This window comes from Chiloscyllium plagiosum, unplaced genomic scaffold (assembly GCF_037043375.1).
Source record: "Chiloscyllium plagiosum isolate Xiang-an unplaced genomic scaffold, Cpla_swu_hap1 HiC_scaffold_22, whole genome shotgun sequence".
NCBI lineage: Eukaryota > Metazoa > Chordata > Chondrichthyes > Orectolobiformes > Hemiscylliidae > Chiloscyllium > Chiloscyllium plagiosum.
The window spans coordinates 49,285,399-49,429,577 of NW_028270160.1; the positions used below are offsets into that span (position 1 = coordinate 49,285,399).

The 144,179-nt window shown below is 43.4% G+C and overlaps 1 protein-coding gene across 1 annotated transcript; it reads right to left on the reverse strand.

Annotated features, from left to right (window-relative positions):
* Positions 1 to 37,876: 37,876 nt before the first annotated feature.
* Positions 37,877 to 95,843, reverse strand: LOC122561061 (tumor necrosis factor receptor superfamily member 6-like). Its single transcript, XM_087999272.1, has 12 exons — positions 95,644 to 95,843; positions 88,185 to 88,356; positions 79,825 to 79,941; positions 67,591 to 67,696; positions 64,355 to 64,425; positions 59,075 to 59,182; positions 54,359 to 54,381; positions 52,564 to 52,582; positions 50,135 to 50,160; positions 49,065 to 49,198; positions 47,219 to 47,340; positions 37,877 to 40,220 (listed from the first exon to the last, which is right to left on the reverse strand). Exons 1-12 carry the CDS (start codon positions 95,683 to 95,685, stop codon positions 39,871 to 39,873), a joined length of 1,290 nt encoding a protein of 429 aa, XP_087855398.1. The 5' UTR covers positions 95,686 to 95,843; the 3' UTR covers positions 37,877 to 39,870.
* Positions 95,844 to 144,179: the final 48,336 nt, after the last annotated feature.

Consider the following 144,179-nt stretch of genomic DNA (forward strand, 5'->3'; position numbering starts at 1 on the left):
GTCCCGACCTGGGTGCGACACACACCAGCGACTGACCGCCCTCCTCAATAGGGAGACTCAAAACCTGCGCAGCGACCCAGTGCATCTTTTTGTCCCAGAAGAAGTCGACCAACGTTCTCTGGATGTCAGCGACAAAGCCAGGAGGAGGGACCAAAGTGACCAGCCGGTACCACAGCATGGCGGCCACCAGCTGGTTTATGACCAGCACTCGACTTCTGTAAGATAGCACTCGGAGCAGTCCTGTCCAGCGGCCTAGGCAAGCAGAGACTTTGGCCTCCAGCTCCTGCCAGTTGGCCGGCCAGGATTCCTCAGCCGGGCTGAGGTAGACCCCCAGGTAGAGGAGATGGGTGGTACTCCAGCTGAACCCCCGTAACTCCTCCGGCAGAGAGTCCACCCGCCACGGGCCGACCAGTAGTTCGGAACATTTGGCCCAGTTGATCCTGGCGGAAGACGCCGCCGAGTACACGGCCTGGCACTTGTACTTCCTCCCCAGGTCAGTCGGGTCGGTGAAAGTGAGGAGCATGTCATCGGCGTAGGCCGAGAGGACCACCCCTGTGCTCGCACCGTGCAGAACCAGCCCCGACAACCTCCTCCGCAAGAGGCGCAGGAAGGCACACTCTCAGTTGACAATGTGGGGCAATTATTGTTTATTAAATACCTCATTAATGTTCCAATGCACCTTGCTAATACTCAGCCCCTTATCTTACCAGACTTTCCCAATTTTGTCTTATGTGTGAAGCCAATGTCAATCACCATGCAGAGCAGCTCTGGCCTGCCAGTGCTTGTGCAAGAGGGTGCCAGGCCCCCAGGATGCCAGTCATGTACAGGATATCCCAAAATAATGTATTACCACAAGAACAGCATGTGGTAAAATGGGGACAGATTTGATCGAGAGGGGTGTCATTGGGGAGGTGTGGGTAATTAATGAGCTGAATTTGATCAGATAAAGTGAAAAACCCACTCAACCTCACGGTGAAAAACCTTCCAAAAAATGTCAGCTAGCACTCAGCCAGAAAAGATTGATTCGGCGTTCACTACAGATAACCTCCTCAGGTAAACCATTGTTTGATGCAGCTCAGGAGAACAAGATTATCCTGATTAGCCATGGTAAATCTTTCTTTATTTCAAAAATATACTTTATTCATAAAATACTTTGATGATCTGTACCATTGGACATGCCATACATATGTAAACATTCCATTTCTTTGCGTACCTAAACAGAGTAATCATTCATACTTACAGGTCTGTACGATAACATATTTATCTGAGGCGTCAGCAGAGCCCAAATGATTGCGTGGGCCCCCTGTTCATCTTAGGCAGGCAGATGTTACACGGTGGTCTTTCCCCACCAGGCCTTGGCGGCAGCTGCCCCAAGCTTCAGCGCGTCCCTCAACACATAGTCCTGGACCTTGGAATGTGCCAGTCTGCAACAGTCAGTCGGGGTCAACTCCTTCAGCTGGAAGATCAGCAGGTTTCGGACCGCCCAGAGAGCGTCCTTCACCGAGTTGATGATCCTCCAGGCACAGTCGATGTTTGTCTCAGTGTGCGTCCCGGGGAACAGGCCGTAGAGCACGGAGTCCCGCGTCACGGCGCTGCTCGGGACGAACCTTGACAAACACCACTGCATTCCTCTCCAGACTTCCTCTGCGTAGGCACATTCCAGAAGGAGGTGTGTGACAGTCCCATCCCCCCCGCAGCCGCTTTGAGGGCAGCGTGGGGTGCGGCTGAGAGTCCGGGCATGCATAAAGGATCTCACAGGCAGAGCCCTTCTCACCACCAGCCAAGCCTTGTCTTGGTGCTTGTTGGAAAGTTCTGGCGATGAGGCATTCTGCCAAATAGCTTTGACAGTCTGCTCAGGGAACCGCTCGATAGGATCTGCCCTCTCCTTTTCCCGAAGGGTCTCAAGGACACTATGTGCTGACCACTTCCTGATGGACTTGTGGTCAAAGGTGTTTTTCTTCATAAATTTCTCCACGAAGGACAGGTGATACGGAACGGTCCAACTACTCGGAGCGTTCCGCGGCAGCGAGGCCAGGCCGATCCTTCGCAACACCGGGGACAGATAGAACCTCAGTACGTAGTGACACTTGGTGTTTGCGTACCTGGGATCCACGCACAGCTTGATGCAGCCACACACAGGTGTCCATCAGGGTGAGGGTGGCATTGGGCGTGTTTCTTCCCCCATTGCACAGGTCTTTGTACATTGTGTCTCTTCGGACCCGGTCCATCTTTGATCTCCACATGAAGTGGAAGATGGCTTGGGTGACTGCGGCGGCACAGGTTCTGGGGATAGGCCAGACCTGTGCCACATATAACAATACTGAGAGTACCTCACACCTGATGACCAGGCTTTTCCCAGCGATGGAGAGCGACCGTAGCTTCCATCTTCCCAGTTTCTGCCTCACTTTGCTGATACGCTCCTCCCAAGACTTGGCGCACGCCCCAGCCCCTCCGAACCAAATACCCAGCACCTTCAGGTGGTCGGTCCTGACGGTGAAGGGGATGAAGGATTGGTCGGCCCAGTTCCCGAAGAGCATGGCCTCGCTCTTGCTTCGGTTTACCTTGGCCCCCGAGACCCACTCGAACTGGTCACAGATGCACATGAGTCTGTGCACGGACAGCGGATCCGAGCAGAAAACGGCGATGTCATCCATGTACAGGGAGGCCTTAACCTGCAGGCCCCCATTGCCAGGAATAGTCACCCCTCTCAGGCTCGCATCCTTCCTGATGGACATGGCAAATGGCTCTATGCAACACACAAACAAGGCAGGAGAGAGAGGGCAGCCCTGCCTGACTCCAGATCTGACTGGGAAGCTATCTGATTTCCACCCATTGATTGAGACTGCACTAACAATGTTGGTGTAGAGCAGTCTGATCCAATTACCGACTCCCTCCCCAAAGCCCATTTTGGAGAGGACATCCCTCATATATGTATGCGATATCCTGTTCAAAGGCTTTCTCCTGGTCCAGGCTGATGAGGCAGGTGTCCACCCCCCTGTCCTGCACGTAGACGATCGTATCTCAGCGATCTTCCTGCCCGTTACAGCACAGGTTTGGTCAGGGTGGATCACCGATCCCAGAGCAGACCTGACCCAGTTGGCGATGACCTTTGACAAGATTTTGTAGTCTGTGTTTAACAGTGAGATTGGTCTCCAACTTCTAATTTCCTCCGTCTCCCCCTTCTGCTTGTACATGAAGGTGATAATGCCTTTCCTCATGGATTCACTCATGGTACCTGCCCGAAGCATACTGACATACACCTCCAGCAGGTCCTGGCCAATCAAGTCCCAAAGAGCAGAATAGATCTCAACCGGTAAGCCGTCACTTCCGGGAGTTTTATTCTTTTCGAAGGACTCGAGGGCCTTGGTCAGCTCGTCCACAGATAGCGGCTGGTCCAGCCTCTCGCGTGTTCTGTTGTCTATGACCTCCGTGATAGAGGACAGGAATGACTGGGAAGACGCGCTCTCAGTTGGCTTTGAGTCATACAGACTGGCATAGAAGGATTTGCTGATCCTCATGATGTCAGCCTGAGATGACATACCGAGCCATCATCTTCCTTCAGGCTGCTGAGCACAGAGCTCTCTTTGTGCACCTTCTGGAAGAAGAAACGTGAGCATGTCTCGTCCTGCTCCACCGAGCGGACCCTGGACCGGAAGATTATCTTGGAGGCCTCCGAGGCAAAGAGCGAGGCTTGCTGGCACTTCACCTCCTTGAGGTCCTCCATGACATCCACCCCCATCGTCTGCAGCAGGAGCAGGTTCTGCATACTTTCCTGGAGCTGGGACAGTTTTCCCCGCCTCTCTCTCGCCTCCTGAACACCTTTGAGGATGAAGAACCTCTTGATGTTCCCTTTTACTGTTTCCCACCAGTCCGCTGGGGACTCAAAGAGGGGCTTCATGGTTCTCAAACCTGCGTAGTCCCTCTTGAGCTCCTCAATGTTTCCCGGGATCAACAGCTTGGTGTTCAGTTTCCACGTTCCCTTACTAGCCCGCTGCTCGTCCTGTAGGTGACAGTCGGCCAGCAGGAGGTGTGGTCAGAGAAGAACACTGGCTTGACGTCGATGGTTCTGACCGAGAGCGTTCGGGACACAAACAGATCATCTATCCTTGAGCAGATAGACCCGTCTGCCCGTGACCATGTATATCTACGCTGCGCTCCGTCTGCAGGGGTGCTGAAGACGTCGTGCAGCTTGGCATCTTTGACCGTTTCCATCAGGGCTCTGGACCTGGCGTCCAGTTTACTGCCCCCCCCGCCGGATCGTCCATCTGCATCAATGAAGTCTCCAGCCAGAATGACCGGCCTCATCGTAGCCAGCAACAGTGGAAGCTGTTGCAGGACGGCCAACCATTCACTCTTACCCGCTGGGGCGTACACGTTGATTAGTCTCACAGGAGTGTTTCCGTATGTAACATCAGCAACGAAGAGGCGCCCGGCCACCACCTCCTTAACCTTGGAGATGGTGAAGTTGCCTCCTCGCAACAGGATACCCAGGCCGGAGGAGCGGTTATCGTTACCCCCCGACCACACTGACGGCCCATGGGCCTACAAGCTCGACCATCTCCTGTAACTGCTGAGGTGCGATATCTCACACTCCTGCAGAAACAGGACATCGGCTTTGACATTGGCCAGAAAGGCCAGCATTGAAATACATCGCGCAGTAGATTTTATGCTGCGCACATTAATACTTGCAATTCTTATCCTCATTTTTAACAAGTTGTGAGGTTACCCGTGTCCATTTGCCGCTGGTCCTGATTAGCCATGGTTAATTAGCAGCTACAAGCAGAATAACTGATGCAGTGTCAGAATTGTCATTGAATCAGAGAGATCTACACCTCAGAGAAAGGCCCTTTGGCCCATGGTGTCCACGCCAGTCAAATGAAAACAATCACCTAACTATTCTAATCTGAACATGTCTGAACATGCCCCTCTTCACCGTCCATCACCATAACTGAACCAGGTGTTAGTTTTTTCTAGATCATCAATTATGCATAATGTGTGTGCAGAAAGACTGAAGCCAATTGAAGGTGGGACTGCCAAGGGCTATAGAACATTGCAATTTCTGGCAATAACTGTTTGATATGGAGTGGGAGGCAGAGGGACAGAAATATGTTTTGTGCATTAGTGCAGAATGGGGCAGGGTTACATACTGCTGTTGCAAAAATTATTTTTTCAACATTGTTTATGTCATTAATTATTGTTACAGTGAGGATATCAGAAAGGGCCTGATTGAAAGCCTGTGGCTATTAGCAAGATACGACTTGACACTTAAGCGTACATAGATTAGTTGCTGTTAAAGTTCTGAATGACAATATAATCTCTGTAATCCTCTTGAAAAGGACATATCATCAGGCATCCTGGCATGTGCCTAAAAACCTGTGAAGGCATGCTCACTCTTGACACTAGGCCGCCTAAGTCATGTATAAAACCATGCGCTCCAAGCAAAATCCAAACTTCGTAAACTACAACAACAACAGCTAAACTGCAAGATGGGCTCGGAATCCAAATTGCAGAGTAATTTTGCAGAACACTTCACTTACCAAGTGGTTGAAGCTTTCCAGAGTGTTTACTGCAGACATGTTGCAGTGAGTTCCTAGACTTAACAGGAAACAAAGTTGCATTCTTCCAGCGCGGCAGAGGATTAAGTGTACTATCCACCCAAAGCCTGTAAAGTATTCAGGGACAGGGAAGGGCTGTGCCTCTAGATCTATACATGAAAGGGAATGGAGTAGAGAGAAAAACCCAGTTAAAAAAAGAACATTGAGATTTGGAAATGAATCCAAATTGTACTGGTCCTACATAATGAATCAGACCAATCTGTCTCATTTTACTGGATATTCCTTCTGTGGCAGAGACAGCAAGCTCAGCATGATGCTTCCTGACAACTTGAAGTGAACTTCATCTCTGCTCAAACATGATATCATGCCAACCATCAAAACTGGTACCTCACAAGAATGCCCCTTGTACTCATCTATATCCTACCCAATTGAATTTCTCCATCTAAGCCTTCTGCAGCAGTATTTATCTCTTCCTTGTCATCTTATAAGCTAGCTCATAGAGGTATTAAACGAATATAAGGAACCTAAATCTATTATTGATATCCGTGGAGAGAAAACAATGACAAAAAAACAGGTAGGTTTGCCCAGAGACATGAAAGGGAAATCATAGGCATGTCAGTGAAGCAGTAGATTAACAAGTTCACATATCAGCTAGATATAGGTAGGATATTGGTTAAATAGCATTACATGAAGAAACATTAATTAAAACTGTTAAAGCTATGACATGAAGGAGCCCCACAAGAACTTTAACCTGACTTGCTTAGGCTAGAAGGAGTTATCAAACTAACTGAAGAAATCAATGTTTAACTGCAACAAGATCTGGACAACATTCAGGCTTGAGCTGCCAAATGGTTATGAAATTTGTACCTCACAAATGTCAGGCAATGACCATCTCCAGTAAGAGACAATCTAACCACTGGCCCATGACATTCAATCTCCCACTATCAACATCCTGGGAGTTACCACTAATCAGAAACTCAATTAGACTCACCACATAAACACAGTGGCTACAAGACCAGGTCAGAGGCTAGGAGTACTGCAGTGAGTAACACATGCCATCCGTCACTCCCCAAAGCTTGCCCACCATCTAGAATTCAGGGGTGTGCTGGAATGCTCCCCATTTGCCTGGATGGGTGCAGTCCAACAACTCTAAAGAAGCTTGACTCCAAAAGAATCTCGCCAGATTGGCACCACATCCACAAGTATCCACTCCCTCCACCACCATTGTTCGGGAGCAGCAATCTGTATGATCTACAAGATGGGCTGCAGAAATTCTCCAAAGATCTTTAGACAGCACCTTCCAAACCCACAACCACATCCATCTAGAAGGACAAGGATAGCAGATAGATGGGAACACCACCTTCAAGCCACCTTCAAGCAAGTTCCCCTTCAAGCCACTCACAATCCTGACTTCAAAATATATCTCTGTTTCTTCACTGTCACTGCATCAAAATCCTGGAATTCCCTCCCTAAAAGCACAATGGATCTATCTACAATAGAAAGATTGCAGCAAGAAGTCAGCTCTCCACCCCTTTCTCAAGGGTAATTAGGGATGTGCTCTAAATGCTGGCCCAGCTTGCAGTGTCATATCCCACGAGTGAATAAAAAGCAACTGCTTATGAAATCCCTGAAGGTTCAATTTGAACTGTACAAGTCAGTGAGTTGTTGAATGAGTTAAAGTTAGGCCATGTGACGTAATTTCAGGGAACTATATATCATGTGTTGTGTTACTAATTTGATAAATAAAGAATATTAATATGTTATCTCAGTATTCCCTGGTACTCAAACTTGTATTCAAGGTAAGGAAAAATACCTTACCAATGCAATAATTGTTATTTGAGATGAATCCTCACAACAGCACATCGGGTAGATTTGCTGCCACCAACCTCTTACCCAGTAGGAATCTACAAGTCCTGTTTGATCTAATGGAGTAAAAAAAACCATTTGGCAGATTAACAAGAAGAGGCCTCCTTATTGTTAAATAAGATTTAAGGGTGGCTTGGTGGCTCAGTGGTTAGCACTGCTGCCTCACAGCACCAGGGACCAGGGTTTAATTCCTGCCTCAGGCAACTGTCTGTGCAGAGTTTGCACATGCTCCCTGTGTCTGTGTGGGTTTCCTCCCACAATCCAAAGATGTGCAGGTCAGGTGAAATGGCCATGCTAAATTGTTCATAGTGTTAGATGCATTAGTTGGGGAATGGGTCTGGGTGGGTTACTCTTTGGAGGGTTGGTGTGGACTTGTTGGGTGGTAGGGCCTGTTTCCTTACGATGGGAATCTATTCTAATTTAGTCTTAATTTATTGTATAGTGGCAACTAAGTTAAATTGGCATTGTGACAAGACTTTGAGGTGGATAGACTTCAATGTTAAGTCTTTAAAAAGGAGATCCTCAAGAGTAGTAATATCTGGATTACACCTGATGCTACGAGCCAGTGAGGGCAGGAATAGGAGGATAGAGCAGATTAATATATGGCTGAGGAGCTGGTGTATGAGAGAAGGATTCACATTTTTGGGTCATTGGAATCTCTTTTGGGGTAGAAGTGACCTGTACACGAAGGACAGATTGCACCTAAATTTGAAGGGGACTAACATACTGGCAGGGAGATTTGCTAGAGCTGCTTGGGAGGAATTAAACTAGCAAGGTGTGTGTGTGTGGGGGGGGGCATTGTATAGAGCCTAGATCATGCTGTCTTGAAATGTGGTGGAAGCAGGTAAAACTAAGGCATTCAAGAGGGCATTGAATGATTATTAAAATAGACAAAAACATATTTAGGGTCTCACTTAGAAAACAGGGGTAAACACAATGGGCCAAATAGCCATCTTCTGTACCATAACAAATTGTGATTCTGGGGTAGTTGATGCTCCATTAAGTAAACACCAATATTTCTATCCACTGATGCAAATAAAGTGCAATATTGAGCAGGTTGTAAACCCAATATTCCACCTATGGTCTTCCCACCCAGTGAATTTGGTTAAAATTATTCCCGGTGCTTCTTTGCTCTGATTCTGGCTGAACATGAATTGATTGTGAACCCTTTTCCCTTTAGGAAGACCATGAGGTTAGGACAAAAAGTCCATGAGACAAAGAGGCCAGGAAATAAACAAGATCTAAAATAAAGGAATCCTTGTGATGAAACACTGTGCCTTGTAACACTCAAGTGTTAGTCATTCTCAGCTGTTAGAAGGAGGTTCATGCTAGAAATGTGCAGGGAAACCATTAGAGTCAGCTGACGGACAGCAGCAATGTAAATCAGCAGGACCATCAGCAATACATCTCTCTACACAATACAACCACAACATCCAAGGATTCGGTTACTGAAATGCTTTCTTGTGTCAGCTTGCCTGCGGAAGACACATGACTAGATAGCTAAGTGTGAATATGAGAGGAATCTTTAACATAACCCTCCAACCCTTTCATATTGTAATATGTTCTTTGGGGAATGAAGGACAATCTTTTTTCTCCCATTCTCCCACTGTAAGAATCGCTATATTGGATTAATTTCTGAGATACAGTGTTTTTGATTTGTCATTTACATTTCTATGGTTTGCTGCACTTTTTAAAGTACAGTGTCGAAATGTCTTAAAATGAGCAAGAACACATTATCAAATCCCCTGCTGATATGATAGGTTGTAACAGCTCCCATCTCCCAGTTGGCTGGCAGGAGGTGGATTGTAGAACTTGTTTATACACAGTGCTGTACCTGACCACAAAATATCCCCAAAATGTTTTACAGCCAATTAACGACTTTTGAAGTGCAGTCACTGTTGTCATGTGGGAAATACAGCACAAGTTGCATACTGTAAGATCCCTCAAATAACAAAGAAAACTATGGTTAGCTTTTTAAAATCTTTGTCAGATGGGTGAATGCTGGCCGGGAAAATAATGCTCTGAATTATTAACGTCTGTTAACAGTGTGGATTGGCCTTGGGTTCATCTAAATATCTGTACCTCTGATAATGCAATACTCATTCAGTACTACAGTGGAAAGTTAGCTGGGCATGACGTGCTCAGATCTCCGAAATGAAGCTTGAACCCACAAAATCCTTTGGTTGTGGAGTGTGCCTCACTTACTGGCTGCAGAACCACTGCACGGTCTGATCAGAAGGCTCTCTAGCCCTTCTTCCAGTCAGGCAGTACCAAGGCCATCTTTCTGGCCTTCAACTACAATCAGGTCTCTGTGGACAGAGGATCCACCCGACTAGAGCCACCGGCCCATCAGAGATAGGTGGCTCTGGCACTATGCAGAAAGATGTGGCTGCCGAGAGATGTGGTGTTTTCAGGGTGGAGGAATCATGGGCTTAGCAGGAAGATGAGGTTTGGAAGTAAGAGAAGGAGTGTCTCTCAGCAGTGGTTCCCCACTCTACCCCAACCCTAAGCCCTTACTTGGGTCAGAGGTCCACCCTCAGCCTGAAGCATAAAGCAGTCCATTCTGTTTTTGCCTCCGGGACTGGCACTTATCAACAGTCCCACTTACAGCTGGGTCAATCCCAGTAGCAATGGGCTTTAACTGGTGTCAAACTGCCCACTTAAGGCCAATTAATAGGGTGACAAGGAGGTCAAACATCACTTTCCCTCCCAACATGTAATCCCAGTGGAGGCAAGCAGAGATCCAGGATCAGGAACACCTCTATGCTGCCGCATTAAATGCCTTTCCCTCCTCCCACCTCATCTTGTCCAGGACCTGCTGGGGACTCAGAGGCAACAATACTATCACTGATCCACAGTTGACATTCATTTAGGAAGCTTTTAGCCACATCCCTAAAGGCTGCTAATTCCTATTGCCTAACAGTAAGAAACCATCCAAGTTAGATGTTCCTGGAGTCTTAGTGATGCATTTGGATCATTATTGGCTATTCCATTCAATAAGAATATACGAATCCACTGCAACAATCAAAGCAAGGAATACATACTTCTGCTGGTGGGATCCTTGATCATTCAGGGATTTTGTAGCAGAGCATGGACAGGGATTGAACCCCCATTGGTTGGTATTATTCTGAATCACAGGTTAGCCATTTGTGCAACAGAGATAAACAGCTTCTCCCTTAGGCTTAAGTCAGATCAAATGTACTTACTGATTGTCCAGACAAAGTGTAATTCCGTGAATGAGATACAGTCAAATTGTACACATGGTCATTTATAACATGCTATACAGACCTCAGTAAATATATCTCTAAAACAAAATAATTATTATTGTTGCTTTAATGCAATTGACAGATTGTTGGTTTTAATTTATCTAGGTAGAAATGTTCATGAAGTTGGAACAAGCCAGGGACCAATAGACCAGTGAGCTTGACGTCGGCGGTGGGTGAATTGTTCGAGGGAGCCTTGGTGAATTTCTGCAGTGCACCTTGTAGATAGTACAACTGCTCAGTGGGGAGAGTGGATGTTTGTGGATATGGTGCCAATATGCAGGGTGCTTTATCCTGGATCGTGTCAAGGTTCTTGAGTGTTGTAGCTGCACACAATTGGGCTAGTGGGGAATATTCCACCACACCTCTGTCTTGTGTCTTGCAGATAGTGGGGAATATTCCACCACACCTCTGTCTTGTGTCTTGCAGATAATGGGAAATCAGGGCGTGAGTTACTCGGTGCAGAATTCCTAACCTTTAACCTTTCCCATGGCCATATTATTTATATGGATAGTTCAGTTCAGTTTCTTGTCAATGGTATATTGATAGTTGATGGTGGCCATGTTGGCAGACTGTTTCTTCAAGTGAAATGCTGTTCAACAAATTTTCCCTTTTCCTTCCAACACCATTCTGAGCTGTTGGACTACCAAGACCCCTCCTTCTCCATTATCAGGCACAGTCATATTCTTTTATGAACTCTACCCAAATCCTGAGCCGCATGTAAGGGTAATGGCTGGTAGATATAGGGAATGTTGGATGTCCAAGAAATTAAGGGTTTGGTTAAGAAAAAGAAGGAAGTATATGTCAGGTATAGACAGGATAGATCGAGTGAATCCTTAGAGGAGTATAAAGGACGTAGGAGTATACTTAAGAGGGAAATCAGGAAGGCAAAAAGGATTCGCAGTAGGGTTAAAATCAACGAGATAAATCCTCTTGCAAGAATGCCTGCCTTGAAGAAGTTTTCCTCCTCTCTCTACAAGAATCTGAGGGAGTCCCTCTCCCACTGCAACTCCCAGGTCATTTCACCCATTGTACTCTATGCTACTGTCTCCCCACCCCCACCCTCCTCTAGCTTATCTCTCCAAGCTTCAGGCTCTCTGCCTTTATTCCTGATGAAGGGCTTTTGCCCGAAACGTCGGTTTCGCTACTCCTTGGATGCTGCCTGAACTGCTGTGCTCTTCCAGCACCACTAATCCAGAATCTGGTTTCCAGCATCTGCAGTCATTGTTTTTACAAGGATATTGCCGAAAATGTGTTGCTGGAAAAGCGCAGCAGGTCAGGCAGCATCCAAGGAGCAGAAGAATTGACGTTTCGGGCATGCCGAAACATTGATTCTCCATTCCTGAAGAAGGGCTCATGCCCGAAACATCGATTCTCCTGCTCCTTGGATGCTGCCTGACCTGCTGCGCTTTTCCAGCAACACATTTTCGGCTCTGATCTCCAGCATCTGCAGTCCTCACTTTCTTCTTTACAAGGATATTACCAGGGTTGGAGGATCTGAGCTACAGGGAGAGGCTGAACAGGCTGGGGCTGTTTTCCCTGGAGCGTCGAAGGCTGAGGGGTGACCTTATAGAGGTTTACAAAATTACGCGGGGCATGGATAGGATAAATAGACAAAGTCTTTTCCCTGGGGTGTGTGTGTCCATAACTAGAGGGCATAGGTTTAGGGTGAGAGGGGAAAGATATAAACGAGACCTAAGGGGCAACTTTTTCATGCAGAGGGTGGTACGTGTATGGCATGAGCTGCCAGAGGACGTGTTGAAGTCTGGAACAATTGCAACATTTAAAAGGCATTTGGATGGGTATATGAATAGGAAGGATTTGGAGGGATATGGGCCGGATGATGGCAGGTGGGAATAGATTGGGTTGGGATATCTGGTCGGCATGGACAGGTTGGACACAAGGGTCTTGTTCCATTCTGTACATCTCTATGACTCTATGACTCTATGACTCTATCTAGGGAGGTGATTGCTGGGCCCCTTGCTGAGATATTTGCAACATTAATAGTCACATGTGAGGTGCTGAAAGACTGGAGGTTGGCTAACGTGGTGCGACTATTTAAGAAATGTGGTTAGGAAAAGCCAGAGAACTATAGGCTGGTGAGCCTGACATCGGTGGTGGGAAAGGTGTTGGAGGGAAGCCTGAGGGACAATTGATCCTCCTCAAAACCTCTGTAACTATGTCTGTCATATCAATGTAACCTGTAACTGGTTACTAACATGCAATCATGCAACAAACTACTTCAAGAGTTTGTTTTATTTCAACCAATAAGTGTTTTGCTCGACCATTACATCAAAAAAACCCCGTTGATCCCATAGTGAGAGATGGTGGGAGCAGGTCCACCACATGAAAAGGTACAAACCTAGTTCAGCTTCTCGTATAATCCAGTCCTGGTCTTGAGATATGCCAGAAAGATTCCTGGAATTTGGCACGAGTAGGGAAGAGAGGTTTTAGCGTCAAGGATAGTTTTGTGAGTCTGGAGTTGATGTTTTTGGAGTAAAGATGGTTGAATGGCGATTTGATCAAGGCTAACTGGAGTACAACAGATTTATAGATGGAAATGTGTTGCTGGAAAAGCGCAGCAGGTCAGGCAGCATCTAGGAGAATCGACGTTTCGGGCATTAGCCCTTCTTCAGGAATGAGGAAAGTTGGTCCAGCAGGCTAAGATAAAAGATAGGGAGGAGGGACTTGGGGGAGGGGCGTCGGAAATGTGATAGGTGGAAAGAGGTCAAGGTGAGGGTGATAGGTCAGACTGGGGTGGGGGCGGAGAGGTCGGGAAGAAGATTGCAGGTTAGGAAGGCGGTGCTGAATTTGATGGATTTGACTGAGACAGGCTGGGGGGAGGGGAAATGAGGAAACTGGTGAAATCCGAGTTCATCCCTTGTGGTTGGAGGGTTCCTAGCTGGAAGATGAGGCGTTCTTCCTCTAACCGTCGTTTCGATGTGGTCTGACGATGGAGGAGTCCAAAGACCTGCATATCCTTGGTGGAGTGGGAGGGGGAATTGAAATGTTGAGCTACAGGGTGGTTGGGTTGGTTGGTCCGGGTGTCCCAGAGGTGTTCTCTGAAATGCTCCGCAAGTAGGCGGCCTGTCTCCCCAATATAGAGGAGGCCACATCGGGTGCAAAGGATGCAATAGATGATGTGTGTGGAGGTACAGGTGAATCTGTGGCGGATATGGAAGTTTCCTTTGGAGGGAGGTGAGGGGGGAGGTGTGGGCGCAAGTCTTGCACCTCCTGCGGTTGCAGGGGAAGGTGCCGGGAGTGGAGGTTGGGTTGGTGGGGGGTGTGGATCTGACGAGGGAGTCACGGAGGGAGTGGTCTTTACGGAATGCTGATAGGGGAGGGGAGGGAAATATATCCTTGGTGGTGGGGTCCGTTTGGAGGTGGCGGAAATGACGGCGGATGATGCGCTGTACATGGAGGTTAGTGGGGTGGTAGGTGAGGACCAGTGGGGTTCTGTCCTGGTGGCGGTTGGAGGGGCGGGGTTCAAGGGCGGAGGATTGGGAAGTGGAAGAGATGCGGTGGAGGGCATCGTCGACCACGTCGGGGGGGAAATTGCGGTCCTTGAAGAAGGAGGCCATCTGGGATGTGCGTTTTTGGAACTGGTCCTCCTGGGAGCAGATGCGGCAGAGTCGAAGGAATTGGGAGAATGGGATGGCGTTTTTACAGGGGGCAGGATGGGAGGAGGTTTAGTCCAGGTAGCTGTGGGAGTCGGTCGGTTTGTAGTAGATGTCCGTGTTGATTCGGTCGCCTGAGATAGAAATAGAAAGGTCGAGGAAGGGGAGGGAGGAATCTGAGACTGTCCAGGTGAATTTGAGGTCGGGGTGGAAGGTGTTTGTGAAGTGGATGAACTGTTCAACCTCCTCGTGGGAGCACGAGGCGGCGCCGATACAGTCATCAATGTAGCGGAGGAAAAGATGGGGTGTGGTGCCAGTGTAGTTGCGGAAGATGGATTGTTCCACATATCCTACGAAGAGGCAGGCATAGCTGGGGCCCATGCGGTTGCCCATGGCTACTCCTTTCGTTTGGAGGAAGTGGGAGGATTGGAAAGAGAAGTTGTTCAGAGTGAGGATCAGTTCAGTCAGTCGAAGGAGGGTGTCAGTGGAAGGGTACTGGTCGGTACAGCGGGAAAGAAAGAAGCGGAGGGCTTCTTTCTATCAGCATTCCGTAAAGACCACTTCCTCCGTGACTCCCTCGTCAGATCCACACCCCCCACCAACCCAACCTCCACTCCCGGCACCTTCCCCTGCAACCGCAGGAGGTGCAAGACTTGCGCCCACACCTCCCCCCTCACCTCCCTCCAAGGCCCCAAAGGAAACTTCCATATCCGCCACAGATTCACATGTACCTCCACACATATCATCTATTGCATCCTTTGCACCCGATGTGGCCTCCTCTATATTGGGGAGACAGGCCGCCTACTTGCGGAGCGTTTCAGAGAACACCTCTGGGACACCCGGACCAACCAACCCAACCACCCTGTAGCTCAACATTTCAATTCCCCCTCCCACTCCACCAAGGATATGCAGGTCTTTGGACTCCTCCATCGTCAGACCACAGCGAAACGACGGTTGGAGGAAGAACGCCTCATCTTCCGGCTAGGAACCCTCCAACCACAAGGGATGAACTCGGATTTCACCAGTTTCCTCATTTCCCCTCCCCCCACCCTGTCTCAGTCAAATCCATCAAATTCAGCACCGCCTTCCTAACCTGCAATCTTCTTCCCGACCTCTCCGCCCCCACCCCAGTCTGACCTATCACCCTCACCTTGACCTCTTTCCACCTATCACATTTCCAACGCCTCTCCCCCAAGTCCCTCCTCCCTATCTTTTATCTTAGCCTGCTGGACCAACTTTCCTCATTCCTGAAGAAGGGCTAATGCCCGAAACGTCGATTCTCCTGTTCCCTGGATGCTGCCTGACCTGCTGTGCTGTTCCAGCAACACATTTCCATCTCTGATCTCCAGCATCTGCAGACCTCACTTTCTCCTACAACAGATTTATAAACTTGACAAAGCCAAAACTCAATTAGTTGGTTGGGGGTTAGCAGGGAGATGGATTTAAGATTTGAGGCACAAGAAGCAGCGAGTTGTGATGACTTGGAACTTGTCACCCAAAGAGCAGTTAGTGCTGAGTCAATCAATAATTTCAAAAGGAGATTGCATGGGCATTTAAAGGAATAACATTGCCTGCATGCTACCCTCCAATCCACGCACCACCTTAACCTAAATTATATCACCCGCAAGTTCACTATCAATGGATATATATCCTGGAACCTCCTGCCTAGCAGCACCCTGGGTGTTACTAACACCAGCTGAACTGTAGCAATTAAAGAAGGAAACTCATCACCACCTTCCAAATGGTAATAATGGATGGGCATTAAATGTTAGTTTTGCTAATGATACCCATATCCCATGAATCAATTGCTACAAAGGATGGCCTGCAGTACTTCTGGGCAACAGTTACATGTTATAGAGTCATACAGATGTACAGCATGGAAACAGGCCATTCGGTCCAATTCAGCCATGCTGACCAGATATCCTGAACTAATCTAGTACCCACTTACCAGCACCCATATCCCTCTAAACCTTTCTTAATCAGTTCCCCAGCCTTTTAAATGTTGTAATTGTACTAGTCTCTACTACTTCCTCTGGCAGCTCATTCCATATATGCACTACCCTCTGCATGAGAACATTTCCCCTTTGGTCTCTTTTAATACTTTCCTCTCTCACCTTAAACCTATCCCTTCCAGTTTTGGGCTCTCCTATCCAGGGAAAAAGACCTTGGCTATTCACTCCATCCATGATCCTCATGACCTCTATAAGGTCACTTCCTCAGCTTCCGATGCTCCAGGGAAAACATTCTCAACCCTTTCGGCCTCACCCCATAGCTCAAACCCTCCAACCCTGGCAACATCCTCATCAATCTTTTTGGTACCTTTCCAAGTTTAAGAACATCCTTCCTATAGCAGGGAGACCAGAATTCAATATAGTATTCCAAAAGTGGCCTAATCAATGTCCTGTACAGCAGCAACATGATCTCCCAACTCCCATGCTCAATGCACTGACCAGGAGAGGCAAGCGTGATAAAACGCCTTCTTCATTACCCTGTCTGCATGATTCTACTTTCAAGAAACTATGAACCTGCACTCCTGAATGTCTTTGTTCAGTAACAAAGTCATCAGCCTTTGACAATAGCTTTATTTATCTCTGTCTCAACAATTAGTACAAGGAAGTGCTGAGTATTTTCAACAATTTTCATTTGTCTTTCAGATTTCAGTATTTTGTCTCCGTCATAATTTTGCAATGAATGACTCTGTCGGACAGTAACATTATCCTGCCGGATGTTGGGACCCAGCCTGTCTAATCTAGTGCTTAGGTTGAGTTCATTCATTGAAAATGTCCGATTTTCAAAAAACAGCATTACCATGATGATACCCCGGAATAATTCGACTGGTTCTGCATCATGAACAGATACAAAGGAGCTATTTGTTCGGTGTTAAAGTTTAACTCAGCTGCTGGATTCCTACTTTGGACTTAACTTAAGGTAAAGTTTAATTAGAACAAGGACAGTAACTGACATTAAAGTTGCTTCTTCAAATTGCATTTGTGTGCAGTCCACATTTCCCTTTATGTGCTGGGTCTAAGAAGATCCCAACAGAGACGATAATCAAGCAAAGGAATGTGAAAGACAACACCTCCTGCACCATTCACAAGACATTTTTATTTTCTAATTAACCTGTTCAGAAACCTCATTAACATATACCTGTATCTGAAGCAAGTTTGACTTGAACCCATAAAGGCTGCCTCAGAGGTAGGGACACTACCACTGTGTTATGAAAACCCCCATTCCCATGGCTTAGGGACATTATGACAAAACCTGGAAACAGGATAGTAAAACTAATCAAATCAAAGCAAGATATAGCCGATGCTGGCAAAAGATAGAAACCAAGTGCAAAGGTAGGCCATTTGGCCCCTCAATCTCACTCTGCCATTCCATATGATTAAAGTAACTGCACAGAGGGTGGTATCAAGTTACCAAGTCACCCTGTATTTACTTGTGGATAGGGTGAATGTGGGTACTGCAGGTGCTGAAGATTAGAGTCAAGATTAGAGTGGTGCTGGAAAAGCACAGCAGGTCATACAGCATCCGAAAAGCTGGAAAATCGACGAATGAGATTCCTGATGAAGGGCTTTTGCCCGAAATATCGATTTTCCTGCTTCTCAGATGCTGCCTGACCTGCTGTGCTTTTCTAGCACCAGTCTAATTTTGACATTTACTCATGGACAGTACACTGGCTGTGACCAGCCAGATCAGAGTCAGTTTCCTGAACTGAAGAGATTCTAAATCTTCTGGTTATATTTTCTTTTGAAATTGTAATCCCGTGGTTATATTTCTTTTTCCACTCCCACCCCACCACCCCCATCCTACTGCCACACAGCAGTAGTGCTAATATTCCTCACTATCCCCTCTTTATCCCCTCTTTATAAAAAGATTTTTCTTTAGTTCCCTGAACTGAGGAGATTCTAATCTCCTGGTTACTTATTTTTATTAATCCCCTACACTATTACCAAACAGCAGTAGTCCTTATTTCTCCTCGTGTAGGTGTAGGACACAGTGAAGAAATATCGAGTACAGAAAACTTTATTTATATTCCACCACCCGCAAGAAAGAAACACCCGAGTGGTCAGTGACAAGCAGTGTCCTTCACCTCAAAGGATAATGCCTAAGTGATCAAAAAGGTAATGGGGAGAACAGGGATTAAATTAAAATAGAATCAAAGGGGGAAATAAAACACTCCACTCCCCGCGGTGCAATCCCCTGTTGTTTTCTTTGCTTTCTTTTTTTTTCTTTCTCTTCTATGTTCTTTTTAAAATTATTTTTCTCCCCAAACCAACGCCTCACAGTGTTAGTGCTTATTTTTCCCCAACACCCATGTCTTGCCGGTGCAGGTGTAGGACACAGTTAAGAACAAACAAGTGCATAAATCTTTATTTATATTCCACCACCAGGAAGAAAAGAAACACCCGAGTGGCCAGTGACAAGCACTGCCCTTCACTTCAAAGGGCAATGCTGTGTGATCAAACAGTGAAGGGGAGGGCAGGGATTAAACCAAAATAGAGTTGGAGGGGGAGATAATGCACTCCACTCCCTGCGGTACCCAGATCCCCAGTTTATATTTTTTTTTAGGAAAACACCCAGGTGGCCAGTGACAAGCACTGCCCTTCACATCAGAGGGCAGTGACACTTCCCTTCTTTTAAAATTTTTTTTCTTTATTTTTTTTCTTTTTCTTTTTTCCCCAGCACCCATGGTGTGTGTGTGCAGGTGTGAGATACAGTGGAAGACACAAAGTGCACAAATCTTTATTCAAATTCCACCACCAGGAAGATAGGAAAACACCCGGGTGGCCAGTGACAAACACTGCCCTTCACATCAAAGGGCAGTGCTGTGTGATCAAAACAGTGAAGGGGAGGGTAGGGATTAAACCAAAATAGAGTTGGAGGGGGAGATAATGCACTCCACTCCCTGCGGTACCCAGATCCCCAGTTTTTTTTTGTACAGTGAAAGACACAAAGTGCACCAATCTTTATTCAATTTCCACCACCAGGAAGATAGGAAAACACCCGGGTGGCCAGTGACAAACACTGCCCTTCACATCAAAGGGCAGTGCTGTGTGATCAAAACAGTGAAGGGGAGGGTAGGGATTAAACCAAAATAGAGTTGGAGGGGGAGATAATGCACTCCACTCCCTGCGGTACCCAGATCCCCAGTTTATATTAATCATTCAGGACTTCCTGATTGGTCCAGGTTAACAATTCCATTCAAAGAGGCATTATGAGGAAGAGATGCATTGGATTCAAAGTATTCACTCTGTTTCACTATCTGCAAATCATGCCAGACCTGCTGAGTTTCTCGTGCTTTTTTTGCACTAAACCTAATCATTCGGGCCATGAGACAATGGCTGGCACGACTTTAAGACATACGCCAATCAAACTTCCTCTTGATGTAAGTGAATAACAACCTTATTTGCATTCACCCCAACCCACTTTACAAAACACCCAAAACTGAAGTCAAGTAACTAGTTAGTGTGTTTTCCAAGCATGTGTTTTGAGAAGAGGAGGATCAGGACAGAATGGTGGCTCAGTGGTTAGCACTGCTGCCTCACAGTGCCAGGGACCCCAGTTCAATTCCAGCCTTGGGTGACAGTATAGGGTGTTTGCATATTCTTCTAGAGTGTGAGTGGTTTTCCTCCTGCAGTCCAAAAATATGTGGATAGTCACGTTAACTGCAGGGTGTTATGGACTAAGCCAGACCACTCAAAAAATTCTTAAGCAGGCAGCTCAGACCATGATTTTGTAATTTGTTTCAGTAAATGTATAGTGAAAATCACCCGAAATAAGTTAGCAAGGTTGACTACTAGATACTAAAACACACAAAAACTTGTTCACAAAATTACACAATGAAACACAAAGAACAGAATAAAGAACCTCTACAGAACTCAACCTATCCAACTAAACCTAATTATGCTGTTCTAAATATACACAACAGTCCTAATAAGTAAGCTCCCTTTAAAAAAACAGTATAAATGGAACACAGGCTTACAGGTTGAAGTTGAAGGGCAGAAAGAGAGAGAGTTTCCACACTGCTCCCTGTTGAGCTTCCAACCAGAGCTGAAAATGTGTTGCTGGAAAAGCGCAGCAGGTCAGGCAGCATCCAGGGAACAGGAGAATCGACGTTTCGGGCATAAGCCCTTCTTCAGGAATCCTGAAGAAGGGCTTATGCCCGAAACGTCGATTCTCCTGTTCCCTGGATGCTGCCTGACCTGCTGCACTTTTCCAGCAACACATTTTCAGCTCTGATCTCCAGCATCTGCAGTCCTCACTTTCTCCTCAGAGCTTCCAACCAGTTCAAGCCTGAACTAAAACTGCTCAGCTCAGCTAGAGAGCTGACCACTCCCCTTTCATTATACAGGTCACTTCTAAAACATGACCATTTTGGCCTGAAGTCTCATCTGTTTACATATAAACAAAAGGCCTCTCAAAATCCTTTTCATCTCTGTACCAAATCAGACTGATTGGAGCCCCGCCCGGTTTATTACCCCTCTGAAAAAATCAAGGAGTCTCCTTGAGCCAAGGAACGGGTTTTAGAGAAAAAAAGGGACTAGCTTTGTGACAAGGGTTACAGAGGACAATACTGAGGTTGAGTTGGATACTCTTTGGAGGGTTGGTGTAAACTTGATGGGCTGCCTGGCCTCTTCCTGCATTGTAGGGATTCTAATTTCAAGTAGCGGTGGGCAGCCATCAGTCTAGTGTGTGATTGCTCGAATGTTAATCCAGGTACTTTAGACCTGGGTTCAAATCCTGGCATGGCAGCTGGTGGAATTTAAATTTAATAACAATCTGGAATTAGGAATCTAAAGATGATCATGAATCCATTGTTGATTGTTGGGAAAAACTCATCCGGTTCACTCGCGTTCTTTAGGGAAGAAAACTGCCATCCTCACCTGGTGAGGCACACATGTGACTTGAAACCCACAGACATGTGGTTATCTATCAACTGCTCTTTGGGCAATAAATGATGTCCTAGCCAGCAATGCCAGTGGGAAAGGTCAGTTACTGTATGCTCTCTCTTTCTCCATTTAAGAACACGTGTTGCCTGCTAAATTTCACCATGTCACAGCTGGCAGAAAATTTGAAAGAAAGATTTCAATTTCACGCAACATTTGCAAAGAGCTAGGACTTTAAACTGCCTTTGGATCACTACAGCTGGACAAGACAGCAAATTACAAACCACAAACTGCTTTTCGTATCCTTGACATTGGACCAATATTTAGCAAAATATATCTTCAGTGATTCTGTAATTTATGTTTTCGTGTGCTTCGAGTGTCTATCTGCATGGTTGTGGGTGTGTTTGTGTACACACTTTGGACAGACAAGTACATTCTTGCATTATTAAATGAGAAGTAGAGAAAAGAAAACAGGAACAAAAGAGTGAATTCCAGAAATGAGGCAGAAATCATCAAGGCAACATTTGTCCAAGTGTGGCAAAACTGGAGTGTGGGAATCGGGAAAACCTTTCAACTGATTGGCGTCATATCGGGAAAATAGTTGTGGTTGTTGGAGGTTCCTCATCTTGGCTCCAGGACATTACTGTAGGAGTTCCTCAGGGGAATGTCCTAGACGCAAACATTTTCAGCTGCTTCATTGACGACCTTCACGCCATCATCAGGTCAGAAGTGAGGATGTTCGCCAATGATTGTGCAATGTTCAGCACCATTCGTGATCCCTCAGGTACTGAATCAGTTTGTGTCCATATACAGGGAGATCTGCACAATTAGCGGCAAGGAACATTCAATCACACAACTGTCAGTCAATGACCATCTCCACAAAGATAATTGATACATCAATCCTTGTTATTCAATTGCATTTCCATCTTGAATGTCCCTGTTTCTGCAGCCTGGAGATTACCATTGACAGAAACAGAACTGGACCAACCATATAAATATTGTAGCAACAGAAGTAGCACAAACACTGGACGTTCTACATTAACTCACTTCCTGTCTTTCCAAAGTCTGCCCCACAATTCTTCACCTACCCTGATGAACGTAGCTTCCAACAACGCTGAAGAAACTTGACACCAGCCAGAACAAAGCAACCTACTCGATTGGCATCCTATCATTACATTAAAGATTCACTCTGTCCACTGACACTCAGCGCAGTAAATACTTTCTACAAGATGTACTAAAATAATTTATCTAGGCTTTTGAGAAAGCACCTTCTAAACTGTGACCACTACCATCTAGTGGGACAAGGGCAGCAGATACATGGAACACCATGGCAAATTCCCCTCCAAACCACACACCATCCTGACTTGGAAATATATTATCTTTTCTTCATTGTCAGTGGATCAAAATCCAGGAACTCCCTCTCTAAAGACATGTGGATGTCCACGTGGGCTACAGCAATTCAGAAGGCAGCCCAGTACTATCTTCTTCATGGCAACTAGAAATGGGCAATAAATGCTGACCCAGCTCACCAATTCCACATTCCGTGATTGAATTAAAAAGGAAAGGAAGGGACGTCCATCCAAACCCTCTTCACCATCTCTGACCATTCTGTTATTCATGGATCAGAATGGGATGGTTAGGGGCCTGCATCTTAAATAGCTCAAAAAGCTGTCTTAACAAAAGTCATCTAATAATACTCAACTTCTTTTCTTTCCTACCGTCTTATCTTAAACTATCATCCCCTTTCCTCTCCATCCTCACTTCTGACAATAGTTATAATGATACTATGTAACTTTCCTGTCTCAAATATGTTTCATTCAGCTGCCCATACTTGTTCACTCCCTTCCTAAACCTTTGAAACAGACGTCCCCAAGTATTCCCCACTGCTTTGTTTCTGTATACATTTCGACTCTAATCAAGCTCTCCTAATGGTCTCTCCAACCTCATCTTATATGAAGGCTACCACCACCACCACCCCCACCCCCGCTCCCTCAATCTCACTCCATCCAAACTGTTAACAACAGTTCAATCAATCCCTCCGTCATCCTGTCTTCCTCTGCACTTCAAAGCTGCTGTCACCACCCCTTCTGCAAAAAGAAATCTACTCTTCATCCCTCCCAATGTGCAAACTACTACTCCATTTGCAACCTTCCTCTGCTTTCCAAAGATCTTAAACACATTACCCTTTCCCAATTCTGTGCTCATTTTCCCACAATCCCATGTTGCAACTGTTCCCAATCGAGTTGTTGCCATGGGCATTGTTTCAACCATTGTTAACATCACATTCTTTGTGACTGTGACTATAATGAACTATCCTTCTCCATCTATCTACAGCCTTTTACACCAGTGACCCACACCTTCCCCCTCCTTTCCTCTCTTCAACACTCCAATTAGTTGCAACAACCTTAATTTTGTTCAACTCTCGGCTCATTCAATCATAGCAAGAGAATCTCCTGCAATGGCTTTTATTCCCACTCTCTCACTGTTACCTCTGGAGTTCCCTAAGGATCTATTTTACCTCCTCCTAGTTCCAATCTGCTCATTATCCCTCAGAGATGTGATCAGATTCCATGTGTGTCCAATGTGTGTGAATAAACAGACATCTTCTCCAGCTAAGCAAGCAGAGATTGAAACCATTGTGTTTATTCCCCATCATAAACTCTGTTCCCCACAACCAAATTTTATAGCAGTGGTAATAGCTTTACACTGAGCAGGCCACCTACCCCTGCCTCAGCTGCTGCACATCTCATCTGCCTTGTCACATTAAAACTTCACTATGTTCAAATGCTCTCCCAGCCAACATCAAATTTCCACTTGACACAAACTCGTCCCTGCGCAGACTGCTGCTGCATGTACGGTCTACCTCATTAATTTGTCATCTCCACGTCGACTGATTCTTACTGTGCAGCAATGAAGTCCAGCTCCTGGTTTTCAAATCTGTCCATGGCCTCACCCCAATCCTTGACTTTTTAACCAACTTCAAGTTCTTGGCAGTTTTCCACATCCCTGATTTCGCTTATCCCAACATTGACAATCCTGCTTTTGGTTGTCTGTGTTTTACTTATGGAATTCCCTTCCTAAGCTCCTTTGCTTCATTGCCTTTCTCTCTTCATGTGAGGTGCTCTTTAAAACTGACCTCTTTGATCAAGTTTTTAGCTCATATCACCTTCACTGATTGTATTAACATGTCCTTATTTAAGAAAAGGTTTCATTTCATTGGAGGCAGTTCAAAGAAGATTTGCTAGGATGATTCCCCAGTACAGAGGGATTGTCTTATGAGCAAAAGTTGAACGGGATGGAACTCTAATCCTTGGAATTTAGAAGAATGAGGGGAGATCCAATTGGAACATAGACAATTCTTTAGGGGCTCGACTGGGTAAAAGCAGAAATTTCCTGGGAGATCCTAGGACCAGAGGGCACAGTCTCAGAATAAAGGGACACCAATTTAATACTGAGGTGAAGAAGAATTTCCTCTCTGAGAGGTTTGAAACTCCTTGCCTCTGGGAACCATAGGGGCAGAATCCTTGTGTATATTTAAGGCTGAGATAGGTAGATATTTGCTCAGTAGGGGAATCAAGCACTGTGGGAAAATTTCAGGAAAGTGGACATGAGGAATGTCAGCTCAGCCATGAACATATTGAATGGCAGAGCAAGCTCGAAAGGCCAAAAAGGCCTATTTCTTATGGTCTGATGTCAAGAACATCACTACGTGCTGCCACATTGAATGCTCTATCTCAATGTAAGGTGTTTCTTTTGTTGTTGCACATTGCCAGTTTTCCACTGTGGTGGAGCTCCGAAAATAACTTGAAAATCAGGAACAAACTTCATCTGCACTGATGCCAGGGGTGGAGAGGCCTCCTGACTGGGCAAATAAAAGACAGACAAGCATATTAATAGAACTGGGAAGAAGGGAAGAGTAGAAAAAATAAAATGAGTGGAAGGTTTTGGTGAAATAATTGTCAATAACCAATAAGTTTGCAAGAGACAGACAAAAGTAAAAGAAATTGAAGTAACAGTAAATTGGTTTAGAGAGAAAGAGAGAGAGAGAGAGCTGGAGAAAAGACCTCAATATGGCCCAAAATGAAACATTTCTAAAGCTTTATTTTTGGTGAACAGGAAATGTATGATACAGCAATCTTCCAGACACAACAAGGCAAGATTATTAGTAAGCCAGAGGTTGTGAGTTTAAACCCCAGTTTTTGCAGACTGACAATTTGAACTTATTTTAATGAAGAAAAAATTCTGAGAATAAAAGACTGGTTTTCAATCAGTGAAAATGAGCTGCTGGACTGTCAGTAAAAAACCCAACACACTCACTGATGCAGTTTAAATGAGGGCATGCCCTGGTCTGATTGATATGTGACTCCTGTCCCCCATCAATATGATTGATTTTTATTTACCCCTCAAAGATATGTGGCCAATCAACTATTCCAACAGTCACTGCAGTAAAACAACAAAATAACCTAGGCAGCAATAAGTCAGGAAGTGGAAACACAGGACCTTCCCATGAATTACTGAGAGAAGCCAATAATGCTGATCTTATCAACAATTACTACATGGTATTATTCATGTCTTTAAACAGAAATTGTTGGCAATGCTGTTGTGAAGTTCAGTAAGCAGGTCATGTATGTTGAGGGAAAATTAATTTTGTAGTGCTTATGGTGTTGCAGTCATCAGTCTATGTGGATCGACGTGTTGGAAAACCCAGCAGTGGATCCATCCCATCCTGAAAACCACTACCTTTAGTGAAGCACTTTCCTGTAAACTGCAGCTTAAGGATTGTAAAGATACCTTTGGTCTGCAAGGCCAGTGCAATTGGAGTGGAAACAATGGTGAGGGAACAATTTATCTCCAATCCAAAGAATGTTGTCTAATGTTGACCAGATACATCAAGCGAACAAGAACCAAGATTGGTGGTATAATGGACAGTGAAGAAGGTTAACTAGATTACAAAGAGATCTTGATCAATTGGGTCAATGTCTGAAGAGTGTCAAATGGAGTTGAATTTGGATAAATGCGAGGCATTGCATTTTGGTAAAACAAACAAACACAAGACTCACACAATTAAAAGTAGGGCCTTGTGCAGTGTTGTAGAGCAGAGAGACCTAAGGGACTCAGGTAGATAATCCTTTGAATTTTGCATCATAGGGTGGCTCAGGAGCATTTAGCACACTTGCCTTCATTGCTCAGATCTTTGAGTATAGAAGATGGGACGTTATGTCCTGGAGTACTGTTCTGGTACTGTTCCAGTTCTGGTCTCCCTGCTACAGGAAGGATATTATTAATCTGGAGAAGGTTCAGAAGAGATTTACCAGGAGGTTGCCAGGAATGGAGGGTTTGAGCTTTAAGGAGGGGCTGGATAGGCTTGGACTTTATTCACTAGATCACAGGAGGTTGAGAGATGACCTTATAGAGGTTTATAAATAATGAGGGATATAGATAAGGTGAATGACAGGTGTCTTTTCCTAAGGCTGGGGGATTTCAAGATGAGGCACCATATTTTTTAAAGTGGGAGGAGAAAGACTTACAAAAGAGATGAGGGGCAATTCTTTTGCACAGAGAGTGGCTTGTGTGTGGAATGAGCCTCCAGAGCAGGTACTGTTACAATGTTTAAAAGACATTGAGATAAGTACATGGATAGGTAAAAGTTGGGGGGATACAGATCAAAAACAGGCAGGTGGGACTTGTTTAGTTTGGGATTATGGTTGGCATGGCCTTCTTGCACCAAAGGGTCTGTTTCCATGCTGTATGATTCCACGACAGGATTATGTGGGCCAATTCCTGATGAAGGGCTTTTGCCCGAAACATCGACTCTCCTGCTCCTCGGATGCTGCCTGACCGGCTGTGCTTTTCCAGCACCACACTCTCAACTCTAATCTCCAACATCTGCAGTCCTCACTTTCGCCCAATTCCTTTAATCGTCTATTCCATAAGGGATGCAGTATGCTTTTAGCACCAGTTACTGTTCCTGTTTTACCTTGTTTTCTTTCCTCTCACTGCTCTAAGGTCATAGACAGATAGCTGCCCCCACTGGACACTGAAGGAAGTGCACCCTGGGGAGCAGAATGACAATGGGTCAGAAGGAGATGAGGGAGTATCTGGCTGTGCCTCTGGCCTCCTTGCTTCAGATGGAATAACTCTGCATTAGCAGGAGCAATTCCCACGAGGTGGGTGAGTGAATTGGTAAGAGAGTACAAGGTGGTCACAGTCAGTTCACTACCTTCTTTTGTTTTTGTCGACATCCAAGAAAAATGTAAGGACAAAGCTTCCATCAGGAAACCCATTATTCAGAAATATACCAGTATGACTGTTGGTGACAGAACAGGAAATCACCCTTCTTGATCAAATCCATCTCAGTAATATTCTTGGACCCTCCAATCCTCTGAGATATACCCTCATCCAAATCTGGCCTCTTGGAGATTCCTGTTTCTTCTCATTTTATCTCAGGGGCCATCTTTTCATCCATTAATTCCTTCCTTAAACCTAAAGCTCTCACCATCTCTCTCTCCCTTACAACATACCTCCTTGGTTAGGATTTAGCCTCATTTCTCTTCATGTGGCTCTGTGTCAAACTTACCTTCATAACACCCCAATGAAGGAGCTTAGGATCTTCTACATTAATTCCACTGCATAAGTAATTGGTGTTGTTAAATGCAAAGACACATGTGTTGGAAATACAGTAGCTTTGAAAGGCTGCTACAATTCTCATGATCATGCTCTTTAATCTCCATTCCAGAAATTGTTTACATTCAGATGTTCTACAATCGAACAACAACTGCATTTTGTACAGAAAAGGGTTTTGAAACTGTACGATAAGCAACTCCCTAACTTCACTTGAAACAATTGGTCATTGACCAAATTGCAGGAGGATGCTGAGAGCCTGCCAAAGGTGGTTGTGCAAAATGGTAGCAAACAACATGTAGGTGCCAACAAATGACATTCTGTCTTCTTTACTGAGACACTACCAGATAGACAGCACATGCCAGTCAGGACTTTGCAAATGGGGAGGGAGACTGGGGTGGGCAAACAAAAATACAATATTTACAGCAAATATAAATGATAGAACAGTCAGAACAGATAGTCAACAGTGCATAAGAGCTACAGTCCATGTATGAGATGGCCTGTGGATTTGGTTTTTTATTGTTATTCATTCAGGGGATGCAAGCTTCGCTGGCTGGATCAGCACTTATTGACTGTGCCTAATTCTCCTCAGAAGGTGCTGGTGAGCTTGGCCATCCAGGACACATTTCCCAGCAGGGGGCAGCAGTCAGAGACCATACAGTCTGTGCTACCCATGAGTAGGATTGGGTTAGCAGATGCAAAATGAAGTCAACAGGAAGCTGACGGAGGGAGGGTAGCCCAGCAATCCCAGACGTGCATGGCACCATAATGGGCTCTGCCTTTTTATTCTGCTTGCGTCTAACCCCGTTCTCATGTAACTTTACTTGTCTCCTGCTGTTGACCATGAGTGAACTCGAACAATATTTAGCTAAGTATCAATACAATGCAGTCTCTCACCATGAGGCCTAATGAATCTATTAGTGCTGTATGGTTTCAGACATATACCCCAGTCACATGTCTAGGCAATGGTCTAGCAGTGCTATCACTAGACTGCTAATCCAGGGACCCAGGTAACGTTCTGGGCACCTGAGTTCAAATCCTGTGATGGTGAAATTTGAATTTTTTTAAAAATCTGGAATTAAGAGTCTAAAGATGACCATGAACCCATTGCTGATTGTTGGAAAACCCCATCTGGTTCACTAATGTCTTTTAGGGAAGAAAACTCCCATCCTTACCCGGACTGGCCTACATGTGACTCCACATCCACAGTACCCTATCGCATTTCCAACGCCCCTCCCCCAAGTCCCTCCTCCCCACCTTTTATCTTAGCCTGCCGGACACACTTTCCTCATTCCTGAAGAAGGGCTCATGCCCGAAACATCAAATTAGACATTCCTGTCAATTCCCTTCAATCCTCAGAATGATTTCTTTTTGTGTGTGTCTCTTAATCTTCCACAGTTTGGTCAAAACCTCAAAGGCCATCTTGTGGTTTTGAGATTGCAAACAATGAGCAGGAAATTTCATGGAAGAAATGCTCAAAGTGTAGGTTTCAAACATGGGAGAAGAGCGCCACACCCTGTCAGCAGCGAGCATTTTCAATTTGAATTACCAACAACAACCTGCATTTATGTAGTGCCTCAAACAGAGGACACTGCTCCACGCAGTTTTCACAAGGACCACATTCTCTAAGTATGGCACCAAGCCCCATATAAAAGAGGACCAGTTTAGTCAAGGAGGTAAGTTTCACAGGAAGAAATGGTGATATTTAGGAAGAATATTGTAGAGGTTAAGATCTCCGGATCTGAAGTCAAAGCTCCAACTGGGGATGCTCAAAAGCCAGGAAGCATGAGTGATTAGATTAGATTCCCTACAGTGCAGAAACAGGCCCTTCAGCCCAACAAGTCCACACCAACCCTCCGAAGAGTAACTCACCCAGATTAATTTCCCTGCAATTCCACCTGACTAATGCACCTAACACTTTCAATTTAGCATGACCAATTCACCTGACCTGCACATCTTTTGGAATGTGAACTGTTAGTTAACCTGGTTAAACTGAGTTGGAATTAAGGTGATCTGGTGACAACTTGGATCATGCTAAAAGGACAGCACCATTGGTGCCCCAAAAGACAAAGTGCAATAGACCAATGAGAAGGTTGCACTATCATACAATGACAGCTCTCACACATCAGTCACCGGGACTCTACTGCTGAGTGATCCAGTCTGCAGAAAAGTCAACTACCTAGTCCCCCTCTTGCCAATTGATTTGATAGCCTGGCAGTGTTAAATTCTGCAGAAAAAGTCATTCCTGCTTAAATTTTCACTTATTTCTTTCAAATATAATCCCTCTGACTATCCTCCAAAATCTGTATTTTTATAGACCTACCTTAATGAAAATGAACTACCTCTATCCAGCCATGCAACATTATCATAACCTTCTGCAGAAAATGCACTAATTGTACAATGAGACAATCTTCCAAGCAACATACCATTGATACAGATAAAGAAACATAATAGACTGTACAGTGAACTAGATTTTATATTGTCAACAAAAAATTGTGGATTTATAAAGCAGCCTTGTTTTCCCTTTACCCAATGGGGCAGTATGATGACTAGTATTGCTGCCTCACAGTGCCCAGGTTCGATTCCATCTTCAGGCAACTATCTGTGTCGTGTTTGCATATTCTCCCCGAGTGTGCATGAGTTTCCTCCCAACAATCCAAGGATGTGTAGGCTAGGTGGATTGGCCAGGGGAAATGCAGAGTTACAGAAATGGGGTGTCAGTGTGGACTTTGATGGGTCAAATGGCCTGCTTCCACACTGTAGGAATTCAGTGATTTGCATAGCTGTCTTGTGGATAATTCTAGGTAAGCATTGTGCCAGCACAAATTGTCCGTTGCTTTTCCTCAAGGTTTTTGAGTAGCTAGTGGCAAATATTCTATCTCACTCAGGAGGAGGTCATGATTGATTGAGTTTTTGAGGAGGCGGGCTGGTGCGTACACACACAGTAATGGACACAGACACACCCACTCTCTCACACACAGAGGAATTATTTCATTCAAGATTCTTTTCAGTCAAAAAACAAATGGACTCAGCTTAAAACACAGACAAATTCGGAAAAGGGGCTTCACACCTTAAGTGTATTGTCTAACCTAAGATGTCACCACTTGCACATTGATAAAACCTTTAATTATCTAGTGACAAAGACTTAAAAGGCATTTGGATTTTGCATTTTAATCAGCAGTCTACCTCCTAATTGGTTAAAAGATTCAACAAGGGCAACTAGTTTAAACGTTGCTACCTTTTCACTTGCAAATACTGTGTCTTATGCCTTCCTTTCATACCACGCCTGATGAAGGAGCAGTGCTCCGAAAGCTTGCAATTTCAAATAAAGTTGTTGGATTATAATCTGGTGTTGTTTTATTTTTGACCTTGTCCACCACAGTCCAACTCTAGTATTTCCACATCATAGTATCTGGAAGTGATCAGATGGACAGAGCGATGGCAATTGGAATTTAATGCTGAAAAATGAGTGATGAGGTGGGAACTATCACAACATTTAGGAAGTATTTCAATGATCACCTGAAATACCATAGTAATAAGGCTATGAGCCAAACGCAGAATAGAATTACAGCAGATACAACAGGGTTAGGGTTAGTGTTAAGTTTAGGTTCAGTGTTAAGTTTGAGGTTAGGATTTGTTTTGGAGTTAGGGTTTGGTTTAGGATTAGAATTAGGGTTAAGGTTAGTGTTTGTGTTAGGTTTAGGGTTAAGGTTCCGGTTAAGGTTAAGGTTAGGGTTGTGGTTAGTGTTAGGGTTAGGACCAGTGTAGACACAATGGGTTGAAGGACCACTTGCCATGCTGCACAATTCTATGAGTCTACATCATGGTCACTAGTATTCCGATATCTTAGCCCGCATGCCATCCAAACAAATACAGGCTACTGTTGGGTTTTCAGGAATGGAATTATCAAACCTTTCACGTGATCTTATCAAGAGTTTGTCCTTTGACGTAACGGAGACCTTGGCTTATCGTGGTGCCTATGTCTGTCAGGAAAAAGCTCGAAAAATTACTGTTTTTACCTCTGCCTTTTGCTAAAATTCATCAAAGGGCACATTGGCTAAAGTTTACTGCTGTGGTAATTTAGCAGATGGGAGAGTGTTTGCTGGGGCCCCTGCGACTCATTAAATCCAAAGCAAGAAGGCTCATCGACTATCTTTTCACCCCAATGCCAATTAAAATCCTTAAGTGGGCTGTTAATGCCCATTTAAAATCCCTACCTGCCATCAGTAGTGGGCAAGGGAACTCATGGGTGTGGGGTTGCATGTAACTCCTGGTGAAGTGATGGCCACTGCCATTGCTATCCCCTCAGAGGCCCAAGATCCAGCTTCTAGGGTAATGATGGTGGGAGGGAATCACTGGGTGGGGCTTAAAGTGGAGGGGCTGGCAGTAAGGCCACTCCCCAGCAATGTGAGCTGATGGTGTCTGATTGGCCAGGAGAGATCATCCAGTGGGTTTTGCCGCCTGGGGTCTTGGATACCAGGAATAGCTTCTTGTTGGCCTGTTGGGTGCCAAATTAGCACGTGATCAATTGACTCAGTTGACTGGACAGCCAGAGTGGATCGGATTGGTGCCAGTAGCACAAGAATTCCATGTTCCTGATGAGCTGGGCGTAGTGTCACAATGACAGAAAGTGAGGATTGCAGATGCTGAGGAGCCAGAGTCGAAAAGTATGGCACTGGAAAAGCACAGCTGGTGAGGCAGTATCTGAGGAGCAGGAGAGTCACCGTTTCAGGCATAACTCCTCCATCAGGAATGACGAAGAAACATCGACTCTCCTGCTCTCGGATCTGCTTGACCTGCTGTGCTTTTCCAGCGCCACACTTTTCGACCACAGTGTCACAATGAGTCAGACGTACCTTTGGGCAGAGTATTAAAGGAACAATGGAAGTGTGAATCTCTCCCTGCTCAAACACTCTGCAGGGAAACTTTACAGGGAAGGAAGGGGCTTCCCTGCATCTATGGAGTTAAATGCCCCAAAAAGCGGTGCTGGTGGGAGTTGCAGACCATCCACCTCAGGGCAGCTTTCTCATCAAACAGGGAATCTCCCATCCAGCTATAGGGAAACTAACTGTAATATTAGATGACCCAATGTGTTTAACATTACATTCCACTTTAATAGCCAAAGCACATGTTCACTGTATCTTGCCAGGGTGCTCAGAGCTGCTTACTGAAATTGACATGCAGTAAAGACAACTCAATAAACTTGTGGTTAACCAATGTGAAAGGCATGTGCTCCTGGGATATTTCCGTCAGCGCTAAACCACCTATTTCAGAGACAGTTGCAACTTTTTGAAGTAATCTTTCAGTGCCTTGATGCACCTCAACTTGCCCAATGTCAGCCTGCACCGCAGCACGGGGGAACCTTCCTGCAGCAGAAGCCTAGATCTCTGACAAGAAGCTCGCGAGATCAGTCTCCATCTCTGCCTCAGCAAAAATGGCCAATGACTGAAGTGGCAACCTGCTGCCCTTTGGGATGGTCAGAGAACCCCAGCTCAAAGGAGGTGATAATCCCAGCACAGGGTATACATAGCTTCCCAAACATGGGAGTGCAGTATGGGCCTCAAGCTGGTCAGGCTTTCACATCAGATCATTGCAGACTTCTGCAGCTCCTTGCAACCAGGCCTCACCAGGTAACCACATCACCAGGGCCCAACAAGGGATAATAGACCCGGATTTCTCTGCCTCCGGTTCCTTCCAGAGATCTCTCGGTGCCATCTGCAGGTTCATTTTCACCTGAATGCCATCATGGATCGCCAATGCTCTGTTTGCCAAGGCCCCCTTTGCCAGGAAAGAGACGACATGAACCCACAGGGCTGTGGGTTTTGCAGAGTAGACTTCATTGGCACAGGTTGAAGATGTGATCGACTGGACCCACAAGGCAATGAGGATCCCTCAGATCAGCCAAGTCTCCCCATGGATCAAAATATCCGAATGATCAATGACTCTATAAGCAGTGGAAAGATGTGTTGTCTCCTTTATTCTTTGCCGCTTATATCTGCCTTCCACAAGCTCTCACTGGTTATCTCTAGGGAGACAAGGGTGACCCATTTTGGCTGCTGACTCCCATGAGGAGCTCTACCCCTGAGGCAGAGGAGAGCTGAAACAGCAGTCCTATCAGCACCAGGGCAGGAGTAAAACCGGGTTAAAGTAACATTAGGCTTCTCAAGATGTAGCTCATGTGTTTGAACAAATCTGGTTCCTTTCGTGTGTGTCACGGTGCTGCAGAGATGAATTGAGAAAGCAACTAGAAGATGGAGAACAGCCAGTAATCTCTGAGGAAGGAGGGCAGGAAGAGGGGACCTGATACACCTACAGTTACTATAGCTGCACCCTAACTGCTAGAAAACCCCACTTATGTGGTGACTGAGTTAAACCTTGTTGTTAAAAATTACCGAATTAAACAGCACAGGTCGCTTCATAACCTCTTTATTGTTTCATAAGAAGGCAGAGCAAAATATTGTGAGTTGCGTGCAGTGCGTCACTTTAAAAAGATTTGAGCAAAAGCTTCCTCAGTTGAAAATATCCAAAAGTTCCATTTTACAGCCTTTTTAAAAAATCCTATCATACTAACATCGAAACAAATAGGATTCACATTGATGTGCAGTGCAGCAGTCACAACTGTCTCCTGTGTCCTGGAGAGCAGTTGAGTCTGTGAATCTAAATGGATCATTGTTAGTGTTCACTTATCCATTCATTGTTCAGGGAGCTTATAGTCTAAACCATGGTTTTGAATAATGTTTCTGTCTCCCACCTGCTGATGTAAAATACAATATGACACAGTGAAGAGTTTCTGTAAAATAAGGAACAACCCTGATCCTCTTGGGGCTACTCTAGATATTGTTGAAACTTTATTGCTGGAACAGCACAGCAGGTCAGGCAGCATCCAGGGAACAGGAGATTCGACGTTTCGGGCACAGGCCCTTCTTCAGGAACGTCCTTTATTCTTTGCCGCTTATATGTGCCCGAAACGTCGAATCTCCTGTTCCCTGGATGCTGCCTGACCTGCTGTGCTGTTCCAGCAATAAAGTTTCAACTTTGATCTCCAGCATCTGCAGACCTCACTTTCTACTCTAGATATTGGACAGGTGTAGATAGCTCGAAGGAATTAGGACTATTATCCTGGGGGAAGAGAAAGCCTTGAGGAGATTTGATAGAAGCATTCAAAATTACAAGGGGTCTGGATAGGGAGAAACTGTCCCGACAGGCAGATGGATCAAAAATGAGACAGCTCAGATTTAAAGTCGTTTGCAAAAGCAGCAATATGAAGAGAAAATTCTCATTCAGTGAGTGCTTAAGGTCTGGAAATATATTACTTACAGTCATGTGGTGGAGACATGTTGAATTGAAGCATTTGATAGGGAATTACTTTTCTCTTTGAAAAGGAAAATATCTGTTGGTCTGCAGGCTGAGAGAATAGCACTCAATAAAATGCTGATTTGGAGAATGGTGCAGCCACGATGGGTTGAATGGTCTCCTTCTGCACTTAGATAGCTGAGAAATCGCAAATGGGGCTGAACATCGTGCAGTCATCAGAAGAAAATCCCCACTTCTGACCTTTTGAAGGAGGGTACATCAATGATGAAGGAACTGAAGATGGTTGGGCCAAGGACATTCATTCACCTTTTGGAACTTAAGACCTCTATGGTATAGTGGTAGTGTCCCTCATGCCCACTGGTTCAGATCTCACTTGCTCCAGAGTTGTGTCACAATACACTTAGATATATCGATTAAAATATGTCTAGCGTCACGGTGGCTCAGTGGTTAGCGCTGCAGCCTCACAGCACCAGGGACCCAGGTTTGATTCCAGCTTCGGGTGACTGTCTGTGTGGAGTTTGCACATTCTCTCCGTGTCTGCGTGGGTTTCCTCGGGGTGCTCCGGTTTCCTCCCACAATGCAGGTTAAGTGAATTGGCCATGCTGAATTGCCCACAGTGCGAGGTGCATCAGTCAGATGGAAATGGGTCTGGGTGGGTTACTCTTCAGAGGGTCAGTGTGGACTTGTTGGGCCGAAAGCCCTGTTTCTACACTGTAGGGAATCTAATCTACCTTGAGGAACTGCCACAGTCACGATCTGTGCCTGAGATGATTGGACTCCACCAACCTCTGTCACCTTCCTTTGTGCTAAGTATGTCTCCAACTAGTGGAGATTATTTCCCGTTAGGCTGGGGCTCCTGGATGTCACATTCAGCTAAATGTTGCCTCAATGTTAAAGGCAGTCACTATCACTTTCCCTTTGTTTTCCAAGAGGCAGCATTGGAGCCAACTGAGCTGAGAGGAATCCATATCAACCAGCCTCAAGCAGGTTGCTACTTAATGCCCTTGCTGGTGATCCTTCTGTCAATTTGCTGATGATGAAAAGTAGACTGATGTGGTAGCAAAGAGTTTGGTTGGATTTGTCTTGCTTTTTTGCAGATAGGACGTAACGGGGTAATTTTACACATTGTTGGGCAGACACAATTACAAGATGGAGTGGGTAGGAGTGTCCAGCCTGGGCATCAGTAGTCTGAATTACAGCTATAAAAGGCAGGTAGGGAGAACTTGTTCCTGTCTGAAAACACATCACGCCATGAACTGTGTATTTAGACATTTAGGATTTGGAGATCTTCAATAGCATGGAGCGGGGAAACTTCAAACTGATAAGACCTTATGAGCATGACACATTGGACGTTGGGGGGAAAAGGGAGACTGGCTGGTCTGTTACAATCCAAACCGGGCCTGACCTTTTGGCAAAAGAGCATGGTTTTCTGTTGGACAGAGCTGCTCCTTAATGTCCTCCAGATCTTCATCACAGGCTGAAAAGGCCAAAGATGATTTGTGGATTGGACGGCACCTACTTTAAACGTATACAAACTAATAAGTTGAAAGATTTATTTGTAATTGGGCTAGATTCACACTTCGAGTTTATTATCTGTTTAAAGTAGAAATCACTTCCCACCAGTACAGGTCAGCACGGTGGCTCAGTGGTTAGCACTACTGCTTCACAGCGCTGGGTACCTGAGTTTGATTCCAGCCTTGCGTAACCATCTATGTGAAGCTTGCACATTCTCCCTGTAGCTGCATGGGTTTCCTCCAGGTGCTGTGATTTCCAAAGATGTGCAGGTTAGGTGGATTGGCCATGGTAAATTGCCCATAGGATCTTGGGCTGTGTAGATTGGGAAATGCAGAGGTGAAGAGGTTTGGTCCTGGGTAGGATTCATTTTGGAGGGTCAATGCAGACTTGATGGGCTGAATGGCCTCTTTCCTCACTGCAGGGCTCTTGTAAATATTAATGTTTTACTGGCATCAATACGAATTAATCACTTAGGTTACACAGGACTTTCTTTTTACTGCAGTTCAGCTTACAGACAGCACATTACCTTCTCTCTGAAAAGCTGAATTTTAATTGTGTGCATATTAGAGCTTGGTGTCAGGAAATACTTCACTACAAACAAAAAAAACACAACAGTAGAAAAATGTCAAGCTCTCCCTCAAAATGCTGTTGAGGCTTGTCGGGGATGAGTAAGAATTAAACCAGCTGTGAACTGAATAAATGGCAGAAAGGGATCCCGGAACTGGATTACCTACCCCAGAGCCTAGTTACGTAATGAGCATTTATAACAGAGTAGCAGAGAAACTGTTGCAAATAAATCTGTTTCCAATCATCCACTTTGTTTCCTTAAGGTTAGCAACATTTAGTGAACACAGTAGTGCAGAAAACGACAACAGTAGAGTGAACCTTTTTAGTTGTTTTAAACTCTTGTTCATGCTGATGCATCTTTAGTAAGCCCCATAGTTTAGAAATCCGGGGAGATCATTTGTGGACCTGCAGGTCTTTAAGAATCACAGCTGGCTATCAAACGATGGGACAATGCTGTGTTGACAGTATTTGTTTTTGATATTTTCTAATCAACTTGTTCAGAGATGTTATATTGCACCTCTGGAAACGGGGATCCTGAACACAGGCCTCCTAACTCAGAGGAAGGGATACAGCCACTGCATCACAAGAGGCCTAGTACTTATTTTGATACTTAATAATCCATTAATACACAGCTCACGCCTCCTTAAAAACAATCGTACAACACCAGGTTATAATCCAACAAGTTTATTTGGCACCATCTCCACATCATTAAAACTTTGAGTGATAAGTTGTAAGGGTTCTGTGCTTTGTTCACTGTCTGTAATCCCTAGATTTGTTCTATATTGCACTCACAGAAATAATCAAGATAAATTCACATTAAACAGGCACTTGCAAGAACAGAGCATTTTCACAATGATGGCACATGGAGCAATGTAACAGATTTTGTTCTGCAGTTAAGTGTGAAACTGCAGCAACTGGCATTGATACTCCACTGGAACTGACAGCCAAGCCTGGAGTTTACAGAATAACTGGAGCACAGTCCCCGACTCTAAACGTCTCCTAAGAAACTATTGAAGCACCCGCAGACTGCAGTCAATGGTGGCTTGCCGCGAGATTTAACTTGCCTTCAGGAAAAGTAAAGTTCTCACCATAGAGATTGCAAGGCCTCCAGGCTAACTTTCTCAAGGTCAGTAGGGAGCGCTGTTGCCTCATAACTCACTCCAAAATAACAACAGCGAATTTAAAGACAGTCACTGCTGAGTAATTGAAGATGCAATAAGTTTTTTTAATATCCCTTTGTTCTACGCTCTATATTGATCAATGCTGGTAGAATTACACTGATCAACTGAGCATTTGCACTTTTCAAAAAAAAAATTGCTGATAAAATTCCATACCAAACTCTAAAATTATTAAGTTTGTAGTAATAAAAACAAGTATTTAAAAATAGGTTTTAATAAAAGGTAGTTAAAAGGACATTAACCCGTCAAATAAATCTAATGTTATGTTTTGGCACAAATGTATCAAAGCTTTACCAGGTTTTGACAAACCCCTTGGTTTTCGACAGAGGTGGTAAATAAATGACAGGCAGTTTTGTGGCAAAGTGGTTTACTCTGAATTCAAATGCTCCATCAGAGTTTGATGGCCTGGTCAATGGTGATGTTGTCAAACAGGTTAATTATCAGCCTGCAAGTCCTTCTGATGTGCCCATGGAAGTCCCCTGCTTCGCCATTCTCGATGACGAGTGATGCTTCTGAGGCTACAGCCCATGCTGACAGATTGGTGACCTATTCTAGGAGAAAATTAAACTTGGAAGAAGATGTGAACACGTGTTTCATCTCCCTGATGTGCCACTTCCTACAGTAAGAAATCAGTTAACAAATATTGGATATACCCGTATTACTTCTGCCCCACGGCACAAGGGCCCACATTCCTCCCACCCTCAATCAACCCAGAGTTAGACCAGCACCACCAACTGTGTGCAATGGGATTTCTTGGTCCAGTTAATAGGAATCTAATAGTTGAGCACAGGGAAGTATTGGGGCACTGCAGCAATGTAAAGCAAACAGTCAAACTGCTACATGTGGCCAGACATGTAATAACCCTGCACTGTGCAGTAAACCAGAATCTGATTTGTTCCACCTCAGCTCACTTTAACATCAGCATAAAAGGTAAAGTTGTCAAATTTGGATTAAAATGCAGACTGATACAGTTTTGTTGGAATAGGCAAGCTACATAAATCAATGGCAGATATGGACTCACAGCTTTGGACATTAATATCCATATGTTACTGTATTAGAAATGGATGTTACTCATTTGTGACTGACCACTTGCATGATAGACTTAGTCTGAAGACTTCTCTTTTGCATTTCACATATAAGTCACTCTTTCTATGTTTTTCCATAAATGGTCAGCAAAGTAAGTAGAAAGAAACTATTTTAAAAACGGTACCAGAGAGAGATTTTCAGTTTGGCAGAAGGTTCATTAAGGGTTCCATGACTAAATGATAAGAGCGGTTAATTTTAGATCCATCACTACAATGTCCCCTTTTTAAGATGTTTGCCAATCTTTGCTGCAATTTCGAAGTCACTTATCGAGTTATGCCTGGGGTGGTTAAATCAGTTGAGCACAGTGCTACTCTAGCCTGAACATGATAACTTGCAACTTGTAACAAACATTGAAATCACTGATGAATACAGGTGACCTGAGGGAACTAATAAAGCATCTAAAACACCATATCTGCCACTCTGTCATTTTCGCTCCCATCCAGTGTGCTGGTGTCAATTGTAACCTCCTGTTTTGGAATAAGTTTTTCCACAATGTTTTCAGCAGTGGTGACATATCCCAATTTCCTGAACGTGTTAATCAATGTAGGAAATGCACCTTTCTTTCCATGAGCCTGGAGCCAGGAATACAGTATATGATAACCCTGTTGCTTTATATTGTCATGGTAATCAGCTCGAATCTGCTGCAGCATAGGTTCAGTTTGCCCTAAGCTTATCCCAAGTTGATGGTATATTTTCGGTTCCACTTCCATCACTATCATTTGCAAATGCTCCTCGGTAAGCACAATGTCTGTTCGAGAAAGAGAAAAGACATCACTTATTCAATACCAAGCTTGAAGAATGGAAGATTGCAATTCAAAGTCCCTGAGGGAGTTCCTCCCTAATATTCACAACAGCAACTATTCTGGTTTAAGCCTGAAACCACTTTTCTTCCCACAGCCGACCTTCATTGTAAAGGTTCACAACATAGCCTAGTAAAAATATTGACAAACTTGAAAGAAAACAAAGAATGAACAGCCTTTTTTTATATATAAGAAAGACTGAGCAGTGACCTGCTCAAAGGTTCACTTAAAAATTATGACTGGGTGTCATAATGATAGCTAGGTGGCACAGTGGTTAGTACTGCTACCTCACAGCACTAGAGACCTGGGTTCAATTCCCGTCTCAGGCAACTGTCTGTGTGGAGTTTGCACATTCTCCCCGTGTCTGCTTGCATTTCCTCCGGGTTCTCCGGTTTCCTCCCACAGTCCAAAAATGTGCAGGTTAGGCGAATTGGCCATGCTAAATTGCCCGTAATGTTTGGTGAAGGGGTAAATGTAGGGGAATGGGTCTGGGTGGGTTGCTCTTCGGAGGGTCGGTGTGGATTTGTTGGGCCGAAGGGCCTGTTTCCATACTGTAAGTAATCTAATAAATGCTGAAATTACGTTTCCACTTGAGGGGGATAGTTATCAAGAAATCCAATCAGAATTCAGAAGGGACCCTTCTAAGTGGGCAGTCAGATGTGGGAATGGTACTCAAAGTGAGATTCCAAAAGGGTAAAGTCATGGAAGGATGTACTGAGCACACAACAGAACCACATGGATACTGGAAATCTGAAATAAATACCATGCTGGAGAAATTCAGCAGGTCAGGCAGCTTGTTGGGAGAGAAACAGAATTTACATTTCTTTCACCAGAACAGAGAATGTTGAAAATGTAATACTTGAGTGATTTATGCATGGGACAAAAAGGAAGATACGGTAGAAGTTGGGTGAGATGGAGTGACAGAAGAGTTAGCTCTATAAGTCCAAAAGGAGTAGCAATAAGGAGGAGACAAACAAAAGTTGGCCCCAGAGAAAATTTGGGTGAAGATTTATAGCTCGGGTGCTCGTTGTTGTGGTTCTGTTCGCCGAGCTGGGAATTTTTGTTGCAAACGTTTCGTCCCCTGTCTAGGTGACATCCTCAGTGCTTGGGAGCCTCCTGTGAAGCGCTTCTGTGGCGTTTCCTCCGGCATTTATAGTGGCCTGTCTCTGCCGTTTCCGGTTGTCAGTTTCAGCTGTCCGCTGTAGTGGCCGGTATATTGGGTCCAGGTCGATGTGTTTGTTGATGGAGTTTGTAGATGAGTGCCATGCTTCTAGGAATTCCCTGGCTGTTCTTTGTTTGGCTTGCCCTATAATGGTAGTGTTGTCCCAGTCGAATTCATGTTGCTTGTCGTCTGCATGTAGTGTACAAAATCCCATGCAAGGACTGCACAAAACACTATATAGGACAAACAGGAAGACAGCTAACGATCCGCATCCATGAACATCAACTAGCCACGAAACGCCACGACCAGCTATCCTTAGTAGTCACACACGCAGACAACAAGTAACATGAATTCGACTGGGACAACACTACCATTATAGGGCAAGCCAAACAAAGAACAGCCAGGGAATTCCTAGAAGCATGGCACTCATCCACAAACTCCATCAACAAACACATTGACCTGGACCCAATATACCGGCCACTACAGCGGACAGCTGAAACTGACAACCGGAAACGGCAGAGACAGGCCACTATAAATGCCGGAGGAAACACCACAGAAGCGCTTCACAGGAGGCTCCCAATCACTGAGGATGTCACCTAGATAGGGGACGAAACGTTTGCAACAAAAATTTCCAGCTCGGCGAACAGAACCACAACCAGAGAAAATGTGTGAAAGTGCGAGTACAAGATACAAAACCAAAATATGAAAAGAAAATGAAACAAAATGATGGGAGGGAGTTTATCATCTGAAGTTATGGAATGCGATGCTGAATACGATGGTGGTAAAGTACCTAATTGAAAGATAAGGTGTTGTTCTAGCGGAAACTTGGGCAACAATGCAGTAAGTCGAGGTCAAAGTCTTCAGCAGGGCCGAGAATTTAAACGACAGGCCACCCAGGCTGACACAGTCAAAGCAGATGTGTTCCACAAGTCAATCGGCCCATCTGCCTCTGGTGTCCCCAGTGGAGAGGAGACCACATTGCATACAGAAAATACAAGATAGTAAACTGAAACAAGTCCATGGAAATCGTTGACTCAGCTGGAAGGAATGTTTGGGCACTTGTTTTAATGAGGGCACAGTAGGAGAAAGGTACGTGTTGGGACTCCTAAAGCATGAAGAGGCCAGGGTGTAGGAGTAGTAGAGGGGTAGACCATGGTGTTGTGGAGGGCTTACTACTTTCAGAGAGTTGAAAAGGGTTGCTTGTGTTTGGTGGGTACCTTATCAACCATAGTTTAATAATAAAAGGGTAGGAGGAGGCTCATACAAACACTAACACGGAGCAGTTGGATTGAAGGACAATCTACCTCCCAAAAAAAAAATCAAAATATCCAGACTAGACAGCATCAACCTTGTGTTGTTCAGCATGCAAATTTAAAAAAACCATTGACAGTAAGAAATTACAGTTCAGAGAATTGGGAGGTGCTACAATGATCTTCTTTCAATATAATGAGGAGATGGGAAAGACAAAAACCTGGAATATTGTGTGCTTGAAGCCTCAGTGGAAACGGAGTAAATGGTCAAAAGAGTAATCGTCACAATCTAGTTTGTAATCGCAGCAGACATTCAGAAAAATCTGCTGAATTATTCATAACGCAACACTCTATGCCCAGAACATACACTCTTAACTTTCAACTTAAAAAGTAGGGTTCCAAACATCTTCACCTCTGCTTGAACCAATCCATCAGCATAGCTTTATACCCTTTAAGGCAACAGTGATCTTCAAAAGGAATCACATTTTAAATTACCAATGGTCAGGGTTAACAGTGAGGATGGGCCTGCTAGTTCTGGCAATCGTCCAGAATGCTAAACACTCCTTTAAAGTTGCTTTGGGATGCCGACTTTATCAATGCTGCATTGAATCCATAGTGATTATACAGAGGTCAGCTAGGTGGACCTCATCGAATTGGAGTTCCCTGATTAGGGCTGGTAATCTGATCCAATCAGGGAGCACTGGCTAACAGATATAAACAGGATTCTAAGGGCAGTGTTTGTCCCCGGCCACCCGGGTAAAAAAAAATAAAAAATAAAAAATAAATAAACAGGATTCTAAGGGCAGTGTTTGTCACTGGCCACTCGGGTGTTTTCCTATCTTCCTGGTGGTGGAATTTGAATAAAGATTCGTACACCTTGTGTCTCACACCTGCACACACACACACACCATGGGTGCTGGGGAAATAAAATAAGCACTACCGCAGTTAGGCGGTAGTGTGGGGAAAAATAAAAAAAAATAAACAGGAGTGTTAGGGGTAAAAAAAAAGAAAGAAGAAAAAAAAATAATAAAAAAAAATAAACAGGATTCTAAGGGCAGTGTTTGTCACCGGCCACCCGGGTAAAAAAAAAGAAAAAAAAAATAAATAAATAAACAGGATTCTAAGGGCAGTGTTTGTCACTGGCCACTCGGGTGTTTTCCTATCTTCCTGGTGGTGGAATTTGAATAAAGATTCGTGCACCTTGTGTCTTTCACTGTGTCTCACACCTGCACACACACACCATGGGTGCTGGGGACAAATAAGCACTACCGCACTTAGGTGATAGTGTGGGGGTTAAAAAGAAGAAAAAAAAAGAAGAAAAAAATTTTAAAAAAAGGAGGAAAAAATAAATAAATAAATAAATAAATAAATAGGGATTCAGGGATGGGGGCTTGCTGGGTCTGTATTGTCTGCACTTTTGTATGTAAAAGAAAAAAAAAGAGAAAAAACAGAAAAAAAAGAAAGAAAAAAAAATAAACAGGATTCTAAGGGCAGTGCTTGTCACTGGCCACCTGGGTGTTTTTCCTATCTTCCTGGTGGTGGAAATTGAATAAAGATTGGTGCACTTTGTGTCTTTCACTGTATCTCCCACCTGCACACACACACCATGGGTGCTGGGGATAAAATAAGCACTACCGCACTTAGGTGGTAGTGTGGGGGTTAAAATAAAAATAGACAAAAAAAAAAGAGAAAAACAAAAAAAAGAAAAGAAAAAGGAAAAAAGAAAAAAAAGAAAAAAAAAAGAAAAAAAAACAGGATTCTAAGGGCAGTGCTTGTCACTGGCCACCCGGGTGTTTTCCTATCTTCCTGGTGGTGGAACTTGAATAAAGATTCGTGCACCTTGTGTCTCTCACTGTGTCTCACACCTGCGCACACACACCATGGGTGCTGGGGATAAAATAAGCACTACCGCACTTAGGTGGTAGTGTGGGGGTTAAATTTAAAAGAAAAAGAAAAAAAGAAAAGGAAAAAAAAGAAAGAAAAAAAAAATAAAAAGGGCAAAAAAAAATAAACAGGATTCTAAGGGCAGTGCTTGTCACTGGCCACCCGGGTGTTTTCCTATCTTCCTGGTGGTGGAAATTGAATAAAGATTGGTGCACTTTGTGTCTTCCACTGTGTCTCCCACCTGCACACACACACCATGGGTGCTGGGGAAAAAATAAGCACTACTGCAGTTAGGCGGTAGCGTGGGGTTAAATTATAGAAAAAATAAAAAATAAAAAAAAATAAAAAAAAAAATAACCAGGACGTTCCAACTCTATTTTGATTTAGTCCCTACCCTCCCGTTCACTGTTTTTGATCACAAAGCACTGTCCTTTGATGAAGAAAGAAGAAAAAAAAATAAAAATAAACAGGATTCTAAGGGCAGTGCTTGTCACTGGCCACCCGGGTGTTTTCCTATCTTCCTGGTGGTGGAATTTGAATAAAGATTCGTGCACTTTGTGTCTTTCACTGTGTCTCACACCTGCACACACACACCATGGGTGCTGGGGATAAAATAAGCACTACCGCACTTAGGTGGTAGTGTGAGGGTTAAATTATAAAAAAAAATTAACAGGAGATTAAATTGAATTCAAAAGGTGAATCTTAGTCTCACCAAGCTTTGGCTTTACAGGGTGCTTTATCGCATTCTATTCCTTAAAAAAAAATAAACAGGAGTACCTCTGGGGTGGAGGGTGCTGCACGCAGCAGTCCCCTGCAACAAAAAAAAATAAACAGGAGTCTGTCCCTACCCTCCCCTTCACTGTTTTTGATCACACAGCACTGCCCTTTGATGTGAAGGGCAGTGTTTGTCACTGGCCACCCGGGTGTTTTCCTTTCTTCCTGGTGGTGGAATTTGAATAAAGATTCATGCAGGAAAAAAAAAATAAAAGGGGTGACATTCCAACTCTATTTTGATTTAGTCCCTGCCCTCCCCTTCACTGTTTTGATCACAGAGCACTGTCCCTTGATGTGAAGGGCAGTGTTTGTTACTGGCCACCCGGGTGTTTTTTTTAATCTTCCTGGTGGTGGAATTTGAATAAAGATTCGTGCACTTTGTGTCTTTCACTGTGTCTCCCACCTGCACACACACACCATGGGTGCTGGGGATAAAATAAGCACTACCGCACTTAGGTGGTAGTGTGGGGGTTAGAATAAAAAAAAAAGTGTTGGCACTGTGGAGTCCGTGGAAAAAAAAATAAAAAAATAAACAGGAGTCTGTCCCTACCCTCCCCTTCACTGTTTTGATCACACAGCACTGCCCTCTGATGTGAAGGGCAGTGTTTGTCACTGGCCACCCGGGTGTTTTCCTATCTTCCTGGTGGTGGAATTTGAATAAAGATTCGTGCACTTTGTGTCTTTCACTGTGTCTCACACCTGCACACACACACCATGGGTGCTGGGGAAAAAAAAAATAAGCACTACCGCACTTAGGTGGTAGTGAGAAAAAGAAAAATAAATAAATAAATAAACAGGAGTCTGTTTTCCTATCTTCCTGGTGGTGGAAATTGAATAAAAATTCGTGCACTTTGTGTCTTTCACTGTGTCTCACACCTGCTGGAGAAAATATAAGCACTACCGCACTTAGGTGGTAGTGTGGGGGTTAATAAAGAAAAAAAAACAACAGGAGTGTCACCTACACACACACACACACACCATGGGTGCTAAAAAAATAAAAAATTAAAAAAAAACAGGAGTCGATACTATGGTGCTGGAAAAGCACAGCAGGTCAGACAGCATCTGAGCAGCAGGAGAATTGACGTTTCGGGCATAAGCCCTTCATGAGGAATTAATCAGGAATTCTCCTGCTCCTCGGATACTGCCTGACCTGCTGTGCTTTTCCAGCACCACATTCTCAACTCTGATCTCCAGCATCTGTAGTCCTCACTTTCTCCTAGCTATAAACAGGACTGTCAGCAGTTCTGTTCAATCTGAGAGCTGGCTCTGAGAGAACTGGATTGGTGTCAAGGACTCTCCATGTGTAAATAAAAGGTGACTTGGTGATGGGATACTGGCCTCTGTGCAGGTATTTCAGAATCCATGTTGCATTAAATCTCACGGCTTGAGAAACATTTCCTCTTATTGAAGAGTCAATGACTAAGGATTAGCTATTCAAAATGATCACATAGAGAAGACCATAAGACATAGGTGCAGTTATTAGGTCATTCACACATCAAGTCTGCTCCACCAATCATGGATGATAGGTTTCTCAACACCCTTCTCCCCATAAACCTTAATCCCCTTGATACTCAAGAACCTATCTATCTCAGTTTTAAAATGACTGAATGACCTGGCCTCAAGCCTTCTGTGGCAATGAATTCCATAGATTCAACACTCTGTGGCTGAAGACATTTCTCCTTATCTCTGTTCCAAAAAGGTCTTCCATTTACTCCAAGGATGTGCTCTTGGGTCCTAGTCTCTCCCAACAATGGAAACACTTTCCCAACATCTACTCTGTCCAGGCCATTCAGTATTCTATACGTTTTAATTAGGACACCCGTCATCCTTCTAAACTCCATCAAGTATAAACCCAGAGTCCTCAAACGTTCCTTACATCTTAGGCTTTTCATGAACCTCCGCTGAACACGCTCCAAGGCCAGTACATCCTTCCTGAGATGAGGCCCAAAACTGCTTGCAATTCTCCAAATATGGTCTGACCAGAGCCTGACAGAGTCTCAGATGTACATTCCTGCTTTTACAGTCAAGTGATTTGAACATGGGAAGCAAACATAATATCTCCAAGCTTATAAATGCCCCAAAGCAAGGTGGGAATGTGTGCTGTGAGAAAGATATAAAGCAACTTCAAGAGGATTTGGTCAGAGGACAAGAACATGGTAAATGGAATATAATGTGGAAAAATGTGAGACTATTCACTTTAGTAGGAGAAATAGATGTAGAGTTATTTCTTAAATAATAAGTGATTATAAAATGTAGATGTACAAAAGAACCTTGGTGATTGTTGTCAATAAGTCACTGAATGATAATGTTATCCTTTATTAGAAGGGGATTTGAATACAGGAGTAGTGCAGTAGTGACGTCTTGTTTCAATCATCTAGGGTCAGACTGCACCTGCAACACTGTTTGCAGTTTTGGTTTTCCTTATCTCAGGAAAGATGTTATTCCCATAATGACAGGCAATGAGGTTCACCAGACTTGTTCCCAGTATAGTAGGACTATCCCATGAAGAGAGATAGTCCAAATTGGGCCTGTGTTAAAAAAGATGTGCGAGGCAAGTTTTTCCACACGAAGGGTAGTGAGTGTCTGGAACACACTGCCAGAGGTAGTGGTGGAAGCAGACACAATAGCAGCACTCAAGAAGCACCTGGATGAATACATAAAATGGAAGGTAATAGAAGGACACAGATCCTGCAAGTGAAGACAGTTTTAGTATGGAAGGGGCAAAATGTATCAGCGCAGGCTGGAGGGCCGAAGGGCCTGTTCCTGTGCTGTATTGTTCTCTGCTTTTTGTATTCTCTAGAGTCTCAAAGGAAGAGAGATGATTTCATCAAAACCTTCAGATGAAGTGTTCGCAATGAAATGGAGAGTACAATTTAAAAATAAAGGAATAGCCACTCAGGGCATGGATGAAGAGAATTTACTTTTCCTAGCAGGTTGTGAATCTTTGGAACTCTGTACCCCCAAGGACTGCAGAAGCTGAGTCACTGAGTATGCTTTGAGATTGACAGATTTCTAAATATCACTGACATAAATGGGTCTGGAGACAGTGTTTGAAGATGGCATGATTGTATTGAATTGCAGAGCAGACTTGAACAGAATAGTTCAATGACCTACCCACACACAAATGTTCTTAAGTTAACTCTGCTTGTCTCTCCACAGATGTTGCCAGACCTGCTGAACTTCCTGTTCTCACTTCAGATTTTCAGCAATCAGGAATATAACCATTTAGAATTTATTTTGAATTGTTCCTGCAGAGGGTTGGAGGAATGAGATTTTAATGTTCTAGACTGGCCACCACTGTTCCATTGGTTTGTGACATCATGGAACACCTTCCAACAATGGCACGAATGGAGCAGCACAGATATAACTGGTTGGAACTTTCAATAGCACCAATTCTGTGTCATTCTTTAGCTCTGCGTAAAACTGAAAGCTACTGATTCAAACCTGTACTGTTGCAGCTGCAGCAGTGTTAGTTGCAATTTTTTTATTAACCTTTTAGCTCTCTGATTAGTTGTTCATTTAGGCACAGATCTTTTCTTTCAAAAGCAACAATTAGCAATGCTAAACCTTCTTTAAATCTTCTCTGGCGCTGTGGAAACTGTTTAGCATCAATGCTGTTTTCTGAGCATAAACTGTGCCAGGAGATAAATGGACCAAGAAAATGAACTAAATGCAGCATTGTAACTACACAATTATGGAAAATAATTCATTTCCATCATAACATGCAATGGCCCCTTACAGACCTAAATATCTCTGTGTGATTATTTAAAATGCTATAAAGGATATCACTGAAGGAGAACCAAATTAGGACAAAAGTTTCTGCACAGATCAGTGGACTGCACACAGTACCTGGTACCTGTAAAAATCAAAAGGAGAACAATCAGACTATGTGTTATCCTGTGAGACAGAACTATAACTGAGAACAAGGCAAAGTGTTGAAACTTTAAATCAAGGTTATGAAGCTATGCAAGCACAACTGAGATTCAAGATATAATTCACCACTCAAACTATCACATTACATTTTGCAGAATAGCATCAAATATCACAAAATGTTACAGTCCACTAATAGGAGTAGGGAGGGAAATTCCAGCACTTCTTGTGGTTACAGAGAGAAAGTACATCCCTTGTACCAGGTCCATTCTGCTGGTGTAGGGGGAAAAAGAATGCAAATTATAGGAAAGCCCCTCACAGCATCCCACAGCCAAAATATAAGTTTATTTTTTGGGGTAGCTTGCATTTTGATGACATTAATATGAATTATAAGCATTGGTCTATCAGACCTGTTTGTGGTAATATTGATCACAAAACATATTTACTGGTTATACACATAAGAGACTATTTTCTAGACTGAGCACTCCCCAGTGGGGTGTGATGCTCAAAAGGGAGCACTGGTTAGGAAATGGTGAGACCAGTGCCTCTGACTGTAACCCATTTGTTTGAGAGGCCTGGACAGAAAGGCCTCAGATCAGTAAACATCCTGATCAGTACTCCCTGTCAACAGCATTCCTCACCAGGAATACTCAATTGTAATAGTGCACATTCTTGGCAAGTGGATTTAACTGGGAAGGTCATATTTATTGCGTATTCCAAGATGCACTGAGAAGGTGGTGCTGGAACACCTGACACTGTTTTACTCTTTCATTTGAAAACTATTGCTTTGATTTGATAACACAATCTCTCCTTGCTCATCCTTGCCATAATGAAAGATGACCGTTGGTCACTATTGGCTTGACTAATTTCTAGGTGTTACTCAATGAGTAGCTTTTGACCATTGTTACAATTTATTCCTTACCTCCAGTTGCTCAGACATTTCTTTACCTGAAACACAAAATAAAACAGGTAAATTTCAAAAATGTTCTTAAAAACACCAAACATACCTTCAGTTACAAAGTAACGCACATTGCTTCCCATTACCTAATGCCTACTACTGCAGAAAAATGCCTCTCCAGAAGTTAATGTCCAATTTCAACCTTAGTAGATGTAACTAATCTCTACAATTTCTATGAATGCCTTTCAGAACCTGTCCAATCTCATCAGACAGATGTATGAGAATAATCACCAAATTAATTCTTTTTGCACTGTCAACTAATTGAGAAAGAAAGGGAATCTTTTTAACCAACCACCCCTGCTGAATGCTGGCAGGAATACATCAGCAACCCCATTTTACTTTACAACAACTTAACTGTGTTACTGCTCACTGGGACATTGTGCTAGCAATTGATTGTTGCCAGAGACATCACAAAAGGTTTACTCAAGTATGCAAAACTCCTCAAACCAACCAACCAACCAACCAACCAGTCTTTAAGACCAGGGATAACAGAAATCAAGAACCAGTTTTCTGTACTTAACTAAACTTCAAATAATTAGACTCTAGCTACAGGTAAACAATTTTGAATCAATAGCATATAACTCTACTAAATTAAAACTTAACCTTGTACACACACTCAAAGAGGCAGACAGGAAAATAAATTAGGACGTTATAAAGAGAAGGAAAAACTAGGAAAGCTGTTTAGTATTTCCTGGCTACAGGACTGTTGACATGGTCTTTATGATTCTTATGCTGATTAAAACATTGCTTCTCAGTCCTCCTTCTCTGAATGTTTCTGCTGGATTGCAAGGGGTACAGAGTGGCCGGTTCATGTATAAAAGGTCTCTGATTTACCAGTTAAAAGTTGCAACATACATTAACTGAAGGGAAGATAAACTGGCTTTCTTCAGATTTAAATTGGGTTTTACTGCAGGAACAGAAAGCTCCTGATCTGGTGGAGATCTGAAGACTTCTCTGTATCTTGTTCACATTTCCAAGCTCTTCAAATTCCTTGAAACCAATCACACAATTGTTGATAAGCCTTTGTCATTGATAACTGGTCAATAGTTTTACAGGCCAATTAGCTACTTATACCAACCAAGCCTCCAACTGTACACAGCCTCTCAACACCAGATCATCTGGAAACTCACTTTAACCACTACTCAAAGAAGCAGCTGTGAAAATGGAGGTTGTGAGTGTTAGATCACTTAGATTCCATATACGTTGGAATCCTCCAACAATCCTTAGTACTTTCCCCATTTCAGTCCACAATTAAAGATGCAGAAAAATTAAATGCCATGGCCGTTACAAATGCTCATTATAAGCCAGTGAATGGAGAGGGCTCATATTCTAAACTGTGATGTGACAGAATATAACAGTACTGACTATCAGGGGCCTGATAATGATTTACTGATTATCAATTTGCAACATACCTTGTTCAATAGAAACCTGATATCTAGCTTCTTTTGGGTGAAACAATACCCCTGCTCTAAGAATAATATCTCCAAAGGCTTGGATCACTATTCCACTTTACACCTTACTACAACTAATCTGACAACTGCAAGTGAGCCAACTTACACTGGCAATTTGGTGCTTAGGTAGAGTGCATTCCAATTTGCATCTTAATTCTGGGCATGAATAAGAGTCAATATCAGCTTCTCATATGGAGGTAAAATCGGTCATAGGGAAAAGTTGCAATTTTGTGGGTGTTAGTAATGGTCAAGTGGACTAAAAATGTACCTACATTTGTGCAGAGAGTTGGATAAGAAGGAAAGATGTGAAATGGATATAGGCATATCAGAGGCTTTGCCTAATGTAATAGGCTACAGGCACAGAATGCAGTTGTACTGGATTAAATATTGACATCTACATTAACTGTAACATTCTTAATTGTGTATTAAAGCAGGGAGGGCAAGACAAAAATCCCTAGGGTGGGAGATTTCAAGATTGAGGGGCATATTTTTAAGGTGAGAGGAGAATTTCCTTTTTAAAAATGAGGGTTTTTTTTTACACTGAGAGTGGTTCACGATTGGAATGAACTTCGAGAGGAACTGATGAATGCAAGTACAGTTACAAAATTTAAAAGACGTTTGGATAAGTTCACGAATGGGAAAGGTTTGGAAGGATATGGGTGAAGCACAGGCAGGTGGGACTAGTTTAGTTTGGGATTATGGTCAGCATGGACTGGTTGGACCAAAAGGGTCTGTTTCCTTGCTCTATGATTCTGTCAACAGGAAGATGATCCTGTGACAGAATGAGCGCCCCAAAGATTAATGTCAACTGCAGGAAAACTTCAGATTTTTAACAAAAAGATCAAGATACATTAACTAAGTTTGCAACCGTGGAAAATGGCTCAGCTGATGACAAATAAGACAAGTGCTCATGTGAGGAAATCTGAGTCGCCAAATAGTTACCATTTTTCACCTCCAGTATCTGTGGAGAAGAAACATAAAGCAATTAGCAAACATGTCAGACTTAGCTGAAGAGAGATCTAGATTTTAACAGAAATGTAAAGGAATCACATGATTTCATGCTTAGGTCTCTGCATGGATCTTGAACCCATAACCATGGACTCAGAGATTAAAGACCCTCCAGCAAATTGATTTAAAACACTTAATGTGTCAGAAACTTCAAAATTTAATTTCAAAACTTTACTGTGTAATGTGGCAAATAGGGTACAGAATCACTCACAGTTCTATGAAAAACCAGCAATTGGATCATACGCTGTGCAAAAGCAATTTAGCACACTGCAAATTCTGGGCTATACAAATAAGTGGTAATATATAGTCGCAAGTAAATTAAGGAAGATCATGGATTGCGATGTGTAGAAATACTGCGAGTTCTGAATTCCCCCATTTTAAAATATGCATGGAAGGCAATATGACAGTTTATGGATGTAAGTTTGCTCACTAAGTTGGAAGATTTGTTTTCAGACGTTTCATCACCGTCCTTGGTAACATCAATGAGCCTCCGGTGAAGTACTAGTGTTATGTCCTGCTTTCTATTTATGTGTTTAGGTTTCCTTGGGTTGGTGATGTCATTTCCGGTTCTTTTTCTCAGATGGTGGTAAATGGGGTTGAATCAATGTGTTTGTTGATAGAGTTCCGGTCAGAATGCCATGCTTCTAGGAATTTGCATGAGTCTCTCTGATTGGCTGGTCCTAGGATGGATGTGCTGTCCCAGTCAAGGTGGTGTCCTTCCTCATCTGTACGTAAGGATGCTAGTGAGAATAAGTCATGTCTTTCGTGGCTAGTTGATGTTCATGTGTCCTGGTGGCTAGTTTTCTGCCTGTTTGTCCAATGTAGTGTTTGTCAGAGTTCTTGCACGGTATTTTGTAAATGACGTTAGTTTTGCTCGTTGTTGGTCTAGGGTCCTTTAAGTTCATTAGCTGCTGTTTTACTGTGTTGGTGGGTTTGTGGGCTGCCATGATGCCAAGGGGTCTGAGTAATCTAGCAATCATGTCTGAGATGTCTTTGATTGAGGGGAGAGTGGCTAGAGTTTCTGGGCATGTTTTGTCTGCTTTTTGGAGTTTGTTACTGAGAAACTGGCGGACTGTGTCATTGGTACACGCTCTTTTTGAATATGCTGTACAGGTGTTTTTTCCTCTGCTCTTTGTAGTTTCTCGGTGTGGTGGTTCATTTGCTTTTGTAGCTCAGTACTTGGTCCACGTGTGTTGTTTTTCTGTAGACGCTGGTTTGATCGAGACAACACATCCATCCTAAGACAGGCCAAACAAAGGCATGCTCGAGAATTCCTAGAAACATGGCATTTCAGCCGGACCTCTATCAACAAACACATTGATTTGGACCCCCACATTGATTTGGACCCCATTTACCACCCCCTGAGAAAAAGAACCAGAAATGACATCACCAACCCAAGGAAACCTAAACATAAATAGAAAGTAGGACATAACACAACTGCTTCACTGGAGGCTCACTAATGATGTTACCCAGCATGGTGATGAAACGTCTGAAAACAAACCTTCCAGCTCAGCGAGCAAACTTACATTCAGAACCTCAATCTGAGCTACAAATCTTCTCAAAACTCTGACAACTTACATCTAGAAATAGCTTTCACCTCATTGAAAAGTTGCATGCACTGAAACAGGATTCCAAAATACAGCATTTATTCAAACATTGCATTACATTTTATACATTGCATAAGTATAAAAATGTCCATATTTACAAAAAAAAAGTAATTAGTCTTTACCTGAGAGCTTGGTGGTTTATTGCCTGAAATAGGAAAATATATCTTTTAGCAATGACAGAGGATTAGACTAGGCACTGATCTGAAACTAGTTTACAAGATTATTGATGGCTAAACGATAACAACATTCAAGTTATTAACATGGTTTAAAAGCAGTTTTCAGAAAATAGCTGGAGACATATTATTTCTAGGGAGTCAGTTAGCGGAGTTGGTTGAATGGCTAGTTTGTGATGCAGACAGATGCTAACAGTGTAGGCTCAATTCTCATACTTATCTGACATTTTAACATGAGGGTCCCACCTTGTCTACCTATGGTAACCACCAGTTGTCTCTGTCCAATGAGAGAGTAACCCATTTGATAACAGTGCCTTTATCTTTACTAAGTTTCTAGTTGCATTTCAGACTTTGATATGTGGTTAAACATTAGAGAACTAACTGTGAATTGAAAAGCAATAACATTACTGCAGTCACTTTTGCTCTGCCCCATAGAGAGAATCAAACTTGTCACTAGAATCTCAGTGATTGCTCACTATTCCAATGGAGGAAGCAAGCTTTTGTCTCACCAAAGGTCCTCCTTGGACAGCACCTTCCAAACACTTTGGACCACTTCCATCTAGATGGATAAGGGCAGCAGATACATGGGAACACCATCATCTGATGGTCACAGAAAGTTCCCCCAATCAGAAATATGATATAGGTAGCTCTCTGATAGCATCATTGTTGCATTCCAACGAAACCTTACTTAATAGAAAATCGCTTAATAGAAATAACCCCATGGGAAAAGTGGATTTCGGGATAGATTAGCAAAAAACATCACTCATGATCACTCAAAAATCACCCAAAAGCCTAACACAAAGTATAGCACAACTTGCATGAAGGTTTAAATCATATTTATTAATGAAACAAAAGTAAATTTAAAGCATTATATTTTTTCAATGTTGTCAATGCAGGGACAGAAGGTCATCATCACCACCACCTTTGGGTACAGTTGTGGTTGCATAAGTGGATGGCTGTGGTTGATTGTCTTCTGAGTGTTTCTTGGGAGTTGGTTTAAAAAAAGAAATCCAGTTCTTGCTGCTTTGCCCAAATTCTTGTGTTGTGAAGAAGTTGTTTATGGAGTGCCAGATGATATCTACTTGAATGAACTGCTACCCTGCTGTGCTCTGCACTGTAAGCGTTGTCCTCTAAGAGTTGCCTTTCAATTTCCCTCAGGATAGAAGACATAAGAAAAGTGGAAAGCTCTCGTGATGCTGCAACCTGAACTTCAGCTTCCACTTCCCCTTCAGCGACAAGCGGTTGTAGATCAGCGGTAGAGAGGTATTCACAGAGGGACTCAAGCAGCTCCTCAACATCCTCACTTTCCACTTCTTCAAACCTAACCTGCTTTGCAAGGGCAACACAATGCTCTTTGAGTTTTGGGAGCTTATCTGATGGTTCACATCCTTTGAAACCTTGAAAAAAAAAAATCCACTGCCAACCTGCTTCCAGGCAGTCCTTACTGACATCACTCCAGGCCTCCACAATAATGTCAATAACATTCTTAACGTTGAAGCTCTTCAAAGAACATGGTCCTTATTATCCCTGTCAGTAGCTGAAATCAGCCTCTTCAACGCACATCTTAAATGATAAGCTTTAAAAGCTGCTATTGCACCTTGGAACATGGGTTGGATAAGAGAGGCTGTGTTCGGAGATAGAAATAGCACTCTGATGTTTTCAGAAAGCTCACCAATGGTAGGAGGATGGCTTGGTGCATTATCCACGATGAAATGCAAACTTTTTTGCCTGCAATACGGTCTAAAAACATCTTCCAAAGCATCAACAATAAGGTCAGAAATAATTTGCCCTGTCATCCAACCTTTTTTGCTTGACCTGAAGTAGACAACAAGAACAGACTTAAGGTAACCCTTCAAGGCTTGCTAATTGGCAGAGTGGTACACCACCACAGGCTTAAGCTTTAAGCCTCCACTGGCACTGGCACCCAACAACACAGACATACGATCCTTTGCCATCTTAAAGTTTGGAAATGTAGGTTCCTACATTCTTAGAAATGTAGATTCCAGTATAAACGTGTCTCATCCAAATTGAAGATTTGACCTAACATATAGCCTTCTTCATCAATTGTTTTCCTGCTATGGGAGGAAATGCCAACGCATACTCCTTGCCTGCGCAGGCAGATTCAGCAATTAACTTTACGTTATGGAATGGACAAGGTTTTCTCCTTTATGGTGAGAAAGGTTGTCCCAGATTGCTTTTTTTTTTGTTTGATCTTCTTTCCAAATGTTTAGATTAGATTACTTACAGTGTGAAAACAGGCCCTTCGGCCCAACAAGTTCACATCGCCCCGCCGAAGTGCAACCCACCCATACATCTACCCCTTACCTAACAATACGGGCAATTTAGCATGGCCAATTCACCTGGCCTGCACATCTTTGGACTGTGGGAGGAAACCGGAGCACCCGGAGGAAACCCACGCAGACACGGGGAGAATGTGCAAACTTTTACTCAAAATATATGGAAAATTCCACAATATTTTTGGCCAAAAATAGGGGGTCCACTTTTACATGAGATCGACTATTACTCGAGTATATATGGTATCTCTCTCAGAAAGCTTGCTGTCTGTACAGTATACCAGTTAATAGGAAAGATGTGGATGCTTTGGAGAGGGTTCAGAGGAGGTCTACCAGGATGCTGCCTGGACTGGAGGGCTTATCTTATGAAGAGAGGTTGACTGAGCTCGGACTTTTCTCATTGGAGAAAAGGAGGAGGAGAGGGGACCTAATTGAGGTATACAAGATAATGAGAGGCATAGATAGAGTCAATAGCCAGAGACTATTTCCCAGGGCAGAAATGGCTAACACGAGGGGTCATAGTTTTAAGCTGGTTGGAGGAAAGTATAGAGGGGATGTCAGAGGCGGGTTCTTTACACAGAGAGTTGTGAGAGTATGGAATGCGTTGCCAGCAGCAGTTGTGGAAGCAAGGTCATTGGGGACTTTTAAGAGACTGCTGGACATGCATATGGTCACAGAAATTTGAGGGTGCATACATGAGGATCAATGGTCGGCACAACATCGTGGGCTGAAGGGCCTGTTCTGTGCTGCACTGTTCTATGTTCTATCTCATAGAAAGCTACTCTGTTGGTGGCTGACATTGGTGCATGTGCAGAATGAAGAACAAAATGATCACCACTGGATACGTGCTATTGGGAACAGAGGTAAGCGTTCTTGAAAATACCGTTCCTTAAATCCTCAGTGGCGCTATAGCCAAATTGCACTGCCGGATCACGCATTATCTCAGAACCATCTGTAATAGCTAGATAAACTTTTTTAATGATGTTGGTGGGGCAATAATGATGGCAAGGCCATTAATATACAATATTATTTGGGGCAAATCAGACAGCAGGTTTTGAAATATGTACACGTACTGTTCATTGTAAATATCCTGAAGCTGCTGGCAGAGATAGCATGCTCCTTCCCAGAGTTTGTTGTAGCAATCTTCACAAACTGGCGTGACTGTGCATCTTGGGGTGGCATGGTAGCTCAAGTGGTTAACACTGCTGCCTCACAGTGCCAGGGACCCAGGTTTGATTCCAGCCGCGGATGACTGTCTGTTTTCACATTCTCCCCATGTCTGTGTGAGTTTCCTCCCACAGTCACAAAGATGTGCAGATTAGGTGGATTGGCCATGAAATTGCCCATATTGCCCAGATATATCCAGGCAAGGTGGATTAGCCATAGGAAATGCATGGTTATGGGGATTACTAGGGCAACAGGATGCACTGATGTGCCAACTGTAAGACAGACAAATGTAAATGATTACGATGGTCTGAGAATGGCAGCCAATCAACACTGCCACTTTGTACCAAGAGGACAAGAGAGAGAAGAATCTGTTTCCCTATAGACAATACATTTTGTAGAGGAGCCACTCTAGTTTGTTGGTCAGCATGGTGGCTCAGTGGTTAGCACTACTGCCTCTTCAGAAGGTCAGTGTGAACTTGATGGGTTGAATTGTCTGCTTCCAGATTTGTAGGGATTGTATGATTCTGAAAGACTGCCAGTGAATCTGAGAGATATTGTACTTACTGAATAACTCAATGTCAAAAATGGGTAAGAAGTTAGGGCTGGTGCTTTTACGTTTTAGTTTGATTTGCCCCCGGAGTGTCTCTACTTTTGTCTCTTTGCCTTAAGCCCTTCTGAACTTGCCAAATCTATTGAGTTTTCTATACATTAAGAATTTATACTTTGGCGTTTTTCCTATTGGTTTGGATTTGGAATGTCTCAATGAGGTTCTTCAATTTGATTGTGTGAAAACCCTGGCTATCTCTATCTGTTGAGGCATGATATAAGCTGTCTGCTCCCATAGAAATATCACCCTGGAATGGACATGAAGCTGGATAATATCTGTGCTGTAGAGTCCACAGGAACTCTGTGGACAGTTCTCCGGATGGTGGAAAGGGAGCATCATTTCTTCAATGCAGACAATAAAATAATTTGTTGAAATTACAGGACAAGAGAAATATTTTAAGAAAAGTCTACTTTTACAATTAGCATTTTGCAATGGGTTATTAATTGCTGACAGACAGTTCAATGCAACAGTTGTTTCCTTACCAGAAGCATCAAAATCATTTTGTTTGAAATCATTATACTGGCCAATATTAAAAATAATAAATTTAAGTTGACATTGCTTAGAAGAGTAAAACAGTCTAAGTTTCTTTTGACTTACGTCGACAGTATTTCTTTTTCATGCACAAATATCCAACAATTCCAGCAATTACTCCAAGTACTAAGAAAATTGGGATCACTATGGCAGCAGGATGCACTGATGTGCCAACTGTAAGACAGACAAATGTAAATGATTATGATGGTCTGAGAATGGCAGCCAATCAACACTGCCACTTTGTACCAAGAGAACAAGAGAGAGAAGAATCTGTTTCCCTATAGACAATACATTTCATAGAGGAGCCACTCTAGTTTGTTGGTCAGCATGGTGGCTCAGTGGTTAGCACTACTGCCTCACAGCGCCAGCAACCAGGTTCGATTTCACCCTCAGGCGACTATCTGTGCAAACTTTGCACATTCTCCCTGTGTCTGCGTGTAGTTCCTGCCGGTGACCCAGTTTCCTCCCACAGTCCAAAGCTGTACAAGTTGGGAGGATTGGCCATGCTAAATTGCCCTTAGTGTCCATGAATGTGCAGGCTAGGTGGGTCAGCCATGTGAGTGCAGGGTTATGGGGGTGAGTCTAGGTGGGATGCTCTTTGCAGGGTTGGTATGGACTTGATGGGCCAAATGGCTTACTTCCACACTGTAGGGATTCTATGATTAGAATACTGCCAGTTAGTAATATGTTAGTACGCATTATAGGACAGTATAAGTTGTTTAACTTTGTCATTATTAGAATGTCATAACACTGCATCAAGGATTCTGGGTAATCCAAGATGAAGGATGGGAAATATTTCTGGCTGTAACAGGCTGCTCCTTTTTGAGATATTTTGGTGTTGGAGGTGATTTCCTCGAATTCCAGGAGCATCAATTACTGTTTTAGTTGCTGTTGCATTGTTTAGGAATTTTGGAGAAAAAAAAAGTCAAAACAACAGCACTTTTAAAAGGGAGAGGGATAGAGCAGGAGAGAGACAGAGAGAGAGAAACCCACACTGCCAACTGACATGGCAGTGAACCTGCGCAGTTACTGCCTTTGCTGTTGAATTTGTTATATCACTGGACACCGGAGTGCTTCTGGGAAAATTAACAAACAGTGAAATTCACAACGGATCATGGAGAAACCTGTTTGGGAGAGGTCACAGCACAGAGACAGATAAGTGAATAGTTTTAAGTGTGGCCTTGGGGCCTTGCTGCAAGTCTGCAGTAGTGAATAGAGTGGGTTCTTTCTTGATTACATGTTTTATTGAGATAGGTCTCTTGATTAAACTTAAAAACATAAACCATAAAAATTAAGTTAGCCTGGAGCAGTCTTTTGTAGAGGAATAAGATAGGGCTATTTTCCAGGTCTGCAAAAATAAAGCAAAAATGGCCTTTAGTAGAGTGATATGCATTTCTTGTCAGATGTGGGATTTTAGGGAAAGTTTACGGGTTACTGAGGATTATATCTGCAATAAATGCCATTGGTTGTGAATCCCATCAGATCGAATGGAACGGCTGGAGTGACAGTTAGAGGCAATGAGGGATTTACAAGAGCAAGGGGATGTGATGGATGCCAGTTATAGGAAGGGGGAAAAGTCGCAGATACAGTCACATAGATGAATTAACTCCAGGAAAGGTAAGAGAGGTAAACAGGTAGTACAGGAAACTTCTGTGGCTATCCCCATTTCAAACAAGTATGCTGTTTTGGAAAATGTAGGGAGAGATAGATTCTCAGGGGAATGTAGCACCATCAAGTTTCTGGTATTCAGACTGGCTCTAATGCAATGAAGAGTACGTCAGGTTCAAAGAGATCGATTGTGTTAGGGGACTCTCTCGTCCAAGGCACAGACAGACATTTCTGTGGCCAGCAGCAAAAAAATCAGAATGGTGTGTTGCCTCCCTGGTGCCAGGATCAAGGATGTCTCAGAGAGGGTGCAGAATGTTCTCACGGAGGGGGAGGGGCCAGCAACGACATAAGAAGGAAAAAGGTTGAGATTCTGAATGGAGGAGATTACAGAGAGTTAGGCAGAAATTTAAAGAGGAGGTCCTCAAGAGTAGTAATATCTGGATTACTACCGATGCTACGAGCTGGTGAGGACAGGAATAGGAGGATAGAGCAGATGAATGCATGGCTGAGGAGCTGGTGTATGGGAGAAAGATTCACATTTTTGGATCACTGGAGTCTCTTCTGGGGTAGAGGTGACCTAAATTGGAAGGGGACTAATATACTGGCAGGGTGATTTGTGCGAGCTGCTTGGGAGGATTAAAACTAGTAAGGTTGGGGGTGGGGGGGGGGGGGGGGGGGGACCCAGGGACATAGTGAGGAAAGAGATCAATCTGAGACTGGTACAGTTGAGGAAAGAAGTGAGCCCAACAGTCAGGGCAGGCAGGGACAAAGTAGAGAACAAGGTAGAACTGATAAATTAAAGTGCATTTATTTCAATGCAAGGGGCCTAACAGGGCAGGCAGATAAACTTAGGGCTAGTTAGGAACATGGGACTGGGATATCATAGCAATTACAGAAACATGGCTCAGGGATGGGCAGGACTGGCAGCTTTATGTTCCAGGATACAAATGCTACAGGAAGGATAGAAAGGGAGGCAAGAGAGGAGAGGGAGCAGGATTTTTGATAAGGGTTAGCGTTACAGGGAGGATATTCCCAGAAGTACATCCAGCGAAGTTATTTGGGTGGAACTGAGAAATAAGAAAGGGATGATCACATTATTGGGATTATATTATAGACCCCCTAATAGTCAGAGGGAAATTGAGAAACAAATTTGTAAGGAGATCTAAGTTATCTGTAAGACTAATAGGGTGGTTATGGTAAGGGATTTTAACTGTCCAAACATAGACTGGGATGTCCATAGTGTTAAGGGTTTAGATGGAGAGGAATTTGTTAAGTGTGTACAAGAAAGTTTTCTGATTCAGTATGTGGATGTACCTACTAAAGAAGGTGCAAAGCTTGACCAACTCTTGGGAAATAAGGCAGGGCAGATGACTGAGGTGTCAGTGGGGGAGCACTTTGGGGCCAGCGACCATAATTTTATTAGTTTTAAAATAGTGATGGAAAAGGATAGACCAGATCGAAAAGTTGAAGTTCTAAATTGGAGAAAGGCCAATTTTGACGGTATTAGGCAAGAACTTTCAAAGGTTGATTGGGGAGAGATCCTTGCAGGTAAAGGGACAGCTGGAAAATGGGAAGCCTTCAGAAATGAGATAACAAGAGTGCAGAGACAGTACATTCCTATTAGGGTGTAGGGAAAGCTGGATGACGAGAGAAATTGAGGCTTTGGTTAAGAAAAATAAGGAAGCATATGTCAGATATAGACAAAGATAGATTGAGTGAATCCTTCGAAGAGTATAAAGGAAGTAGGAGTATACTTAAGAGGGAAATCAGGAGGGCAAAACGGGAACATGAGATAGCTTTGGCAAATAGAGTTAAGGAGAATCCAAAGGGTTTTTACAAATACATTAAGCACAAATGGGTAACTAGGGAGAGAATAGAGAGATCCTCAAAGATCAACAAGGCGGCCTTTGTGTGGAGCCCCAGGAGATGGGGGAGGTACTGAACGAATATTTTGCATCAGTGTTTGTGGAAAAGGATATGGAAGACATAGAATGTAGGGGCATTGATGGTGACATCTTGAAAAAATGTCCATATGACAGAGGAGGAAGTGCTGGATGTCGTGAAACACATTAAAGTGGATAAATCCCCAGGACCTGATCAGGTGTACCCTAGAACTCTGTGGGAAGCTAGGGAAGTGATCACTGGGCCGCTTACTGAGATATTTGTATCATCGAGAGTCACAGGTGAGCTGCTGGAAGACTGGAGGTTGGCTAACCTGGTGCCACTGTTTAAGAAGGATGGTAAGGACAAGCCAAGGAACTATAGACCAGTGAGCCTAACGTTGGTGGTGGGCAAGTTGTTGGAGGGAATCCTGAGGGACAGGATATACATGTATTTGGAAAAGCAAAGACTGATTAGGGATAGTCAACATGGCTTTGTGCGTGGGAAATCATGTCTCACAAATTTGATTGAGTTTGTGAACTAACAAACAGCATTGATGACGGCAGAGTGATAGGCATGACCTACATGGACTTCAGTAAAGGGTTCAACAAAATTCCCCACGGAAGACTGGTTAGCAAGGTTAGACCTCATGGAATACAGGGAGAACTAGCCATTTGGATACAGAAATGGCTCAAAGGTAGAAGACAGAGGGTGGTGGTAGAGGGTTGTTTTTCAGACTGGAGGCCAGTGACCAGTGGTGTGCCATGAGGTTTGGTGCTGGGTCCACTACTTTTCATCATTTACATAAATGATTTGGATGTGTGCATAAGAGGTACAGTTAGTAAGTTTGCAGATGACACCAAATTTGGAAATGTTGTGGATAGCAAAGGAGGTTACTTCAGATTACAACGGGATCTGGCCCAGATGAGCCAATGGGCTGAGGAGTGGCAGATGGAGTTTAATCTAGATACATGTGAGGTGCTGCATTTTGGGAAAGCATATCTTAGCAGGACCTATACACTCAATGGTAAGGTCCTTGGGAGTGGTGCTGAACAAAGAGACCTTGGAGTGCAGGTTCATAACTCCTTGAAAGTAGAGTTGCAGGTGAATAGGATAGTGAAGAAGGCATTTGGTATGCTTTCCTTTATTGGTTAGAGTATTGAGTACAGGAGTTGGGAGGTCATGTTGTGGCTGGACAGGACATTGGTTAAGCCACTGTTGGAATATTGCATGCAATTCTGGTCTCCTTCCTATTGGAAGGATGTTGTGAAACTTGAAAAGGTACAGAAAAGATTTACAAGGATGTTGCCAGGGTTGGAGGATTTGAACTATGGGGGAGGTTGAATAGGCTGGGGCTGTTTTCCCTGGAGCGTTGGAGGCTGAGGGGTTACCTGATAGATGTTTATAAAATCATGAGGGGCATGGATAGGGTAAATAGACAAAGTCTTTTTCCTGGGGTGGGCGAGTCCAGTACCAGAGGGCATAGGTTTAGGGTGAGAGGGAAAAGATATAAAAGAGACCTAAAGGGCAATGTTTTCACACTGAGAGTGGTGCATGTGTGGAATGGGCTGCCAGAAGAAGTGGCAGGGGCTGGCACAATTACAATATTTAAAAGGCATCTGGATGGGTACACGAATAGAAAGAGTTTGGAGGGAAATGGGCCGGGTGCTGGCAGGTGGGACTATATAGGTTGGGATATCTGGTCGGCATAGACGAGTTGGACCGAAGGGTCTGTTTCCGTGCGGTACATCTCCATGACTCTAAGCTGACTGTTTGGTGACTACTACTGCTCCTTTTAGTTTGTTAAGTTACTCCTATACACAACAGAAAGAAGAACAAAGCAAAAAAGAGATGCACCTTTTTTCCTGCAGACTGTGTCCTGTGTTTCTGTACAGGGTTGTTCAACCTCATCAGTTTCTGCGTTGCACCTTAGGTGGGAAATGAAAGACGTAAGGAAACAGCTGATCTGAGAAAACAGGAACACGTACTCATCTGAGAAAACAGGAACACGTACTCATGGAAACAATCAGCTGGTCTGTTCTGAAACTTCAGAAGGTTTCCTTTCGAGATGCTGCCAAAATTGCTAAAGTCAGATCTCCACCGTCATCATTATTTTGCTTCACTGATATGCTTAGATTGGTTAAAGATAACCTTCAGTAACTGGTTAGTTATCAGAACCTGTCATTTCCTAATATGGGCAGCCAGCTGGTGAAGTTATGGGCAGCGTTATGCAGAAGCTTGAACCCGCTGCAGAATACACTGCAATGGTCAAAATCCTTGGATTCCAGGAACCTGAATGAACAACCACAGAGTCTAAAGGTTGGTTAAACACAGTCCAGGCATTTATTTCTCTGTTCAGAGTTTTAGCCCAGCTCAAACATCTGCCCCCCCCCCCACCCCCCCTCCCCATAAACACACCCAACTCTCATGAAATTAGTAAAGTCACCATAGTCTGATAGGACTGAGAGAGACATGACTGGCAGAGAGTTTAATCTGAGACTCTCAGGCGAGAGGGGAGGTTGAGAAGACAGGACCTGCATGGTAACCTCAGCCAGTAGGGAATTGATGCTGTTGGCATCATTCTGCTTTGCAAAGCAACCATCCAGCCAACTGGGCTAACCAACTCCCAATTATCACTGAATGAACATATAACCATTGGCCATTCTCCAGCTGAATTTGGTTTCAGGCATTCCTGCCAGACCCTATTGATAATGGAGCTGAAGCCTCAGGTGATATACACTACTCTCCCCAGCACAAGCTTCCTCATTGGGAAGACAATTTCAGAAGACAATGCTCAACAGCATTGTCACATTCTGGCCAGTGCTATCTGAAAGGTATCCTGAGGAGACAGTGGAATTTCAGTTTGTCACAGTGCCAAAACTTAGAATTGCTTTTTATTTCTTCAAAGTATGCATTTGTTCCTGCCCATGCTCCTAATCTGTTTAAAGCTAAAGATTACAAAATGTAGCTGAGCAATCTAATGGAGACACTGACAGCTTTGAGCATCACTTTAATGAGGTGTTTGAATATGTAGACGAACAGAAAAACTGTGTCCTTCCAGACCCAATAGTAGCACATTCATCTATGTCAGAAAGTGGAGTATTCAATTGACCACTGCAGAGGTTTGACCACAGAATCCAGGTCGATATTCCACCCCACTGCTGAACCAGAGCTGCACCATCTGAACTGTCATCTGTTGAACAAAACCAAGGTCCAACCTATCCACTCAGCTGGATGCAAGAAAGCTTGCTGTACTATTGTGAAGAAGAACAGGGAAGTAATTCCTGTTGGTCTGGCTGACATTTATCCACATTGAACATCACTAAAACAAACTACCTAACCATTATCACATTGCTATTTGTGGGAGCTTGCTGTTCATAGACTGGCTCTCAAATTTAAAACATACAATAGTGATTGTTTACAAATTCATGGTGAAGTACAATGAATGACTTCAAATTGGCTGTGAAGTGCTTTTGAATGTGCTGAGATCAGGAAAAGCATCGGTGAATGTCTATATACAGTGCCCGGAGTTTAACATAGCATGGAGAAAATGAGGACTGCAGATGCTGGAGATCAGAGTCGAAAAGTGTGCTGCTGGAAAAGCACAGCTGGTCAGGCAGCATCCGAGGTGCAGGAGGAATCGACATTTCGGATATAAGCCCTTCATCAGGCATTCCTGACCTGCTGTGCTTTTCCAATGCCGCACTTTTTGACTTTAACACAAGATGGTAATGTCACCAAACTCAGAGGCCCAAGCTATCGCCACGGGACATGGATTCAAATTCCAAAACAGTAGGTAGTGGATATTTAAAAATTTAACAGATCTGCAATGGTGACCATGACAATCATCATTGTTTGTTTTAACAATCCATCTGGCTCACTAATGTCATTTTGGAAAGGAAATCTGCTGTCCTTACAGTCTGGCCTACATGCAATTCCAATTGGTTCTTAACGTTTCTCTGAAGTGGCTAAACCAGCAACTCAGTTCAAGGAACGACCACCAAATACTGACTTTGCCAGGTTCCATGAAAGAATAAAATAAAACTGCAAGTTCTTTCCTTTAACACACACAAGAGTTAGCAAAGTGATTTAATCACAAAACCTGCCTCGATTATGATAAGCATAATCAATATTTTAAGCCTTGCAGTTTACTCAATTGCTCCTATGCTTCTCTACAGATTCATGTATAAAAATATGAGAATGGTGCACCAGGTGAGGCACACAAATCAGCTCACACCTTGGCGTGTGTCATACTATCTACACCTCTTCGATTTGATACAGAATCACACGCTGAAAATCAAATGACCTCTTACAGAGTCATAGTCAGAGATGTACAGCATGGAAACAGACCCTTTCACTGGCAGTTATTCCATGACACTTACACAAAGCAGCTTTTCATGTCCTGAAGATTTCTCACAGAACTTAAGAGCCAACTAACTAATTACTTTTGAAATACAGTCATTAATGTTTAGTGGGCACCCATAACTGTCAACAGCTGTATACCAAGTTAACCAAAACAGCATTAGCAATTGTCCAGCAATAATTGATGATTTAACCTAATCCTGTTGTTAGAATTCAGAGGTAAACTCCCCAGCCCATCTTCACAAAAAGCTACTTGCATCGTTTTACATCCACCATACATCAGACAGCAAGTTGCATTTAACCTAATAAACTGTTCCAAGCACTGTATCAGCAGGCAAGATTTATCATCAAACTAAATAATGAGCTATTTGTACTGGTCAAGAAGGTCAAGTTGTAAGAAGCATCCGAAAAGGGTGAAAGAAAAACTGAAGAGGAGATGTATAGAAAGGGAATTTCAGAAATTACTGCCTGCGCATTGTCACTAGTGGTGGAGCATTTCAGATTGGAGTTGCACAAAAGACCCAAATATTTTGTTACTTAAGATACAGCAATCTTTCACTCGAACAATTGAATACATGCTCAAACTCTGAAACAGGATTCAATACTGCAATCCTCTGAGTCAAGAGGCGAGAGTGCTCTCATTGCAACTAAATGGATTGGCGACAACCTGCCCTGTTGATCCAACACTTGGCATGTAAATAAAATCAAAGTTTGTCATTTTTCTTACTTACTCTGCACACTTGCGGCATTCGTTTCCATTGGTTGTGCTGAAGAAATTTTCCAAACAACTGCATACTGTGTCATGGGTTGTGGTACAGTTGGTTTTCGTTTTCTTACCTGAAGGGAGTGAAATAGTTTACAGACTTCACCCAATCTTACAGCACACAGACTGAGGCCAACAAACGATCAACAAGCTGACCTCGCAGTTCACAAAGACCTAGCCATCTCTGTATTAGGAATTCACATCTTTCTCACTGACTGTTCAAACCAGGCAACGAATCAGGAAAATGAATTGGTTGCACTGCATGAGCACCATTCAAACTGAAGTATTCACACAGCAAGCCAAGGAGCTGAAGGCACTTTAGAGAGTTAAATATAAATAGCACTGTATTAAGATGGAAGCTATCAAATAGACATTTGAAAAGAAGAACAACCTTAATTTTCAGACATATGTGCAATATTTTATCATTATACAAAAAAAAACACAATACAAAATTAATTTTTCAGGGCCAGTGAGGAGGTTTCACAGTGACTGTCAACTTAGCTTGCAGTTATCAACTTAGTTACATCTCATTTAATTGACGCAACTCTTCTAGAGTTTTTACTGCATTAGTGAATGACCTTGTCAATAAGAGAGATATCAGAATTCCTGTCACTGCTTTCAGCCTCAGTGGTAATTGCAACACTGATAGTCCCATCGTTGTTACCACTGCAAACTGCAAGCCAGTACATCCAATTTTCCTCTTGAGCATATGGTGCAAGTATATTGGATGAAATATTGGGAGACTGCCAAAGCATATACTGTTATTAAAGGAAGTAATTGCAATGGTCCACAGTTCAGAAGATCTCTTGCTGGGTCAAAAGTATTTTATTAAAAGCAAAAGGCTTTTGATTTTTGGCACAATTAACTCAAAGACATTCCACAATACGTCACTGTAGGCGTGTGGACAACAGATACCGTTCCAGGAACTGCAAGAGAATTAATTGTGTCTTGAGGTACCCATTGTTCCCTGTGTTCGCTGAGGCCCAGTACCCCTCACGCTGCATATCCAAATGCCTCTCTTTAACAGAATGAAATGCTTACAACCCCATATGGATAATGGACAATTACCCAACTTCACTCAACTTAAGAAGTTTTGAAGGGTCACTGGCCCCGAAACATTAACTCTGGTTTCTTTCCACAGATGCTGCTCAACCTGCTGAGTTTCTACAACAATTTCTGTAATGTAAATACTGGAATGTTGATTTAGTAACTAACATTGGATGTGGAAAGACAGATTAAATAAACTAAACTGTGGTCTCATTTGAGCAATTTAAAGAATATAAGATATGGAATTTGTTTTATTTATTAGTCAATACCTTTGGATATACATTTTAGTTGTATTTTGCAATTACCAGGTCCCTGATTGTGCTATGGAAGGTTGCCACATGAGCGTTTAGTATTCCTTTAATGGAAGTGCTACTTCATTCAGAATACGCACAGTTCACAGACACACAGACAGAGAGGCGTAGAGAGACACACAGAGAGACACACAGAGAGACGCAACATGCAGTAATTTGTTCTGTCACACTAACTGGCACAAGCAAAACTTTGAGTGATAAGAAACAAGAGTCAAAATTATTTTTATTTTTTCAGTGCTTATCTTCAGATTTTCTGGAGGACTACATTTTGATTAAGTGTTCTGTCACCTTTCTAGCCTCTCTCCCCTCTTCCCCAAATTCCCCTCCTGTAGTGTCCTTTAGCACTCCTCACAGTTCTTGCAGCCCCCTTCTCCACAGCAATGGCCAGTTACAACCTCGTTCTCTGTTCCTTACATCAATCTCCTCACCTCCTTCCCCCAACCTCGCTGCTGCCACCTCCTCCCTCCTTCCTCTGGCTGATGCCCCACCAGCTGGAACTCCCAGAGGGAGGGTATGGAGAAGGTGTGGTGTGGTGGGGTAAAGGGGGCAAACAATACAAAGCCCTTTGAAGAATGGAGGACAATGCCAAGAGACAAACTTGAGAATCTGGATCCAACGTTCAATAATCTGTCAAGATCAGTACATTCCACATTAAATTCCTTATTCCACCAACTGTATCACAAGGATTACTTACTGCTCAATGCACAACATTTCAATCACCCATTCACCAATCACCTCTGTCCATCCTCATTTGCCTTACATGCACATCTCAGTTGGCACACACTGGTAGCTATTCAACCATGACAGTGACACTCACTGATACACTTGCATCTCTCCTAGTGGAAGAGAGATACACCAACAAAGCTGGGAGATAGGAACAGCTACATGGCCTTATCCGGTTGTGAGGCTATTTCTCAGGGCTGAATCCGTGGAAGCATACAGAAGGCAATTATTAATCCTCCTCCTCCTCCTCATATCCCATTACTCTAAATCCTTTGTATTTGCAAGCTTCTTCCTTCCCCCTCAGCACACTCCAATCATTGCACTGCCTGCCTTTCAGAAACCCGTTAATTACTACTTGCACAGGCAGCAGTTGAAAAGCAACAATAATGATGATGAAAATAACATTGCCACCGATTTAACAAATGCAGCTATCAGCTCAGACATTGGCACCGTGTGTAATGTAAAGAGTGGCCACAGGGACAGCAGCTCCATTTGGTGAACCAAAGTGATGGGAGATCACATGGAATAGGAGCCTGGAACAATAAGACCATTAGGTCACATGACCTCTCTTACGATCTTCAACATATGTTCTTTTTCAATAAAGTCGGAGTGCTGATTACCCACAAGGCCTCACTACATGCCAACCAGACACAGAACCAGACGTGGGAGGTAAATGCCCTTAGTGATATCCAGTCACAGTCACGATGAACTGGAAAGTCAACCCAATGGTCTAAACCCAGAGGTAGGGAACAAACAAGGTCAGCAGTGGCAGAGGCCAGCCAGCGACAGGTTCTGAGACATATCTAGGCACTGAACTGCAGAACAGGAAATCCCACAATCAAAAAGAGAAAGAGAAAGCCCCAAGGCAGAACATGCAGCAAACAATGGGAAGAATTCACTCAATGACATTAAGGAAAGTATGACAAGAAACAAAAGTACTTACTGACATGGGGAAGAAATGGGAACTCAGAAAATGCACAAGAGGAACTGGGCACATTCAAACCATGAAGGAACACCACCGGTGGGAACCCACCCCAATACCTCATGAGTGTAAACAGAGACCACAGCAAGGTTGCAGTGGCTGCAGGAAAATTACAGACAGATGGCGGCAGTCTGTGGGAGTCTCAGTGATAAGGGGTTAAAGTCTTACTGAGGGATGTGAAAGGCCTGTGACAAGAATTCAACTTCCTGCTGGTACAGACCTGTAAGAAACATTCTGGTGTGCAGAGATGAAAACAAAGTGGCAGAGAAAGCAGTTTAAATTAGTAAACCCTCAACCTGGGAGACTGCTACAAGCTATCACAGAAATAAGGGACATGGAAAAATTTGTCACAATAAGCCACAGTCGGTGTCTCAGTTTTCAGTACAGCACAGAAAATGAAGCAGCGTAAGATCGGAGGTTGGCAGTGTAAGGTCAAAGGGCGACACTGGTAATTCAGACTAGGACCAGCTTGCTCGCATGCAGGCTCGAGCTGTTGTCAGTGTGGCAGCTGATACCAAAAGGACTTCAACATTCCAACAATTTGTACTCTAAATCAATCCGTGGGATTGCCGAGGCTCCGTCTGTCATAGTGGATTGGGAAGTAGTCCATGCTGCACAACTCCTCTGTGCGTACATTCAGAATGGCAGCTTTTGCTCTCCAGCCACAGCAACCCTGCCTCTGCCCTTGACGTTACCCAGTGGTGAGCCCAGGCTGCTGCTGGGCCATGCCAAGGTGGTGCAATCCAAACCTGGGCTAAACAGGGCCAGAGTCGTTCAGGCCAAAGACCAGCTGGAGTCTCTTCCAGTGAAAGACAGCAGCTTTGCTACAGTCAGTCAGTCAGTGAGATAGCATCACATAGGAGTACGAGATCAAAGGCATCTGCAACAATGGCACTAAGTTTCCTGAAGAAAGGCTTATGCCCGAAACGTCGATTCTCCTGTTCCCTGGATGCTGCCTGACCTGCCGCGCTTTTCCAGCAACACATTTTCAGCTCTGATCTCCAGCATCTGCAGTCCTCACTTTCTCCACTAAGCTCATACACATTGGTAATGAGAGTCTCTTTGTGTGGGATGGTTTGATTAATAAATTTAGGTTAGCATGTTTGCATTGTGTTAGCACAATGAGCATTTTGTTTGCATGTCATTCCCCTGTCTCTGCCTCATCACATTGAACATCATTTGAATAGAAGCAATTATCTAATGCCCACTTGAATGCCTTTAACTGAACGTGGCCTCAACTTCATGTCCAAGCAGTAGAATCCAAGCCCAAACCTCTCACTGTCTGAAAAGGTTGCTTCTCTCATTACAATGGGGTTCACACGCTGAATTCCACCCTCGCCCCGATCTCCCTCCCCGCCCCGATTCCCACCCCCACACCTAACCCCGCCCCCACTCCCAGCTCCAGCCCCACACCAGGTCCTAGCTCCCAGCCCTGCCGTATTTTCACCATCCCTCCAGAACTACCCCTCTCTGAGGATGAAAGGTCAGAGGCCTCACCTTCAACCCCCTAAGCTCTCGGATCAACGAGTTCAACACGCGGCGTGATATCGAACAATTCTTCCGCCGCCTTCGCCTCCGTGCCTACTTCTTCAACCAGGATTCTCGCCCACCCTCTGACGACCCCTTCTCCCGCCTCCAACACACCCCATCCACCTGGACACCCCGTGCTGGCCTCTTACCCGCCCTCAATCTCTTCATAGCCAACTGCCGCCGCGACATTAACCGCCTCAACCTGTCTCACCCACTCCAACCTCTCACCCTCGGAACGTGCAGCCCTCCACTCCCTCCAACCTCACTATCAAACCAGCAGACAAGGGAGGCGCGGTAGTAGTTTGGCGCACCGACCTTTACACCGCTGAGGCTAAACGCCAGCTCGCGGACACCTCCTCCTACTGCCCCCTTGACCATGACCCCACCTCCCACCACCAAACCATCATCTCCCAGTCCATCCATAACCTCATCACCTCAGGGGATCTCCCATCCACCACCTCCAACTTCACAGGCCCACAACCCCGCATCGCCCGTTTCTACCTCCTGCCCAAAATCCACAAACCTGACTGCCCCGGCCGACCCATTGTCTCAGCCTGCTCCTGCCCACTGAACTCATCTCTGCATACCTCGACACGGTCCTGTCCCCCTTAGTCCAAGAACTATCCACCGACGTTCGGGACACCACCCACGCCCTCCACCTCCTCCATGATTTTCGCTTCCCTGGACCCCAATGTCTTATCTTCACCATGGACATCCAGTCTCTGTACACCTCCATCCCCCATCACGATGGCCTCAAAGCCCTCCGCTTCTTCCTTTCCTGCCGTACCAACCAGTACCCTTCCACTGACACCCTCCTTCAACTGACTGAACTGGTCCTCACTCTGAACAACTTTTCTTTCCAAACCTCCCACTTCCTCCAAACCAAAGGAGTAGCCATGGGCACCCGCATGGGCCCCAGCTATGCCTGCCTCTTCGTAGGATATGTGGAACAGTCCATCCTCTGCAACTACACTGGCACCACCCCCCAACTTTTCCTCCGCTACATCGATGACTGTATCGGCGCTGCCTCGTGCTCCCACGAGGAGGTTGAACAGTTAATCCACTTTACCGACACCTTCCACCCCGACCTCAAATTTACCTGGACCGTCTCAGACTCCTCCCTCCCCTTCCTAGACCTCTCCATTTCTATCTCGGGCGACCGAATCAACACAGACATTTACTATAAATCGACCGACTCCCACAGCTACCTAGACTACACCTCCTCCCACCCTGCCCCCTGTAAAAACGCCATCCCATATTCCCAATTCCTTCGCCTCCGTCGCATCTGCTCCCAGGAGGACCAGTTCCAATACCGTACAACCCAGATGGCCTCCTTCTTCAAAGACCGCAATTTCCCCCCAGACGTGATCGACGATGCTCTCCACCTCTTCTCCTCCACTTCCCACTCCTCCACCCTTGAGCCCCGTCCCTCCAATCGCCACCAGGACAGAACCCCACTGGTCCTCACCTACCACCCCACCAACCTCCATGGACAACGTATTATCCATCGTCATTTCCGCCACCTCCAAACGGACCCCACCACCAGGGATATATTTCCCTCCCCTCCCCTATCAGCATTCCGAAAAGACCACTCCCTCCGTGACTCCCTCGTCAGGTCCACACCCCCCACCAACCCACTCCCGGCACCTTCCCCTGCAACCGCAAGAAATGCAAAACTTGCGCCCACACCTCCCCCCGTACTTCCCTCCAAGGCCCCAAGGGATACTTCCATATCCACCACAAATTCACCTGCACCTCCACACACACCATTTACTGCATCCGCTGCACCCAATGTGGCCTCCTCTATATTGGGGAGACAGGCCGCCTACTTGCAGAACGTTTCAGAGAACACCTCTGGGACACCCGGACCAACCAACCCAACCACCCCGTGGCTCAAAACTTCAACTCCCCCTCCCACTCCACCAAGGACATGCAGATCCTTGGACTCCTCCATCGCCAGACCATAGCAACACGACGGCTGGAGGAAGAACGCCTCATCTTCCGCCTAGGAACCCTCCAACCACAAGGGATGAACTCAGATTTCTCCAGTTTCCTCATTTCTCCTCCCCCCACCTTGTCTCAGTCCCAACCCTCGAACTCAGTACCACCTTCCTAACCTGCAATCTTCTTCCTGACTCTCCGCCCCCCACCCCCACTCATGCCTATCAGCCTCACCTTAACCTCCTTCCACCTATCGCATTTCCAACGCCCCTCCCCCAAGTCCCTCCTCCCTACCTTTTATCTTAGCCTGCTTGGCACACTTCCCTCATTCCTGAAGAAGGGCTCATGCCCGAAACGTCGATTCTCCTGCTCCTTGGATGCTGCCTGACCTGCTGCGCTTTTCCAGCAACACATTTTCAGATCTGATCTCCAGCATCTGCAGTCCTCACTTCCTCCCATTACAATTGCTTCTTTTGCAAATCACTATAAATCAATACCCTCTCATTTTCAATCCTTTTATGGACAGGAATATTTTCTACTGATCTACATTATTCAGCCCCCTCACAATTTTCAAAACTGCTCTCAGATCTCCTCTTCTGTCCAAGTAGCACAGTCCCAACCCCTTCTAACTATCCTCATACCCTAAAGTTCAGCATTTCTGGAACCATTCTTGTAAATCTCTTCTGCAATCTCTCCAATGTCTTCATATCCTTCCTTTAGTGAGACGCCCAACAAGACCTTTGCTCTTGTACCCCATGCCCTTCATAAAGCTGAGGACACCGTATGCTTTATTAACTACTCTCTCTACCTGTCTTGCAACCACAGTGCACATTTACACCCAGGTCCCTTTGTTCTCTACCCCCTTCAAAATAATACTCCTTACTTTGTTTTGTCTGTCCATATCCGTCCTGCGTCATTTCACATTTCTCTGCAGAGAACCTTATCTGCCACTTATCTATTCACTACAATGTCAACAGTCTTTTGAATTCTGCACCATCCTCCTCAGTTTATGAAGCTTCAAAGTTTTGTATAATCCACAAACTTTGAAACTTTCCCTTCCAAACCTAGATCCATACTTCAGGAAAAAGTAAGGTTCCCAATACCAACTCCTGGGAAATTCCAAATACAAACCTTCCTCCAGCCTGAAAAATATCCATTGACCATTATTCTCTGTTCCCAATTATTCAATCAAATTGCTACTGTCCCTTTTGTTCCACAAGCATAGCACTGTATCTTTTTTTTGGAAAGTCCATGTATACCACAGCAATGGCATGACCTGTCTTGACCGTTTCAGTTACATTTTCAAACAACTGCAGCAAGTTAAACATCAAATCCATGCTAACTCTTCCCAATTGAGCCAACTTTTTCCATGTGACTATTCATTCAAACCCAAAAATGGCTTCCAGAAGCTTCTCCAACACTCATGGATTTGTAATTGCTGGGTTCATTCTTATTTTTGAACAAGGATGTGCTCTTTGCAATTCTGCGGTTGCCTGGCAAGTCCCTTGAGTTGAGGAAGACTGAAAGATTTATGGTCAGTTTCCCATTAAATCCTACTCTCTCTTCCTTCAATATCCTTGAATGCCTTTCATCTGGTCCTAGTCCTTTTAATACCAGTCTCTCCAACATTCCTTCCTTGCCAATTCTGAAGCCATCTTGGAATAGAGATTCCTCCTGTCACTACGGCCCAGATGACATCTACCTCTTTCACAAAAACAGATATAGAATATTCATACCTCAGCCATGCTCCATCTCTAATCAACTGTATTCCTCCTTTTACCACCGTTTGACTACTCAAATCATGATAGAAAATTTGGAGATTCCCTGTTGAGCTGGCTGCAAATGTTCTTTCTGTAATTTCTATTGCTTTTTTAAACAATTTTCCAACCTCCCCTCTGAACCATCTCAACAGGATTTTTGACCTGACACCTGTTAAAAGCACACTTTCTGTTTGTTACCCTAATTTCTATTTCCTTTATCATCCACAGAGTTCTGAATTGTTTGCCTTTCGAGGGAATATACCTAAAACATTTCCATTTTGAAAGTAGACCATTATTTAGCAACCGTTTTTCCCAACAAAGTTCTGCTCCAGTCTCTCAGGTCCAGTTCTATTCTTGTCCACTAAAATCAGCTCTCTCCCAGTTAATTATTCTTACTCAGGAAGCTTACATTCTATTGTCATCCTAAATCTCCCAATAACAATGATTCATATCCCCTAAATGTTCACCCACTGACACTTGAATTGAGGCTATGGTTATTAGTATGGCACTTGAACAGGTTATTCACTGACATGCAGAAAGGGGCTGCTTAAGTTGTATCTATCCTTTCTTCACCTGTACCTCTTCTTGATCTTTAGCTGCATGCCATAAAACTTGTGCAATGGGCTATCCCCTAAATGATGGAGACATTTTTCAGAGAACCGCAGAATTGCAAAGAGCACATCCTTGTTCAAAAATAAGAATGAACCCAACAATTACAAATCAATGAGTGATGGAGAAGTTTCTGGAAGCCATTTTTGGGTTTGAATGAATAGTCACATGGAAAAAGTTGGCTCAATTGGGAAGAGTTAGCATGGATTTCATGTTTAACTTGCTGTAGTTGTTTGAAAATTTAACTGAAAAGGTCAAGCCAAGTCATGCCATTGCTGTGGTATACATGGACTTTCCATAAGTCATGACTCTCCCACCAGGGCATCAGCTCACCATTCTTACTCCAAAGCCCACCCACCAGATCCTGACCACCCTCCTCCTGTCCTTTCAACTAACCATATGTGCACTCCACTAACCCTAACCTTTACTCACTCGAAGGTAGCGGCTCCCAGTGCACCTATTTCTAGCAGTAATGGGGTCTTGTACAAAATGTGAAGGGCCAAGTCTTTCAGCATCGCCTATTCCGTGATCTGGAAACTTTTGCAACATTATAAAACTTTACCAAGCAGATCCCTACGCAACTGTGGCAACGCCCAACTAAATTCAATCAGCAAACCAACTGATTAGTTGGCAATCCATTTAAACAGTGTTGGCGCAGAGCTCCTGCCTGCCATTGAAGCTGTTTTCAATTGTGCATAATTAAAAGAGGATGTTAGCAAAATCACTGAGCTCCAAAATGATAAATGTGACATCAAATCAGCATTACATGCTGGTGGACATCATGAACATTTTAGAGTCAGAGTGATACAGCACAGAAATAGACCTTTCGGTCCAACCAATCCATGCCAACCATAATCCCAAATTAAGCTCGTCCCATTTGCCTGCTCCTGGCCATGTCCTTCCTAAAATCAATCCTATTCATAGACCTATCCAAATGTCTTTTAAACGTTGCAATTGAGCCCGCATCCACCACTTCCTCAGGAAGTTCATTCCACATGCGAACTACCCTCTGCGTAAACAATTTGACCTTCATGTCTTTTTTAAAATCTCTCCGCTCTCTCCTTAAATTGGTGCCCATTAGTCTTGAAATCCTGCACCCTTGGGAAAAGACACCTACCATTGACTCTATGTGTACCCCTGATGATTTTATAAATTTCTTTCATTTTCTCTATGCTTTCAATGCAAGCCTGCTGTGTAAGCACCATTGCCCTCATGAGTAAGTGGTCTGGCATCACTCAGCCAACAGCTAACCAGTATGAACTTCATACCAATTACATTTTCACAATATTGTTTAGAAACTGCTTCCCACCTTCTTCCTTCATGAGTTCCTTATTAATCTGATGTTCACTTCCAGTGGAAGTTACAAGCCTCCAGGGCAGTAAAATTTCAGTGTTGCTCCCACTGTGAGACCTTTTCCTTCATTGAAGACACAGTGGGAAGCAGAGTCTGAGCCCTGCTTCAGAAGTACACCAGTAACTCAATTTCTACCTGCTAGTTAGGTCTTCCACAATGCATTTCATGAAGGAATAGATTGTGGGGAGCAGCAACTCTGCAAAGCTTTCTCAGCCCAGATCTTACAAAAAGGTTCACCACAAATAATACGCTGAGCTGGCTTAGAAACCCTTTGCTTCAAAAGGGTTTCTAAGGGCTGCAGTTGTCAATTGATTGGTTAAAATTTTCAGTAGCAATCATGGTAAGGCTATCACTGTTCACTCTTATAGAAAATTAAGTTGGACAGATTCCAGCAACCTCACATGCACAGTCAAACACAGAAATCAGGAAACTCTTGTCCAAAGTGTCCTGCTACTCTCAAAGCTTTGCTGTAGCAGAGACTCAGAATGTAAATATACAAAAGGGTATAAAGCTGTAAGAACTACTTATTACATGCCCACTAACTTCATCTAAAATATTAAGACTCATTCATCCTAGTGGAATTAAATTTCCTACGCTATAATCGACCAAACAACCTCTCTGCATCTGAAATGTAATTTTTACAAATGTGGAGTCTCATTCTTTCAGGCTTTAATTAAAATAAAAATCTTTTTTTTTTTCACTTTCTCTTTCCATCTCTCTAATCCCTCACGCTCAGTCTTACTATTTATTTATTTGTTTCCCTTTCTATAACTGGTTAGGCATTTTATTAAATAGTCTAACTGCTCCTTCCTGGTTTAGTCTCTGTGCTACACAGGCCACTGCACTCAAAGGCTTCTTTCATCACCAGAGGTTCTAACGCAAGCCTCAACTTAAAGATCTGCGGACATGTTAAGTGTAATGACCAACTGTTGTTGTTTGTTTCTCAGAAACTGCAAAATCCAACCCTATGCCACAATTCCAAAAGCTTGAAGTTTAATAAATTGCCAAATGGCCATAAAACAATCCACTATTCTTTCAATATCAAGAGTATTTGTGGAGATACTACAGAAACCGGGATGAAACTTCTTAGAGCAGAAAGGATTAGGGAGAGATTTAGTCGAGGTGCTCAAAATTATGAAAGTTTTTCTAATACAGTAAGTACAAGAAAATGTTTCCATCAGTAAGAATTTAAATACCTAACAAGTTGGTAAAAGAACCATGAAGGAAGATGAAGACGTTACTGAAATTTGGGTAGCATGGTGGCTCAGTGGTTAGCACTGCTACCTCACAGCGCCAGGGTCCCAGGTTCAATTCCAGCCTTGGGTGACGGTCTGTGTGAAGTTTGCACATTCTCGCTGTGTCTGTGTGGGTTTCCTCCCACAGTCCAAAGATGTGCAGGTCAGGTGAATTGGCCATGCTAAATCGCCCATAGTGTTAGGTGTATTAGTTGGAGGGAAATGGGTCTGGGGTGGGTTACTCTTCGGAGGATCAGTGAGGACTTGTTGGGCCGAAGGGCTTGTTTCTGCACTGTAGGGAATCTAATCCAATGTTCCAAGCTGTTGGGATCTGGAACATTCTACTTGGAAGGGGTGGTGGAGGCAGATTAAAAAAGGATGCCTCAGATGGGAATTTAATTTATATTCCAATAAAACATTGCAGAGTGGAAACCACTTTCTAAGGTGACCAAGTAAGAAACACAATTGAGTTAACTATTGGTCAACTAGAAATGGGCAACAAATGTCAGACTTCACAGCCATCCTGCATCAGAAAAGAGGTTTCTTTTTAATTTGGCCGCACAAGCCAAAAAGGCCAAGTGACCTTTGGTGCTCTATGAATCTGGTTCTATTTAACTGGAATGCTTTCAGTATTTGGTACACATAACTTTAGGCAGTTAGTGAAGCAGATCCAGAAGTGCTTTTTTGGCAAAAAAAAAACCACGTACTTACCATCATGCTCCTGGCATTGCAGACATCGTCTACATTCAGGCAAGTGATTTTCACTATCTGTAAATTCACCCTCTCGACACTCCACACAATTACAAGTGCAATGTAACAGGTAAGTACCTAAGAGCAAACAATGTGAATGTAAGGACTAAAACAAACTGCAGCATATAGCCATATCGGATTTTAAAAACACAGCAGTTCAAAACATTTTAAAGGCATTAAAATACTTAACACTTCAGGAGAATCAAACCAATTATTGGAGGTAGACTTATGTTGCCATTACAAAAGAAGAAATCACCCAACTCTGCGCCTTCCATAGTCTATCATCTCCTGAAATCCTCGTCCACGCATCTATTTTCATCTCCAGCCTGAACTAACCCAAACCGTAAGCTTCACAATAGCAGTTAGAGAGAGCACAGCCGGAGTGAGTCGGTGTTTCTAGGAATGTGGAGCACAGTGGGAGTTCAGTGCAGAAGTGCTTTTTGCATTTTTTTCTGGTTCATAGCTTGCAAGGTCTTTTTACAGAATAAACTGAGGCCCAGGCTTAGAGACAAAACAGAATGAATCACAAGGAAAACTATAAGTTTACTAGTAGTTGGTAATAGCTGCTGATCTGAATGCCTACGATAAATTGTTCTCAGATTTAAAGAAAATAGGAGAAATGTTTCACATATTACAAAAGACTAGTAAGAATTTTTTTTAAATCAAACTAGCAGCTAAGTAAAATAGCAGTGCTGGGCCAAGCAGTGTGTTGCACATGTGTGATTTAGGAGCTGGTGGACACCATTGTGGTCCATAGTGACCACATCTGTACCAAGTGGTTATAAAGGGAACAAGAATGTCCAAACCAGTAATGTCAAACCTGTTAGACAAGCTCAAGAGTTGATGCTCTTTCAGCACTACCTCCTGGATCCCCCTATCTGCCTTGCTCATAGTTGAGGAACCTCTGACAGAGAACTGGTGAGGTGGAGGCTGAACTTCAGACACTGCAACACATCAGGGAGGAGGGAGAGATACCTGGGCACTGTGTTTAAGAAGGCTGTCACTACCTTTAGATGAACTACCTAGAATTTGGTCAGTAGACAGGGACAGACAGTGTGTGACTAGGAGCAAGGCAGATTGGGGGATCCAGGAGGTAGTGTTGAAGGAGCATCAACTCTGGAGCTTGTCTAACAGGTTTGACATTCTTACTCCTTTCATGGATGAGAGTGGATCTGTAGGGAGGATGAGCAAATGGATCATAGCACCATTGTCCAGAGAGCCATTCAAGAATGTGGAGAAAAGAGAAACATGTCAGGGATAGTATAGTGATTCAAACAAACAAGATCAAGAGTCCTGAAGGCTACGTTCCCTGCCTGGTGCCCGGGTTCAGGATATCTCAGCTGGACTGCAGAGGAACTTTAAGTGGGAAGGGAAAGGTCTCAATGATATGGTCCACAAACATAGGAAGAACAAGGAAATAGGTTCTGCTGCAGGAACAGGAGAAGTTAGAGGTTAAATTAAAAAGCAGAACCAAAAAAAGATTACAATCTCCATATTACTACCCAAGCCTCAAGCTAATTGGCACAAAGTCATTAAGATTAAAGAGGTAAACATGTGGCTCAAAGATTGGTGTGGGAGAAACAGGTTCGAATTCATGGGATATTGGCACCAGTATCGGGGAAGAGGACAGCCATTCTGATGGAATGGGCTCCATCTGAATCATACTGAGACCAGAGACCTGATGAACCTGGGTTATTCTTAGAGGTTTAGTGGTGGCTCTGGAATCAGTTGTGTGGAAAATTAGAAAACTGAAGTTAAAGGAGAAGACAAGAATGCAGGCTAGTGATTAAAATGAAGGGGAAGAATGAGGGAATGTCATATCACACCCAGGAATTGTACAAGAGGAGGGAAATTTGATAAGAGGATGCATTTCATAGCTTTGTATATATGAATGGACAAGGAATTTAGAATAAAATTAATGAATTAACAGCACAAGTAGAAACAAATGGTTACAATTTGGTGGCAATTACTGAGATGAGGTTGCAGGGAGACCAGGTTTAGAAAACGAATAATGTTTCGGAAGAATAGAAAGGAAGGAAGGAAGGAAACGGAGCTGCTGTTACTTTGTTTGCAAAGGATAGGATCAGTGCCATAGTGAGAAATTATGTCAGCACTGGGGATCAAGATGTAGAATCAGTCTGGGCAGAAAAAGGAAAGAGCAAAGGAAAGAAGTCCCGAATAGGAGTGATCTTTAGGTTGCCAAACAGTAAATCCACAGTGGGCACAGTTTAAACCAGGAAATACTAGGGGCTTAGAGGAAAGGTATAACAATAATCATGGGTGTTTTTAATATGTATAGAGGCTAAATTAAACAAATTGGCAAGGGTATCTTCAAAGGAAATTTCATTGAGTGTATTAAGGGTTGGTTCTTGGAGTGAAATGGTGTGGAGTCAACCAGAAAGCACACAATTCAGTATTGTGTAACAATGTAGAATTAATTAATAGGCTCATGGTAGAGACTAGGGAAGAGTGATCATAGCATGCTAGAATTTCAACGTCCCACGCTAGCATTCTGGAGTTAAGCAAGTGTAATTGCATAGTTACAAGGACAGATCTGGCCCCCATGCGCTGGGCAGGAAAACTATAAGGCGAGTTGGTTGGTGAGCAGTAATGAATGTTTTAAGAGATATTCAATTTCTTCCAACTAAACTATATTTCAGAAAGGAAGAAAAACAGTAAGAGGGTAAAAACCATCCATGACTAAGCAAGGAAGTTAAAGACAAAAACTACGCTATACCACAATTGCAAAGGTGAGTGACAGGCTGGAGGATTGGGAAATGATCAACAAAGGTTACTGAAAAAGTAATAAAAAGAGCAATGGAAATTATGAAAGAAAACGCACAAACTATTAAAAAAAACATAGTAAAAACTCCTGTAAATATATAAAAGTGAAGAGAGCAATTAAAGTGAATGTTGACCCCTTGGAGCATGAGACTAAGGAGTGGGAAGCCAGCAATGGCAGAGTTACTAAGTCAGTATGTAGCTTCAATATTCCCAGTGGATGACATTAGTACTATCCCAGTAGGAACAGGTAATGCAGAGATTATAAAAAGGGAGAAATTAAGAATAAATCATCATCACCACGAAAAAAAAGTACTGAGCAAACTATTGGAATTGAAGGCAGAAACAGACAGTGGATCCACTGTTATAATATCCCAAATTCCCTGGATGAGAGAAAGGTTCCAGGGGATTGCAAAACGCTGCTATATTCAAAAAGGGAGGGAGAAATGCAAAAAGTAGAAAACTGTAGACCAGTTAGTTTAACATAGGTCATTGAAAAGTTGTTAGAATCCATTATTAAGGAATTAACAAGAGGACAATTGGAAAGTCAAAAACAATCCAACAGAGTCAGTATAGTTTCATGCTGGAGTTCTTTAAAGATATAACAAGCAAGGTGTAGATATAGTATATATAGACTTCCGGGAGGTATTTGATATGGAGCTAAACAAAAGGTTAATATACAAGATGACATGGCATTGGGGTAATACACCAGATTCGATAATGTGGGAAATAAACCGAAAGTACAGTGGAAATCTGAAACAAAAACAGAAATTTCTAGAAAATCTCAGCAGTTCTGGCAGCAGCTGTGGAGAGAAATCAGAGTGAACGTTTCGGGTCCAGTGACCTTCCCTCAGAATAGCACTTTGATAATGGGTTGGCTAACATGGGGAGGTGATGGCTTAGTGGGATTATTGCTCGTTAATCCAGAGGCCCAGGTAATGTTTAGGTGACTTGGGGTTCAAATCTCACCGCGGTAGATGGTGGAATTTGAATTCAATAAAAATCTGGAATTAATCGAAGTTTGTGAACCATTGTTGGAAAAACCCATCAGGTTCACTGATGCCCATTCGGGAAGGAAACTGCCATCCTTACCTGGTCTGGTCTCCAAGTGGCTGCAGAGCCTAAGTAATGTGGTTGACTAAATTGACCCTCCAACAGCTTAAATTAAAATGTTCATCACTGTGTTTAAATTCAACTGCATCAGGCCTTGACTATCCTCCCAACCTCTAACCCCTTCAACACCAAATGTTCCTTCGTTAGATTCTATCAGTTGGTGTGGAGACAGAGCAGAAGAGTCAGACATCGCACAGAGCCATGGTGATAGGGGACTCCATAGTGAGAGGAACTGACCGGGGTTTTTGTGGCAGCAGACGGGACTTAAGGATGGTGTGTTACCTTCCTGGTGCCAGGGTTAAAGACATCACAGACAGAGTTCAGGATATCCTCAAGGACGAAGGTGAAGAGCCAGAGGTGGTGGTACATGTCAGCACAAATGATGTCGGGAAGAAGAGGAGGAACATACTACAGCGGGCCTTTGGAGAACTAGGAAGAAGGCTGAAAAGCAGGACGTCCAGGGCAGTTATCTCCGGTTTGCTTCCAGTTCCTCAGGCTGGTGAGGCCAGAAACAGGGAGATAATGGACTTGAACGTGTGGCTGGGGAACTGGTGCAGGAAGCAAGGATTTAAATCCTTGGATCACTGGGGTATGTTTTGTGGTAAGCATATATTCTACAAGTGAGACGGTTTGCACCTTAATAGGTTAGGGACCAGCATTCTGGCAGGCAGGTTTGCTACTGAACACAGCTACGTTTAAACTAAGTAGCGGGGGGAGGGGGCAAACAGGATGTTTAAAAACGAAATTGAAGGGAAAGTTAGAACAAGGGAAGTCAAGAAAGACAACTGTATCAATGAGGCAGAAAACTCAGAAAGGGATCATGCTGTAAGGTGGAGTGAAACAGGAGTTGATGGGAAGAGTGAGGGTAGTAACAAATTAAAGATACTATATATGAATGCACGAAGCATTAGAAATAAGATGGATGAGCTTGAGGTTCTTTTGGAAATTGGCAGATACAATATTGTGGGGATAACTGAGACGTGGCTTCAAGTGGACAGGGTCTGGGAAATTAATATTCAAGGCTGCACGTACTATCGTAAGGACAGACTGACGGGCAGAGGGGGTGGGGTGGCCATGTTGGTAAGGGATGATATTCAGTCCCTTGCGCGGGGGGACCTAGAATCAGGGGATGTAGAGTCAGTGTGGATAGAGCTGAGAAATACTAAGGGTAAAAAGACCCTCTTGGGAGTTATCCACAGGCCCCCAAACAGTAGTCTGGATGTCGGATGTAAGTTGAATCAGGAGCTGAAATTGGCCTGTTGCAAAGATGTTACTCCAGTTGTTATGGAGGATTTTAACATGCAGGTAGACTGGGAGAATCAGGGTGTCATTGGACCTCAAGAAAGAGACTTTGTGGAGTGCCTCAGAGATGGATTCTTAGAACAGCTGGTGCTGGAGCCAACCAGGGAGAAGGCAATTCTGGATCTGGTATTGTGCAACGAACCAGAATTGGTCAGGGACCTCGAAGTGAAGGAGCCATTGGGAAGTAGTGACCATAATACAATAAGCTTCAATCTGCAATTTGAGAGGGAGAGGGTACAATCGGAAGTGACAATAATTCTGTTGAATAAAAGGGAACTATGGAGCTATGAGGGAGGAGCTGGCCAAAGTTCAATGGTGCAATACCTTAGCAGGGATGACAGTGGAGGAACAATGGCGGATATTTCTGTGTATAATGCAGAAGTTGCAGGGGATCAGTTCATTCCAAAAAGGAAGAAAGATCCTAGGAGGAGGCATGGGTGGCCGTGGCTGATGAGGGAAGTTCAGAAACATATAAAGTTAAAAGAGAAAAAGTATAACATAGCAAAGATAAGTGGGAAAACGGAGGACCGGGAAGCTTTTAAAGAACAACAGAGGATTACTAAGAAGGAAATACGCAGAGAAAAAAATTGAGGTACAAAGGTAAACTGGCCAATAATATAAAGGAGGATAGTAAAAGTTTTTTTAGGTATGTGAAAGGCAAAAAAATAGTTAAGACTAAAATTGGGCCTTTGAAGACAGAAACAGGGGAATGTATTACGGGGAACAAAGAAATGGCAGAAGAATTGAATTGGTACTTCAGATCTGTGTTCACAGGGGAAGACACAAGCAATCTCCCTGAGGTAACAGTGGCTGAAGGACCTGAACTGAAGGGAATTTATATTTGCCAGGAATTGGTGTTGGAGAGACTGTTAGGTCTGAAGGTTGATAAGTCCCCGAGGTCTGATGGTCTACATCCCAGGGTACTGAAGGAGGTGGCTCGGGAAATCATGGATGCGTTGGTGATTATTTTCCAGAGTTCGATAGATTCGGGATCAGTTCCTGCGGATTGGAGGGTGGCTTATGTTGTACCACTTTTTAAGAAAGGTGGGAGAGAGAAAGCAGGAAATTATAGACCAGTTAGTCTGACCTCAGTGGTGGGAAAGATGCTGGAGTCTATTATAAAAGATGAAATTACGACACATCTGGATAGTAGTAACAGGATAGGTCAGAGTCAGCATGGATTTATGAAGGGGAAATCATACTTGACTAATCTTCTGGAATTTTTTGAGGATGTAACTCTGAAGATGGACGAGGGAGATCCAGTAGATGTAGTGTACCTGGACTTTCAGAAAGCTTTCGATAAAGTCCCACATAGGAGGTTAGTGAGCAAAATTAGAGCGCATGGTATTGGGGGCAAAGTACTAACTTGGATTGAAAGTTGGTTGGCTGACAGGAAACAAAGAGTAGTGATAAATGGCTCCATTTCGGAATTGGCAGGCAGTGACCAGTGGGGTACTGCAGGGATCAGTACTGGCACCGCAGCTTTTTACAATATATGTTAATGATATAGAAGATGGTATTCGTAATAACATTAGCAAATTTGCTGATGATACTAAGCTGGGTGGCAGGGTGAAATGTGAGGAGGATGTTAAGAGATTACAGGGTGACCTGGACAGGTTAGGTGAGTGGTCAGATGCAGTTTAATGTGGATAAATGTATGGTTATCCACTTTGGTGGCAAGAACAGGAAGGCAGATTACTACCTAAATGGAATCAATTTAGGTAAAGGGGCAGTACAGAGAGATATGGGTGTTCTTGTACACCAGTCAATGAAGGTAAGCTTGCAGGTACAGCAGGTAGTGAAGAAGGCTAATAGCATGCTGGCCTTCATAACAAGCGGGATTGAGTACAGAAGCAAAGAGGTTCTCTTCTGCAGCTGTACAGAGCCCTGGTGAGACCACATCTGGAGTAGTGTGTGCAGCTCTGGTCTCCAAATTTGAGGAAAGACATTCTGGCTATTGAGGGAGTGCAGCGTAGGTTCACGAGGTCAATTCCTGGAATGGCGGGATTATCTTACACTGAAAGACTGGAGCGACTGGGCTTGTATACCCTTGAGTTTAGAAGACTGAGAGGGGGTATGATTGAGACATAAGATTATTAAAGAATTGGACACTCTGGAGGCAAGAAACATGTTTCCGCTGAAGGGTGAGTGCCGAACCAGAGAACACAGCTTAAAAATACGGGGTAGACCATTTAGGACAGAGATGAGGAGAAACTTCTTCACCCAGAGAGTGGTGGCTGTGTGGAATGCTCTGCCCCAGAGGGCAGTGGAGGCCCAGTCTCTGGATTCATTTAAGAAAGAGTTGGATAGAGCTCTCAAAGATAGTGGAATCAAGGGTTATGGAGATAAGGCAGGAACAGGATACTGATTAAGGATGATCAGCAATGATCATATTGAATGGTGGTGTAGGCTCGAAGGGCAGAATGGCCTACTCCTGCACCTTTTTAAATTAGATTTTTTTAGATTAGATTAGATTAGATTAGATTACATTACATTACAGTGTGGAAACAGGCCCTTCGGCCCAACAAGTCCACACCACGCCGAAGCGCAACCCACCCATACCCCTACATTTACCCCTTACCTAACACTACGGGCAATTTAGCATGGCCAATTCACCTGACCTGCACATCTTTGGACTGTGGGAGGAAACCGGAGCACCCGGAGGAAACCCACGCCGACACGGGGAGAACGTGCAAACTCCACACAGTCAGTCGCCTCTGGCGGGAATTGAACCCGGGTCTCAGGCGCTGCGAGGCAACAAGGCTAACCACTGTGCCACCTGTTGTCTATTGTCTATTGTGCAAACCCCTCTTCCCCCCTTCGCAATTGCTTTGCCCACCTCATTCCCAGCCATGCCACTACTTCATAAATATCTCACATCTCTACCTCTCTCTCCTCCTGAAAGGCCCATCCTAAACCCCACATCTTCTGCCAAGCCTGCGAATCCTTCAGTGTCTTGGTATTACCTTTGTGTGACTGCACTTCAGTGAAGCATTACAGGAATGCAGGTTTTCGTTGTTATTAAAAGGTAGTTCCAAGTTTCCAATATGTGCTGTTTAGAGATATTTTGCAGAGATGGCAATAATCCAATGCTGTGTACTTGTTCAGAGTTAACACTCACTTACCTGCCTTACATTTGCTGCAATTCGATGGTGAACCAGGTGGACAACTATCGCCCCTTCGGAAACGTCGTTTCATGGGCCATCTCTGTACTGAACCTGAAATATTGTCAGTTGATAAACTATTTTGAACAGCATTCCTCTCCTCTTGGGTAGGTTGATGGGCATTTATCCCAATCTGCAAAACATCATTTGATGGAACAGTGATGTCAGATTTCTATAAAGTTGCACCAAGAAAATTGTTTATAAATGGACAAATAAAATGCAAGATTCTAGTTAAATTATGAAGCATAATCACATTCAAGACATTTAAAATAAATGAGCTAACAACTTCAACAATGAAATCTAGCAATGCATAAATCAAACCTTAATAAGCAATCGTTATGATAAGACATGGAGGTGCTGGTGCAGTGTTATAATGGGACTAGTAATCCAGAGACCTAGGTAATGTTCTGAGGACCTGAGTTCAAATCTCACCACAGCAGGCAATGGATTCAATAAAAATCTGGAATTAAAAGTCTAATGATGATAATGAAACCATTGGCATAAAAAATCCCAACTAGTTCATCCAAGTTATCTTTAGGGAAGGAAAAATGTTGTTCTTATCTGGTTTGGCCGACATGTGACAGAGGAACTGCTAGAAAGTCTGAAAAAAGAAACATGAAACCAGATGGACCGAACATCAATGAAGGCATCAGCAAAATCAAGCCTCTAAAGTATCCTTCAGCTGGAGGCCGGTTACAGCTGAAGGCTGGTACCAAAATTGGGACAGTTGCCTCACAAACCAGTCAAGCACCTGATTGACACAATCTCACTTATAGAATGAAACAGTAAACTTAACTCCAATACCTTACGGATAACATCCCAAACACCATCACCTTCATCCCAGGACAAGTTCAATAGGTGTGGAAGAACAGTAGTGCCCAGTCAGGAGGGAACTGTTCTGGGAGTCCTCAACTTGGACTCTGGACCCCATGAAATCTCATGACATCAAACCAAACATGAACAATCCTCCTGATTACAACATATCCATTCCACTTCCCCCGCCCCCCCCCCGATCCCAACTCCCCCGCCACCTCCACAGTACACCATACCTGATTAGTATTAATTCATCATCACTTGAAGACAGCAGTGAGGGTAACAAGGGCACAGAATGTATTCTGGGTGGGAAACCTCAGCAAAAGTACTGCCAATTGAGCTGGTCAGCTCCTAAAGGACACTGCTGCTGGGCTGGATCTGTGGCAGGTGGTAACGGAACCAACAAAAGGGAAAAACACATTTGATCTCATGCTGCAGACGCATCTATGACAGAATTCATAAGGGTGACCACTGCAGAGGCCTTGTGAAGTCCTGCCTTCACAGTGAGAATAACCTTTATCGTATTCTAGAATCCCTACAGTGTGGAAACAGGCCCATTGGCCCAACAAGTCCACACCAACCTTCCAAAGAGTAATCCACCCAGAACCATTCCTCTACCTTATATTTACCCCTGACCAAGGCACCTAACTTCCACATCCCTGAACACACTGGGCAATTTAGCATGGCCAATTCACCTGACCTGCACATCTTTGGACTGTGGGAGGAAACAGGAACACCTGGAGGAAACCCACGCAGACACTGGGAGAATATGAAAACTCCACACAGAATTCATCCAAGGCTGGAATCAAACCCGGGTTCCTGGCGCTGTGAGGCAGCAGTACTAGCTACTGAGCCACTGTGCCACCCCCACTTATTGGGTGCCACTACCACTGTGCTAAATGGGACAGACAAATGAACGGATCTAGCAACTCAAGACTGGACGGACATGAGGTGCTATAGATCATCGGCAATAGTAGAGCTGTGCTCCAAGCATATGCAATGATTTTCAGCCAGAAGGGCTAAGTGGATGATTCATCTCGGCCTCCTCCAGTGGTCCCCAGTATTGCAGATACCAGTTATCAGCCAGTTCAATGTACTCCATATGATATCAGGAAATAGTTGGAGCAGCTGAAAACTGCACAGCCTATGAGCCCTGACAACATGTTAGACATAGTACTGAAGATGTACACTAGACAAGCAGCTTTAGTACACTGTAACAATGTTGGAAATTCATACAATTGTCCAGTACAGAAAAAGCCCTTCAGTCAATTGGGTCTGTACTGCTAAATTTGTCCAGGTAGATGCTTTTCACAAAATGTATGACAAATCCAATTTAGTAATTTTCACCCCATCAATCTTCTCACAATCATCTGTAAAGTGATGGAAAATGTCATCAACAGGGCTATCAAGCAACACGTACTTACAAACATACTTAGCTCACTGAGCCTCACATTGCATTCTGCCAGGGCCACTCAGCTCCTGACTGCATTACAGCCTTGGTTCAAATATGGACAAAGGAGCTGAATTCCAGAGGGGAGGTGAGAGTAACTGCCCTGGACATCAAGACAACATTTTACTGTGTGTAGCCTCAAGGAGACTCAGACAAACCACAGTCATTGGGAATTAGAGGAAATCTGTGCCGGTAGGGGTCCTACTTGGCACACAAGAAGATGGTTGCGTGGTTGTTGGAAGTCAGTCATCTCAGATCCACGACATCTCCGCAGGGGTTCATCTGCTTCACGAATGACTTTCCCTCCAAGAGAAGAGAAAATATTCATTGAAGATTGCACAACTTTCAGGATTCCTCAAATACTGAAGCAGTCTGTGTCCAAGTGAAGCAAGGCTTTGACAGTGTACAGGATTGGGCTGACAACCCAAGTAACATTCATGCTACACAACTGCCATGCAATGGGCCATCTCAGAAACAGGATCCACCCGTCATCCCTTGACACCAAAAGAGGACAAAGCAGCCCACTTGTGGATGTGGAAACAACCACTCCTAACACCACCAGTGCTCAGTAGCAGCAGCATGTACTATCTTCAAGACACACAGCAGAAAACCACCAAATCACCTTCCAAACCCACTGCTTTTTTGACTGTCTGCACATTCTGTTTTGAGTTTTGTTCATGCCCCACTGAGGGGGGGGACATTTCTTTGATGTGGCAGTAGCAGGTCAGAGCATGGCTGATGCCTGCCTTTGATGCTACGTCAGATGCAGAGACTAGTCAGGTGGAAAGTGAGGGTAAGGGGTACCCTGTCTTTACTATGTTTGGAGCGGGAGAGGGGTTGAGAGCAATGGACTAGGGAAGGGAGGTAGTGCAGTCGAGGGGTGTGGGGATGACGGGGCGCGGTGGGGGAGGGGGGGGGGGGGAAGTACTTTGTTCAAAATGGGTGGACATCTGGGATGCTTGGGAGTGGAATGTCTCCTCATCTGAGCAGGTGCGACAGAGACGGAGGAGTTGGGAAAACGATTGGAGTTTTTGCAGGATGAGAGGTAGGAGGAGGTATACTTCAGGTCGTTATGGGAGTCTGTGGGTTTATATTAAATGTCAGTTTGTAAACTGTTGCTGGAGATGGAAATAGAGAGGTCAAGAAAGGGGAGGGTGATGTCCGAGATCTCCTGCAAAAACTCCATCCCTTTTGCCCCAATTCCTCATTTCCATCACATCTGCTCTGACGAGTAGACGGTCAACTCTGGAGCACCCCAGATGTCACCTATTTTGAATAATGTGGCTCTCCCTCCTCTGTCAACCAGATAGCCCTCCACCGTACACTCCACTGCTCTAAACCAAGCATAATAAAGACAGTCCCCCTTATCCTCACTTTCCACCCCATTAGTCTTTGCATCTAATGTATCATCCTCAAACATTTCAACTCCACTAGACCCCACCATCAAGAACATCTTTCCCTCCCCACCCATCTCTGCCTTCCACAAGGACCATTCCCTTCATCACTCCTTGGTTCACAACACCCTCCGCACCGACCACCCCTAACTCCCCCAGGTACCTTCCCCCGCAGTCATGAAAGATGCAAACCTGCCAACACAGCTTACCCCTCACATCCATCCAGGAGCTCAACACAGTCCTTCCAGGTGAGACAGAGATTCACCTGCCTCTCTCCCAACCTATTTTACTGTATCCAATGCTCCCGATGTGGTCATCTCTACACCATGGAGAGCAAACATAAACTGAGGCAATGTTTCACTGAGTATCTCAGCCAGGCCCGCAGGGGCTGATCTGACCTCCCGGTCACTGCTCATTTCAATTCCCTTTCCCACTCCCTTTCTGACATGCCCATCCTCGGCCTCCTCCATTACCACAGTGAATCAGACTGCAGATTGGAGGAACAACACCTCATCTTCCGCCTGGGCAGCCTCCAGCCTGGAGGGCTCAACATAGAGTTCTCCAAATTCAAATAACCTTCCTTCCCATTCCCTGACTCCCTTTCCAGCCCCGCCTCCTCCCTTCCATCTCTCCAACCGACTCTTCCTTCTAGCTACCAATAGGATTTATCCTTCCCATCGACCAACCAAGTCACACCCACAACCCATGTTCACCTATTACTACCTCACCATCCTGTCCCCTCTCCCCATTCAAAACCCTCTCCCCTTTGCTTTATCTGAAGCTCCCCCTACTCCCATTCCTGAAGAAGGGTTATACCCAAAATGTCAACTTCTCCACTGCTTGATGCTGCGTTCTTCCAGGCTGCTGCTGTTTTGGAGGCAATGGGTATCTCGCTCAAGGTCTGCACAAGAAGTATCAATACAGTGGAGAAGCCAGAAATTATCCAGGGTAGGTAATGTATTCAACCTCAATTTGAAATTCCTGCCCCTGCTATTCTCACTTTTACTTACCAAATAAACCATACTGTTCAGTCTAAAAATTCAAGTATGACAGCAGAGCAAAGTTTGTCATTATTCTAATACTCATTACCAAAACCAACCCTCAGACTCAGCACCGTCTTCTTGACCTGCAATCTTCTTCCCGACCTCTCCGCTCCCACCCCCTATCCGGCCTATCACCTTCACCTGGGCGGCACGGTAGCACAGTGGCTAGCACTGCTGCCTCACAGCGCCAGAGACCCGGGTTCAATTCCCGCCTCAGGCGACTCTCTGTGTGGAGTTTGCACGTTCTCCCCGGTTTCCTCCGGGTGCTCTGGTTTCCTCCCACTGTCACAAAGATGTGCAGGTTAGGTGAATTGGCCATGCTAAATTGCCTGTAGTGTTAGGTTAAGGGTAAATGTATGGGTATGGGTGGGTTGCGCTTCGGCGGGTCGGTGTGGACTTGTTGGGCCGAAGGGCCTGTTTCCATACTGTAATCTAATCTTAACCTCCTTCCACCTATCACATTCCCAACGCCCCTCCCCCAAGTCCATCCTCCCTACCTTTCATCTTAGCCTGCATGGCACACCCTCCTCATTCCTGAAGAAGGGCTTATGCCCGAAACGTCGATTCTCCTTCGCCTTGAATGCTGCCTGACCTGCTGCGCTTTTCCAGCAACACATTTTTAAGCTCTGATCCCCAGCATCTGCAGTCCTCACTTTCTCCCAATTATTAACTAGCAAGATAAAGTCTTTGCTTTTGTTTATTATTTAACCTGATATCTGGGTGTGTGTCTATGTGTGTGTATAGTGGATGAGCAGAGGAGTGGGTTTGACTTTTTAACCTATACAGCTTTTAAACCTCACTAAAGTATGCTGTCAGTCTTTCACATAACTGTGGGCCATTAGGGCAACTCCCTTTTGGCTGCTAGTACTTAAGAAACAAATCCAATATGAGTCACTATCTTTAGGGAAATACACTTACAGGAATACGGTATTTAAAAAGACTTTACTTTTCAATTTAATTGAAAAATAATAAACTGATACATTATCAGCATTTATTATTTTTTATAGCTATGCATGTCACTAAAATTTTCCTTATTTTGATCATTTAGAAAAACCTCTTTTGCAAAGCTTCCTCTTAACACTTGGCACAGGAAGCAACAGGCATTCAAAAAAACATGTAAATATAAAAAATTGTTCCAAATTAGGGGACAGTAGCACAGTATTGATATTACTGGGCTAGTAATGCACAGGCCCAATGTAGCACACCGGAAACAAGCAATTAAGTCCCTCCACAAGAGTGGGGGGTGGGGGAAGAGGTGAAATTTTAAATGAATTAATCAGAATGAAATGCAAACCACACTATATAATGATCGTGAATTTATCAGATTGCGTAAATACCCACTGCTATCCTCGAGGGGAGGTAATCTACTCCTTAGACCATCTGCTCTATGCAAGACTCCAAACCACAGCAACATGACTTGTATGTGTCCTCTGAAATAGTGCATGAAGCCACTCAGTCATATCAAAATGCAACAGAGAGAGAAAAAAAATCACCATGGATGTATTTACACCCCAAAGACAGCAATGGTGCAAAAACACAGCTCACCACCTTTTCATGCAATAAATAGTGGCCTTGACAGTGTTGCTCACATCCCAAGAACAAATAAACATTGTGTATAAATTTGATCCCCTATTTGAGGAGGGATTTAGCTTCATTGGACACAGTTCAGACGAGGTTCAGTCGATTGATTCCAGAGATGAAGGGTTTGTCATTTGATGAGAGGTTGAGCAGTTTAGGCCTTCACTCTGTGGCGTTTAGAATAATGTGAGGACATTTAATTGAGATACACAAGACATGAAAGGGAATTGGGTGCAGTGCTTTTGCAGGGGGATTTTTAAAAAGAATGGGAAAAAAAGGAAAAAAAATTAAAGGGAATTGGCAAAGTAGACAGAGCAGATACTTACCTCATGTGGGGCAATTTAGAAGGGGGGGGCATAGTTTTAGTCTAAGAGGTAGCAGAACTCAGACAGGAGGATAAATTATTTCTTACAAAGTGACATGAATCTGTGGGACTCCCTACCCCAGAGTGCGATGGACACTGGGACACCGAGTAACTTAGGCCGATTTTTAATTAATAATGGTTTGAAGGGTTATGGAGCGCGGGCAAGAAACGAGTTGAGGCCCAGATGAAATGAGCCATGATCGTACCGAGTCGGGAAGCAGCCTGGAGGGGCCGAACTGCCTGCTCCTGCCCTTAATTCTTACGTTCTGAACAAAATACAAATACCAAAATGATTTTACTTACAACACTAAAAAGAAACAGTAGGTATCAAAAACACACGGGTTATTTTTTTCCGCTAATGCTGTACTTGTGTGCTCTTTATCAGTATGAGAGTGTTGGAACAAACACCGGGGACAATCCGCATACAAACAATAAATTCTTGATTTCTAACTTGCTACAGAATGGTGTGAACTTCACACAATCAATCAATCAATGACAAATCTTGGGAGGGGGAGGCTGAATTTAAGAAGTGCAGTCAACTTTGATTTCCATTCGTGTCGAGACAACTAACTGATGAAGTTAACATGCCCAGACAGCTCTCCAGCAACTCTCCTCCTGCCCGCGTTATAAGTTATTAATCCACTGAAGGCGCCGGGGAGCTAACAGACAGAGAGTCGGTTAGCAACACAGCTCCCTTGTGTCACCCGACAGCCTGGCCGTATTTTCAAAACCCGCACTTTCTTCCAGCCTCTGACTGTCACGATCCGACTTCACTCACCAGAAAAGACAACACCAGCAACATCGGGCACGTTCGCCTCATTTTTCTTCTCTCTCTCTCTCCCCCTCCCTGAGACAGCTGGCTCCTAGTTGGCTGCTCCCTCAACTGTGAAAGTGAAAGAAACCGGGAAGCGATGCTGCCTCTCTGTCACAGAAGGAGCTCTCGGCTCTGAATCAGCGTTTCCAAACAGGTCTCTTAATTCATGCAGGGCTTTGTATCTCTTTTTTTTAAACAAAATTACATTCGCCAATGCTTTATGACAATTTGTTTAGTAGTGATAAACTTTCTTAAAAATTCTGTCAAAAGGTCAATGTTGACTATAACCGAGTCAAAAGGTTATGAGCAGTTCACGCCCCACACCAGGGACTCTTTGGTTGTAATGATTATCCAGAAGGAACACCCTATCGACATTCACACTGTCAGCGACCGGTAAAGTTCAATGAGTATCATGTTTAATTTTTCCAAACTCTGAAGAATTCAGGCCCACATTCCTCGATGCTTTCTCTGCAGATAATTTCACCATCCCAGGCGATTACACTGGTGAGAATCCATTTTACTCCCTCTCTGTTCAATACATCTCTCCCTCGGAAAAAATATTCAAACTTTTCATTGAGGCAACTTTACTCCTGTTCTCAAACCTGCTTCTGATGAAGCCCAAAATGCTATTCCTGTTTTTCTAATAAATCTGCTCAGAGATGTTATCACATACCTCTGGAACAGGTGGGTCTTGAATCTGGACTAGGTTTAGGTGAAATAACTCCAGAGAGGCTGGTATCCCTCACCGAGTCATCCCTTTATTTACACGTGAATATTCCCTGACCTTGGGACTGCTTCTTCAGAGTCAGTATCTCTGGGACCCCGTTTTTGTTTGCTTTCTTTCTTAAGATGTGACCAGCCAGTTTAATGCCAGTCCCTAAACTGAGGCTAACTTCTGAATCCCCTGTTTATTTATTTTATTCCCCACATCGCCGGTGGCTGTGAGTGTATGTGTAGTGACTCGGTACAAAGACATCATTGTGCGCGAACTTTATTCGATATTTCCCACCAACAGGAAAGCACCCATGTGACCAGTGAACCAATAACAAGCAAGAGGGCAATGCCTGTGTAATGAAAGTGAAGAGGGAGGGCAGGGACTAAATCAGTTTAGAATTGGAGGGGGGAATAAAGCACTCCACTCCCTGTGGTTCCCACCTGTGCCTAAAGGCATCAAGAGCATTGGTGGATACCACATACTCGCTTTCCAGGGACACCCGGCCTAGAACATAACCACGGAAGAGAGGCAGGCAGTCAGCCAAAACAACAACCCCTTCCACGGCCTGCTGCCTGGACCTGTTTATACCCAGCTTGGCGAGGCCCAGGAGCAGACCCACGAGGAGATTCCCTAATCTGCCCACACCCCTCCGCACCAGGTGCCCAGAGATGAAGAGCACAGGGGTTAAGTGCAACTTTAAACAGAATAAAAGATTTTCCAGGTAACCAGAAAGGGACTGCAAATGCCCTCATCCGATATATACATGGTCCATAGACTCCATAGCGCTGCAAAATAAGCAGTTGCATTTGGAGCCTGTGAATCTCAGCAATCTGCGGTTGTGAGGGACTACTGCATGCAACACCCTAACACACCTCCCCCTTTAATCTGTCAGCCAGGGCTCCCTGATTGGAACAGAGTAACAGCCCCAGTCAGGGAACTCATATTCTATGAGGTCCACTTGGCTGACCTTGTTACAATCACTACTGTAGGGACACTACCACTGCACCACAAGAGGTCTCTTCCCCCAATGTATCAATAGCATTCATCATTGTTTGTTGCACCTGCGTGCTAACATTTAGTAACTCATTGATAAGGACACCCAGCTCCCTTTGGACACTGCACTGCGCAACCTCTTCCCATTGAACAAAATATTCTGCCTTTCCCTACAAAAGTGAATAACTTCACATATATTTCATCTGCCGGACTCTAAACCATTCACTTAAACTGTTCAGGTCTCTTGAAACCTCCTCGCAGTTTACATTTCCAAACAGGTTTCTGCAAATTTTGAAATATTTCCATTGGTCTCCATTTTCAGATAGCTTCCTGATTAATGTGCTCAGAGGTGTTATCACACACTGAGATTTAAAGGGTTAATTTGTTCTGCTGACCTGTAAGAAATTGGATGTCCCAGGGGGAGGGTGGTATGTTTCTCCGTCTTGCAGGCAGAATTTAAAAATGTACATAGCCATCTCCTGCAATTCAGAATCAATTTAATTACATTATTTGTGGAAATAATCAAATCACTACATTGTGTCTTGAGTGGCATGTGACTATGGGGGAGTGGCAGGGGGTTGTCTTTTGGGCATTACTGATCGTGATGTACAGTGGAGGACTGTTCCCTTGTTCAGAGAGCTTCACTTGACACGCTTCACAAGCATTGTGTAGAATGTTAAGAGTTCCTTCAAAAGTTTGTACTTAAAAAATTTTGGCTGTTCACAGAAGTTGGCATATTGCAGTTGCATCAAAGTGTGTAAGAATCTCAAGAAAAAGAACCTAACAACACTTCCAGAGGAGATGGGATTTTAACCTGGATCTCCCAGTTCAGAGGTTACCACTGCACCACAAGAGCCCTTGGTCTCCATAGTCAAACATTAGGCCACTTTTGGAATACTGTGTTCAATTCTGGTCACCCTGCTATAGGAGTGATGTGAAACTTGAAAGATTTCATAACAGATTTACAAGAATGTTGTCAGGGTTAGTGGGTTTGAGCTATAGGCAGAGGCTGAATGGGCTGGGGCTATTTTCCATGGAGTGTAGGAGGCTGAGGGGTGACCTTATAGAGGTTTTATGAGGGGCATGGATAGGGTGAAGCCAATACCAGGGTAGGGGAGTCCAAATCTAGAGGGCACAGGTTTAAGGGGAGAAGGAAAGATTTATAAGAAACCTAAGGGGCAACTGTTTTTACACAGAGGGTGGTGCAGGTATGGAATGAGCTGCCAGAGGATGTGGTGGTGAAGGCTGGTACAATTACAACATTTAAGAGGCATCTGGATGGATACATGAACAGGAAGGGTTTTTTAGATTTAGATTAGATTCCCTACAGTGTGGAAACAGACCCTTCGGCCCAACTAGTCCACACCAACCCCCCGAAGAGTATCCCACCCAAACCCATTCCCCCTATTTACCTCGACTAATGCAACTAACTTGATGGGCAATTTAGCATAACCAATCCACCTGATCTGCACATCTTTGGACTATGAGAGGAAACTGGATTACTCAGAGGAAACCCCCCCAGACACAGAGAGAATGTGCAAACTCCACACCGACAGTCGCCCGAGGCTGGAATCGAACCCGGGTCCCTGGCACTGTGAGACAACAGTGCTAACCACTGAGCCACCATGCCGCCCATAATTTGAGGGATATGGGCCAAATGCTGATAAACATGACTAGATTAATTTAGGATATCTGGTTGGTATAGTATAGACCAAGGGTCTATTTTCATGCCATACATCTCTGACTATTTTCTATATCAACTTGTTCAGAGGTGGGGATAGGTGGGACTTGAACGTAGATCTCTTGGCTTAGAAGTAAGGACGCTACCACTACATCACAAGAGTGATTGGTCCCTGTAGTTAAAGTATTTTTGAGAATCATTTACACCCGTGGACCTAGTACTGATCCTTACGCTATCCTACAAATAACAACCTGGTGGGAATAATACATTGGAAATCAAAACTTACTATTCCAAAAGCCATCGCAATGTGAAATCTGACTAATTTAATCTCTAGGATTAAATATCCATTTAAATCCAAACACACATATTCATTTACACTTAAGATGGACAAGTTTGATGGGACAGTTTGTTTAGGAATATCATGGGTGGAAATTATAGGCAAAAATGCACAAAACCTGTGGATCAGAGTCAAGGCCAAAAAGGGTGGATTGAGGTGGTGTTCATGCAGTTTCTCTTGAATTTTCACATTTACACTACATTGTTGTTGACCTCAGCAATCCTCAATTTTGGTAGCTAGACAATTGGGCCTAAATCTTGGTTTCAATAAGCAAATCCTTTTTATTTAGCTCAGTTGGCTGGATGGCTGTTTTGTGATGCTGAGAGACACCAACAACATGAGTTCAATTCCTGTACCAGCTGAGATTAACATGAACCTTGCTCCTTGCCTGAGGTGTGGTGACTCTTAGGTTAAACCACCATATTTGTCCCAGCTAATCCCTTCCTTTTCACACACCGAAAGAAACATTTACAGTCTACATTTATGTTCCTCATTAGTTTGCGTCTATATACTCTTTTTTTATTTTCTTAATTCGTTTGTTTGTTCTCCTTTGCTGGGCTCTAAATTGTTCCCAATCCTCAGGCTTACCACTTTTTTAGGAAGCCATATAAGTCATTTCTTTTTGTCTTTTGCAATAGAGTCATGGAGTTCTACAGCATGGAGACAAGCCCTTTGGTCCAACTTGCCCAGGCATCCCAGTTTTCTCGACTAAACTAGTGCCATTTGCCTGCATTCGGTCCCTGTCCCTCTACACCTATCACATCTATGTACCTGTCTAAATATTTCTTAAATGATGAAATGGTACTCTCTTCCACCACTACTCTGTTCCAGATACTCACCATCCTCTATCTGAAAAAAAACTGCCCTTCTGGACCGTGCGGGCGGCACGGTGGCACAGTGGTTAGCACTGCTGCCTCACAGCACCAGAGACCCGGGTTCAATTCCCGCCTCAGGCGACTGACTGTGTGGAGTTTGCACGTTCTCCCCGTGTCTGCGTGGGTTTCCTCCAGGTGCTCCGGTTTCCCCCCACAGTCCAAAGATGTGCAGGTCAGGTGAATTGGCCATGCTAAATTGCCCGTAGTGTTAGGTAAGGGGTACACGTAGGGGTATGGGTGGGTTGCGCTTCGGCGGGGCGGTGTGGACTTGTTGGGCCGAAGGGCCTGTTTCCACGCTGTAAGTAATCTAATCTAATCAAAGTCTAATCGACCCTTTTATATCTCTCCCATCTAGTTTTATACTCCCCTACCATGGGGAAAAGCTGTTGGCTATCTATCTCACTTATGTCTCTCATGATTTTATAGGCCTCTAAAAGGTCACCTCCTACGCTCCAGGGAAAACATTTCTCAGATTATCCAATGTCTCCTTCTAACTCAAATCCTGCAGTCCAGCTTGCATCCTAGTAAATCTTTTCTGCGCTTTTTCTAGTTTAATAATATCCTTTTCATTTTAGACCAAACAGAATTGCACACAGTACTCCAAATGTGGCCTCACCAACGTCTTGTACAGCTGCAACAAAATCAACAAATGCTTTGGAGATCTGGAGCATAAAGGGAATTAGGAGTTCTGGTTCAGGATTCTCTTCAGGTGAACATGCAGGTTCAGTTGGCAGTTAGGAAGACAAATGCAACGTTAGCATTAAATGCAAGAGGGGAAGCAGTGGTGCAGTGTTAATATCATTGGATCTATTCATCCAGAAACCTGTCAATGTTCTGGGGAACATCAATTCAAATCCTGCCAATCACATGGTGAAATTAAATTTAATAAAATATCTGCAATAGATCAGGAGTCGTATGGTGACTATGACACTTGTTATCAAATTTTGGGGTGGCTCAGTGGCTAGTTCTGCTGCCTCACAGCGTCATGGACCCGGGTTTGATTCCAGCCTCAGGCGACTGTCTGCGTGGGTTTTCTCCAGGTGCTCCAGTTTCTTCCCGCACTCCAAAAATGTGCAGATCAGGTGGATTGGCCATGGCAAACTGCTCGTAGTGTTCAGAGATGTGCAAGCTAGGTGGGTTAGCTGTGGGAAATGAAGGGGTAGGGGACTGGGTCTGGATGGGATGCTGTTCGGAGAATTGGTATGGACCCGGTGGGTTGAATGGCCTGCGTCCACACTGTAGGGATTCTATTTTAAGGGCTAGAATGCAAGAGCAGAGATGTACCACTCAGACAGTATAAAACTCTGGTCAGACATTTTGAATATTGTGAGCAGTTTCTTTAACTTATTTGATAACAATGGTTAATTTCCCTTCTCTTTGGGTGTTTGCGCCTTAGAAGAATAGCTATCTGTTGTAGACCTATAGTTTTCTTTAAATAGTAGCTGCTCTACCATCTACTATTTGTAGTTATTGCAATTTCCCCAAATCCACCACAGCCAACTTGATCATCATGTCGATTTAAGCCCGTAATGTCTGAATTAATGCAAATTCTATCATGTTGTCATTACTTCCCAAAGACAGCTTTGCAACAAGCTTAGTAATTAGTCCTTTGTCATCACACAAGATTAAATCCAAATAACTTGATCCCCCATAGGCTGCTCGACATAATATTCCAGAAATCTATTTCACACACACTCCAGAAAGTTATCTTCCACAGTATTAACACTGATTTGACTAACACAGTCTATGTGTGAATCGATGTAGTCCATTATTCTATATCATCCACATTGCATTACTTTAATTCCTTGATTTATACTGTGCCCAATACTATCCCTAAAGCTTGGTGAACTATAAACAATTTACATCTATGTTTGGAGACTTTTGCTGTTTCTTAGCTCCACACAAACTTATTTTATATAGTGATCTTCAGATCCCTAACTGCACGTCTTACTAAGAGTGTTATTCCACCTACTTCTCCCTTCTCCCTAGCTCTCCTAAAGAACAAATATCCTAAGATACTCAGTTCCTAATCTTGGTCATCCTATTGTCACGACTCCTTAATGGCAATTAAATCATATCTAATTTGTGTGTTTAAATAATCATTTTGTTTTGAAATGCTGTTTGCATTCCGATAGAGTGACTTTAATTCTATTTTTTTAACATTATTCTGACCCACTTTAATTCTAGCGTATGTTTCGTCTTCTATTTTTGCTTTCTAATTTTCTACTTCCTTTATGAGTTTTGCTTCTCTCGAAGTCTCTGTCAGGTTCACAACCCCGACTGATCTGGTTAACCTCTCCGCAGCTGCACCAGAGAATCTACCTTTTAGAATGTCAGACCCAATCCCCCCAAGAAGCAGCCTATCCATCTTGTACAGAAACCAACAGTCCAGCCAACTCACCTAACCAACCCCCTCTCCTGAGATAGTAAAGTAACTGAAGCCATTGTAGTGTCATAGAGTCATACAGCACAGAAGTAGACTCTTCAGTCTAACCAGTCCATGCCGATCATAATCCCAAAATAAACTATTCCCACTTGCCTGTGCTAGGCCTATATCCCTCCAAATCTTAATTACTCATGGGCTTAGTCTTTTATACATTGTAACTGTACCTGCATCCACTACCTCCTCTCACACACACCAACCACTCTCTGTGCCTCTCACATCCTTTTTAAATCTTTCTCCTCTCATCTTAAACATATGCCCTGTAGTCTTGAAATCCTTCACAATATGGAAAAGCCACCTGCCATTCATCTTATCTATAATCCATGATTTTACAAAGATCTGTAAGTGACCTCTATGAGGTCACCCCTCAACCTTCTTTGCCCCGGTGAAAGAAGTCCCGACCTATCCAGCCTCTCCTTGTAACTCAAACCTTTTATTCCCGGCAACGTCCTGGTAAAGTTTTTCTGAACCTTTTCCGGCTTGATAATATCCTTCCTGTAACAGGGTGACCAAAACTGGACTCAGTACTCCAGAAGAGGCCTCAACTCCTCCTACTTCAGATTTGGAGATTTAATGACCTTGAGTTCCCAGGCAGCTCGATAGACCTAACCTGTTTGCTCATGTTCTTTCTATTGATAGAGCTGTAGAGGAGTTGAGGAGAATAGAGGTAGACAGTATCTATCAGTAAATAATTTATGGCAGTGAGATCGGTAGGATAAAGTAGCTCGGAGGGGATGGAGGCACTGTTTATTTGCCATATTTCTCTCTTATCAATAACCTTTATCATTTGGTGATGAGATCAATTTACATGATTGGCTTTCATTGCTGTGCTGGGGTTCGGAATCATTAATGACAGTCTGCCAAATGAAGGATGTGGAATGGAATGTTATTGCAGCATTTCCCCCACCCCAAAAAAATGGTTGATGGGGGGATGGAGCAAATCTTGGGCAATAAATGGTCACATAACACAAATTTAGGCCTTCACAAATTCTCCTTTATGTAAGGGGCTGTTTCAGCAGAAGTGAAAACAGTTGCAAAAACGGGAAAAATGGTTGCAAGAGTGCAGAAATAATAACCAGATATGAATGTAAATAACAACGTAAATCCTTAATTAAATCACTCATTTCAAAACAGAAGAGCAATTATGCAGAACTTCCTTCAATAAACTTCATCCATAAGAGTTGGAGATTACTGAGGAGGTGGAAGGTTGAATAAAACAGTATAAGGAATCGTTCACGCTGTAGTATTAAGGAAAAATGAAGTTTGATTTGGTGTGCTGAAAGTGGGGGTACACTTCAGGCTCAGTTTGTAATTTGTTGAAAAGTACTGCCCTAAGAAACTTAGAAATCTCACACCTTTCCCCCACCAACAAATTACACAGGCATGTCATTAACAAGCACAAAATATGTGAAAACAAGCAACATTAATTTTTTGGGGATGATTTAAGAACGTTCCTTTCACTTTATGAGATGTGGGCATTTCTGGCGAGGCTAGCATTTATTGGCTGGCCCTAATTGGCTGGGAAGTGGGTGGTGAACTGCCTTCTTGAACCACAATGTGGAGGTGCCAGTGATGGACTGTGGTGGACAAAAGCAGAAGTCACGTGACACCAGGTAGTTCAATGAAGGAGCAGCGCTCTGAAACATTGTGATTTCAAATAAACCTGTTGGACTGTAACCCAGTGTGGCGTGTGACTTGTGTTCTTGAGCCAGTGCATTGCTAGAATCACACTACACCACCAAGTTCATCTTCTACCGAGAAAATTGCAACAATCCAGCAGTGGCAGAAGGACAAGTCTCAGTGTGGTTACAGTTCATGAGCTGCATACTGGACCCAGCTTGAAGTAACAGACCACATGCTATACAACTGAATCAGTAAATAATTTCTAAAACCTCTACCCAGACCCAATTCAATGCAGTCATCAGCTTTAAGGAATTGTGCTGCTTTGCATCTTAATGCAACCACATTTATTGATCCTTCAACAAAGTATGGCATCAATATCCAGGGGTAAATTCCAGCAGAACTGAATGGGATGAAGCAAAATGTTATAATGCAGAATATTGACCACCATTCACCAAAGATATCCCTCTTTATCAACATGTTGATACTCTAGACCAAGTAGTTGAAAATATTTTCAAGTTTGATCTTGAGATTCCATTACAGTTTGACCAGAGCCATTGCGAACAGATGTAATTGGCACTAAATTGATGTAGTTTGATGAAATGCATTTGAAAGAATGGCAGCACCATAAGAGTTTGCCTTGATCCAGGGCAACTCAACATTTGTTTAAAAGTTGACCAAACAAAGTATCAATACTGGAAAAATTAAATCCTAAATTTTCCAGAGCAAGCCCTGCTTTCCAAGCCAGATGCAAACCATTGATCTGCTCTGCCCATTTGGTAATAAAATCCCAAGAACTAATGACATTCAAAATGCAATTTGGAAGGTACTCTTCCTGACAGTTACATTTGGGCTATCCGTTAGCTAAAGCTTCTGTCATGCCATCATTAAAGATGTACCTGGCTGTTTTTACATCATGGTCATGGGTCAGATGAAGGTCTACTCATGACCAGAACCTTCACTTCCTGATAACAGAAGTGTGATGGTATAGTTTGGTATTAACAGCCTGAAGTGCCAGACCAGCATCAGACAGATAAATGTTTTCAGATCTATTCACTCCACCATAGAACCAAGCCTAATCCAGGAGGTTCAAGTTTGTTAAACGAATGAGAAATCAGATGTACAATTTTGCTTTCAACTTCCACTTACCATATACTCCCAACTCTGTGAACAATGTATTTCCACTGAGAGATTTGTTTAAGAATGATATCTCTTCTGCATGACAAGATGACTACCATCACGTCTTCAATTAAGGGATGACACAAGCCTTGACGTGATGGTATTGCTAAAACGCTTAGGTACATGTCTTTTGCAAGACGAAACATAATTGTTCAAAAGCCCTGCCATCTGCAGAGCCAATAATTCCATATAGAATGCAAAACAAAAATAAGCACTACTGCGGTATAACTGCAGTATAATATGTGTAAACAGGAGATTTAGAATCTGTTCAGTTCAGGCAGACGGATTCTGAGCTGGCTGGCTACAGCCAGTGTACTGTGCATAAGAAAGGATGACTTGGTGACCGGATACTAGCCTCTGTGCAATTATTTCTGTGGCGATGGGAGAAAACAGTATGTGCCTGAAGAACATTCACTTGCAACAGTCAACTTGGAGTTGGGGTAAGCAGTTCTGGCATCATGCCTTTATTGAGAAGCTTGGCTCATTCGATCCTGCTGTCGAAAACTGACTTAAAAAGAAAACACAAGCCTTTACCTCTGGTCTTTGGTATCATGTAGTTTCACACTTAATTATTTGGCGAGAACTCACTGTGGGAACTGATCATAAATGTAAAAATGATATTGCATAACTGTGTGCACTGTAATATCTGCAGCATCCTTAACTAAGTTGCATACTCAGCTGCCTACTGTACTCCCGTGACTGTGTTGCCAAATTCCATACGTACGCCATCTGCAAGTTCACTGACGACACCACCGTTGTAGGCCAGAAATCAAACAACAATGAGTCAGAATACAGGAAGGAGATAGAATGTGTGGTGTCATGATGCAATGATAAGAACTTCTGTCTCAACGTCAGCAAAACAAAAGAGATGATCCTTGACTTCAGTAAGAAAGGAGAAGGACATGCCCCCATTTACATCAACAGAGCTGATGTGGAGAGAAGTCGAGAGCATCAAGTTCTTAGGAGAGATGATAACTGACAACCTGTTGTGGAACTTCCATGTATGTGCAATGGTCAAGAAGGCACAACAATGCCTCTTCCTCCTCAGAAAGCTTAGGAAGCATGGCATGTCCATTTGGACCCTCATCAACCTTTACAGATGCACTGTCGAAAGTATTCTATCTGGGTGCACAACAGCCTAGTATGGCAACTGCTCTCTCCAGGACTGTAAGAAACTGCAGATTGTTGTGTGCACAGCCCAGATCATCAGAGAAGCTAAACTCCCATCCATGGACTCCATTTACACTTTGTCTATTGTGGAGAGGCTGCCAACATCATCAAAGACTCCTCCCACCCCTCTAACAGTCTCTTCTAACCTCTTCCGTCAGGCAGATGATACAGAAGCTTGTACACATGCACCAACAGGTTCAAGAACAGCTTCTTCCCCGCCGTTATTAGACTGCTGAATGAATCTCTCCAATTTCAAATCTAACGTTTATCTTTGCACCTCCTGTGCAGCTGTGGCCTTGTATGCCTCACTCTGTCTAATCGCCTTATGATCTCTATGTCCTTTTTTGCTATGGTCTGCCTATACTGCTCACAGAACAAAACTTTTAACTGTACAACAATAAATTAAATCAACCACTTGTTAAGTTGCAAGAATGTGAGCTTGAAGTGACGCATAAGACAGGTACCAGGATGATGACAAAAACAGAAATTGCTGGAAAATCTCAGCAGGTCTCACAGCATCCGTGGAGAGAAATCAGAGTTAACGTTTCAGGTCCAGTGACCCTTCTTCAGAACCAAGATTGAGGAGATTATCCTAACCACACAAAGACCAAAGATATTCCTCTTTTAAAAAGGTTTTACCAATATCGTTTACCATGTTGATCCTCTAGACCAAGAAGTTGTAAATATTCTTAAGTTTGATCTTGAGAATTTGTTACATTTTGGCCAGAGCCATTGTGAGCTACTGTAATTGGCAACTGCTGAGAATTAACAAGTAAAAGAGTGGCAAAGAATCATTATACAGGGATGGCCTGACAGTATTAAAGATGGACCGGAAAAGATTCATTCATTGTGACCATACAGAGATAAACGTGGTATATTGCAATAAGTCATTATAAAGGGCAAATAAGTCCTAATACCAAAAGCATTATGACAAAATATCATGTCCTTGATACAACCAGGGACCCGTGGATATTGAACAGATAAGCCAGCTAGCACATGAATCTGAGTACTGAGTAGGTCAGCATATTCAACATATTGTGAAGGTGCCAGACATACCAATTCCAACAATGTGGAGGCAGCTTCCACATCCCCACAATGTTTGATTCAATCCTCAGGTTAAAGTAGCAACCAACTAATTCACAATCCATGGGGAAGATTACATCCTTGTGATAGATTACCGCTGTAAATTTCCCATTGTTCAACAACTTGACTGTCACTGACCCAATGAGTATTCCTTTCAGTTTATTCGGTATCCCAGGTCAGAAAGTGTCTGACCATGGAACCCAATATATTGCTAAACCTTTTCAAGATGTAGACAGCTGGGATAAAGTGAATCCCTAGAGGAATAGAAAGGCAGTAAGAAATACTAAACAGGGAAATCAGGACACAAGATATCTTTGGCAAATACAGTTAGGGAGAATTCAAAGAGATTCTACAAAATACATTAAAGGAAAAAAAATAACTAGGGGAAGAATCAGGAGGATTAGAGGCTGAGGGTGTCCTTCCAGAGATTTATAAAACCATGAGGATCATGGATAGAATGAATAGCCAAGATCTTTGTTCCCAAGGTAGGGGAGCCCAAGACCCAAGGCATAGGTTTAAGGTGAGAGGAGAAAGATTTCAAAGGGACTGAGGGGCAACAATTTCACACAGAGGGTGGTTCTTGTATGGAACGAGCTGCCAGAGGAAGTGGTAGAGGCTGGTACAACTACTACATTTAAAAGGCATAGTACATGAATTGGAAGGGTTTAGAGAGATATGGGCCAAATGATGGCAAATGGGACTAGACCAACTTAGGATATCTGGTCAACATGGATGATTTGGACAAACGATCATGCTATATATCTCTATGACTCTACGCCATGTTTTCTAAGAGGAGAGGGACCGATATCACATTACACTATTACTGGCCTCACTCAATTGGTTTAAGCAGAACTTATGTTACATCAGATCAAATCGAAGCAGTGTCAAGCAACAAGGCAAGACTTTGACATTGTTTCTCGAATGTCCTCTCTACTCTTTCATACTCAGGACATTTTGAAAAAGGAATTAAAATAGATCTACTTTTTGTTTTGAAAAGATCTTGAGATGAAAACAAAATCAGCTGATTATTTTTGAATTGCAGAATTCCTGTTGCATGCATTTGGAGATGAGATGGTTATCTCAAGGCTGAATGCTAACTTTTCTATTTAAGCTCAAGGAAGTTGAACATTTTTGGTTGCTAAGAAACCTGAACGTTCAAAGGTACAGAATAATTACTTGTGGCTGGTTGTACTGGTTTACCTCACAGACTTATTCAGTGAAATGAATCCACTAAATAAAGCACTACCAGCTGGAAGAGACTTTTATGTTTGCCCAGAATGAACAAATTAATGCCTTCAAAATATAAGTGCTAACTAACCTGGCAAGTTTGTGACTTGAAACCATCTGGTGAAGGAGCAGCACTCCGAAAGCTAGAGCTTCCAAATAAACCTGTTGGACCATAACCTGGTGTTGTGTGATTTTTAACTGGAGTAGGAGAAACTGTGAACACATTTGAGCTTCAAAGTATGTGTCTGGCCACTGAAATAAGTCTGCAGAGACCAGTGTCCCATCACCAAGTCACCCTTTATTTACAAGGAGAGTCCTTGACAATGATCTAACTCCCTCAGAGCCAGCTCTCAGAGTGAGCAGAACCTCCAACACTCCTCTATATATCTGTCAGCCAGGGCTCCCTGATTGAACCAGGTTAACAATTCCAATCAGGAAACTCATATTCTACAAGTGGTCATTCGGTCCATCAAGTCCACACCAATCCGCGAAAGAACATCCCACCCAGACTCACCCTATCCTCATAACCCTGCATTTCCAATGGCTAATCCACCTAGCCTGCACATTCCTGAACACTCTGGGCAATGTAGCATGGCCAATCTACCTGACCTGCACATCTTTGGACTGTGGGAGGAAACCAAAGCATCTAGAGATAGCCCATGCAGACACGGGGAGAATGACCAAACTCCACACAATCACCAGAGGGTGGAATTGAACCCAGGTCCTTGGCGCTGTGAGGCCATAGTGCTAACCACGGAGCCATCATGTTGCCGACCTCATTACAATCACAACAATCACATTGTTGTGGAACTATCCAAGTAGTTGGACTGTGCCATACCATCTTCCCTCCTGGAGAATTTCATGCAGAGAAACACCTTTGACAATAAGACTATCAGTGGTTGGTAGGTAGAGTCCTCAGGGCCTGTGGATAAAGATGGTGGAAAATCAAATGGTTTCCTGAGCAGATCCCAAAGAACATCTCATCATTAGAACTTACAAACAAGCACCTAGATGTAGCTTGGCTAGTGGAGAGAAAAGTCCTTCCCTATATGCCTGATTTCTCACTCCCTCTGCCTTTTACCCTCAAGGTGATTGTGGTGGGAAAGAGATTGTTGTCCACATCCTTCAAGAATGTGCCTTTGCAAAAAAGGTCTGGAGAGGAACGCAGTGGCTTGTGTTGAGGTTTATCATGAGTAACTCGATGATGAAAGATTGTGTGATCTTAGGACTGTCCCTGAGAACACACACCAAAACAACCATGAACTGCACCTGGAGGACCTTCAACTCAGTGAAAGACTCACTCTGGTCTGCCTGACTCATCCTCCAGTGCAAAGAGCTGTGCTCAACTCAACATTGCAGACTGGCATATTCCAATTTCCAGGAATATGCTCTGAGAGATGCAATAAAGCTGGGAACAGCCACCAGAAGCACAATGAGGTAAGATTGCTTTTTTAGCCGTAACACAAGGGGTTGAAAACTGTAGAACACATCAGGGTCTGTACATCTAACAAAGAATGTATGTTTTGAAAATTAAGGGGATTGAAAATGCAGTGAGGTATAGAGAAAGGTTCAGTTGTATTATACATTCTGTAATTTCCAATTTGAAATGTTTTCTCCTTGGGCTGTATACCTGATATGGAATATATATTGTAAATGTTAAGACTAATGCAATCGTATAGATTAGAACAAGCTGTATGAGGGGGGCAAGTTGACTTTTATTAAAAATTGTTTAACATTTGAGTAGAGAGGCTTTTGAATGTACCTTCAAGAGTCATTGATTTTGACCTAATCAAATGACAGCTGGGAGCATATCTTTCTTATCTAGATAATAAACTCAATACTCATTTGCTAGAACTCAGAACAGAGCAATGAATCTGAGCAACAAATTCTTTCAGCTCATCTTAGCTCTGAAGAAGGGCGGCTGGACTTGAAAAAGTCAAGTCCACTTTCTTTCCACAGATGCTGTCTGACCTGCTGAGTTTCCCCAGCAATTTCAGTTTTTGTTTCAAATGTTTCTGATGGATCCTTTATTCCCATTGGAATTATTCGGAAAGCTGATCAACATTTCATCAAACAGATCAGTCAGAACCAAGTTTTGTGAGGCAGGAGACATTTAAGTGTGACTGCTCTTGCAACACTGCTCCTTCCATAGTACCAAAAGTGTTGGTCTCATTTGGTTCAACATATTCAGATGAAACCTCTTCATTTGTAATCGCATCAACGAAGACTACTACCGAGCCAGGATGAACACTAGCTATGGCATGCACATCTGATTGTCAAAGATACCTTGACACATTAACATTTGCAACATGTTTCACATTCAGTAAAACAAAAACAGTTCTATGTATTTATGCTTAAGTGTGCAACTCCTTTTAAAGGATTACATTGGATACCCCACAGTGTGGAAACAGGCCCTTCGGCCCAAACAGTCCATGCCAACCCTCCGAAGAGTAACCCATCCAGACTCATTTCCCTCTCACTAATGCACCCAACGCTATGGGCAATTCACCTGACCTGCACATCTTTGGGACTGTGGGAGGAAACCCACACAGACACAGGAAGAATATGCAAACTCCACATAGACAGTCACCTGAGATTAGAATTGAACCTGGGACCCTCGTGCTGTGAAGCAGCAGTGCTAACCACTGAGCCACTGTGCTGCCCAGTACTTGTATCCCTCAGCATCCCTGGAATGGGAGCATGCTAATTCCTTGACATGGGGGGGGGAGCCTGGTAAACATATTGAGGACCCCTGATATACTCACCAGTATAGACAGACAATGCCTCTGTTAAATCTCTGATCTGAATGAAAACACCTCTGACTGTGTAACACAAGCACAAGAGTCAATCTCAATTTTGTGCTCAGATTCTGATATCGGATTTCTTGATAGAATGGGTTGATTTTTTATGTCTTCCAGGAGTTGGGAGTGGAGGTTGGAAATTATCAGAAGTTAATTTTCATTTCCGAAAATTGGAATTGCCCTGGACAAATGAGCTCCCCCAATTTTCCCTGAAGTGGAACCTCCTCCCTCTCCATCCCTACACACAAACCCCTACACAGACAGACACACACACACACGCATGACCATTATAGGATCCTGGTAAATCCTCTTTGACTTACTGATTCAGCTGGGAGCAGTCATCCCCTTGAGTGAGTTCTGAACACTTTGGCCAGGTCAGTAACAGTTTGGGGCAGGCTAGCAACTCATTAGATTAGATTAGATTAGATTACTTACAGTGTGGAAACAGGTCCTTCGGCCCAACAAGTCCACACCGACCCGCCGAAGCGCAATCCACCCATACCCCTACATTTACCCCTTACCTAACACTACGGGCAATTTAGCATGGCCAATTCACCTGACCTGCACATCTTTTGGACTGTGGGAGGAAACCGGAGCACCCGGAGGAAACCCACGCAGACACAAAGAGAATGTGCAAACTCCACACAGTCAGTCGCCTGAGGTGGGAATTGAACCCAGGTCTCTGGCGCTGTGAGGCAGCAGTGCTAACCACTGTGCCACCGTGCCGCCCACAAATTAGAAATTAATATTTGCCAACAAGAGCTCTAATAATGTTTTGATGAGGACACGGGAAGAGTAAGAGAATGAGTCAACTTGGGCCTCGTATCTAAGCAAAGGTGTGCTGGCCATGGAGCGGTCCAGAAGAGGTTTACAAGAATGATCCTGGGGATAAAGGACTTGTCATATGTGACGCAGTTGAAGGCTGTGAGTCTGTATTCGATGGTGTTAGAATGATGAGGATGAACCACGTTTAAATTGACATAATACTGAGGGGCCTTGACAGAATGGATATGGAGGAAGATATTTCCGCCAATAGGAGAGACGAGGACCTGAGGGATGACCGTCTGGAACTGATGAGGAGAACTTTCTTCAGTCAACGGAAAGTTAATCTGTGGAACTCATTGCCAGAGTCATGAAGCATATTTAAGACAGAGTTAGATGGGTTTCTTGATTGATAAAGGGATCAAGGGCAGGAGAATGGGGTTGAGAAACATATCAGCCATGATTGAGTGGCACAGCAGACTCAATGGTCTAATTTGACCCCTATAATCTAATGAACTTATGGTCATATGGAGATAACAACCAACCTAGTCACATCCCTTCAAGCAATTACTGCCTGAAGGTATGCAACATGGCACAGTCATGAGGTGATGTGATGCAGAGCATCGTTCGTCCAAAGCTGTCCTGTACTCAGTTACTACATTCACTGCCTCCTTGGTGAAAAGCTTCTATTATCATTAACAGCTGAGCTGCCATTTCCAAACCGCAGACCATCACTGACCCCATCAGCATACAGCCATCTGCATCTGGAAAGGATCTAACCCCATTTTTCTGGAGCTCTTAGGAATTGGTCACCATCACCTGCAAGAATAAGGGAAGGATGCTGTGGTAGCACATTCTGATACCTCCAAGAATTTTTCAGTTACTTCTCCTCATTGCCTGCCTGTATCATTGACAATGCTGCACCTTTCCCATGGACACATGTTCCTGCAGTGCTGCTGAGTATCACATTACTGTTTGTCCATCCAAGACCTGGCATTTTGCAGCCAGTGATGCCAGGCTGAACTCATAAGCATCTCATTTGCCTTGCCAGAGTGCATTGTGTCCAGGTCTTCAGATAGTCACTAGCAGAGACAAAAACCTCCAACGCCTTTACTCAACCTCCTTTTCTGGTGGCAGTAGTGACTTAGGTCCTTCAGTGAGCAGGATGTTCCTAGACATGGTAACTTCTGTCCACATAGTGCTCTGTAAAGCAGTGATGTGCCCCAGGACTCTTCAGTCTGTCATCCTGAGATAAGGGGATATTGGGTGGGGTGGGGGGGGAGGTGGTTGTTGGCGTGGGAAAAGAAGTCAAAATGTATGGTACTATGGTGTGTCCCATCTTTAGCTGCATGGAGTGTAATGCTAATGAAAGAGTGACACTGTTCTCTGTGTGCCACATAAGGAAAGGATTTGCACAACATGGGTTTAATGACCTCAACATTCTAAGACAAGGGATAGCTATCAGGATTACTTAGCAACTGTTGCTCAATTGCAGAGCCATATCTAATGTTGGACACTGTGTTCAGAGATTTTGCAAGTATAGCCTGGTTGGGTACAGTGACTAACAGACATGCTGTGTAATGCTATTCTCCAGTCTTTGGAACATATGACTTACATAGAGTCATAGAGATGTACAGCGTGGAAACAGACCCTTTGGTCGAACTCGTCCATGACAACCAGATATCTCAACCCAATCTAGAGCCACCTGCCAGCACCCAGTCCATTTCTCTCCAAACCCTTCCTATTCATATATCCATCCAGATTAAACGTTGCCTTTTAAATGTTGCAATTGTACCAGCCTCCACCACTTCCTTTGGCAGCTCATTCCATACACATACCACCCTCTGCATGAAAACCTTGCCCCTTAACTCTCTTTTATATCTTTCCACTCTCACCCTCAACCTATGCCCTCTAGTTCTGGACTCCCCCACCTCAGGGAAAAAGCTTTGTCTGTTTATCCTATCCATGCCCCTCATGATTTTATAAACCTCTATAAGGTCACTCCTCAGCCTCCGACCCTCCAGGGAAAACAGTCCTAGTCTATTCAACCTCTCCCTCTAGCTCAGATCCTCCAACCTGGCAACATCCTTGTAAATCTTTTCTGAACCTTTTCAAGTTTCACAACATCCTTCTGATATTGCATGCAATATTCCAACAGTGGTCTAATCAATGTCCTGTATAGCTTTAACATGACCTTCCAACTCCTGTACTCAATACTCTGACCAATAAAGGAAAGCATACCAAATGCCTTCTTCATTATCCTATCTACCTGCAACTCTACTTTCAAGGAACTATGAACTTGCTCTTTGTTCAGCAACACTCCCTCGGACATTACCATTAAGTGTATAAGTCCTGCTAAGATTTGCTTTCCCAAAATGCAGCACCTCGCATTTATCTAAATTAAACTCCCATCTGCCACACCTCAGCCCATTGGCCCATCTGATCAAGATCCTGTTGTAATCTGAGGTAACCTTCTTCGCTGTCCACTACACCTCCAATTTCAGTGAAATTATAAATCACATTGTTCATTTGTGTGATAAACAGAATGTCTTTCTGGCTTAATGGCAGCTTCTGAATGCCGGTCATGTTGCACAGTTGCAATGTGAAACAGTGAACTTCACTTGTTGCTCAAATGTTGGCCAAGTTTTTGCCCAGTCTACCTCAGATTACTCTGGAAGGCTTAGGAATCTCAAGATTGAAGCTGTGGGATGGGACAGTTGAGATGCTGTGGCAGAAATTGAAGGAGATGTGTCACACTGTTCTGAAACAATACATGCCAGTGAGAGAAAAAAATACTTCAAGGGAAAGATGTACATCCATGGTTTACGAAAAAAGTTAAATAGAATCAAATTAAAACAAAAAATGAATAATACTGCAAACAGTCACAGACTCATAGAGATGTACAGCATGGAAATATACCCTTCAGTCCAACTTGTCCATGCCGACCAGATATCCCAACCTAATCTAGTCCCATTTGCCAGCACTGGGCCATATCCCTCTAAACCCTCCCTAAGTGACAAGTTAAAAGATTGGACAGAATATAAAAAACAGCAAAGAATAATTGAAGGATAAATAAAGGAGGAGAAATTGAAGTACAGGTGAAAGCTCATTAGAAATATAAAAACAGATGGTTAAAGTTTCTATAGGTATTTAAAAGGAAAATACTGAGTTTTGGTTCTCTAGAGAGCGAGTTTTGTGAATAAATGATTCAAAATGAAGAAATGGTAGATTAATTGAGCAGATATTAGTTATCATAGAATCCCTGCAGTGCGGAAACAGGCCCTTTGGCCCAACAAGTCCACACCGACCCTCTGAAGAGTAACTCATCCAGATCCATTCCAATTATCCTACATTTACCCTTGATTAATGCATCTAACCTTTACATCCCTGAACACTATGGGCAATTTAGCATGGCCAATTCACCTAACTTATACATCTTTGGATTATGGGAGGAAACCGGAGCACCCAGAGGAAACCCACACAGAGACAGGGACAATGTGCAAACTCCACACAGACAGTCACCCCGAGGCTGGAATTGAACCTGGGTCCCAGGCACTGTGAGGCAGCAGTGCTAACCACTTAGCCACCATGCCGCCCCCAAAATGAAAATGTCAGGCGTGAGATTGAACAGAGGAAATAAATAACATCTCAGGAAAAAAAATGTATATCAGAAGTGAAAGGAAAGGAAGAACTTAAAAAAATTACATTCAACAGGGGAAGGGCATTTGTAAGGTTATCAGAACTAAAAGCTGATAAATGCCATATCTTGATAGATTTTTTCCTAAGGTCTTAAAAGAATGTCTCAGTGATCATTCCCCAGTGACATTCTTCTGAGTATGAGTAAGAATTAAACAAATTATTTGTTTTCTAAATGATTAGTTATTTTCTAAATTTGGATTTCCACCCACTCTATCATCACAGCTGCATTGAGATGGGACAGTAATGTTCTAACCTACATCTTGTTGTATCTTGAAAATGTAGGATTTTCTGAAATAACATCTTGAGTGTAAAGTGATCAATGCTAGCATAGAAAATTCTCAGTTTTTCTACTATGTTCATTATAATGTTTTCAGCATATGTTCTTGGGATGTACTTGCTATTTTCCATCCTTAGTTATCCTCAAGAATGTGATAGTGAGCTTCCTTCTGATTATAGCGAAAAGCTTCAAGGAATCAAATGACCTACTCCTGCTCCTAATTCATACATTTGCATGTGGAAATGTTGCCAGTAATCTGCTCTCCCTGGTGTAAGAGGTGATTGAGCAGTTTGCCCTATCCAAACCTTTCCAATATTTCCTAAATTTCTCCCATTTATATCAGCTAAGAAATCCCTGATTAGTACATTCGTCCAGATGAAGGAATTCATGGAATTGATCGTGTATAATAGCAATCCAAGCATAATAATCTTTAAACAGATTGAGGGCTCTGAATGAGACCTAAGTTAAGGACTTCATGTTTGTTTTAATCAATGGGTTTGGAAGGAGAACATCTAGTCTTCATTTGACAGATTGAGTGAACCAAACATAATCTCCAAATGTGGGCCCAGTCTCCTTCCATGGGAAGGGAAGCAATTTTTTAAAGATGGCAAGAGATTCATCCATCAAGCAAGAGGACCTTGGTAAAGTGTTCAGTGGGTATTTTGCATCTGTCTTTACCCAAAAGAAAGAGGACGCAAGTACTAGATTAGACCATAAGACCATAAGACCATAAGACATAGGAGTGGAAGTAAGGCCATTCGGCCCATCGAGTCCACTCCGCCATTCAATCATGGCTGATGCGCATTTCAGATTAACTTGAGAAGTTGAACTGTGAAGTCTTTGAGCAGATTGATATAAGATGAAAGGAGATATTGGAGATTTTGGGAGGTTTAAAAGTTTTCAAATGCCCAGGACTGGGTGAATTGTGTCCCAGATTACTGTGGGAGATGAGGGAGGAAATCACCAGGCCGTCAACCCAAATTTTTAAATTGTCTCTTACCTCAGAGGTGGTGCCACAGGACTGGAGGAGAGCTAATCTTATTCCACTCCTCAAGAGGTAGAACAGGGAAGTATAGAGCTATGATCCTCACATCAGTGGTAGGGAAACTGTTGGAGAACTAGTGGAGGTTAAAATTAATCTCCATTTAGAGAGGCAAGGTTTGATCTGGGATAGTCAGATTAGGCTTTGTCAGGGGGAGGTCATGCCTATTGAATTTGACTGAATCTTTCGAGGAGGTGACCATGTGTGTAGATGAGGTTAGGGCAGTTGATCTAGTTTTTATGGATTTCAGCAAGGCCTTTGTTAAAACCCCATATGGGAAACTGACAAAGAAAGTAAAAGCTCATGGGGTTCAGAGTAACTTGGCAAGATGGATTCAAAATTGGTTTAGCAGCAGCAGACATACGCTGGAGGTAGAAGGCTGTTTGTATGACTGGAAGCTGCTGTCCAATTGTGTTCTCAGGGATCAGTGCTGGATCCCTTATTGTTTTTGATATTCATAAATTATGTGAATGAGAATGTGGCGGGGGGGTAGGTATGATAAGTAAGTTTGCAGATGACACAAAGATTGGTTGGATGATTGACAGTGGGAAGGAAAATCTTAGTTTATAGGAAGATATAAATAGGATTGTGAGTTGGGAGATCCGTCACAGCTGGAATTTAATCCTGGTAAATGTGAGGTCCTGCACCTTGGAAGAAGTAACAAGACAAGGGAGCACTCAATGAACAGCAGGATACTAGGAAACACAGGAAGAGAGGAATCTCGGGATTATTGGCCACAGATCCCTGAAGGTGGCAAGACAGGTCAATAGTTGAAAAATGTGGTGCTGGAGAAACACAGCAGGCCAGGCAGCATCCGAGGAGCAGGAGAATCGATGTTTCAGGCACAAGCCCTTCTTCAGGAATGACAGGTCAATAGGGTAGTTAACAAGGTGTACAGAATGCTTGCCTTCATCGGTCAAGGCAAAGGCTATAAGATCAGAGTGGTTATGCTGGAGTTAGGCCATTGGTTAGGCCATAGCTGGAGTACTGTGTGCAGTTCTGGTCACCGCACTGTAGGAAGGATGTGACTATATTGGAGGGAATGCAGAGGAGATTCACAGGATGTTGCCTGGGGTGAAGCATGTCGGCTCTGAAGAAAGATTAGATTAGATTAGATTACTTACAGTGTGGAAACAGGCCCTTCGGCCCAACAAGTCCACATCAATAATCTCAGGTTGTTTCCTTGGGAGGAGAGAAGGTGTGTGGGGTCCTGATAGAAGTGGATAAGGTTATGAGGGGCTTGGACAGGGTGAATAGAAAGCAGTTGTCTCTTTAGTTGAAGGGTCAAGAGCATTTTTAAAGTGAAAGGCAGGAAGTTCAGGGAGGATTTGAGGAAAGTTATTTTTCACCCAGGGGATGGTGGGGATCTGGAATGCAGTGTGTGGAAGGCAGTTTAGGTGAGTAACCTCACAACCTTGCAAAATTACTTAGATATGCACTTGAAGTGTCATAACATTTAAGGCACTGGGCCCAGTGTGAGATGTTGGTGTGAGTGTATTTTGTGAGGTACAGACTTGATTGCTTGAACAGCCTCTTCCGTACTATATGATTTTATGATTCTATGTAAGTTTAGCAAGAAACCTTTCTCTTACGGTGTTGAGTCCAAAGTCATTTTGGAACGATTCTACAAGCAAGGGACTTAGCCATAGAGTCATACAGCACAGAAACAGACCCTTCGGTCCAACTCGTCCACACCTACCCCCCAATCAGACATAGTTCCATTTGCCAGCATCAACTGATCTTCGAAAGGGACGTGTGAATTGTTATCATTAGGCCATTACATTGAGTGCTTTCAATAATGAAGAGGAGGTCTTGTTGGGTAGCTTAAAATCCTATAATAGTTTTGTGGAGCTGGTAGTTCTGGGAAGCATGGTGCCACCCTCAATTGGATGATAGCTTCTTCATTGGCTGTGGTTGGTATGATGTTTCACAGGGACCTGCTGCCTGCTGGCACAGGATCAGTTCCCCACAGCAGAACTCCCTGTGGTGTGGAAAAGCCCCAGTGGAAGTGTTTCAAAGTTCAAGACTTGAAAGGTCCCACTCTCATTTTTAGACTGTGTCTCTGAGCCCTGGATTCACCCAACCAGCAAAAGAAAATTCCTTCTATTTATGCTACCTTAATTTGTATATTGAAAATATTTGGTTAAATCAAATCTTAACAGTCTACATTCCAGGGAATACAGCACTAACTTGTGATGTTTTGCCTCATAGTTTAACTCTTGGAGTCCAGGTATCGTGTTGTTAAATCAGAATTTGACAGAATTAAATATTGCTAATTTAAATTTAAGTACTGTTAAATACTCCAACACTAGCTATTAAGAGCGTAGAGCAAAGGTATATGGAATTATGTCTGGGTAATCCAAGATGGAGGATGGGAAAAAATTGTGGTTTTAAGAGCTGCTCCTTTTTTTAAGAGGTATTTTAGGTGTTGGAGGTGATTTCCTCAAATTCCAGGAGCAGCAATTACTGTTTTATATGCGGTTGCATTGTTTTAGAACTTTGCGGGGAAAAAGATCAAAACAATAGTACTCTAAAAGAGATAAAGACAGTCAAAGGCAGTGACCATATGGTCAGAGAAAGAAACCTATACTACTAAGTGACACAGAAGTGAATCTGCACAGTTACTGCCTTTGCTGTTTGAGTTCAAGTATCTCTGGACATTGGAAAAATTAACAAATGGTGAAATTCACAGCTGACCTTTGAGGAACCTGTGTGGGAGAGCTCACAGCACAGGAACAGATAAGTGCATTGCTTTTAAGTGTAGCCTTGCTGGAATTCAACAATAGCGAGTAGAACGGGTTCTTTCTTGATTATATGTTTTATTGAGATCTGTCTCTTGGTTAAATTTTAAGGATATAAGCCATAAGTATTAAGTTAGCCTGGAGCAGTTTTTTTTTAGAGCAATAAGACGGTGTTATCTTCTGGGTCTGTCAATTGATAAGGTGAAAAGATGGTCTTTAGTAAAGTGATGTGCTCGTCCTGTCAGATGTGGGAGTTTAGGGAGCGCTTCCATGTTACTGATGATTATGTCTGCAGGAAGTATCTTTGGTTGCAAATCCTATCAGACTGCATGGATTGATTGAAGCAATAGTGAGAAGCAATAAGGAATTCACAGGAGCTAGGGGGTGTGATGGATGGCTGCTATAGTAAGGGAGAAAAGCCGCAGATAGAGTCAGGTGGATGAGTTAACTCCAGGAAAGGTAGGAGGGGTAGGCAGGTAGTGCAGGAGTTCCCTGTGGCAATCCCCATTTCAAACAAGTATGCTGTTTTAGAAAATGTATTGGGTGATGGACTCTCAGGGGAATGTAGCACGAACAGCCATATTTCTGGTATCGAGACAAGCTCTAATGTAATGAGGGGTACATCAGATTCCAAGAAATTGATAGTGAGAGAGGGCTCTCTAGTCAGAGGCACAGTCAAATGTTTCTGCGGCCAGCAGCAAAAAATCAGAATGGTGTTTTGCTTCCCTGGTGCCAAGATCAAGGATACTTCAGAGAGGGAGCAGAATGTTCTCAAAGGGGGAGAGGGACCAGCAGGACATCATTGTCCGCATTGGACCAACAACATAGGAAGGGAAAAAGATGAGATTCTGAAGGGAGAATATAAAGAATTAGGCAGGAATTTAAAAAGGAGGTCCTCGAGAATAGTCATATCTGGACTACTGCTGGTGCTATGAGCTAGTGAGGTAGGAATAGGAGGATAGAGCAGATGAACGCATGGCTGAGGAGCTGGTGCAGGGGAGAAGGGTTCACATTTTGGATCATTGGAATCTCTTCTGGGGTAAAAGTGACCTGTATAAGTAGGACGGTTTGCACCTGAATTGAAAGGGGACCAATATACTGGCAGGGAGATTTGCTAGAGCTGCTTGGGAGGATTTAAACTAGTAAGGTGGGGTGGTGTGACACAGAAAGATAGTGAGGAAAGTGATCAATCTGAGACTGGTACAATTGGGGAAATGAGCAAGTCAAACAGTCAGGGCAAGCAGGGACAAAGCAGAGAACAAGGTAGGACTGACAAATTAAACTTCAATGCAAGAGGCTTAACAGAGAAGGCAGATGAACTCAGGGCATGGTTAGGAACATGGGTTAGAAACATAGCAATGACAGAGATGTGGCTCAGGGATGGACAGTACTGGCAGCTTAATGTTCCAGGATACAAATACCATAGGAAGGATAGAAAGGGGTTCAAAATAGGAGGGGGAGTGGTGTTTATGGTAAGGGGCAGCATCACGGCTGTACTGAGGGAGGCTATTCCTGGGAATACATCCAACTAAGTTATTTGGATGGAAATCAGAAAGGAAAGATCACCTTAATGGGATTGTATAATAGACCCCCCATAGTCAGAGGAAAATTGAGAAATAAATTTGTCAGGAGATCTAAGTTGTCTGTAAGAATAATAGGGTGGTTACGGTAGGGGATTTTAATTTTCCAAACTTTGACTAGGACTGCCATAGTGTTAAGGGTTTAGAAGGAGAGGGATTTGTTAAGTGTGTACAAGAAAATCTTCTGATTCAGTATGTGGATGTACCTACTAGAGAAGGTGCAAAACTCAACCTACTCTTGGGAAATAAGGCAGGGCAGGTGACTGAGGTGTCAGTGGAGGGGCACTTTGGGGCCAGCGACCATAATTCTATTATTTTTTAAATAGTGATGGAAAAGGATAGACCAGATCGAAAAGTTGAAGTTCTAAATTGGAAGAAGACCAATTTTGACGGTATTAGGAAACAACTTCCAAAAGTTGACTGGGGGCAAATGTTCGCAGGTAAAGGGACGGCTGGAAAATGGAAAGCCTTTAAAAATGAGATAACAAGAGTCCAGGGACAGTATATTCCTGTCAGGGTGAAAGACAAGGCTGGTGGGTGTCTGGAAAGCTGGATGACTAGAGAAATTGAGGTTTTGGTTAAGAAAAAGAAGGAAGCATATGTCAGGTATAGCTAGGATAGATCGAGTGAATCCTTAGAAGAGTATAAAGGATGTAGGAGTATACTTAAGAGGGAAATCAGGAAGAGGAAAAGGGGACATGAGATAGCTTCGGCAAATAAAGTAAAGGAGAATCCAAAGGGTTTTTGCAAATACATTGAAAACAAAAGGGTAACTAGGGAGAGTATAGGGCAGCAAGGCAGCCTATGTGTGGAAACACTGGAGATTGGGAGATACTAAATGAGTATTTTGCATCAGTGTTTACTGTGGAGAAGGACATGGAAGATATAGAATGTAGAGAAATAGATAGTGACATCTTGAAAAATGTCCAGATTACAGAGGAGGAGGTGCTGGATGTCTTGAAATTCATAAAGTGGATAAATCCTCAGAACCTGATCAGGTGTACCCCTGGAGCTCTGTGAAAAATTAGGTAAGTGATTGCTGGGCCTCTTACTGAAATATTTGTATCACCGATAGTCGTAGGAGAGGTGTGAAAAGACTGGAGGTTGGCTAACGTAGTTCCACTATTTAAGAAAGGTTGTAACAACAAGCCAGGGAACTATAGACCAGTGAGCCTGACATCAGAAGTGGGCAAGTTGTTGGACAGGAATTACATCCATTTGGAAAGGTAAGGACTGATAGTCAGTATGGCGTTGTGCACGGGAAATCAGGTCTCACGAACATGATTGAATTTTTTGAAGAAGTAACAAAGAGGATTGATGAGGGCAGAGCGGTGGATGTGATCTATATGGACTTCAGCAAAGTTCCTCATGGTAGACTTGTTAGCAAGGTAAGATCTCATGGAATGATTAGAGTAGATTAGATTCCCTACAGTATGGAAACAGGCCCTTCAGCCTAACAAGTCCACACTGACCCTCTGAAGAGTAACCCACCCAGACCCATTTCCCTCCTCCCTACTAATGAACCTATCACTATGGGCAATTCACCTGACCTGCCCATCTTTGAACTGTGGGAGGAAACCGGAGCACCCGAAAGAAACCCACACAGACATGGGGAGAATGTGCAAATACAGGGAGAACTAACCATTTGGATACAGAACTGGTTTGAAGGTAGAAGACAGAGGGTGGTGGTGGAGGGTTGCTTTTCAGACTGGAGGCCTGTGACCCGTGGTGTGCCACAAGGATCGGTGCTGGGTCCACTGCTTTTTGTCATTTATAAAAATGATTGGGATGTGAGTATAGGAGGTATAGTTAGTAAGTTTGCAAATGACACCAAAATTGGAAGTGTAGTGGACAGCGAAAAAAGTTAGCTCAGAATTACAATGGGATCTTGATCAGAGGGGCCAATGGGCTGAGAAGTGGCAGATGGAGTTTTATTTAGATAAATGTGAGGTGTGCATTTTGGAAATGCAAATCAGAGCAGGACTTATACACTTAATGGTAAGGGCCTGGAGAGTGTTACTGAACAAAGAGACGTTGGAGTGCAGGTTCATAGCTCCTTGAAAGTGGAGTCATAGGTAGATAGGATAATGAAGAAGTTGTTTGGTATGCTTTCCTTTATTGGTCAGGGGTTGGGAGGTCATGTTGCAGCTGTACAGGGCATTGTTTTGGCCACTTTTGGAATATTATATGCAGTTCTGGTCTCCCTCCTATCGGAAGGATGTTGTGAAATTTAAAAGGGTTCAGAAAAGGTTTATAAGGATGTTGCCAGGGTTGGAGGGTTTGAGCTGCAGGGAGAGTATGAATAGGCTGGGGCTGTTTTCCCTGGAGCGTTGGAGGTTGAGGGGTGACCTTATAGAGGTTTATCAAATTATGAGGGGCAAGGATAGGGTAAATAGACAAGGTCTTTTCCTGGGGTGGGGGAGTCCAGAACTAGAGGGCATGAGTTTAAGGTGAGAGGGGAAAAATTTAAAAGGAACCTAAGGGCCTACTTTTTCACGCAGAGGGTGCTGCATGCATGGAATGACCTGCCAGAGGAAGTGGTGGAGGCTGGTACAATTGCAACATTTAAAAGGTGTCTGGATGGGTATATGAATAGGAAAGGTTGAGAGGGATATGGGCCAAGTGCTGGCAAATGGGACTAAATTAAGTTAGGATATCTGGTTGGCATGGACAAGTTGGACCGAAAAGTTTGTTTCTGTGCTGAATATCTCTATGACTCTATCTCCACGATTGCTGAAACAGAGTTGAGGGGGAAAAATGGCCTCCCCTGTTCCTATGTTCTATTACCAACCAGACAGAGTCTACTCATTCCCTCAACCTCCTACACTAGCTTTCATTGACGTTACCATCACCGAATTCCCCTCTCTGTAGTGAATGATTCACTTCCTGAATCTCCAAAGCCACATTTGCGTGACATTTGATGAGATATTCTTCACTTGCTCTTCAGGGTGCAATCAACTCACTTTCACTCCCTAATGTCATGGTTTTTGTATCTTCACTGTGCTAACCCCCAAAAAATGCCCTTTGTTCGGTCACTTTAAATAAAATTGAGCACTTCTGCAGTTAAAATGTATTTACAATTATTTATAACATAGAGATATAAAGCAGGTGAGGCATATAATATATATTATGAGATTATAATCTGGGTATCCTTTTTATCTTTCACCTTAGTGAATGCATCATAAATGATTATAGAACCCAGTTTTGAACAGATGTGAACAGAGCTGTAAAACTTGTGAAACTGCAACTACTTCCTTCATTACAGCAAAGCAATAGAAAGGAAGTTTTGCTTTTCCACAGAAAAGTACATGAGTTTATTTTTCAGTCATATGATCATCTTGACATTTTGCAATTCATGTTTTGGGGAAGTTTTTGAATTTTTATGTCAAACAAATTTGAAAGCCAGTGGAATAATATATAATCATTCCCAACATAAATCACCATTTCAAGCCAATAATTCATATTGCTGCATTAACTAAAGGTTAAGAGATCGTTTTGTGGAGCCTGGAGGAAGAAAATGGAATCTGTTGAAGAGTTGATTGTACTATCATCAGAAGGTGCTAAACTGTGCATTTTAAAAATGTGAAACAGTGCATTGAAATCAAAACAGTGAATAATACAGTAAGTGAACTGAAATAATGCAGGAAATCCCAATACAGATAGTATGGACCAGGACAGGACAGGACAGCACACTTGGCAGAGATCAATCCAGATCATATGAGGATAAGAAATAGGTCTCTGAGTGTGCCCCACCATTCGATAAGATTATGGCTGATCTGATTGTGGTCTCAACTCCACTTTACTGTCTGTCCTACCCCACTTCCCACCCACTTGATACCCAATAACATTTCATTCTCTATAGATCAAGTGTCTGTCTAGTGCAATTTCAGTCACCCAACCTCAACTGCTCTCAATTCTAGAAGATGATTCTAATTAATAACAATTATTGGAGAGAAAATAAATCTTTGTCATCTCTGTCTTAAGTGGAGGACCTCTCTAATTGAAACAGTGCCCCTTTAATTCTATATTCTTCCACGGGGGAAATAGTCCCATAGTAACTGCTCCACAAACCCCTCTCAATGAGATCACGTCTCATTCTTCTGAATTTCGATTAGCATAGGCCCAACCCCCTGAACATTTCCTCATAATACTACTCCCTTCATCCGGGATATCAGCCAAGATAAGCTTCTCTGAATGGCCTACAGTGCAATTATATTTCTCCCTACATAAGGAGGCCATTAGGCATAGTACATTAGGGGTGGTCTCACCAATGCTCTGTACAATCATAGCAAGACTGCTAAACTTTTATACTCCATTCCCATTACAATAAAGGCCAACATTTCATTTGTCTTCCTAATCATTTTGCTGTACCTGAAACATCAACTTTTTGTGACTCACGTGCAAAGATACCTCGAACCTTGTATGTGTCCTACAGCATTCTGCTTTCTGACTCCATTTGAATAATATAAAACAAAAAGCTGTGGATACTGAAGATCTGAAATTAAAACAGAAATTGCTGGAGAAACTCAGCATGTCTGGCAGCAGCTGTGGGAATAAAACAGAGTTAATGTTTTGAGTCTAGTGACTGTTTGTCAGCACTATATTTAAGTGACTAAATTAAATAATTAATATTCTACGTTTCTAACCTTGCCATCAAAGTAGACAGCTTCTGATTTTTGTGCCATTATATTGGCCATCCATTAACCTATCTATTTAGATTAGATTAGATTACTTACAGTGTGGAAACAGGCCCTTCGGCCCAACAAGTCCACACCGACCCGCCGAAGCGTAACCCACCCATTCCCGTACATTTACCCCTTTACCTAACACTACGGGCAATTTAGCATGGCCAATTCACCTGACCTGCACATCTTTGGACTGTGGGAGGAAACCGGAGCACCCGGAGGAAACCCACGCAGACACGGGGAGAATGTGCAAACTCCACACAGTCAGTCGCCTGAGTCGGGAATTGAACCCGGGTCTCTGGCGCTGTGAGGCAGCAGTGCTAACCACTGTGCCACCGTGCCGCCCACAAATCTAATCTAATCTAATCTATTTACTGAATCTGGGTCCTCCTCACAACTTGCTTTCCTATCTAGTTTTGCATTGTCAGTTCATGGGGCTTCAACAGAATTGGTTCCTTCAGGCAAGTCATTATTAGATTGTAAATAATTAAGCCCTCGGTGCAGATTTCTGCTGCACCCCACTAGCTGGAGTTTTCAATTTGAAAAGGACCCATTTATCTTTATCTGTTTCTTCTTAGTTTGACAATCATCTAGCTCTGCTAAATATTACCCATAACATCATACACTCTTGGCCGGTACACATAAGAGGAGGTGGTGCGGTGCAGTGGTAATATCACTGGACTATCATCAACAACCCCAGGTTATTATCCTGGGAGGCGTAGATTCAAACCTTCTCATGGCGGATGGTCAAATTGGAATTCAATGATGAAGAAGAACTGGAATTGAAAAGTAGTTTAGTGGCAAAAAGGTAGCCACTATCAACTGTTGTTAAAACCCATCGGGTTCACTAATGCCCTTTAGGGAAGGAAATCTTTCTTTCTAACCTGGTCTCACTAAACTCTGATCTCGACCCAATGCAATATGGTTGATTCTTAACTGCGCAGAGGGATGGGCAATCAATAGAGAGGCTGAATAGGCTGGGGCTGTTTTCCCTGGAATGTCGGTGCTGAGGGGTGACCTTATAGAAGTTTATAAAATCATGAGGGGCAAGGATAGACAAAATAGACAAGGTCTTTTCCCTGTGGTGGGGGGATCCAGAACTAGAGGGCATAGGTTCAGGGTGAGAGGGGAAAGATATAAAAGGGACCTAAGGGGCATTTTTTTCACACAGAGGGTGGTACGTGTATGGAATGAGCTGGCAGAGGAAGTGGTGGAAGCTGGTACAATTACAACATTTAAAAGGCATCTGGGTAAATCTCTTTAGAAATGTGGGAGGACATCTGGGAAAATGCCAGAAAGATTTCTATCTGTAACAGAACTCAGGCTATTCAATTAAAGATACTCTACAGGGCTCACATGGCACCTGTACGACTCACAAAGTTCAAGGCAGGAGTATCCCCAATGTGTCCTAAATGTAAAATAAAAGTTGACACTCTCACGCATTGTCTATGAACATGCCATAAGATCCGTAGGTATTGAGATAGAGTAGCGAATGCCTTGACAGGGATCTTGGGTACGGAGATTGGATTGGATCCAGTCTCCCTACTTTTGGGCTCTCCAATTTTACCGTCCCTGGACGTATACGGGAGGAAATTATTTTCTATCCTCTCCTTTTGTGCGAGGAAAAATATTTCAGTGAATTGGGTATCCGAAGGCCCCCCAGGACTTTCAAACTGGCACAGGATTGTCATGGAATATATCCCCCTTGACTTCCTCACGAATATGGTGCACCAAAAAAACTGAATTATTTTATAAAACATGGCAGCCCTTTTTGAACTACATCGACACAGATATTTCGGCCACATTCTTCAGGGCCTTTGGTTGACTGTGGTAATGGTTCTGGCTGGTTCGGGGCCCCCGGGAGGAGGAATCCCATATAAATACGAGTTCTATTGTGACTTGATGTAAATCTACTTTGAGCATGTATCTAGTTATTTAATTACTTTGTTGTTTACTGTTGGTAATGTATGATATCCTTTTTTATGTTTCAGTTGTTTGTATAATAGATTAGTTGTTAGTTTGTTTTTTATTTATTTAATTTTATGTTGGCGTTGTTATTACATTTTAAAGTGGAATACACAAGTTTGTATTATTTATGTAATTTTGTAAAAAATCTTTAAAATTTTCTTTTTCAATAAAAATATCTATAAAAAAGGCATCTGGGTGGGTATATGAATAAGAAATGTACTGGCAAGTGGGACTAGATTGGGTTGGGATATCTGGTCAGCATAGACGAGTTGGACCGAAGGGTCTGTTTCCGTGTTGTACATCTCTATGATTCTAATGAAAGAATAAAAACAAAAACAATTGTCTTTTGAAAATCCCAACACATCTATTGGTTCCTCTTTATCCACCCTACTTCCTACATACAGAGAGAACTCTAATAAGTTTATCAAACACAGCTTCCTTTCATAAATCCATGTTGACCTCACTTGTATGGTTAATTATTTTCAAAGTATCCATCTACAATATTCATAGTAATGAATTCCCATGTTTTCCCAATGACAGATGTTCAACTCACTGGCCTAAGTTTCTCTATTTCTGGTTCTCTCCTTTCTTTAATAGGAGCATTAGATTTGGAGTTTACCAATTCACTCGGATTATTCTAGAATCTAGAATATGAATATTCCAGAATAAGATTGCTGGACAATTACAAAAAATGCATCTAGTAATTATTCAGCTGTTTTTTTCAGACCTTCAGATGCAGGCCACCAGTCCAAGAAACATGTCATCCTTTGGGCCCATGAGTTTCCCCAATACTTTTTGCTCAGTGATATTAATTCTTTAAAGTTCCTCTCATATCTTTGTATTTTTTTAAAATTTTCTACTATTATTGGAACTTCTTTAATGTCTATCATGTTATTATATAGGAAATGTCTAAACAAAGGCTGTCATTTTCTTGTTTCACATTACTATTTTCCGGTCTCATTGTCCCAGGTGTTAAAAATGGGGAAAAGTGTTGTTTTGGCAGATATAGAAAAAGCATACAGAAAAGGGGTACAGCAAGAGAACTATTAACTCTGCAGGTATTTAGGGAAGAGTATCTCTAATTTTCTTAGTGTATAATTGTGGTTAATTAAATACTAACTTTGGTGGTGTAATTATTATAGCAAATAAGTTATTTTTAAAAATTATGTTTTCAGCAAAAAGCTGAGATAACTGAAATGCTTGGGCTATACAAAATGATACAAGTTAATGAAATGTCCGAGGATGGAATGTACCAGCAGAATTGATACAAAATGTTAAACCAGATCTTGATGTACTGTCGACAAAATAATGTGTGTCAGCACTTACAGAGAGGAAGGTTGCCAACCTGGGGAAGGGGGCAATGGGCGTGGAGCACAGATGGGCAGAGGCAAAATACTAAGAGAGATTGGGTAATGCAGGAGTCGGGAGAGGTGACCTCACGCAGCTCAAAAGTATAACTGTGTAGTAGTTTGAATAATCATCACTTCAATTGCTCTCTGCAATTGGGGTCCTTTCTTGCAAGATCGTAGAATAAATTGTCTTGTTTCCAGCTTTGGTGGTCTCGTCTAAATTTTATTGAATTTTGTTTCTAACACAGGGGCACTATTTGTTTCAGCTGTTCATTTCCTTTTCATGCATTAGTTTGAGTTCTTATGATCTGCGATTATATTTATTGTTAGTTTATACTCATATTCCAATTTCTAACTCTTGGAGCAGATTCTTCCCAACCTTTACATGAAGTGTCAGAAGTCATACGACGCCAGGATTATAGTCCAACAGGTTTATGCAAAATCACAAGCTTTCAACGCGCTGCTCCTTTCTAAGGAGCACCTGATGAAGGAACAGTGCTCTGAAAGCTTGTGATTTCAAATAAACCAGTTAGACTATAACCTGGTGCTGTGTGACTTCTGACTTTGTCCATCCCAGTCCAACATCGACATCGCCACATCTTTGCATGAAATGGGCATGGGTGAATCAGATGGGAAAAATGTCCAAATCTCCAAGCAGGTTTTGTATGGTATGGCATGCATTAGCCTACCATTATCCTTAATCTGCTTGACTCAAACATATTTATGTAATCGGCCTTATTAAGTTTAACAGTTAGAAAACCGTTCACTCCTGTGTTCCGACAGAGGTTTGGAAATTGTCCATTCTGGATGTTTTTAATGAATCTGTTAGAGATGTTGTTACATGCCACTAGAGCAGAATCCTGTTGGGACTAGAAGCCAGGCCTCCTGGCTCAGAGGTCAGGACACCACAATTGCGCTATAAGAGCCCCCTAATTTCCCAATTCTATTGAAGCAGCTAGAATGAAAACCAAGCACTGACTCCTCATTTGAATTATTTTAATGCGCAGCCTGACATGACACCATGCTGCTAACTGGAGGTGCTATCAACCAGGGTCCCAGCAGTGTATAAGGCTAGTGACATTCCAGCAGCCTCCAGTTCTTAAAGGCAGTCTGTTCCTTTTAATAGAAAGGCTGCACTGAATCCATTGTTAATGCTGCAATTACTGACCAATTAAAGGTAACATAAGCTGTAACAATTTTCCAGCATGCTAAATACACCAGTCTATACCATACTTTATTAGTTGTTTGTCACATGATGCCTCCAAATTTAAAGGAAGCACCCACATCTTCACTCCTGGTGCAAACATTTTCATTTTAAAATTCATTTCATAGGCACAAAAACTAACCATCGAACAAATATAGAAACATCGGAAATAGAAGCAGGAATGGCCACGGTGGCACAATGGTTAGCACTGCTGCCTCACAGTGCCAGAGACCCAGGTTCAATTCCTGCCTCAGGCAACTCTGTGGAGTCTGTGTGGAGTTTGCACATTCTCCCCATGTCTGCGTGGGTGTGCTCCAGTTTCCTCCTAAAGTCCAAAAATATGCAGGTTAGGTGAATTGGCCAAGCTAAATTGCCTGTAGTGTTAGGTGTAGGGGAATGGGTCTGGGTGGGTTGCTCTTCGGAGGGTCAGTGTGGACTTGTTGGGCCAAAGAGCCTGTTTCCACACTGTAAGTAATCTAATAACTAAATCATTTGCCCCTTCAAGTCTGTCCGACTAATAATCCAGACCCCAGGCTAATGTTCTGCAAACAACTACAACAATTACTAGAGAAACTTAGCAGCATCTGCAGAGAGAAGGCAGAATTAACATTGAGAGTCCAGTATGACCCTTCTACAGGGTACTGTGGGGACATGGGTTCAAATCCTAATACAGCAGCTGCTGAATTTGAATTCAACAAGAAATCTGAAAACTGACTTTATGGTGACCAGATAGTCATGACTGAATGTAGTAAAAGCCCCAGCTAGTTCTCTAATGTTCTTTAGGGAAGAAAATCTGTCTTTCTGATCTATATGTGACTCCAGACATATTGGAATGTGGTTGATTCTTAACTGCACTCTGGACATTTAGACTTGGGAAATAAATACTGGCCTAGCCAGTGACACCACATCCCATGAAAGAATCACAAAAATGAAGAGTTCAAGTTGTGTAAAGCCATCTAGTGGTGAGAATTCACACAGATCTACACATAACAACAAGCCACGGGCAGGGTTGTTTAGCACCAGGCAACACTACTCCCAAAGAAATGACCAGTGAAACATGAAAAAAGGCCCAAATGCTGGTGTGATTAGTTCTCAACTTGAATTTTCTTCTAGTTCAACCTTACCCAGTGTACTAGAACTATTTGATTTTTATTGGTTTTACATTAGCAATGCAGAAGTTTTCACTGCTTTCTGTTGTGCATGAAGCTTAAGACATACTGCAAGAGATTTCCCTTGCACTGTTGTTGAGAAACCAGAGAGTCACATATTATGTAAAACAGGAATACTTCAGGATTAAAAGCAGCAAGTATGCAATAGGTAAGATTACAAAAATGCTTACAGGTAGGAGATAGGCCCTGCAAATCTGTACCGTCTAATGGTGCATTTTGATAGAAAGTAAATGAGAGAAGCATTTATACAGCATCTTTCACACCCTCAGGGTGTGCTTTACAGCCAATGACAAACTCAAGTTTACTCACTGCGACCATTTTACGATTAGAAACTTCCCAAAGACAGCACTGTCATAATAACTAGGTAATCTTTCTGAACAGTGTTGGGTGACAGATAAATATCTTCCAAGGCAGGAGACAGAAATCTCTGCTTCTCTTCAAAATAGTATTGATGGGTTTTTTTCTGCGCAATCGTAAGGAGAAAGTCTCAGCTGAAAGACAGCATTATGTCTGTGTAACACTCCTTCAGTGTGAGCCTACACTTTGTCTCTGTTGGTCTTGAACTCATAATATTATGACTCAGAGGTGATTATTTCATTTGATGTAGATTGTTGGGAGTCCCCTGAGTGGGCCTACATAAAGGCCAGCTGGTGAAGGAAAATTTCCATCTAATCATAATATGGACTTTAATCACACAAGGTAAGGGTGGTTCTATGTCAGGAATTCTCTTCACATTAACTTCCTTTTGGCAATCCTTTAAGGATTATCTGTGCCTAGCCTATCCAATGGTCCGATGTCTTTCAATGATAGGATTAGCAATCAGTATCAGAAAGACTAAACTCAGTCACATCTTGCTATTTGGTCTAATGTAATTTTATTAATAGAGCCATAAAGTCATAAAGTACAGGAAAGGAACCTTCGGTTCAACCATTCCATGCTGAACATAATCCCAAACTAAACTAGTCTCACCTGCCTATTCCTTGCCATATCCCTCCAAACCTGTCCTATTTATGTATTTACTTAAGTATCTTTTAAGCATTGTAACTGGCCCACATCCACTTCTTCCTCATGAAGTTCAGTTCACACATAAACCACCCTCTGTGTGAAAAATTTGCCCCTCATATCTTTTATAAATCTCTCTCCCCTCACCGAATGATTCTTTGTGAGTGAAATATTTGGCAAAGACATACTTAGGGGATTGTATTCAGAAATTGTCAGAAATAATTTCAGACATTTATTAATCAACCTTGAAACTCTTGTACAATTCATATTTATTAATTATTGACACCTGTTCTGTTCTAAAGCAAAATTGCTACATGACTAATGATATCCAGCTGCCTGGCATGTCTACCTTAAGCAAAGCTTTGGACCAAGTTTCTAAATCTATCCCATGAAATATCAGAATTACGGACCAAATTATCAATAATTTGATTACAGATCGTTAGGACACTGGAGCGGCCTAGTGACGATGTCATGGAAATGCTCCCCATGGGACATAAGTAGCACAATGTGGGTGGAGCTTGATAGGAAGTAAATTTGAAGAAAGAGGCATATGTAGAGAATTGTCTTAACAATGTAACAGCAAGATTAGAGCCTAGTATACCGCAGGTTACTGGGTATCAGCATTTAGATTTAATATGCAATAAACAGAGTTCTAAAGAAGCCCTAAACCTCAAGACAAATTTTGACCATGCCTTGTTCTCGATCTGTCGAAAGTGGACCCAAGCTCTTTAGTGCGGGCATAAAATTACAGGATCAAGCATGATGACAATGAAAGGGTCTACTGCCGAGGAAATGATGATGGTCGTGAATATTAAGAAACAAACTTGAGATTGTTTAGAGCACAGAAGAACTCAGAACATATTTTTTCCAAAACAGATTTGTGCAGCTTTAAGACCAGCTGGCAGCTGGAAGAGCCACAAAGCAGAACAGCTGCTGTGGGGGTAAAATATCTGAACAGAAAAAAGAGAAACCACAAAAGACAATGTTAATTCAAACTTCCTGACATGAGCAGACCATTCAGCCCATCCAGCGTGCCGGCTCTTTGAAAGATTTATCCCCTGAATTTCTCACACCTCTCTATATTCAAATCCAGTCATGATGAGGGCCAGCTCACTGCTTGCCTTGCTAACTCCTTGTTACACCTGTACACCAGCTCCCAGTGAACCAGAGGCAGGGTGAAGCTATCTCCCTCTCGACTGCTCACAGTGGGAGCAAGCTCCACATTCTCCCGCTCTCTGTGTGAAGACATTTCTCCACAATTCCCGATCAGATTTATCAGCCACTGTCTCCAGTTGACGGCCATCTTAGTTCTGATCTCTCATGACCAAATCGCCTTGCCTCCCTCACCACAAGTACAAACACCTTCCCTTCTTCAATCCACCACAGTCGCTGACTACCCAACTCCTTGGGACCTGCACATGCAGAGGGGAGCAGGCTGTGGGGTCGAGAGTGGGAGAATGGGAAACATAGAAAATCAAAGGAGTAGGCCATTCAGCCCTTTAAGCCTGGTCCACCATTCATTATGATCATGGCCAATCATCTAACTCAGTAGTTTGTACCTGCTTTTCCCCCATATCCTTTTGATTTCTTTAGCCCTAAGTGCTATACCTAACTCCTTCTTGAAATCATACAATATTCTGGCCTCAATTACTTTCTGTGGTAATGAATTCCAATTCACTCACTGGGTGAAGAATCATAGAATCCCTACAGTGTGAAAGCAGGCCATTCTGCCCATTGAACCCACACTGACCCTCTGAAGAGCATCCCATCTAGACCCACTCTATCCCTGTAACCCTGCATTTCCCAGGGCTGACCCACCTAGCCTGCACATCCTGAACACTATGGGCAATTTCCCATCGCCAATCCACCTAACCTGCACATCTTTGGACTGTGGGAGGAAACGAGTGCATCCGGAAGAAACCCACATAAACACGAAGGGAATTTGCAAACTCAATAAATGGAAAATTCCTGGGGAAAATTGATGTACAGAGAGATCTGGGTGTTCAGGCCCATTCTTCCCTGAAGGTGGCAACGCAGGTCAGTAGAGTGGTCAAGAAGGCATACGGCATGCTTTCCTTCATCGGACAGGGTATTGAGTACAAGTGTTGGCAGGTCATGTTATAGTTGTATAACCACTTTGGTTCGGCCACATTTAGAACACTGTGTAAGGTTCTGGTCACCACATTACCAAAAGGACATGGATGCTTTGGAGAGGGTGCAGAGGAGGTTCACCAGGATGTTGCCTGGTATGGAAGGTGCTAGCTATGAAGAGAGGATGAGTAGATTAGGATTATTTTCATTAGAAAGACAAAGGTTGAGGGGGGACCTGATTGAGGGCTACAAAATCATGAGAGAAGACAGAAACAGGGGAATATATTACGGGTGACAAAGAAATGGCAGAAGAATTGAATTGGTACTTGAGATCTGTGTTCACTGGGGAAGACACAAGCAATCTCCCTGAGGTAACAGTGGCTGAAGGACCTGAACTGAAGGGAATTTATATTTGCCAGGAATTGGTGTTGGAGAGACTGTTAGGTCTGAAGGTTGATAAGTCCCCGGGGCCTGATGGTCTACATCCCAGGGTACTGAAGGAGGTGGCTCGAGAAATCGTGGATGCGTTGGTGATTATTTTCCAGAGTTCGATAGATTCGGGATCAGTTCCTGCGGATTGGAGGGTGGCTTATGTTATACCACTTTTTGAGAAAGCAGGAAATTATAGACCAGTTAGTCTGACCTCAGTGGTGGGAAAGATGCTGGAGTCTATTATAAAGAATGAAATTATGACACATCTGGATAGTAGTAACAGGATAGGTCAGTCAGCATGGATTTATGAAGGGGAAATCATGCTTGACTAATCGTCTGGAATTTTTTGAGGATGTAACTCTGAAGATGGACGAGGGAGATCCAGTAGATGTAGTGTACCTGGACTTTCAGAAAGCTTTTGATAAAGTTCCAAATAGGAGGTTAGTGAGCAAAATTACGGCGCATGATATTGGGGGCAAAGTACTAACTTGGATTGAATGTTGGTTGGCTGACAGGAAACAAAGAGTAGTGATAAACGGCTCCATTTCAGAATGGCAGGCAGTGACCAGTGGGGTACTGCAGGGATCAGTGCTGGGACCGCAGCTTTTTACAATATATATTAATGATATAGAAAATGGTATTAGTAATAACATTAGCAAATTTGCTGATGATATTAAGCTGGGTGGCAGGGTGAAATGTGAGGAGGATGTTAGGAGATTACAGGGTGACCTGGACAGGTTAGGTGAGTGGTCAGATGCATGGCAGATGCAGTTTAATGTGGATAAATGTACGGTTATCCACTTCGGTGGCAAGAACAGGAAGGCAGATTACTACCTAAATGGAATCAATTTAGGTAAAGGGGCAGTACAGAGAGATCTGGGTGTTCTTGTACACCAGTCAATGAAGGTAAGCTTGAAGGTACAGCAGGTAGTGAAGAAGGCTAATATGAAGGCCAGCATGCCTTCATAACAAGAGGGATTGAGTATAGAAGCAAAGAGGTTCTTCTGCAGCTGTACAGGGCCCTGGTGAAACCACACCTGGAGTATTGTGTGCAGTTCTGGTCTCCAAATGTGAGGAAAGACATTCTGGCTATTGAGGGAGTGCAGCATAGGTTCACAAAGTTAATTCCTGGAATGGCGGGACTACCTTACGTTGAAAGACTGGAGTGACTGGGCTTGTATACCCTTGAATTTAGAAGACTGAGAGGGGATCTGATTGAGACATATAAGATTATTAAAGGATTGGACACTCTGGAGGCAGGAACCGCTGTTGGATGAGTGCTGAACCAGAGGACACAGCTTAAAAATACGGGGTAGACCATTGAGAACAGAGATGAGGAGAAACATCTTCACCCAGAGAGTGGTGGTTGTGTGGAATGCTCTGCCCCAGAGGGCAGTGGAGGCCCAGTCTCTGGATTCATTTAAGAAAGAGTTGGATAGAGCTCTCAAGGATAGTGGAATCAAGGGTTATGGAGATAAGGCAGGAACAGGATACTGATTCAGGATGATCTGCCATGATCATATTGAATGGTGGTGCAGGCTTGAAGGGCAGAATGGCCAACTCCTGAACCTATTGTCTATTGTCCATTGTCTATTGTCTATTGAGAGGTGTAGACAAGTGTAACAAGAAGCTTTTACCCACAGTGGAGTCTCATTTACTAGGAGTCATCAGTTCAAAGTGAGAGGGGAAAAGTTTAGGGGAGATATGGAGATATGGAAGGTTTTTCATGCAGAGGGTGGCGGGTGCTGGAATGTGTTGCCAGAGGAGGTGGTTGGGGCTGGAACGATAGCATCATTTAAGATGTATCTAGACAGATACATGAATGGGCAGGGAGCAGAGAGATACAGATCCTTAGAAAATAGGTGTCAGGTTTAGATAAAAGATCTGGATTGGTGCAGGCTTGGAGGGCCAAAGGGCCTGTTTCTGTGCTGTAATTTTCTTTGTTCTTTATTCCACATAGGCAGTCAACCGAGATGAGAATCAAACCTATGTTTCTGGCGCTCTGAGGCAGCCATGCTAACCGTTGAACCACTTTTGATCTTCATCCTAAATGGGTATCCCATGTCCTTAGAATGTGAGCCCTGGTTCTGCATTCCCTGCTCATCAGAAACATCCTTCCTGCTTTTACTCTTGTCTCATCGTAGAGTCATAGAGGCCTACAGCACAAAGACAGGCCTTTTGGCCCTAACTGGTCAATGGCGACCAAAATGTCCATTCATACTAACCCCATTTCCCTTCACTTGGCTCATATCTTTCTAAACCTTTCCTATCCATGTCCTGTTAGAATTTTATGGCTTTCAATGAGATTGCCTTCTTATTCTTCTGAACTCTAGTGAATATAATTCTAACCATTCCAGTCTCCTTCTTCAAGATAGCCGCAGAGTAGCAGCTCAGCGTGGGGCCGTTTGCCCAGAGTTCATCTGCTCCTTCTACTTGGACATTTTTATCTTCTTTCTATTGCTTTTTGTTTTTCTTACTTTAATCTACGTACTATCTGTGGTCAGTGAGTTTGTGCAGCGTGGAGGAGATCGAGTCAGTATAGCAGAGAAACAGATCCCCAATATCTGTGGGGGCAGCGAATGCAGGCAGCCCAAGGTCTCCCAGCATCTGCAGCGATGTCAAGGATTGGGTGGAGGGAGTCAGCACAGGGGAGAGGGAGTCATCATAGGGAGAGGGAGTCAGCTTGGTGGGAAGGGAGTCAGCGTGGGGGAGGGGGAGCAATCACGGGGAGAAGGACCCAGCTTGGGGGAGGAGGGAGTCAACGCGGGGAGAGGGAGTCAGCACAGAGGAGAGGGATCTAGCGTGGGGAGAGGAGCCCAGTGTGGGGAGAGAGAGCCTGCACAGTGGAGAGGGAGTGAGTGCAGGGGAAAGGGGGAGTCAGCGTGGGGGAGAGGGAGCCACTGTGGGGGGGAGGATGCCAGCAAGGAGGAGAGGGAGTCCATTACGGTACAAGAGCTCAGAGCGAAGGACGTCAAGCCCTTCTGGGGATTGAAAGTCCTGCATGGCTAATCAGTTAAGAAGGATTGTAATGTTGAAATAATAACTTTGTTCGTTCTTTCTACTTTATAAGGACTGTAATGTAAAACTCATAATTTTTTTTCGATTTTGTACCTAAGATTTTGTGCCTCATTACCTTTGTACCTAAGATGACAATGGGAATGATGTCCCTGTACCTTTTCACCGTATCCCTGTAATTGAGTACATGTGACAACAAAATCTCTTTCTAATTTTAATTCATACATGAGTTCCGCCATCCCAAGAATCAGTCTCGTAAAACTTTGTGGCACCCCCTCCATAGACAGAATTTCCTTCCTCAGGTCATTGATTGGAGGTGAATGTATTGGGCCTTTGTGTTAGAGAGGATTACGGTTGTAACTCAAGTCAGGGTCCAATAGTTATCTTACTTATAAACTTGCAATTCAAGAAGAAATCTGATCTGGAGGAGGTTCAGCAACTGGAGAAGCCACAGGTAATGTAGTGTAATAAAACCAAGAGGACAAAACCAATTGTTTACTAAACTTAAAGAAGTATTTGCTCGGCTGGACTTTCCTCCTAAACCTTACAGGAAACAGGAGAAATAACACAAAAAAATCAATCATCAAGACCTACCATCAGATAGCCTTTCCCCAACTTCAATATTCCTCCCCCATTCAGTGGTAACCAAATGTGCTTGTCCATTACTTGTGAGTAACAGTCGGAACAGAGTACCCAACTGGGGGTGAATTCTTTTTAGTTCAATTTCTTTGTCTGCTTGGCAGAAGGATTTGCAATTGCAGGAAGACCCTCAATGCCATGAGAGAAAGAGAGGATCAACAGAATCATGTCGCATCTAATTTATCGGCAGCAATTATTTTTACATTAGCTGACTATGTGAATTCGAGCTTTTGCAAGTAACACAAAATATCAAACTACATTTGCCAGTAACCGGCACTGATCTGGCATTCACTAAACTTGTCAAGTCTAACAACTTGGCTGGTTGTTTAAGATTAGGAAAACATCTTAAAATTACAAATGGAAGTTTCATAAATCTGCCTGTCATTCAATAAACGGATTTTGTTTAAAGTAAGGTTGTACTTTTAAGGTTGAATGATGTAAATGATCATTAAAAATGAGAAATGTTTTGAATTTTCTGACTGATTAGAGGCATGCTTTAAAACATACGTTCATGTTTGTGCTCTGGTTCTGATTTTGTCCTGAACCCGAGGGGTGTTTGGGAAGTGTATTTTAATTGTACATCATCTTTACAAAATGTGACCATGAAAGCAATCAGGAGTATATTATGCAAATACGTCTACAAGACCACTGGAACCTTTTTTTTCTGATGTAAATACTTAGGTCTACTTTCTTAATGGATGAAGCCCAGGTGTAGTGGAACATAATAATTACACTATTGTGTCATTTTAGAGCTGTTGAATAAAACAATTTTTACCTCACAATCTATTCTGCGAAGAAACACAGATGACTCAGCCAGAAAAGAACATAATTGGCAGTAAATAAGTGAACAACTTGCATTTAACAACAACTTCCATGAGCTCAGGATATCCCAGAGTAATTTACAACCATTGAAGTACTTTTGAAGTATAGTTTACCGTGGTGATGTAAGAAATGTGGGTAATTAATCTGCACCCTACAAACTAAACACTATGAGAATAACCAAAAACAGAGGTGAACGCAGGGAATTTATCAGTGGCTGGTTGCTGTCAGTAGGCACTTTCTAATCTGTTTTAGTGATGCCAGTTCAGGGATCAATATCAGTCAGGTCCATCCTACAGTACATTGTGAGAGAGGATCAAACAAATGGTGTCAGAATTGAATTAACTTCCCTCCATCACAATCATAGAATCCCTACAGTGTGGAAACAGGCCCTTCAGCCCAACAAGTCCACACCGTCCCTCTAAAGAATAACCCACCCAGACCCATTCCCCTCTACTCAACATTCTTCTCTGACTAATACACCTAACCTACACATCCCTGAATACTATGGGCAATTTAGTATCGCCAATTCACCTTGCCTACACATCTTTAGACTGTGGGAGGAAACCAGAGCATCTGGAGGAAACCCACGCAGGCACAGGGAGAATGTGCACATTCCACGCAGACAATCACCTGAGGCTGGAATTGAACCTGGATCCCTGGCACTGTGAGGCAGCAGTGCTAACCACTGAGTCACCGTACCGCCCCGAGGTCAGAAGTAGGAATGTTTGCTGATGACTGACCATTGGTGACTGCTCAGACATGGCCAAATGCAGCAATATCCAGGCTTGGGCTATCACATGATAAGTAACAATCACACCACACAAGTATCAGACATGGGCATCTCCGACAAGAGGAAATCTAATAATCATCCCTACACATTCAATGGCATCATCATCACTGAATCCTCCATTATTGGCATCCTGGGGATTATCATTGATAAGAAACTCAACTAGACTCGCCATATAAGTACCGTGGCCACAGCATCAGGTCAGAGGCTGAGAATATCAGTGAATAACTCACCTCCTCACTCCTCAAAGCCTGTCCAGTATCTACAAGGCACAAGTCAAGAGTGTGATGGAATATTCCCCACTTGCTTGGATGAGTGCAGCTCCCACAACACTCAGGCAGCTTGACATCAGCTAGGACAAGGCAGCTCACTTGATTGGCACCACATCCACAAGCATCCATTCCCTCCACATCTTGATGCACAGTACGGGCAATATGTACTATCTTTGAGATGCACTGCACGAATTCACCAAGGTTCCTTAGACAGCATCTTCCAAACACATGACCACTTCCATGGAGAAAGACAAGGGCAGCAAGTACATGGGAACACTACCACCTGCTAGTTTCCCTCGCTGTTCTGACTTGGAAATATATTGGCATTCCTTCTCTGTTGTTTGGGCAAACTCCTGGAACTCCCCCATGGCATTGTGGACTGCAGTGGTTCAAGAAGGCAGCTCATCACCTTCTCAAGGGACACTAGAACCATAGAGTCCCTACAGTGTGGAAACAGGCCATTTGGCCCAGGGAATCTGCACCGACCCTTCAAAGAGCATCCCACCCAGACCCATTCTCCGTACTCTATCCCTGTAACCCTGCATTTCCCATGGCTAACCCAGCTAGCCTGAACATCCCTGGACACTATGGGGTAGTTTAGCATGGCCAATCCACCTAAACTGCTTATTTTTGAACCATGGGAGAACACCAGAGCACCCTGAGCAAACCCACACTGACACAGGAAGAATGTGCAAATTCCAGATTTTTGCTCAAGGGTGGAATTGAACCCAGATCCCTGGTGCTGCGTGCCACACACTAGAGATGATCAACAAATTAATAATAAGCAATGATAAATTACTTCTTGCATTACTTGCTATCTTTAGCAATTTTGCTGTTAATCTTTAATAGTTTTCTATGAATATACTTAACACTCAATTTCAGAAAAATGTCGAGAGGAGAAGATGAATTCCCATTTCATCAACACAACCAAGATTTTCCATTTTAAAGCCAATCAATTTCTGGTCTTATATTTGTCCATCAACCCAACTAGCAGCTGTAGCTGAACCAGACCTTGTGTTGCTTCAACAGTTTACTTGACTCTAAGCTGTTCTTCCACACCCTAACCTGTGAGTATCCATCCTAAGTAAGTGTACAGGGTGTGAGCAGGCAGGGGAAGAGTTATGTTTTGGGTTGTGTGAGACAAAGGATCAAAGCATGACTTGGATCATATAAGAACTTGCAGTAAACAATGAGCTGCTGGATGCAAGGGTAGTGGGTTAATGAGGTGAAAAAGCACTCATTACGTAAAGCCAGTTAAAAAGATTAAGAATATTCATTGTATAACACCAGATAGCCTAATGTTTACTGATTGTAACAGTCACCCAGTCAATGTAGATGTTGCCTTATTTGGATACTGCTCCCTGTAAGTGACTATATAATTCATTAAGAATCTGCTGTTTGAGAGAAGACCATGAACTCATGTCTCTGTGCACATGGGCGATGGTTCTCGCTCCCTCCAGGGCAAGGAATAAAGGAAGATAGAACCAAACTGTGTCTCTGAGCATTTGCTTCAACTGAGGTGGGAACAGGAAGACAATCCGAGAGTGTATTTTTCCCATCTCTGCAACGTTGTCCCCTCATGTCTTAAATCTTTCCCCTTACTATATAAAAACACCTAACCTCCATCTCAAATTTATAGTTAGCAGCAATTCATTTCGAAGTTGCCATTTGGATAGACAAGTTGCATTGGTTCCACCCAACCTTACCACATCTCCTGTCAGCGTGTGAGAATACAATTGATACTCAAAGTTTGTGAGAAGATTTGTAGCTCGGGTGCTCGTTGTTGTGGTTCTGTTCGCCGAGCTGGGAATTTCTGTTGCAGACGTTTCGTCCCCTGTCTAGGTGACATCCTCAGTGCTTGGGAGCCTCTTGTGAAGCGCTTCTGTGATGTTTCCTCCGGCATTTATAGTGATTTGTACCCGGCCTAATATACCGACCACTGCAGCGGACAGCTGGAACTGACAACCGGAAGCGGCAGGTGCAAACCACTATAAATGCCGGAGGAAACATCACAGAAGCGCTTCACAGGAGGTTCCCAAGCACTGAGGATGTCACCTAGACAGGGGACGAAACGTCTGCAACACAAATTCCCAGCTCGGCGAACAGAACCACAACAATTGATACTATTGCAGCAGACACAGTAATGAAAGTACATGCAAGTAAATCAATCAATTTGTAGACAATTAACATGATTTTCTGCATTTTAAATGGGGGTGGGGGTGGGAAGAAAAATAAATGACTGTTCAAACACTTTCCTCAAGCTTCTGTTCTTCCTGTTTTACTGTCAGATCTCAAGATGTACTCTTGCTTTTTTCTGCAATTTTGGAACTCTCACTTATTAACCCAGCGTGAGTTGTCTCATCCACTCTGAGAATATTGGCCTCAGTCTCCGTTTACACAGTGACTTCAACATCACAATGCAGCAGAAACTGCTTCACTGTGACACAATAGCTGACATGCCAATGCACTGAGATCCTCCTCATAGAAGGGGTGTGAGGCGCACATACGATGTTTTCATCAGTGCCAATCTATTCCCATACTAATGGGCACATTTCTGACATAATTCTTTCATGATGTTGGTGCTGCAGTATTTGGCATGAGTCTTGACAGTAATACCAGGTAAACACCTGCAGGATTTGCTACTTCAGAAAGACAAGCGGAAGGACTTGCTGCTGAAATCACAATGTCGGTGGTGGAAGTAGCAGGGGCTAGGTGATCCGTTGAATGTGAAGGTTTGGTGGGATTCAAGAAGGGAGACGCATTGTGTTTCTAGAAGAAGGGGAAAGGGAGTGAAAGCAGAAGTACAAGAAATCGAATGGACAGGATTGAGGGCCCTGTCA

Bases quoted from the DNA above. Each gene is read 5' to 3' on its own strand.
- LOC122561061 (XM_087999272.1), bottom strand. From the start codon at position 95,685: ATGAGGCGAACGTGCCCGATGTTGCTGGTGTTGTCTTTTCTG. The intron at 67,697-79,824 runs GTAAGTACGTGG...CACTCCCTTCAG, and splicing joins GCAATGCCAGGAGCATGATG to GTAAGAAAACGAAAACCAAC. The intron at 54,382-59,074 runs GTAAGTCAAAAG...TTCCTATTTCAG, and splicing joins GAAAAAGAAATACTGTCGAC to GCAATAAACCACCAAGCTCT.